This window comes from Ammodytes marinus (genome assembly GCF_949987685.1).
Source record: "Ammodytes marinus genome assembly, chromosome: 3".
Lineage (NCBI taxonomy): Eukaryota > Metazoa > Chordata > Actinopteri > Uranoscopiformes > Ammodytidae > Ammodytes > Ammodytes marinus.
Genome location: NC_137232.1, coordinates 27,931,208 through 28,075,386, shown reverse-complemented (window position 1 = coordinate 28,075,386; position 144,179 = coordinate 27,931,208). Strand labels below are relative to the sequence as shown.

Here is a 144,179-nt window from a genome sequence, read left to right as displayed (position 1 = left end):
TTTAGTTTAGTTTAGTCAGCCTAATTCTGGCTGTTTCTGGGTGTCTCAAGAGTTGAAAAGATGTGTCACATAAAGGAGGGCATAATGTGAATGTTTTCTTGGTATTGCAAGACAAACACTCATTGCCAAACACATACACACATGCAGGAGATCTGTAAGCTGCCATGACTGAAACCAGTCTCTCTCCCGCTTTTCTCCTTTCTCTTCCCATCTCCTTCCCTGTCACCTCCTTGGCAAGTCATCAGCCCAGTGTCGCCCATGGTATTCTGCCAAATCTTGGCACGTCTGCCCACTTCAGTGTTTTTAAAGGGGCACTCAAGACCACAAGTGTGCGTATGTGTCTGTGTATCCAGACACCACTACAGTAGAAAGATGAATAAGGCTCAATACACAACATGTTACTGATTTGTAAAGAGTGAAGAAACATCTGTAAGGGAAAACCACTGAGTTCTAAGCTTTCCTCTTGTCCTGTGGAGAGGCACACCCTGCTGTGAGTCAGCCCAGCGCATAGAAACAGATCCCACAAACCACTTTGAAAAACAGGTTCTCTTGTAAACAATCTATGTACACAATCTTTCCTTGGAAGTGATCATATTCTTAATGTGTGTTTATACTTTGCTGACACACCTAACAATTTACTGCAATATTGACATCACACAGAACAGCAGTCGGTCAGACGAGGGAAGTGAGAGAATAGTCAATTTAATACACACACACGATTCATATATATATATAAAGTTATATACAATATAGTTACATACATACTTACAAATATAAACTTCTACACCAAGACTGGGCTCATCCAACTTTCAATGAACCAACTGAAAGGTTGATTTCCTCTACAGATTCAAAAAACGTTCACATGCAGTCCTATGGCTGATAAACTCGTCCTCTTAGGTCCACATAAATACCACAGGAATGCCAAGGTAAGGTTACACATCAGATACACAGCATTGGTGCCGCTTGGGGTTCAAAACATTAAAAGATACTGGCATCACTTCATTACCAAATACGCAAAAAGTTGTCATTCTTCATTGGTGAAAATTTGGTTCGAAAACAACTTTCTTGCTCAGCTGGAGACTGAATTGACAGCGGATGAAAATAAACTCTGACATGGTCCCGTCATGTTTACTGCTGGTGCGTAATGTCATAAAAAATGTAAAATAAACAAAACACAGATCAGTTAGCGCTGTTTCAAAGATTGCGTGCAACTAATTGGCAAAAGGCTGTGCACCAAAGGCTGTGCACCAAAGGTATAGCATCAGATAAAACATTTCCAAACGCAGACAGTATTTTGGCCAGTATTCAGAGAAACAAATTTCAAATTATGAAATGAAATTTGTTTTGTGGATGTAAAATATCTTTACACACCACAAACGTTTAGTTACAAAGTGTGTAACAAGACTTTACTTATACGTTTTGCTGGGATATATGGATATTAACTTTCATGCCCAGACTTAGATAAGAAGATTAATACCGCTCCCGTGTCTGTATGGTAAATATAAAGCTTAGATTAGTATTAGGACTACAAACATGGAAACAGGTAGCCTGGTTCTGTCTGATGGAAAAATGTTGGTTTTTACATTTTGTTTGCAGTCTTAGTGGTATGCTATGCTAGGCTAAGCTCAGCTAACCGTCTAGCTGACTGGCACTTCATATTGAACGTAAAGATGTGAGAGTGGCAGCAATCTTCTCATCTAAAGCTTAACTAGAAAATAAAAACAATTGTTTTCCTAAAAGGTCAAACTATCCCTTTAACCATTTCAATAAAAAAAAATCACATTCAAAGTCAAAATTTAAAAAAAATCTTAGTGGTCAACAGTCGTACAATGTTCTTCAGTGTGGATGTTATGAGCAATGCGTAGAAGTTGTTGTGTTACACTGGATGACATTTAGGCCACGTGTAAGCGCATCATTAAAACAATGCTGCAACTGGAACAAGTGCAAATATCTCATAACATGGTCCAACTTCAAATGAAACACATAACATAAGAGAACATGTCTTAAAGGTTTGGATTGATGAAAGGTTCTATACCAGTTTAGACTACATGGTAAGATAAGTAAGAAATTGTTCTCTGTGCTATGTAAAAAATGCTGCATATTTTGTGTTTTCGAAAATGTACAGAATGTGTCAAGAGTCCATGAAGGCTACATTAAACCTTTAAGACGTATTCGGGACAGAGGCAATTTAATGAGTTACACAAAAAAGTGTTTTGCATATCAAAGCAGATAAGGCACTGTTCTGGCTTTAGGAGTGTAGCATGGGGGAATACACTCTATCAGACCTAGTTCATACCAAATCAAAAGTCTTAAAGTTGTTCCCACAGTCTACACTTGAAATGCGTGGCGAAAAGCCAGCTATAATAATGTCAGCTTTTTTTAGGCTGTGTGATTGTTTAAAAATGGGGTTAACGTGATCGGTTTCCCCCAGTTGTTCACCTGCATTTGAAGGTGTCAGGGAAGGCGGGGCTCTTTCCAAAGCTATTGGAACCAACCTGCCAAGCCCTTCTTATGGAGTAGTACTCGGGAGTACACGGGGCCCTTTCAGGAGTGGTCCATTTCCACAGGCACAGTCAGTCTCACAACACAATGCCCTCCACATTACAGTTCAGCACCTCGTTGTGTTGGACCTGGCCCAGCTGCCGGTGGAACTGGCCCTGTTTCTTGGTCCTCCAGCAGTGGATGCTTCGTCCCAGTGTAATGACCTTAATACTGGGTAAGTGGGTCAGCATGTTGTTTGGCAAGGACGCCACACCGGAGCCCGACAAATTGAGTTCCTGCAGGGAGTCCAGTCCGCTGAACACCGCGGGGCTCAGAGTCTTGAGCTTGGGGTTGTTTGAGAGATCCAAAACCTGCAGGGTCTGGAGGTCCTTGAAGCTGTGTGGCTCGATTTCCTTGAGCTCTTGGAGGCCACTGAGGGATAGATAAACTAGATCTTTGAGCTGAGCGAAAGCCTCCTCCTTGATGCCGGTGATGGGGTTAGCATCCAGATTGAGGTACCTCAGCGGAAGCCCCACCAGATTGGGGATGCTCGACAGCCGGTTTGCCGACAGATTCAAGCTCTGGATGTGCAACACTCTCCCGTGCACAGTGGTGGAGACCGACACCAGCTGGTTGTGAGACAGGTCCACGCTGACAGGTTCGCCGATGACTTTGGTGGTGAACACGTCCATGTCGAACTCTTGGAAGCTGTTGTGGCTGAGGTCCACTTCGGCCAATGGCAGGCCAGAGAAGCAGCTGGGGGAGAGGTTCACCAGGCTGTTGTGGCTCAGGTCCAGAGTCTCCAGGTAACGCAGCTTGGACAAAGCATGGTCGCTTATCTGAATAATTTGATAAAGCAAGGACGAGGGTGAACAGAGAGAGAGAGAGAGAGAGAGAGAGAGAGAGAGAGAGAGGAATAAGTCAACATTTTAAGAGATAAGCAAAGATAATATTTTCAGAGTTTAAAGCTAAAGTATAGTGTGTAACTTATGCTGCCCCAACGAGGAATTCTGCGTAATTACAATAACACTCTTAGCGCATATACATGCGGTATTAAGCCTCCAGTGATAGTGCAGCGATTGTATACCTACTGCATCTAATGTACATCCAGGTTTTTTCTTAGCAGTAGAATCAACAACTGAAACATTTCTTTCGCACTTCTTGGGATTTTTCTGCGTCTCACACACCAGTTTGTAACAATGCCACTGAGAAACACAGAGAGTTTTGTGGAGCTGATAGGTAGAATCAACTGTCAACTGATTTGGCGAGGGCTTGAAGGAAAGTAGGGATGCACCGAAATGAAAATTCTTGGCCGAAACCGAAACCGAATAAAATTAAACAGTTGGCCGAATGGCCGAAACCGAATACCGAAAGAGGCTTTTGCAGTTTTGTTTATTTATTTTTCCACTTCTTTCAACATTGCATACATGAACTCCCAAATGTTCTCCTCAAACATAGCCTACAACTAAAAATCAACCCTAAATAAATAAAGAAACAGTAAAACCTTCAAATGTAAGAGTAAAATTAACATTTTACTAGGAATGTGATTGTGAACCACTCATTGTTTTGTGCCTTGACTTATATGAGGAAGAATTTACAAAAAGATCGACTTATTGCCATTTTTTTCTTTTCTTTTTTTGCAATGCAGTGCAGGTTGAGTTGCTCTAAAAAACTGCACCACAGCTCCCACCGTAATGATCAGACTTCAGAATGTGCATCAAAGCCTATAGGCCAGGCAAAGTAAGGCATTTTGGGGCCAAAAGTAGAATAAATTGTAAAAGATTTTTTTCAGCTCAGATCATTTCTATGAGGTGTCCAGAACAACATACTAAAAGTCCTAAGAAATCCTAGTTGAGGAAATATGTTTAATTCTCATCAATCCGAGATGTGTGCCAATACGGCGCGACACCAATACATCTAAATAGGGCAATTTTTTTCCTTTAGTCCTATCAAAATGAAACTTTACACAATGAAAGTATCCATGATAATTACAAATTTTTGTATTACAAGTTTCTTTGAAAATGAATTTTAATATGCAAATGAGCTATACACTAATCGTACACGCCCAAAATAAACCCAAATAGGCTTAATATTTTCCTTTACTCCTACCACAATAAAACTTTACATAGTAAAAGTATACTTGAAAAGTAACTTTTTTTGTATTACAAGTTTCTTTTTAAATTAATTTGAATATGCACATGAGCTCCACACTTATTCAATATCCAATCATCGTATTGCCAATGGGTGATGGCGATGCTGCTTTTAGACTGGCCTCTAACCTGAAAAACTGCCTGGCTTACCTGCCAGGGGTATAACAGGTGCCTCTCATGAATTAGATTACCCCTCCCCTAGCTAGTGTAATTTTTTAGTTTTTTCAGTGCCATTCCCTTTCCTATGCCAAATAGACGAGATATAGAATCACAGCCTGAAATGGCATGGATAAAGAGGAGATTGTCACACACCGTGGGACCAAGTAACTCCTTTGTCTACTTTATGCACCATACAGTGCTGCTTGAAAGTATGTGATCAGGTGGGCCAAATTGAGTGATGAAATGGACCAATGCAATGAGAGATCTTTAGGGAAGAAATTGGGCGGCACTAGATAAAACACAGATAAAACCAGCCAGGTCAGTTTAAGGCCAGGACACACCAGTCCGACACGTTCCGACTACCCAAAAAATGGAGTCGCCGTTTCAGGAAGCTCCAGTCTTCACGTCGCGGCCAAAAAACACACCGAGACGACTGCTTATTTTCCGTACGCTCTGCGCTTGCGCGGGACGTAATGTCTCCACAACAGCAGGCGGCGCTAATCTGTATTGTGGCCCGAAAAAATACGAAAGCCGGAAATGATGGGACAGCTCTCTAGAGCATAAACATAGATAGAAATACGTATTTATATTTATGCACCATAAGAGCACAATTTTTAGCAGAGAGTGTCGAGCATGGTGTCGAGCAGTCAACAAGGGTTGATGCATGTGAGTACTCTCAAAACGAAACGAACAAACACATTAAAACGATGGCTAGCTGTTGTTAGCTGTTTGTGCTACTCGCCTCACTTCCGGGCTTCACTGATTCGCTAGCCCTCCACCAATCAAATTGCTCCAAGACGGTCGGCCGACGTCATGGCACACACCAAACAGATTCGTGTCCCGACCCCCTACCGACACTACGACGGCGATTATCTGGCCGGTGTGTCCTGGCCTTTAGGCTCACCAAACTGAACCCATACAGGTCAGACTTGCCAAGCTTGTGTGCATTCAGATCAGCATGATGCAACAAGACTATCAAGTCTGTGTCCTTTAAAGATCCAAGTGACTGCTGCAGATATTGCTGTGGTTGGTCGCATACACATTCAGTACTTTCTGATTCCTCCGATATGTGAACCTGTTGTGTATCAGCCACTGGCTCTGTTGCCAGCAGATAACAAAACACCACAGCTGGATGTTTTGTGGAAGACATCCCTACTCCTTCACTCTCAAAGGCCATCATGGTCTGGTATGATGCAGATCCTGCATCTTCTAGATGAACACCCTGGGAGAGCTTCACTAACATTCCTTCCAATGATTGATCTTGATCCCAGTGATGAATCCTGCATATACTCAACATTGAGGTGTGTGGCAACTCAAGCTCTGCAGTATGATGTGACCCCTGTTCTGACGTTCGACCAACCCCTTCTGGAAAGCCTTGACCATTATAAGTTAACTTCTAATACAAATGTCTTACTTTTCATTTAGACTTTCATTGTGTCAAGTTTTAATGTGGTAGGAGTAAAGGTAAAAATTAAGCCTATGCGGATATATTTTGGGTAGCCTATATTTGATTAGTGTATAGCTCATTTGCATATACAAATTCATTTTCAAAGAAACTTGTAAGACAAAAAATTGTGTATCACAAACCATGCAAAGCACGATTCAGATGTGCTCATTGTCCAAACTGCCATTACCTCTGCTAGAACAAAAGCAGTCTGACCTGTATGGGTTCAGTTTGGTGAGCCTAAACTGACCTGGCTGGTTTTATCTGTGTTTTATCTAGTGCCGCCCAGTGTGTGACAATCTCCTCTTTATCTATGCCATTTCAGGCTGTGATTCTACATCTCGTGTATTTGGCATAAGAAAGGGAATGGCACTAGCCTGGAAATCCAGACCCTGATATTTTGAACGATAGAGGGTCTGGCCACGATCAATAGTAATTTCCAACTCAAGGGGCGGCTCCTACTCGTGCATTTCAAATGCCACTGCACACAGTTGGATAGCACTACAACCAATCAGAGCGATGCACAAGGTGACGCAAGCCCCGTTCGTTTAGCGAACAGCTGTTAAACTGTTAAATTAAACGTTTGCCGTGGTCGGTCGGCAAAACAGAACATTCCACTTACTATTGCTATTTGAGTGCCGTCTTCCAAATCGTAAAGGGTCGAGGCCAAAGCAGTCTCAAACTCACACAACATATCCGCAGCCATCTTTGATGTTTACTCTCACGGCTTCGACGTCGCATGCACGTCACTGTCGTCATCTGGTTACGTCCGCCCCAGAGCACCATACAAAGGGCTCTGGCACGCCCATATTAGATAGAACCAATTGAAACGTGAGCCCAGATTTCTGGTCTTTTTGAAAAAGCTTCAACGGAGAGTTTCCAGACCAACAGGCGCAGCAAATTTAATTTGCCAGCGCCTAGTGGCAGGTCTGGGAATGCCAGGCTAGAATGGCACTGAAAAAAGTAAAAAATTACACTAGCTAGAGGAGGGGTAATCTAATTAAAAAGAGAGGCACCTGTTATACCCCTGGCAGGTAAGCCAGGCAGTTTTTCAGGTTAGAGGCCAGTCTAAAAGCAGCATCGCCATCACCCATTGGCAGTACGATGATTGGATATTGAATAAGTGTGGAGCTCATGTGCATATTCAAATTAGTTTAAAAAGAAACTTGTAATACAAAAAAAGTTACTTTTCAAGTATACTTTTACTATGTTAAGTTTTATTGTGGTAGGAGTAAAGGAAAAAATTAAGCCTATTTGGGTTTATTTTGGGCATGTACGATTAGTGTATAGCTCATTTGCATATTCAAATTAATTTTCAAAGAAACTTGTAATACAAAAATGTTTAATTATCATGGATACTTTCATTGTGTAAAGTTTCATTTTGATAGGACTAAAGGAAAAAAATTGCCCTATTTAGATGTATTGGTGTCTCGCCTTATTGGCACACATCTCGGATTGATGAGAATTAAACATATTTCCTCAACTAGGATTTCTTAGGACTTTTAGTATGTTGTTCTGGACACCTCATAGAAATGATCTGAGCTGAAAAAAATTCTTTTACAATTTATTCTATGAAAAACGCTATTTTGCCTGGACTACTAATGATCATAACAATGAGAGGCTTTAAACGATGTCCATGCTTAGGAGGTGATTGTAACTTTTTCGGCTGTAGACTGAAACTAACGGGGGGAGGCGGCTCACTGGACATATATTTAGTTACGCTGTCAGTTTGCCGAGATGGCTCTGTATTCCATGGACATATAAAGAAATGTATTCAGGCTCGAGCAATGCAATCAGATCGCAGTGCCCCCCCCCCTCCCCTCCCTCTCCCAAAGCGCTAACGGACAATATGATTATCATTTTCGCCGTCAAACCAGATTTTTTTTGCACTGCGGCTCTCATCGGCGAGGTGTCACTGTGAATGACACCGTTACCAACCGTTAGTTTCACTGGGTGAATCGCTGCTTCGCTCGCGCAAGGCTTTTGTGTTTCTAATGTGATCAAACATCAGTCTTGGACGAGCGTTTTATCTTAATGCTGCTTAAAGCATTGCAATGCGCCGTGTTTCATCCAGTTTGAAAAAATGCTCCCACACTGGACTCTGACATTTCCATGCACGCAGCCTAGACTGCTCCTGCTGCGCGCTCCCGACCAGACGTGGACTCGCATACACGGTTACGTCTCTCTTTACTTCCATTTCCTGGTTTGCAAGCGCGCAGCTCTTTTAAAAAAAAATTTCCTTATTGTCATTTAGTTTGTCAATATTCGGTACTTTTGTTCGGCCTTTTAACTGTTTCGGGCCGAAACCGAAAAATGACTTATTTTGCCATTTTCGGCCGAACATTTTCGGTGGCCGAATGTTCGGTGCATCCCTAAAGGAAAGTCATTTGTTTCTATGAAAAAGTTACACACTATAGCTTTAAGATGATAAATATAGGCAATTAAAAACATAATTACAAAATAACAGCATAATTATGGTATGAATTATACGTTTTAGGATAAAACTTGTTTATCTGTAAAATGAAAGTAGCCCAAGCAGATAAAACTAACAACTGTAATAAATAAATGTTTAAAAACTGGGAGGCAGCAAAAGTTACCACCTTATTAAGTTGATCAATCCATCAAATGGATGTGAAATACCCATTATCTCCCAATATCTCCTTTAGCTCTGTTTTGGTCTCCGCCAAGTAGTTTTCAGGGAAATGTTTCACTCTTTAGCTGTACAATTCTTTACTATTGAGCTACTAGCTTTGTCTGGTCTGGGGAAGTGAACCAACACAATAAAGACACCTACTGCTTAGCAACATTTGTTATGTACTATCCGTCTAAAGTTACATTGGCTAACATTAGCCACAGGTTGTGTCCAAATGAAATGAGTAAGATAGCAGCAAAAACCTTGAATGTAATGAATTATGGATGGCTGCTTTTGATTGATTATGACTCAATATTGCTTGTATAGGTAAAAACATATTACTAATAAGTTGTAACTTTAGCCTCATACTAGACCAAAAAAGTTGAGTTCCTCCTACCAACTGACCTTTGTCATATGGTTGCTGCTTAGGTCCAGGCTGATAAGGGTGGTGTAGCCCGGGCCAGCCAACATGGTCTCAGTGAGCGGGCCCAGGGAGATGGAGGACAGGTCTAGGTAGGCAGTGTCCAGTGGAATGGGGATGGGCATGCTGGTGCTGGGTCCCAGCCCTCTGCAGTCCACCCTGGTCAAGCTGAAGCTGTCGAACAGGCCAAAGCTTTCCACCTCACAGCGGCAACCAGGGTGGCAGTTCTTGACCGCACTGGACTGGACACAAGCCAGCAGTGATAGGCCAAGCCACATGAGGAGGAGTGCCATTATTTTCTGGAGAGACGAAAAAAAAATCATTATTAGCATTTCAAACCTTGTTAAAATGTCATTATTTAAATAGGCCTTTCCCTAATGAAAACAATCCTTTATTGTGTATTCGTATCAGCTTTCAAGCTCAATCACCAGATCACATCTTCACCACACCTTGTCCAAACTAGTTCACAGAACATGAGATTGCAGAAAGTGAAAAAAGCTATATACACATTCAAAGGGCCATCTTCAATGCATTTGCTTAAGCTTTGCGAAAATACTTTTAGAAAGCTTTTATTTGTGAAACTTTAGAGGCCACAATCTCCCACCCGTCTTGGCTTCCCAACGGTTGGTTGGTGTGACCTAATTACTTTGACCAAAGAGTGCACTTTCTTCTGTGCATTCTCTAGAATCAGTAAGCATTGTTGTATAGATTTAAACTATAGGTACCCTCTCTGCTTAATCTTTAACTAAGGAAAAATAAAGTGTCTCCACATTCTGAGAAACATCATCTCAGCCTCGGTGCATTAAGACAAAAAAAAATATCATAACAATTCTGAAACAACTTCTCATTCTAACATAGTATACTGCTAATGCTATACAGTCTAATACTATATCACTGCATTAGAAATAATAGCAGAAGATAAATGTTTTTTATTTTAATTTTAATGTTAACAAAGCCTGCACATTCAAAAAAACATGGATCAATATTTTTTAAATATGTCATTAAAATGACTTAAAATAAAGCATATACAAATACATGAGTGAATAAAAAATTGTCATAAAATGCAAACCAAAGATGGGTTTATTGAAAGCCAGAGACAGAAGAACCTATCGTACCTTTTTTCAGTTGCTGCTGTAGCTGTACCTCTATGTGTATCGGTTATGTAAAAATGAGAGCTGAATAGAGCTCAGTTCAACTCTAGCAATGTGTAAACACACGCACATGCAAACACACACACACACACACACACACACACACACACACACACACACACACACACACACAAACTACAGTGTGAAGATTGTACAGAGGTTATGCGTTGTGTAACAGGTAGAAATGAACAGTCATCGTCAAGTGGCCAGGGCATGACACAGCACAGTGCGTGTTAAAGATACGAGCTGGAGTATCATCACAGGATTCAATTCAATCCAATTCAATTCAATTAGAGCCTAATCGATTTAAAGTAAATGCTTAAATCTATGATCTCCAAATTAGGGGTAAGACACGAAGCTGCAGTTTGGATGATCATGCTCTCTCTTGGCACAGCTTTGTAAAAGATTTCAGTGGTCTCACTTGTTTTTCACATATTCTTGAAGGCATTTGACACGTACTTTAGGCACTTGGGTTACGGCTGTAATAAGTTATACCTAACAGGGCTTTTGGTTATTTATCTAAGCTTATGTAACAGGCTGCATAATACTCGTGGGTCACAACGTATGCAGGCAGATTACGATGGCTCAAAGTCTACTTGGGCACAGTGTTCTGTTCTCAACCTCTGTGCAGAGTTTATTTTGTTTTGACCATTTAACTCATCAACTACTACTGCCTTTTCCATAGTCCCCATTGTTGTCTGAGTGAATCATTGTAATCCACTGAGTGAATTAAGTCTGCAGTTTCCCTCAGTCAGTCAACAGGATTTGAGATAGGACGAGCACAAGGTTTGCAGTTTACTGCAATGTTTTTTCCGAATAAAAAAAGGCTGTAACTTTGATATTAATAATAGCAATAAACCTTTGAATCACCTTTCAACTGGTCCCAAGCTAAGACAATTTACACGAAGAGTTAAATGTGAATGAGTGTGTGTCTGTGTGTGTGTTTGCGTGCGTGCGTGTGTTCTGCACGAGTCCCCCTAGCTGCAGGCTTTTGACCAAACAGTTTTATGACCGACAAATTAAGCTGAGTACAGAGATCTTTCACTCACTGAACAACAGTTTAACAAGATGTCCTCTGGTTGAGCGGGCCTTCTGAAGCTAAGGAGTTCACCCATGGAATGAAGCCAACATTAAAAAGGACTTTAGGGAAACTTCAAAAAGTGGATTTTTTTCAGATTTTTAAGATGTGGTAGCGTGGTGTTGCCGAGCAGCGGTGTTCTGGAAATCAACTTTACACTGACAGCTTTTGTGACTGCTATTTTGTATTAACTTATCACACGCCGTCATTTAAAAAAAATATATAATAAAAAGGTCCTTCTCCGCCCCTCCATTGCAATTACAAGTTTTGTTTCACCTCAAGCAAACGACAGGCTTCAAAGACATCTGCCTTGTGGGGGAAACCACAGGGAGGCCGTGTGCCGACATGGGAAACAGCCAGTAAAAACCAAGAGCTGCTTCTTGTATGTGTTTTTTTATATACATCGACTTAAGTGGTCCTCAGCAGCTTGTCACCTCTGTGTGGTTTTTGTGGCCACAGTCGTCAGCCCGTCCTCTCCTTCCTTTTTTCCCTGCATCATTTGCTCCATCTGTTGCCTTCAGCGAGGATTGTGTGTGGACTTACTGCACCAGGTGTTGCTGTCTCAACCCCTCACCAATAAATCCCCACTAACAGCAAGCTGCTGCCGGCTGCTAGCCCTCAAATCAGAAACATTATGGCCACTGCAATTGTCCAAAAGGCAAAAAAGGCAACGGTACTTTGGGACTGCCCCCCACACAAACCCACACACACCCCAAACCCTGAGTTGGCAATTGGCAGAGACCTGTGAAATCACACCTCCAACACCATCTCAATCTGGGGCACTTTACACAACAACACGAAACGGTGCAAATGCGGAAATATTCCCGCGGTTGCACTATATCATGTACATGAAAACAGGAAACGCAGGCATGAAACCGCAAGTTTTTGAGATCACCTCCCAGGGAGGATTTGTTGGAAAACACGACGGTTTTGGTTTCTTGTAAACACCGAAACCATTTTCCCTTGTAACGCTGACGTCACGGCTCCACTTCACGTATGCATAGTCTATAACATTTGCTGTCAAAATACCCACACGCGAGTTATAAAGTTAGAAGACAACATAACATGCACGGTGTCTCCGCGGCACCATCACTGTGATCAGCGGAGAGTGTCGTGCAGGGCTTAAATAGGCCTATAACACTCGCCAATTTAGTCAATAGTCTATTAGTAAGTTATTGATACCATGCACCCGCCACTTTGTCTGGGGAAAGATTTGTGCTCTGCCGGTTTTTCTAGCAAAATAAACGTGTGTAGCTTCTATATGCCAGGGACACGGCTCTCTCTACATTAAAAAACACCTATCCATAGTTCAGCGCGCAGCGGTTAAGTTACTGTTCAACAAAAGGAGCATTAAGGCTACGGCTTCACAGTAAAAGCATTTCACTGGCTAAACATTAATAGCATTTCACTGGACAAACGTGAGTTGACTTTTATTTTGAAGTACGCCTAACAGGAAAGTAGCCGCTCACAAAGCCCCTTCACTACCAGCATGTCTTCTGTTTTCACGAGTTCAATGCGGTGAAATAAGAGGACAGAAAGCTTGTAATTTACAATACTTGTAACCCCAAGCTTACACCAACCGCTTTATGAACGTTAGTGGCATTAATTTTCGGTTACAGTAAGGTTTTATGCATCAAATTGTACCGGAAAAGCTATCTACTACTACCTTGTACCGCCAACTGCTGGCCTGGCATGCTTACTACAGCGATTTCGTCCCGTTTCCTCTGAAAACATGTGTACGAGTGAAGATGTCAGATAAATTGTGTCTGAACGGGGTTTTTTTTTATAAACCAAAAACGGGAAAACTGTCACGTTTTCACCGTGTAAAGTGCCCCTCACTCTCTCACAGAGAGAGGTTTTTCTCACACCCTTTTCTTATCGTGGGAGAGTAGCACAAAAACCACTACTGTCCTCTGAGGGTTATCAGCCATTAGTACTTTTTTAAATTCATGTATAATTACCTTCCTTCAGCTCATATGCAGCTTTTACATTACTCATCATGGCAAGAGTCTCACTAAACCATAATTTATCACCTTGCAACTTCACACAGACCTTTTGCTAGCTCTGTTAGCGTGATGATGATAATCCAATTGCGCTCTCCATGTTCTGTTATCACTTGACACAATGATTAAATGTCACATGCCAGAACTAAGACACCACATCTATTGCCCGACACTCCCTATACTTAACTAGAGTCAATAAGGGTTTTTTCTTTATATAAAGCATGCAACAACAAAAAAAGTACATTCAAGCAGAAGCCCTAGCATAATACCTGCTTAGGTTTGCCATTTAACACATTAATTTGCATTGATGTGGAAAATCATCAGTGTTCAGAGACGTGTTCTTCATGTCACAGAGGTCTCTCTCTTCCAAATGAATCTTCACAAGTCGAAGGCTTAAAAAAAACTGTGTAATTAGACGATTAATGCAATGCTAATCCTTTTAAGCCACATTAATGCATGACACTGAGGAGGCGGGCCGTGAATTTTAAATGAAATCGGTGTAACGTAAGGGTTTTAAAATAATTAGGCCGCGGCTATGGTTCTGCAAATGGCACTGCACATGATGGGTGAACAAGTAGTACGTTCACTTCACACAAGCAAGGAGACTGATCACATTCATCAAAGTGTGTTGTAGTAAAGAGACACAGATACAAAGAGACAGTATTTCAGGAAAAAAATAAGTGATGAAAGGTTCTCTGGAAGTGTAGCAAACTGCATGACCTGAATATAATGACCCCCTTTGTCAGTGAGACAGTCTGATGTAATAGGTTAACCTTGTCGTAGGCCCATCTTTGGCAGAAAAAGGTGCATACCATTATACAGGCCTGGCATTAATTCAATTTTTCATTGATTCCGTAATAATCATTTGCGAGCATCTGCGCGGCACTATCGGTCTACCCCTCGTGTGCGCCTGTCTTTACAACCTCTCGTTTGATCATCCCATCATCTGATCTGTGTGTATGCGTGTGTATGTGTCTGCGCGTGTGCATTCGCTGCGCACTTTGTGACACAGAAGCCAATGAGCTGGAGCATGACTAGCAAGCAAACGTTGTGGCGAAAATAAAACCAGCGCCTGCTCTATGGAGATATTAAGGACTCAGTAAAAGGGACGTTGAACAGGAAAAAGTGCTGAGCAAAACTTAGAAAGTTAGTCGCCGTGGCAACACAACCAATGTGTATCAACAGCAGAGACAGCGCTGAAAAAACGGCATGCACTCGTTTCAGTAAGTTTACAGAAGTGCCACACTGCTACTGCCTTTGGCATTCTTCTCAGAAAAGCATTCATTTATTTTCAGGGGACATATTAATTAATTTATTGTTTTAACTGTTAAGTTATCTTGAAAACAGCAGGCCATAGTAGGCCGACAAGCTTTATTTTTTTGTATTTTCAATGCTAGGCCTAGCCTACTTTATTTCTATGTTTTAAATTGAGAAATAGGCTAGATGAAATATAATGGTTGGAATAGGGAATTTGCCTTATGTAGCACACATGTTGATAGGCTAATCATGATGTGTAGCCTATGTTAATTCATTTATTTTCAACAAGGCTATTTGCATAAAAAAAAATAAAGAACATTTTTCAATAGGCTAGCTTCAAGGTGAGGTGATTCAGATTATTCCAGAAATGAGTACTAGACAGGACCTGTCTATATTAGATCTTAGTGTTTATTGTTTTTAATTGAAATCCACGCGTTTTTCTCCAATAGTTTACATGGCTTGTGTCTCCAAATTATTACAGAAAATTGTTATAGGCAGGACATATGACAGTTGTTTACAGAGCACAGAATTAAAGTGTAACTGCACCCTTTTACTTGTTTTTTGAGATATAAGCTGAATTAAATCACTGTGATGTTAAGGAACACATATATGCTGGTGTTAATACTGAAAACAATTGCAATATGTTAAATATCGGCAATTCAACAAATGTTTTGTATTGTAAATCATTTTAGAACTTTACTAAGATTTGAAAAAAACTTTTTCCTTCGGATTCGAAAAATGACGTACATGGGACTTTTTTGACCCCATGTACGTCATCACGTCGCCGCAAAGCCAGGCACGCTCTTCATAGGTCCATGGCTGGTCCATAAGCGTCTACTGTTATACTGTCCCTCCAAGGATGTTATTTCGGGGGTTAACACCCTTCACTTCTACCGACAGTGTGTCTGCAATATCTCGCTTGCGCGAACACACACACAGACACACACAGACCCGGACTCGTTCATTGTTTCACTTTATTGACACACGCTACCGCTCGCTCTCCTCGCTCACACACACACACACACACACACACACACTGCCGCTCGTTCACTTGCGCTACTCGGTCTCCTAACACTACGATAGAAACACCCGCCAACAATTTAGAATAAGAAAAGTCCTCCACCTCAGACGACCTATCTGTGTGGCATAGGCTATATGAGCTCACTGTGTAGCGATAGTGCCGTTAGACTTTGTGTCACTCGATATTTCAATGAAGTCATGTCATTCAGATCTTCCTGAGTGACAGCTACTAGCAGCTAGCCCCCTCCTTCACAGACACCGCGCCCCCCTCCCTCCCGAAAGTCGGCCGGCTGATGTCGGAATGTTTAAAAACAATGGTTCTCAAACGGAATTCAGAATCCATGGTCTGAAAGCATTTTTCAAAATCGTGCAGTAGCTCAAACAGGGGGTGCAGTTACCCTTTAAACAGATTTCGCCTCTCAAAGTGCACCAGATTGATGCATTTAACTTTGAAAGGATAAGGTTTTCCTCTGCAGGGGCATGCCTCCAGACCCCCCTAGAAGGTCCATTCTCACCCAGCAGGATCTAAAAATCCTGTGAGAAACACCACATGTACAAACGTACTGATTGTGAAAGTATAACACTATGCCCTCATTTTTAACGGGCTGTCAAATGAGGCTCATCCCAAATGGGGTTCGTTTTGGTCAATTTCTTCTAGAAATTTGGTACGCACGCGGCGTGCATACTCTTTATCAGCTCTTACCACCGGGCCTAAAAAAAAATCTAGGGGAAACACTAGTGTACACCATTAAAAAGGCTGCTTAGAAACTCATCAGCACAAACAACCTGATTAATATAATGGTATAACACAGAACATGGGCATTCTACTTTTACCAAAACTTCAGAATCAGCGAATCTGGATAACGCTTGTTGTCAAAATCCGACTAGGTTCTGTAAAACGGGTAATGTAAACAATGGACATAAACAAAGTGGGCCCAGTGTAGCTAGCCACATGCCAATGTACAGGGAATATGCTGTGTATTAACACTGTACTTTGTGTTGTTCAACAAACAGACACTCACAGAGATATTCACAGATTTTGACAAAAAGTGATTTTGACAAGAAATGTTATCCGGAATCGCTGACTCCACCTTACATATTGACATTAGGCCTACTTTTGAACTTGTAAAAGAGTACACAATATTTCTACATTGACTTTCTGCAATTCAATTCAGTAAAATACTTCTCCGGTGTTTCTGTCGTACAATCATAACTCTAACCCTGAGAAACCTGTATTGGAACTATCCAGTATGCAGACTGTTAACAGCTGTTAGTGTGTTTTTTTTCAATCCTGTATCATAAAGTTCTAACCAACTGTGGCAGATTTATCACTGACGTCTCTCTGCACTACTGCAACGATCCACTGCCTGCCTGCCTGCCTTGCCCTGGGACGTTTTCACGAGAGGCGGGTAAACGCTCACTGCTCGCTCGGGCACCCTTCTCTAGAGATCATATTTCTTGAAGCCGGTACGTGGCAAAACGCAAAGAGCCCAGGGACTCAACACTGCAGCCCTTTGACAATTAAAAAAAAGATACAAATCAAACTATTTTCACACGTTTAGCCTATTTCTTCGGTGGCTTACCTTCCATAACGCCTTTAACTTGTAGTTAACCCCGCCCCTTTTCAACTCCACTGTCAATCACACCAACACATGTCACCCCTGCTAGCATCGTTTACAAGTTTTTCGTAAAGTCCATAAATTAGTTTTTTTTTCTCCGTGTGAATAATAAATATAGGCTACGGTAACAACAGTCAGCAGTAGCGGGCTAGAGTGTGAGCAGCTCCACCGGCACACAGCGGGCGGCTTCTCAAACACAGAGGCAAACGTGAAATCTGAGCTGACCACACAGACTGAGGTCCGCTGGTCTACTAGTAGGCTAGTACTGTGTTTTCTGTGTGAGAAAAAAATGCGCCTCTAATCATTATAGATAGACGAACATTTAACACCCACGCTTCCTGACGAATAGAGAATGAACGACGAAAAGCTACGGGCTGCTTCAGTTAGTACTTTTTGCTCGCGAGCCGATGTGCCGAGTTTACTTACTTTGGTGCCTTTCATCCAGACCGTCCGCTTCTCGGCCGTTTTTTTTCCCCCTTTCACTTCACCGCTCCCATTTTCCAGACCCCCGCAGCGCTGCCGTGTCCCGGTGCTTTGTGAGTCGGTTGTTGTTGGTCCACATGAGCTCGGTAGACCCCTCCGCGTGTTTGCCCCCGCCGCAATAAACTGTCAGGAGGAGCTGGAAACAGTGGGATACAGTCGTCTGTTCCCATCCCAGAAAGTCCTGCCTGCCTGGCACACTGACTCGCTCTATCCTGTCAAGCGCGCCAAATGACAAAACAAGAGCACTTCCGGTTAATACTTTCCAAAACAAAATGATTCGAGGTGTTATCTAAGGATTTTTTTTCTGGTTGTGTGGTGGCAAATATGTGCACTGAATATATTCAGTTGATGAAAAACAAAAACGTATTACATACATCCTACATTCTGTTCATGTCACTTTAGTGTTGCCTTGGCTTCCGTTGCTATGGCAGGATGAGGAATTAATAATTTTCAGCTGAACGTTAACCTAACAACTTTCCACCAAAGGTAAATTACACATTGATAACGTGCACAAATGCACACAAACACATACAAAGACATGGACACAAGTTTACACACACACACACACACACACACACACACACACTGAACACATGAGAAAAAAAACTTAAACACACACACATTAGGCCTTGAACATTTACACTTTTTGTGGTATAATTTTGAATTAGCTTACCTATCTAATTTTAATTTGATAGGTCCTAATTATCATTGATTTCTTATAGGCCTAGCCTTGTTGTAATTGCCGGTATAATTATTATTATGAAAATAGCCTAATGATTAGCCTAATAGGCCTAATGATATCGCTTTAGCTTTGATTATAGCCTGCTATTGTGATCTAATTTGTATGTTTTTATAATGCCTTTTTTAATACAATTATGATACGATTAAAGTGTGTTAAGTTTAATTTAATTGAAATGTAAGGTAACATTGCACTTTTCTTTTTTTCTTTGTTCCCCCTTTTTTTACACTGTGAGCATACACTTCAACTGTTTCATCAAATATTGTCTTATAGAACATGATTATTATTATTATTATAGAATATAATTAATCATCAGACAACAGACCAAGCTACTTCATGGCTAATTACTGACCACTTCTACATCTTATTTTTGCAAGCCCACACGTGTAACTTCCGGTCTCCGTCTGCTGGTAGTATACCTATGGTTATGACGCCGTTTGTTATTGGTGCGCACTCTGGTGGAGGCGCCGCAAACAAACCCACATGAGAAGTAGAAGAAAATAGTGTTGCGCAACAAGGCGGCGGTTTGTTTCATTTGGCCTCAAGTTTACAGTTTGATGGAACTGATACAAAGAAATAATGTGAACGGAAACCCAGACTTTTCCTGTTGATGCCTAGCCTACGCACCCTGCTTCTGCAAAAAAGAGCCACTATTGAGATAAGCAACTTGAGCATGGACTGATATAGTGACAGGGCCGCCCGTAAGGGGTAGAAAATGGGAAAGCTTTCAAGGGCCTAGCCCTTTTTGGGGGGTGGCACAGTCTTCGGAGGCCAAAAATCTAACTAAGCTTTACTTAATTTTTAACCGAAATATTCACTATATCCATTTAAAACGTGCACGACCATACAACAAAACCCTAATTTAATTTGAATTATTGTAACTTGAGTAAAAAATCAATATCTTCTCACCCTCCTATGTCCACCCTGTGTGTGTGCTGAAAAAAAGATGCTAACAGCGATTTTTAAAAGCCTGGCTCAGAGCAATCACCTGTTTATGTTTACGAATGACGTTTTGGGAAATGGGGCGGGGCACTGTCTCTGAGAGTCAAATATTAATGTGGTTAGTATAAACATAATTAAGTTTGAGCATTTTAAGTTTGAGTAATGGTGACATTTTTTCTTTGATTAGTTCAGGTGTCTCCATTTCAGATACATGTTATTTAATAGAATGATGCATTACTTTCCTTTATTTTTTGTGTGCCATATGGTCACAAAATAGGGTTTTGATATAGTGTTGTACCGTTTTGGCTGGATTATCTTACCTGAGTCGTTCTGCTACTTGTGTCTGGGTGTTGATCTATGAATTGTGAAAAGTATTTGGACCCCTCAGGTAAAACAGAAAACAGGTGTACCTGTTGTAGTTCTTCTACATTCTTATAAAGTGGACAGGGTAATTACTCTGTTGTTTTCTTGAGTCGACTAACAGGTTTAAATGTGTGACGTAGCGTACATTGACACCAATCTCTTCAGGTTGACAGGTACAATTTGAAAAATATTCCATGAGCTGCATGTCACATGCTGAACATACTGCATATACCACTGCACCTCAGGGGCATAGGCGACATCTGTAACAGTGTCCTTTGTTGTTGCCTGCTCCTGTAATAAACCTAGTGAATACTCAATAAGACCAATGTTATTTTGTAGAAATCTGTTGAGTATTAAACAACTGCGTTAGGGTATTAGTCAGGAATGTGCTACTATTTAAAATTATATATATTTAATAATCACAAAAGAGCCCTTTTCCTCACTTGAGCTGTCGCAGGCCGTCCCTGGTTGATAAGATAGTTAGTATCTCTACAAATACAATATGTGTTTATCACGGGATGAGTGCAAACACACACATACACATTGATACGAGTAAAGCATGAGTAAGGGGGGCCCATTGACTGGAGGTTGTCAGGGGCCCAGCCATTTGTGTGGGCGGGCCTGCTGATGTATTAAAGGCTAAATTAATCATATTTCATGTAATTGTATTGCATGAGAGGTCATTAATGTGTTATGAGTAAAAATGTGTTTGGAAACTAAACAAAAGCAGTCATTTCCAAACACTGATATACAGAGGAAGATCACAGAAGAGTCAATCACAATATAGGCTAGACAGGACAAGGCATATGTTTACTGTAGGCAAACTGTATCAAATCTGTGGAGACATTAGGCTACAAACTGTTAGATGAGACACTGTAACAGGTTCCCCAAAGGAGGGTCTGCAACACGCGGGTCAAGTGTAATGAATTCATCGTGGGGAACATCTGTTGCTGCTCATACAAAGCTGAGGGGCCTCCTCTCCTCATCAGAACCCCCTCAGTCATTGTTTTCCTCATGAGAGCATGACAGCATGACAGCACACACCCGTACAGTGCTACATAAACATTCACACGCACTTGCACTCTAAGGGGTCGGCTACACTTTTGTTTTTAAAGAGTGTGCCATTTGTGAGGGCGTACACAACTACAGACTTCTTCTTGCATGTTGCAATGTCTGGAATTCGTCAAGGCAGTATCGAGATAAGATAGGAGCGCAGGGAGAAAGAATGCAGGCTGCACAGTATCAGTAAGGGACAACGACAAAAAAACTTCTCCTGCATTATATGATGCTGAATATCCAACGGCAAACGTGACCAAAGAGGAAGTGCATTATCATATCAAAACATTACAACACAGTTCTTAGTCACAGTTTTTGGTTGGCCAATTATTTTCATCTGCTCCTTTATCCACAGCCAGTCACAGCGGACTAAAACCAACATGTGTTGGTAAATGCTAAAGTGAAAGATGCTGTTAAGTCTTGCACCAAAGGCACACTGAAATGTAGGCCTACAGCATACTTGTTGTTCTACATGAGAAGGGTGAATAATACAGAAGAGTTTTAATCATGGAAATACAGCTATGTAGTTTAATGGATGTTTGCTGATAAAAAATGTTTTTTTAATGTGTTGATTATTAATATAGTTGTGCTCCTTTGGAAAAACTGTAATGTAAAATATTAACCTTTAACATGAGATAAGGAATTTTTTTAAGCATCGTAGAGGTCGTCTAAATCTTTATTCTTCCTTTATCCCAGTGCACAGTACAGTGAGCGTCATTGAAGGCCTTCCCACTAGATGGCGCCAGAGTTGAAGGTATCCTCGAATGAATGCACTGTCTACAGCTGGACAAAGCTATGAGAAGAAACCAACTCACGAAGCTTTAATTGAAAACAACAGAAAAAAAATGTTTGGCAAGAGACTGCGCCTTACAAAGCTTTCGGTATTCATTCATGGCCTGTGCCTTAATCGTGATTTGTGACAACCAAGCATGCAATTGTATTCTGGGTAGCTCTTCAAAAACATCCATGTTAATTATGTTCGAGATAGGCCCAATATTGGTATCGATCCTGCACAAATCATGTTGAATATGTAGCCCGCAAAATAAACTAATTAAATTAGGTGTGTGAGCTCACATATTGTTAGTCAACTTTGCCTTGATATACAGTATGTCTACTCTACCTAATTACATTGTTATCTTATTTTGTATTTTATTTGGATAGATTTCATACTCCTCATAATTTCTTGTTTAACGCCCTCAGGCGTTATTGTAGCATACGCAACAAGGATTGGCCTTTAAAGGGACTTCACCTTTATATTAATATGCAGCGTGTGAATGACCTCTAAATATTGAACTTTGCAAAGCAATGTTGTTTGTACTGTCTTCCTTTACCCTTCACTGGTGTCTTTTCTCAGCTATAGTAGCCTACTGTTTGTGCGGTTCAAAATGGATGGTGTAAATACACAGCCTAGGCTCTGTAAACGGGTATGTAAACAAACGGTATTTAAACATAGGTGCCCACCATAGGCAGCAACATGCCTGTTTACAGATCCTAAAGGCTGTGTAAACTATTAAAGATGAAGTAAGCGGTTTATGTATATTAATAAAATATATAATATACATAATTATAAAAACATAATTAATATAGTGTTAAATCGCTCTTTATTCATACAGTGATCACTTACATAATGTGCATGTTTCATAAAGCCGATCTCTCAGTCAGCTGCTCTGCATGTAATCGGCTAATAAACTTATTGGAGGATCACAACATTTTTATCCAATCACAAGAGAGAACGCTACAAACCGACACCCGTCTCACTCATGGTCTCACTGCCGGTGCAAGCCAGAGCAACAGATGGGTGAATGTTTATGCGCCTACAATGGCGGAGCAGGTAAAAATCCTTCCCAATGTCTGTTTTTATGCTTTTTATCATGTTTTATCACACTTATGGATCTGAGATGATGCTAGATAACTCGCTGCTTGAAGACCGCAGTGCATTAATGTGGTGACGTAGGGACAAGCGAGGAGACTGCTAACTGCAGTAACTGACAGGAAGTTAAAGAGGACCTATTATACTACTTTTCTGGTCTTAATTTCTTGTTTTACACTGCTATAGAGCAACCTGACACGAATCACATCACAAAAAACTATGTAGATTTTCGGGAAGCTCTTTCTCTTATTTTGGCGATCAAGCATGCCCTGTAAACACTTTTGACATTTCCGCCCCCTCCCCTCCCTTCCTGAAAACCCAACTTCGTTGTGATTGGTTACCTTCCTTCCGGAACACTTTCAGTGGCGGGAGGTGCGAGCATGGACCTATAAGGGCGCGAGGCAGACGCGAGTAGGAAAGTGGCAGCATTACCATACATGGAAACATCCGCGTGGTGACGACACCAAGTTACATGCGACGTCACGATGTTACAAAGCGTCAAGCCGCTTTGAACACGTGACTTCTCGACTGGCTAGAATAGTGCCTAGTGCTCTGCACAGACACCCCAGACGGTAAGCAGGGAATACGTCGAAATGCATGTACGTCATTATTTGATAATCTGGTTAAACATGACTATAAATCATCATAACAACATTTATAGGTCATAAAAGTCAAAAAGTATCATAGGTCCGCTTTAAAGAACCATTCCGCTTACAGCACCTTTAACTCTGAATTATCTTTTTTCAGCGCACACAGTGAGATATTCACTGACTTTGAAAAAAAAGTGATTTTGACAACAAGCCTTCTTTAGAATCGCTGACTCCACCTTTAATGTCGCTGATGGACCTAGGGGAGACTACGTCTGTTTCATTTCACAGTGTCTAATCCAAAGAACAGAGCTGGTCTCATCAGCAGCATCAGATGTTCTGTGCTCACTGCTCCCTGGGCGGACGGAGCGCTGAGTCGTCACTTCTGTCTCTATTCCGGGATGCCGGACAGCGGTGTCTAGGTGTTACGTTTAAGAGGCTCATCAGCTTATGTGGGATATGGGTCAACAAAGGTGGAATCACTTTCCAGCACCATGTGCACACAATGCAGTGCACCATTCCTGTGACTATAAACTGTAATATCCATGCTACCACCTGTCTAATAGCTTTCCTTACTGACCCATTGTATGTGGAGGTGAGTAGTCTGACAGGGGAATGTGTTCGACATGTAATTTCCTCCAAACACACACACACACACACACACACACACACACACACACACACATTGTCTTGGGTCACTTTTGGGGACTTTACATAGACTTACATTAATATCCTGAAGACTAAACATAACCATTGCTTGCCAATACCTAAACTAACCCTAAGCTTAACCTACTGTTTTACAAATCAGGGACACAGCTTTTGTGGGACAAAATCGTCTCCAATTGCACATTGATTTGGGGAAGAAGAATGAAGAACTATTTTGCAGTCTCGTTAAGAAATTTAGAAATATAACCAAGACACCAGGGAATTATATCTGTTATGGATCTGCTTAATTAAAAACACTTTGTTCACAACCGCTGCATGGTATGATATGGTTCTGTTGAGTCACTCACTCTGCACATACGTTTGCCTTTCGCACCGATCGTCATGCACTGTTTGATGTTGTGGCAACCGGCTGTTCTTTGGAGGAAAGAGCTGAAAAGACTGACGCAGGCAAAACGCAGCAGAAACTCAGGGGACCTACATGGAGAGCCTTTCGTTATCTTTAATTACCTCCACTCCACCGGGATTCAAATTAATTTAATCTGTGGAACCTGCAGTACTGCGGGCATATTAGGCCAATTAACGCATGGAGGATGAGGTGTTACCATGACAAGGAGAAATGACCCCACTTGTGCACATCAGGATAATGTTTGTTTACTAAATATCAGTGTTTATATACGATCAGGTCTGTCACTATACTTCCTTGCATCTCCAGCCTCTACGATAACACGGCTTTTAGAGTAGACTAAGGCCTGTTGTCAATCCTCTTATAGTGTGCCTCACTGAAACTGGATTAGTGAGTAACACCTACGTTTTTGGCCCCAGGTCATTTTGGAGGCGATTTGATTGACTGGGCCCGTGCCTAGACACTAGACTCCTATAGGCCTATTGACAATAATTGAAACACTTTTCAATTTTGTATTGTTAAAATGAGCATTTACCTGGAGGACTTCTCTTTTTGGGGCAATGGCTTTGCTTTTTAGGCATTTTGATATAGCCCCATCACTTATTCAAAGATACTTATGAAAGAAAAAAAGGACATCCGGGCGCGATCGGGGTGATTGTTCGTCCTTCGGAAATGTTGCTGCCTGTGAACAGATGTGTTTGTGGAAACGCGGAGGAGCTTTCAAAGGCGCTGACTGCGGGGCGTCAGTAGCTCTCCAGGGTGCTGAAGTTGTCTCTGCACGCGACAGACTTCTCGCCTGTCACTTCCAGTCCCACCATTAATCCAAACACGACGATTTGGCTGAGTCTTCGCCGAAGGGTCGTGGGTCCTCGGATTTGGATAGATGTTTTTGTTACTATTTAGGGGGGGGGGGGAGGTTGTGACGCTTAGATGACGGTTTGTGTGGATACAGAAATCAGATCCGAGAGGACACCTGTGAGATCATCTTATCGGACTTTGAAGCGGCCGCGATGGCCTATCAAACAAATGGTAAGTGGTGCATTTGTTTTTAAATTCCGCAAAGACTCACACTAATTATTTTGAAGAAAAAAAAGGCAACGACTTGTATCTTTATTTTGCAGGTATAACTGGTCTAACTGACAATTCAATAGTGAACACAAAGATTCACTACGTTTGAATCCCTGGAAGGACAATGCAAAATATCCCTCCGAATTTAGCAGGGGCGCTATGGGACTCCAACCATCCATGTTTGCCCATAACTAAAAGTAGACGAACATTTACGACTCTGCCCTTTTATAACTGTCTGTTATGGATAATCCTCGGAGTGCTGACGTTCCCATGTTGTGTCCGCTGTTTGATATTCAAAGTCGGGGTATTGGGGCCTTGGAACTGCGACCCTATTTACTACAGGGCCTTCCCTGCTGCAGCCTCCAGGCTCGCTGTAAGCAGGATCAACGAAGACCTCAGTCTGGACCTGGGACTGAAAATGGACTTCGTCATCCTCCAGGAACCTTGCGAGACCGCCAAAGCCCTCACCGCCTTTATTCACTACGAGAAGACTGCGGACGCGTTCGTGGGCCCCACCAACCCAGGGTACTGTGTGGCAGCCTCTCTGCTGGCCACGAACTGGAACAAGGCCATCTTCTCTTACGGATGCGTTAACTACGAGCTCGACCGCGTCATAGGGTACCCGACCTTTGCCAGGACAGTGCCCTTTCCTTCTGAGGTGCTGTTCACCGTGTTGAAACACTTCAGGTGGGCTAGTGTCGTGGTGGTCTCCTCCGATGAGGACATTTGGATTGACACCGCTGGGAGACTTGCCTCTGCTCTGAGGATTAAAGGAATTCCCGTTGGCCTGGTCACAGGCATCGGTATAAATGACACAGAGGTGGAGAGCACGCTGATGAAGATCGATGCTGCAGGAGAGACCAGGGGTGAGTCTGAGCTGGCTAGTTATAAACATTCCCTGTGTGTTAAGATTATAACATATAAGATTGCTTGTAGGCTATACATATATAAACAAGGAAAGCAGACTGTTAATCATAGGTGAACAACTCGCATGATTCAATATCCATGCTTTACTATACCTTTTTAGCAGGCTTACTAACTTGTACTCCTTTTCTTGGCATGTATGTGTCTTTAATAGATCATCGAGAGGTGACAGGAAAGATGGGAAAGATATACAGAATATTATACAACAAAAGTCCATGGCTGGCTACATGTTCAATTAAATATGGAGTAGCCTAAGTGATTCTGGAGAATCTTATTTTTCAAAATCACTCTTTGTAAAAATCATTGAATATCTCACCACGATCCACTACGTGTCCGTTCTGTGTGTATGCTGAAAAAAAGTCCACAGTTAATATACAGCCTGGTCTCTGTAAACAGATATGTTGCCAGCCACTGTGCACCGGTCTGAGACCCTTTTGTTTGCATAGCAGTTTACAGAGCCTAAGTTGTGTATTATCATTAGATTGTTTTCAGTGCGCACACACAGTACGGACAGGTAGCATATCGTGAGGAGATATTCAGGGATTTTGTGAAAATTGATTTTGACAACAAGCGTTCTCCAGAATCGCTGACTCCACCTTTGAATGGCTTGCCCCTCAATAGAAGAAGAAAAATCCCTTAGTTTACCCAAGTCCCCACGGACTGAGCTAAAGCCACCCTAATACCCCAGGACATCCAAATCAGTGGTTTAGTTTCGGACATTCAGCCAATTAGCATCCTCTGAACTTCTCATTTCATTACGTTCAGTTAAGGTTTACTGTAAACTTTTAGAGTACATCACAGTCAAGTCAAGGTGCTATGAGGAACTTTAAAATATTTCTGAAACAGTCTTGTTTTTTCCTTTTTATGATCACAAATTACATGGAACGGCAAACGACACCATCAGTGCAAAGGATCCTATTTTTATATAGTTTTCCTCAATGCCTTTGTCATGGGTATGCTTGAACAAGCCAGCAGGAACAACAGCTGGCGTGGTAAAAACACTACCACCATTGTCCAAAGGGTGTGCAAGAATTAACACAAACTGAATGTTCCTCCAAGCACCTTTAAGTGACGCATTAGAGTACTCTTTCCGACACTGTTTTTGTCAACTTGTTACCTACTGGCACTTTAAATCTTTACCGAGCTCAGTCATGTTGTCACTAGATTTCTCCGTCAATCAAACATTTGAGCAAAACCCTTCTGTTTTTTTTCCTTGTTTGTTTCAGTCATCATCATGTGCATGCACTCAATCTTGGTTGGAGGGGTGCATCAGGCTAATTTTCTTCTTAAAGCACAGCAAATGGGCCTTACTTCAGGGAAGTATGTGTTTGTGCCATACGACGCCCTCCACTACAGCTTGCCCTACACCAACTATTCCTACTTCCCCCTGCAAAATAACAGCAGGCTTCGGGAGGCCTACGATGCTGTGCTCACCATCACTTTGGCCTCTGAGCCTATGTCCTTCAACGAGGCATTTACTGCCGCCAAAAGGAGCGGGGAAGTGACGTTGGCCATGCAGCCAGAGCAGGTAGAAAATATTTGGATGTCAAGCAAGGAAATTAATGGAGAGGTTCACATTTCTTTTTCAAGCTTATCTTAAATGTGTACTCAAATATCCATTATGTAAATGTAAAAAAAAAATCATGAAAGAGGTGGGAAACAAAACCAGGCACGTTTATACAAATTTGAAAATGCCTGTTCAAAAGTAGCTTATTATTTTATGTATTTTATAAAGTGTTTCAGTAGTGTATGCCCCTGTAATTAGCACATAGTCACTGGGTTTGCCCTTCCTTTTCAGCACCCCACATACCCAACATAGTCTTATCATACTAAACCATCCTAAACTTAGTATCAAATCATACTAAAACAAAATATACTTTGTAACATAATACTAAAACACGTTATACTTAAAAGCGCAAAAGCAGCGCAATCCTTTGGTGGATCTTACTATTTCGGTCTCCATTAACAAAGAACCCTCTTTGTCAGCCGAACTTTGAAACATTTGATTGTTTACTCAAACATTTCTAGATTGAATTATTTAAAATAACATATTTTCTAATAAATCACTTATTTTGTTATGTCGCTTGAAGGTTAACCCACTATTTGGGACCATCTATAACAGCATCTACTTGTTGGCCCAGTCCATCCACAACGCCAGGAGAGGAAAAGTGCCGCTCTCAGGCTCAAACCTGGCCTACTTCACCAAGAACACGACCTTCAGTGGCTTTAACCAAAAGGTCTGGGTGACCAAAGGTGGAGAAGTGAAGACCAACTATGTCATCCTGGACTCTAACAACATGGGGGGGCAGCTGTACCAGACGTTCCTGGTGGATGTAACAGCTGGAGTGCTTAGTTTTGCTGGGAGGTCCATTCACTTTCCGGGAGGATATCCTCCGCCGTCTGATTCCAGCTGCTGGTTTGACAAGAATGCCATCTGCACGGGAGGTAAGACACACGGTGAATGTGTCCATTACAGTCTTCACTGTCTTAGGGCATGTTCTCCACACATCTATCATTCACCAATCTTCATTTCCCAGAACATGGAGTTACTTGTTTTCACCCCTAGGTGTGGAGGTCACCAGCATCATAGTGGCGTTTGCTGTCATCTTCTCTCTGGCTGTATGCGGGCTCGCTATAAGCCTTTACATCAGGTACAGCCTGTAAAGTGCAAACAGACATATCCTTTCAAGCAAGCTAATGAAACCTTGTGTCCATTCCATTTCACACATTCCTTCTCCATCAATAACATACATCACTGGTGTGTGCACGCTAAAGAATGTTCTTTGTAAATGTTTGAGAATGAGCAAGGACGATTGATAAAAAAAAAATGTCCCCCAAAGAACTTGTGAGCACAGACGTCATCTCTTGAGTTAAGAGAATGAGTTGTACAAAATAAAAGATGTTCTTACAAGTATAGTAACTAAGGAATGGTTCCACAAAACATAGATCTTCCTTAAGTTAGCATCAAAAGGTCACTAAATGAAATGGTGTTCCAATATTGTTTAGTTTGGAGAGTTTGACTCATATTTGATGATGATTCTAGCAAGAGTGGACTACAATGAGTGGAGATCAAACCAATGTATTGATTACCTTGACCTATGGCAATGTGTAAGCGCTTGAATTAAGAGCTCCAAACAACACTGTTGAAATCATATGAATGTAGTATTTTCCAAAACTTGAAAGAAGATTGCCGATATCATAAAGCCTAGCACTTGTTTTATACCGTCCCATCTACCATTATGCTAATATGGGACTTACAGCACCAGGGCCGCTGCTAAGCTTTTGGGTGCCCTAAGCAGAAATTGTCAGTGATGCCCCCTTCACCCCCCCACCCCCAAAAAAAAACACCCAGAAGCTCGCGTCCGCAGGGCGCGAGCGGATAATTTTTTGCCCTTGCAAGATCTCTGCGACTGCTTTTTGGCACATTTGCCAGCATTTACTAACAGAAAGAACAGCTTAACTTGTGAAAAAACTGCCTTTGCAAAGGAATTGAGTGATAGGATCATAGACTGATTATGAGATAATGGGCCCCTGGGCTTACACTCTTAAAGGGCCCCCCACTTGTCCCTATCCAGTCAGGTACACTGAATTTTCTACACGGATACATACAATTAATGGCAAAAACATATTAAGGAAGTCAGTGTTTCTCACAGGATTTTGGGGTGTTGATGGAGGGACCCTGTACCTTGTTGGGGGGGGGGGGGGTCCGGGGGTATGTAATCTGTAAAAACAGCAGATTGGTCTGCAGACCCATGTTCTATGATGGAGGGGCCCATTTCAACAGATAAAGGGTGGATATGAACAATTTAGAATTCACACATATAAAGCTTATTTGTGTATGTGTGAGGGGGCCTTCAACCCCCTTAGACAGAGCTACTAATGCTGTTGTTTTTAACTTGCTTTTGTATTTCTCCCCTACTAGTTGAGGGGCCCATGATGATTTCTATCTTGTTACATTTTAATGAGTATTTATATTTAGGCTATTCCTTTTTGGACCCTGTTATTGACATCAGTGACTGAGCTCTTTGACTATGCAACATGAAAAGTTACTATCAGTATCTCTGGCTAAGGGCCCCCCTGAGCCCTTGGGCCCCTGGGCCTGTGCCCGTGCAGTAATCCACCCCTGGATAGGTTACACAATTAAGAAAAAACAACGATGGGCCTGTTCATAACTAATTTATATATTTTTTGTAATGTAATGATTATCATGAACTTTAAAAAAATATATATATTTTGGGGGGCCCCCGGACCATCTCTTTTTCCTTTTTAATTAAAAAAAAAAAAAAAAAAAAAAAAAAAAATTATAACATTATAACATTTTTTTTTTTGGGGTGCCCCCCCAGGAACTTGGTGCCCTACGCAGTCTGCGTACTCTGCGTATAGGGAGCGGCGGCCCTGTAAGCACTTTTCATTCAAGAAGAGGCTATTCTGGTCCAGCATCTGTCTTTACTCCACAAAAGATCTCTGGGAGAGTTTTAATAGACACACTGCCATTGGTTGAACAGATTTCCTTATCTATTTGTAAATCCCATTGGCAGGAGGAGACTCCAACAAATCCAGCTCTTCAAAGGTCCCAATCGGATCCTGCTGAACCTACAGGATCTCACGTTTATCCATCCTCAGCTTAGCAAAAAGGTAAGCAGCGACGCATTCTCCCAGGCATCAAATGAATACCTATCGAATGAATCTATTGAACAACATTATAACCCATTTCTATCCAATCCTGGTGTTTGACATCCCGCAGAAACTCACATTAGACGATCTGAGTGATTCCAAGAGCGCTGTGGAGGATAAATCTGCAGATCGCTCCCACTCTATAAACAGCATGCAGATGGCAACGCATGAGACCACCAATGTAGCTGTGTATCAGGTGTGTAACACTGGAAGAGTCATTTCTCACTGCTTCTTCCTGTATTCATAGACACTATTTAAAAATGCAATAAGTATATGAAAGGTTTCCTGTGAAGATGTGAGCATGTTGCAAAGGTGCATATTCAATGAAAACAACCCATTTAATAGATACAAAAAACCTTGGTTTCAATTGTGTGTTCAATTTGCATGGGTGTGTTTATGTTCAGTTTTCAGACAAATACGGAGTACGGTTGCAGTTCTTTCTTTTGTTCTCTCTAATTTCTGTTAAGTCTATACAGTCCAACATGTTGTTTCCCTTTTTCAAAAAAAATCTTGTTTGTAAAAAATCTTTTTTACAAACAAACAAAATTTCTCTGTACTTTTTTGTTATTTTGCAACAGCACCTCCAACCCAGCAACCGGCACCTCCCACATACACAGGCAGCAGTCAAAGCAATTTTAAGATATAAAAATATATAAAGTACAATAGTTTACTACTACTACTAAAACTACTTTTTATAAAATACCAAAAAATAATAACAAAAACATTTCCCAATTTCAAGAAGAACACTACAACTGTAAAAACATGACTTCTCTTCCAGGGAGACTGGGTGTGGCTAAAGAGATTTGAGGATGGACACTTCAAGGAATTGAAGACGAGCAGCACCAAGATTTTCACAAAGGTAGAGAAGCATGTCTGATATTCAAAATAAAATGAGTACAGAATTTAACTAGTTACAGTCGCTGGTTTAGGAACGCTACTCACTTCCTCAAAAGTCATACACAGGGTTTATACTCTTTCCATTAACTTTTTTGCCTGCCTTTAAAGATGAGAGACCTGAGGAACGAGAACGTGAATCCATTCCTGGGCTTCTTTTCGGACTGCTCCATGTTTGCGGTGGTGACAGAGCACTGCTCGCGGGGCAGCCTGCAGGACCTGCTGAAGAACGAGGACGTTAAATTAGACTGGATGTTCAAGTCCTCGCTTCTGCTTGACCTCATTAAGGTAAACACTGATATTCTGAATAAGTGAACACAATGATACCTGGATGTGACTATAGTCCTGGTTGGCATGTGTGAGCACAGCAGCTTATTCTTGTGATTAACTATGCTGTGGAACTCATTGTGCTTCCAGGGTATGAAATACCTTCACCACAGAGATTTCCCCCATGGCAGACTCAAATCCCGTAACTGTGTGGTAGACGGGCGCTTTGTCCTCAAGATTACTGACCATGGCTTCAATGAGCTGCTGGAGTCTCAGAAAGCTCCCATTGAAGAACTTCCACCTGAAGGTATATCTCATTATTTTCCAATACCTAATTTAGGTTATGTTTTACAGTTGGTAGTGACTGGGTTCATGTTTTCCAAACTAATTAAATTTTTCTTTTGTTCGCTCAGACCAGTTTTGGACGGCTCCAGAGTTCTTAAGGGACTCTACGAGTTCACGTAAAGGCACCTACAAGGGAGACGTATACAGCTTTTCTATCATCCTTCAAGAAGTGGTGGTCAGAGGGCTGCCATACTGCATGCTGGGTCTAACCCCGGACGGTGTGTATCCATCAATGATACAAATTAGGGAGTGATTTTTTTAAAGTTTGTATATTATATCAATATGTAGGGGAGAACGGGGGATGTTTTTTTCACAAAAATTTATTTTTTGCATGTAAAAGTAAATTTTCTTGCTGTCAACTTAATCGATTGTTGTGCCAAAGCAAATTGATTCAGGTAGAACAACTTCTATCATACATGTTGATGAACTACCAACATATGAAACCATGTGATGATGATAACTGAAGATTAGCCTGAATTGCTGAGAGAGGTAGTTTTTTCTCAAATTGTGGCAGTGGGGTAAAGTGAGACAAATGCTGTGGGGTAAAGTGAGACAGTGTATGTGCCCTCTTTTAATGAATCCATTATATTTGAGGTAGCAAGGAGACTAGTTTGAATAAGACAAAAGACAATGTGGGCTGGAGGTGGGGGTTGATGGTTGAAGGGGTGTCAGCAAGGGCATGGTTTGGCACTTATATATGTGGGGGACAGGAGAGTGACCTTTAACATCAATAGACTCTAAGTAATATGTATTTATTCAATGAATGATCCCAATAAAACAAATGCAGAAACATATTAATCAAAGACTGAAAAGATGGAAAATTACAGCTGGGTCTAGTCCTGTGTTCTGAGTCCCAGGCTGTTCTAGCTGGTTCTGATTGTTCTTTGCTCTGACCCCCAGACACTAGCTGGCTCTAAGGGTCCTGTGTTCTTGTATTTGATCAGAGTTACTTTCAAGTGTTTAGAAATGTGTTTTGCTTAATTGACCAAACCCCATGATTCTGTTAAAGCGGCAACGAGTAACATTTAAATATCTTTTAAACAGCCTCATGTTTCCTCTGATAATCATAAATTACCTTTAACAGCAAACGAGACCATCAGTGCAAAGAAAGACGTTTTTAAATAGTTTTTATTACTCCTTTTGGTCTGGTCGCACACCCAGTCCGATTTTCGGTTCGCTCGTGCAAGCTCTATGGACACATATCCGTATTGGTCGCAGATTTCAGTGTGGCGCTGCAACGTGAATTGAGAAGCCTATCCCTCCAGGTGAGGGAAGGGGAGCGGGAGCCTTGTTTGATACAGTTATTTGTCGTCATAATGACTGATAACGGGGCTGAACCATCAAAGAAAAACAAGAGAATGCAATGAAGAAAAGCTAAAAGGGAGAGTGATATAGGCTACGGGGGACGAGGGCGTTGCCAAGCAACGTGTATACAATTTCACGAGAGCGAAACTAGACTGCAGTGTTTACTCCTAAATGAATGAGCGGTTGGTACTAACACAAAGTTTGCTTTGCTTCACCATCATCAGATAACCATTATCTGAAATAGTAATTATTTACAACAACATAAACACATTACCTCATCGTGATCCATACTAACTGCCGTCTATCGTTCATTCGCTTTCTGTGAGGAGTTGGACACGGTCGGACACGTAATCTTTCAGCTCCGTGAGAGAGAGTAGTTAGGTGACACTGCTCAACTCATTGCAATCAGGTGTGTGTGGCAGTGACTGGCATTAGTTGATGCAGTGTCAAAACCACTCTCACGGAGCCGAAAAGAGTCCTCACACTTTCAACACAATATTGCTCCCTTCTCAGTTCACACTCACGCGCCTGGCACGCGCTTTGCGACAGCAGGCGTCGTAAAAATACTACCGCTTTTGTCCAAAGGGGACGCCAACGTGCCATGTTACTCGTAGTGGCTTTAATAGTCCGACATTAGTTTTGGAATATTTGGTTTTCAAGCTAGCTATCAGGATTCTAACTGTTACAACATGTGTTGTTATGGTAGTTTCAGAGTGGAAAAAGTAAGTGGATCAGTTTACCCCCTTGATTTCTCTGGTCTGTCTCAGTTTACCCCAAACAATCATATTTTCACTGCCCTTTGTCTTGAATAAATTCTGCTAATGCCCATTTCTAGGAAACATCCTGAATTAATGGGAAATGTGTAAATGTTACTGACAAATCATTTTAGCGCGCTTAGGGGGGAACAAATGTAAAAAGTGTCTCACATTACCCCGTTCTCCCCTACAACATTTTGATTTGGCTGCAATGAAAAAGGCCTTATGCAGCTCACGGCCAACAGTTAAACAAAATACTGATACGGTAGGCTACATATTCTTATTTGAGACTCAATGTCCCATCTCCTCCGTCTTACCAGAGATCATCCGTAAGGTGAAGAAGCCTCCTCCCATGTGCCGTCCCACCGTGGCCCCAGACCAGGCTCCTCTAGAGTGTATCCAGCTGATGAAGCAGTGTTGGAGCGAACTGCCTGAGCGAAGACCAAACTTTAAGGAGATCTTCGACAGGGTACATTTTTGGAGACACTCTTACAGTGGTGAAAGAAGCAGCCAGCTTCTTCACTTAAGAAGAAATAGAAATACCAGGGTCTTAAAATACCCCTCCCAAGTAAAAGTACAACAGTATTACTGGCAATTGGTCCTTGAAGTATCAAACATAGAAGTATGCAAAATGGCTCATTTTATAGTTTAAAATAGAATATTTTTTTAACCTGTTTTGAGTGGTGGGCACATAATCTCTAAAGGGAAGGGGCAAACACTTAGAAAAAGAAATTAGGCTCATATACTGCTATGTTGCCCTATGGTTGAAATTAAATCTTAATGTTTGCCATTATGTCACACCAGAGGGGCACTGAAGGTGCTCAAATTCCCCTTGTATTACCACAGGGTAAGTGCGTGGCTAAGTCTCATTAGCCAGAGGGTTATATACACTGGCATTCCAAACAAAAAGGTTTAAGAACATTGAACATATTGCTTTACATGATTCTATCTATTTTTTTATTTAGTTCAAGTTAATCAACAAGGGTAAGAAGACCAACATCATTGACTCCATGCTGAGGATGCTGGAGCAGTACAGCTCCAACCTGGAGGACCTGATCAGAGAGAGGACAGAGGAGCTGGAAGTGGAAAAACAGAGAACAGAGAAACTACTGTCTGAGATGCTTCCGCCGTGAGTTTCTACACACACTAACACACACGTCTAACATGTACTCAATCTGCACAATAAATTAACTTGATAAAAATGTCCATCTCCAATATCAGTTCCGTGGCTGAGGCCCTGAAGACCGGCGCCACAGTGGAGCCTGAGTACTTTGACCAGGTGACCATTTACTTCAGTGACATTGTGGGTTTCACCACCATCTCCTCGCTCAGCGACCCCATCGAGGTGGTGGACCTTCTCAACGACCTCTACTCTCTGTTTGACGCTGTGCTCAGTAACCACGACGTCTACAAGGTCAGGGAACATTCTCTGAAGTCTCATTCTCTACCAGTGTGACTTCAGTGTCTCTTCAAGACGACACTGAATTTTGACAAGTTTTTCAACGGTATGCATGTGTCTGCATGGGACTACATAACTGAATGAATCTGTTGACATCATAGGTGGAGACCATCGGTGATGCCTACATGGTGGCGTCAGGTCTGCCCAAGAGAAATGGCAACAAGCACGCGGCTGAGATTGCCAACATGTCTCTGAACATCCTCAGCTCTGTGGGAACCTTCCATATGCGGCACATGCCAGACGTGCCGGTCAGGATACGCATAGGGATCCACACAGGTGACACTCCATTACACTGATCACATAATGTGACTTTTAGCTCGTAGTACATGTTGAGATTATACTCATCAGTTCTAATATTGTAACATTTTGACGTTGCTGATTCACTCTGGGAAAGACTGTGGCACATCAAACATTGTAGTTTAGTGAACATATACAGGCCTTTTGCTGTGTGTGACGTGTACATGTATGTATTTCCAGGGCCATGTGTTGCTGGGGTGGTAGGTCTCACTATGCCTAGGTACTGTCTTTTTGGAGACACCGTAAACACTGCCTCTCGCATGGAATCCACTGGGCTGCGTGAGTACCCTTTTTCACGCGAACCCCAGTGTTGTGTTTGAAATAACGACCACTGGACACAGTCCTAGCATGGACACGATTACTTTTGCAACGTCCGTAGAGCTGCGATATACAGTACATGTCGTCACTCAACATAACAATTGCAGCATAATCAAACCCTGATGCCTCACTGCTAAACCAGCTTGCAGACATATCACCCGGCACTCTCTGTTTGTTTTCTATCGTGTTTTGGGGGGTTTTAATGTATTCTTTTTTTTTTAAAGATATTTATGGGCATTTTTATGCTTTATTGATAGTGTAGAGACAGAGTTGAAATGGGGCAGAGAGGGGAGTGAAATGCAGAGAAAGACCGCGGGCTGGAATCGAACCCGGGTCCGCTGCTGGCCGAAGCCCTTGGGGGGGACGCCCTACCAACTGAGCTAAGGGCACTTCCTGGGGGTTTTAATGTCTGCTTATGTTCTATTCGTCCTCCAGCTTATAGGATCCATGTAAATATGAGCACTGTGAAGATCCTCCGTTCTCTTAACGAGGGTTATAAGATAGAGGTCAGAGGCAAGACAGAGCTGAAGGTAACCTGACTACATGTCTACATAGTTTCATTTGATATTTAACCTCGGTATATGGTAATTAAGACAACATATGATATGAGATCCATTAATCAATGCCTTCTTTGTTTGTTTATTGTTTTTTTTAGGGTAAAGGTATTGAAGAGACATACTGGCTTGTAGGTAAAACAAACTTTACAGAGCCTTTGCCAAAACCACCAGAGATCAAACCAGGGTAAGATCATTGATATAGCCTACTGCATCTTTGATATAGCTGAATCTTAAAGGTGCTCCGAGGAACTTTCAGTTTGTGTCAATTCTTGCACCCCCTTTGGACAAAAGCGGTAGTGTTTTTACTACGCCAGTTGTAGTTCCTGGGGGAGTGTATCCATGCCAAAAAGCATTAAGAAAACTATTAAAACAATAGTGATCTTTGCACTGATGGTCTTGTTTGATGTTAAATGTAATTTATGATAATCGCAGGAAAAATTAGACTGTTTTAGAAATATATAAAAGTTCCTCGTAGCACCTTCAAAAGAGAAAGTAAATGAGTGTAGCTATGATAACCTGGTTTTCATAGATGTTGCAGGTATGGTTGAAGGAATGTTCCGTTGAATTTGTATAATGGACATTGCTATGTAACTTCAGGGAAGACAATCACGGGCTGAACCCTGAGGATATAGCTGCGTACAGGAGAAAGAAAGCAGAGAAAAGAGCTTGACCTTCCTGGTCCAAACACAGGAGGTATAGAGACCTGCATGACATTTGATGTTGTGTTGGTGAAAATGTTGCTTATGTGGCTGTCCACTCCACGTGACCCATAGCGTGACCTCTGAGCCCCACACACACACACACACACCTTTGTCTCGTTGATTGCCCTGTGGTCTGCTCATCTCATTAATCTTTCCATGTAATCACCTTCTACATCTTCCTAAGCAGATTGTTGGGAAAGCCCCTCTTTGTTCGATTCATTCACTTTTACTGTGTGTCCGGCTGGCACATTTTCATAATTAACGTTAATTTAACTGCATTTGTGGCAGTATTGTTTTTGTGTTTTTATTGTCTGCTTTTGTGGTTTGCTGTCATGTTATTTTCACGTATTTCAGTCCCCCCAAAGCACAATACTGGTCATAACTTAACCCTCTGTGTTTTATATAGGGACAACTGGCAGGAGATGGTGACCCAGGAGATCAAGTCCCTTTTTCGCAAGGCAAACAGGCATGTGGACAATAAGTCTGAATGAGAGTGAGGGAACGATGTGAAAAAAGAGAGGAGCAGAAGACAGGAGGACACATCCAGTGAAAGAAAGACAAAGAAATGGAGCTAGGAGGGAGGAAGGGAGAGAGAGAGGGGCTCAGGCAGAGGACAGAGAGCAACACCCAGCAGCCTCCGGCTGTGGCTTAACTCAGACTTGTTTAAGAGGATTGAGCATCGACTGGCTAATCTGCCTGCAGCCAGCGCAGCAGAACCCAACGGTGCTAATGTAATGAGAGTGGTTGAGTTACAACACTCACGTACCCGCTGCCAGTGGAGCGGGGGCAGCTGCACCACTCCATAAGGAAAGGATGCACTTATTCACTCCTCTCCCCACTCACTGGCCACTGAGTGGTCACCTATTTCAGGGTGACCAGAGGTTCACCCATTGAAAGATCGGACGCCACCCAAACAATACCTTTTTCAAAATGAAATGTTATCAATACTGGTTTGAATGTCTGTTTTTAGTTTGCCACATAAGCTCATAATAGAGTTGTGGCACAGAGGCTGTTGCTTAAAGCCCTGTATGGCTTATTATTCTGAAGGTTGGAGGCAAAGGCTGTTATCGTGTGTAATTATCAACAGAGAAAAATATACATTTTATACTTTTCTTTTTCTTTTATAAGAGTGGAATGTGATGGACGAGTGTGTCATTCAAGACTATGCCTACACTTTTTCAAGCTGCAAGCCATTTATTTAATGATGTGTCTCAGAGATGTACACATGTTGAAGTGAACCATCTGGCGTTCAAATGAACACACTTTCTGAGGAGCATTGACTGGATGGAGCTTTTTAAATAATTAATGTAGTGTTTTTGAGTAAAATAAATCAATAAAAAATGGCATGTAAGCATAAGGTAATCCTTAATGCCACTGTAAAAAAGCAATATGAAACTAAATGGATAATTTTAATATTATTAATGAAAATAATAAATATTTTTGTCTGATAGAAGGATATTTGTGAAAGTATTGTTTTGACATAAACTAAAACAATATGGTTATCATTATTATTGTGTTATTGCTTTCCCCAATTACATTTGGATATAACCCCCTGGATCCATATGTCTATTTATTAACGGCTATATGAGAATAAAAGCAGAGTCAGTCCCAAACATGTATAAAGTGTAATTTATATGTTGTTATTTGTTTCGTATATTATCACTGCAAAGCAAAGTATGCAAATTTGACATCATTAAGTTATTAAATTAGTTATTTGTAACACTGTCATTGTCTGGCCTGTTCCTGTTTTTCAACCAGAGGGTGGCGCTACAGCTCTTAAACAGAAATCCACAAGGTATTCACATCTTACAGAGGGGTTAAGAAGAGAGAAGTGGTCAAACATTCCCTGCGTTCCAAATCACATACTCTTTCTTTGTACTAGACTACATACTAAAGTACAGAAGAGTTTTTGGGACACAGGAGAGAAAAACAAATCAGATAAGGAAGTTTTTTTTTCATTATGTCGAGAAATGTCAAGAATAAAGAGGAATACTGCAAAATCCTATTGGAGTTAGTGGGGCATTTATGTATTTACAGCATACTACAATTGACATGTATTGGGACATCCTAAATCTTTTTCTGGTATACTAAATAGTATGGAAGTATGGGGATTGGAACGCAGGGATCGTTTTTTTTTGCTTTCTTTCATATTTTTCTGTGATAAAATCTTGACATTGCATACAACAACAAAAAAGTTAAAGCTTATACACATCCCAAACTACTGATTTTGTTTCTTTTGTCAACTTACTGATGCATTGCAGTTACACCTATTTATTTGCTGTACTGTATTGAGTTTTCCATTCGCCGTGAGAACCCTGCACTCCAATTTGCAATGCAGAGTCTGCTTTTCCTTTTTTTTGGGATGTTCCAGCAAATACCCCACTGTCATTACTATTTAGGCCAGGGGTTAAAGAAATTAACCCCAGAATTATCTAGATAGTTGTCAACGGTAGATTGCCAATATAGGAAAGGGCCCTCGTTGTCAAATCCCCACATTCCAGGCCTGTAAGAATTGTTTGGCCTCCAGTCGACTGCAAAGATTGTTTTTCCTTTTCTTGTTATCAGACGTGCTTTGCATTAATAGAAAACACAAACAAGCATCTTCTTCTTTAATTTTTTTTATTGGAAATAAAATATCACATCATGACACAAACACATTTCCAACTGCTTCACTGTGAAAATATCTCCAACTGTCCTCTGCAAGATCAGCTTATGCAGTTGAACAATTCAGTGCAGACTGGAGGTTATAGAAGAAATACAAAACTGAGAGCATGAAGGGCAGTGAGACAGAACTCTAAGACAGGCTTGTGCAGAGATAATACTTTTTCTTTAAACATTAAAGATATGGCCCGGAAAACAAGCATGGATCACGTGAGCGAAACCAATACTGTCATAAACAGGGTGTTTAGAAAAGTGGACCATACTTAATATAAGCATTTTGTCTGCTGTGCCATCCGCTATTTATGGAATTAATTTGTAATCAAGTAAATTTTTTTCAATCAAAGGGGAGACATAAGGCTGAGACCTAACGTCCATGCAGGATTGTTCCCTGGTTAAGGTTTGGGTTGTCTCAAATACAAGAAGCTCTGATACTCAGTCCACAGATTGCCTATTGGAATGTGCTCATGAGGTAACAGTCAGACCAAAAATACACACACACACACACACACACACCGTTTCCTGCCATTATTTCACAAATAACAAAGCTAACCCACCACCATTCATAAAAACGTAACATTACAGCTCGTCGCGCATCTTGTCTCCGTTAGGTTTGACTACTCTGCCGATGTACATGATGGATTTGGTCTTGTTGTCCTTCACCATGAAAATGAAGGGGTGATCCACATAGAACAGTTTGGGGTTCCTCAGCTTTTCGGAGCCAAAGATGCTGGTGTCATAAGGGTTCCCCTCTATGCCCAGTTCCAGGGCAGACGCGTGGAAGACATTGGACAGGTACAGGTCCTTCTTCCCGGAGATATTGGAAAAGTCGGCCTTTGCCTTGTCCACAGCCTCGGTCAGTCCGAGCTCAGCGAGATGTTTCTACAGAAAAAAAAGACAGTTGCGTGATACTAAGCCTCTGAAAGAAGTTACGCATATTTATCAATCCAAAATAAAGTTTTTATCAGTTAAGTTTGATAAACTTTACAGAAATTAGGTTTAGATGAGGCGGGCAATGCTTTTTTTTTTTTTACACAATAAGTACGTTATACCAATTACTGCATTTGGTCACGGCTATGCCACAAACGTTCTATAAAAACCATGCCCATTGCCATGGAGACCAGTTGATACGGCCATGCCCACACAGTCCTGTCAAATGATGACTGACTGTTAAAATACTGTATTTTTTTAACAAAGTTTTATAATATTTTCGTTGGTTGATTTCTAGATGCCAGTACTCTATAGTGTTAAAATTATTCCATACAACTGCCGCAATCTACCTGCAGGTTGTGGCTGACTTCCATGGATAATTTGGGAAGGGAAATGGCCACAGCCCTGTTCTCCATTTTGCTGAGCCAGGTGTCCACTTGGTTCCTGGTCAGGAGTTTCTCCAGGCGCTCCAGGGGCTCCAGGTGGTAGGGCATGATGAGGATCATGGAGGCCTGCTTCTTGCCCAGGGGCATGTTCAGAATATAGAGTCTGTTCTCTTGGTCCTCGTAGAAGTCATACAGACCTGCCAAAGGTCAACACAAATAGCTTGTCTCAGTTGCATTCTCGTTTGGCAGAATCCTTTTAGAAGACATGACAAGATAAGGTTAGTCAAGTAGGCTACATGATGGAGAAACTCACCTGTACGGTGCATCATGGGCACCTTAACGGTGAATGAGCGGGTAACCAGGAAACCACGAGTGTCCACCATTGTTTCATGGAATTTCTCATCCCAGTGAGCTGTAAGAACAGAACACAGAGGACAATGTCACACAACTGCACAGTTCTTTGATATCTCCGAGGGTTGGTGAGAGACGGAAACATAGCAGGGATTTGAAGGAAAGACACAACTTATACTCACGCTTGAAGAACATTGCGTTGACGATCGTGGCTCCGTCTGGGTTTGGCACATCCTTGGTGATCTCGGGTAGCTTGCCATCTGTGGACTTGGCCGCCCACTCGTTGATGGAGTTCAGTGCACTCCTCTTGTCCCTGATGTTGATCTTGGAATGGTCGTAGTTGTAATGCTTCTTGCTGTTTTTCACAAATTCGTCAACAAAGGAGACAGAGCTGGGGCCATAGAGGCGGTTACTGATCTTCCAGGTAGTGTTGCGTGTCTGGGCATCGCTCACCTGTGAAGGAAGAACGTATGATGAGCTGTGACCAATGGGTTATATGCAGCAAGTAACGAGGGGTCTGGTTTAAAGGTCACATATTGTGCAAAATGCACATTTTTATAGTTTTTCAACATTAATATTTGTCCCCCGTGTGACTAAAAACTCCCAAAGTATGAGAAAAAACAACCCTAATAATTTTTTTCCAAGTCCGCCTTTCTGAAAACCTGTTTTTTCCGGAATCCCATTCGGAAAATCTGAATGGGGTTTGGAAATGCCCCCTATTACCAATTTAATCACAACTTCCACCTGTGATAAGCACACCTCCAGATACCCCTGAATCTAACTGGCAGTTAGATTCAAACTGGCAGTTAGATTCAGGGCAAATCAGAGCATACTGGGCTTTTTGTGAGGCTAGAGACAGGCTCTAAAACAGTGCGTTTCAAACAGAGGCTTAAAAGAGAATATTCAGCAATGGCACTATGATAAATATAACGTTTTTTTGGACACTTCACCATGAAAAAAGTTATCTAGTAGAAACTCAAATTATAATTTTTAACCTAAAAAATTAGCATAATATGTGACCTTTAAGGAGAGGTCCTTAAGGTCCTTAATTTAGATGTTCTTACCTCAGAGAGCAACTCGGACAAGCCGGCATGCAGATGCTCATCCTTCAATTTGTCAGCACTGAGGACGGTTTTGACCTGGGAGGCAGTGGAGGCCTTGCCCCCAAGAGCCATCATTCCCAGAGAGGAGGCCACCACTACAGGAGAGATGAGGATGTTCTCTGTGTCTTTCCCTTTTGCCATGTTGTGGTAGAGGCTAGATACAAAAAATCACAAAAAAGATTGTTTGATTGTGTTTCTAACGTATCCAATTAAACAAAGGTGCTTAAGCTCTGGGATATAAATCGGAGTAATATTGGCGGGATGTATAGATTTCACACCTGAAGGCCAGGTTGGCGCTGTTATCAGCCAGTGTAGTGGCATGGCTGCTCAGCTTCCTTTCCTCCGCAGAGGCCACTAGGGCCAGCAGACAAAGAGCTACAACTTTAGTCATCCACATCCTGTCTGTCTCCGAAAGCAGCTGTGGCAGACTGTGAAAAGGGCAGAAAAAAGAAAGAAAACGGTTAACATCACTTAACCTCGGTTGCTTTCCAAAAAATCTAATAAATAATAATGTATATTGTGTATGGAGTTTGAGATGGATGGCGCACGTCTCCTCAGAGCGAGCTTGGGGGAAGGAGTGAATATTCAGAACTGATGCATATTCAATGAAATTCGATCTCAGAACGGAAATGTCGAGACACAGACTATGTTTGAGATGTGGTGGGGCAGGGTTGGCCCAGCCCACACAGACGCTTTGGAATGCTTCAAGTTCCAGGCAGGCATGTTGTTCGCCACGTCAGCAGCCACTGAGGCTCAGCTGTACAGCTAGAGCAGCCGTCCATTCAGGGTGGAGCTCTGTGCTGACTCCAAACTGAAATATGATGTCTCTCTCCTTTTTTTCTGCAAATTGATGGCAACTCTTGAGAACTTTGTCTGTAACCTCTTGAACCAGAAGAAGCAAGGATATCACATAAATCGCTGTGTTCCACTGACACACAGAGCATGTCTTTACAGTTACTTTTACATGTTGTATGTGGCAGCACTCTAGGCCTTCTTCTTTTTTCCAGAGGAAGGGCGTGACTCTGCAGGCCATACCTAACTCATCCCATCACTTGTCCAAACAAAGGCAAAACGCATAAGGCTTCAATTAGGCAGCTGCATCTTTCAAACATGTTTTATGTTGCTCTCCACCACCGCTCTGAGTGCAGAGATATGTTGTCAGCATATTTGTATTTTTGCATATTTGTGATACAGCAGAAGTGGCTTTGCAGTCATGATCGAATACCTTGTGTTGTTTTCATGTCTGCGATTTTCATTCTGAAAGACAAGAGTTTGATGTAGTAATCTCCAAAGAGCAGGCATTTAAACATGATAAAGGCTCTGGTGGAGACATATTCTGTGATTTCTGTCATGTATCCTTTCTTACTATCAAGACTTTAACCTTAGAAAACATTTTATAGTTGAAGTTGAAGTTATTGCAGCATTCATTATTAGGGGAGATAATTGAATCCCGGGTCATCAAAACAAATATTTGATCAATAAGTACTTCCCTCCATTTAATTTGATATAAAAGCAGTGGCATGCAAGATGCAAAACAAGCTTGACTATCACCATGCAGAGATAACTTGCATGAAAACCTTAAGCTCTGACAAAGTTTTTTTTTTGATGCACTACATTTTTGTTCTTTGTAAAACAGCCAGAGAGATATATAGCACATATTTTAAACTGGTTAAAATGGGAAAAGGCTGCACTGCAACTTTAAACCCTGAAAACAAAGCATACCATTCACACTCTGCATTCCTCTCTCTAATCAAAAACAGCTATCTTCTTATCCTTACCTGGCAAAGATCCGCTGGGTTTTCTTCTTGGGAGTGGTGTGTCCTGTGGAGGGAATACTGTAACTTCTACACCCTCTCCTGCTCTTTATATCCCGAAGAGAGAACTTTCTAGAAGTGGGAATGGGATATGCAAATGAGGGCTTACGCCTTTGCTCGGGAAGTAGCAGGCTATGGGAGCTGCAACGTCCCCCCTCTAAAACCACAGGCTGGAAAAAAGATTTCCCGGTCGGTTCCGTCCTATTATGCTGCTTGCTGACTCAATCTCTGGCACTGGTTTCATCAGATGCAAAAATATTTAAAGATATATGAGTTGTTATTGTATAATAAACTGAATTCTGATGCATGAATAGTTACCTATGTCTATGCTGTTTTTGCAGTTGTTGCAAATGTAAGTGTAAATTATGAGCTGTTGAGAAGAACATGTATAGGCTATTCTTCTGAATTCTCAGCAGGGAAGACGACATGGGCAAATTGTTTGCAATTGTTCCCTGAAACATTTTTGGGCTTTGTTACACAGACTACTATCTTACAATGGAAATTTCCAGAATGAAAAAGCTTCACTCAGCTGTTTTCACAGAAGTTGCACACATCTCCAGCCCTGCCCCCACTGTCTGCCACAGTGCCACGTCGGCTGATTGGAGGGAAGTTAAAGAATGGGGGGGTTGCTCGCAGAATTATACCTGAAACACATTTTGAAATCAGTGTTAACTTTAGTGTTGGTAACACTTTACAATAAGGTACACAAAATTGTAGTACCTACAACATAGATATGTGTTACCTACTACATAGGGTTTTTTTTTCATTCAGTAGGCCAACATGAAGGCAAAATAACAACAACAATAGAAAAATAAAGATAAAAATATAAAAGACATATAACCCAGACATCCACACACACACATAGACAGTAGTGCAGACGCACACAAACATAGACAGTAGTGCAGAGGTCAGAAATCAATGGGACTGTAATTTATTTTATTGTTTAATAGATACTACAGGCATTTTTAGAAACTTTTACGACCTCCTCAACAGAACGTGAAGAGGCCTACCAGCAGGACAGGCCTGTGGTGACTGTAAGCGAGGCGCTCAGCTAAAGCTAATTAGCAGCAAGATGCCTCCCTTATCAAACAAGAACTATCAAATACTCCTACAAAGGATTACAGCACTGGAAACAAAAGTGAATCGAATAGAAGTGAACGTGGAAGTTAATAAACTATGTGGGAACGACACCACTCTATCAGTGACTCGAAACAGTGGACGCGATCGAGCTAATGCACAGCTAACTAGCACCAGCAAGGCTACGAAGAAACAGAAGGACTGTGTTCAAGGCAGTGATAACTCTCCCTGGAATCATCTTGGTGCAAAGCCAAAGAGATTGGAAAAGGGAGGACGGATAACCGGCAGGCCTGAGTGCCATGAGATGACTGATCTGGACGGCTGGCCTGCATTACCACCTAGGCGCAATGCCTCCTCAACCCCCGTGCCCCGGAGGCCGCAGCCATGGATAGCTGCCAATGGGAGACGTAACAATAAATTTCCCCAGCAAACAAGTGTGCTAGTGTCAAATAGGTTCACCCCACTGTCCCTGGATCTCCCTCTGATGACCTGGATAACACAGAAGCTGCACACCGCAACTTAAGCCAAGAGCCACAGAGAGAGCTAACAACTGGGCTAACCAAGCTTACAACCGGGCCTGAAAATCTGATTGTTGGAGACTTTTCTGTTAGAGATATGAAAAGCATGTGTGGTGTTGATACCTAAGTACTCTGCTATCCAAATGATATGGTATCTGAATTAGAAAAAAGAATCCTGGACATTGCTGCTTCACACACAACTGTAAAGAACATCATTCTGCACATCGGGTCAAATGATGTTGTAAAGCAGGAGTCTGAAATGTTGAAACAGGACTTTAGAGATCTCTTGAACATGGTCAGCTCACTGAAAGCTGAGGTGTATATCAGTGGTCCTCTGCCACCAATCAGAAGAGGACCTGAGAAATTCACCAGATTGCTGGCACTGAGCACGTGGCTTTCAGCTGCGTGCCCTGCACTCAGTGCATTGTATTGACAATTTTAACACTTTCTGGAACCGCAGGCAGTTTTTTAAGACGGATGGACTCTGCCTAAATAAGACAGGATTAAAAGTATTCATATCAAATGTGTTCTACGTCCTGCGCCACCCATCTGTTCGTGCCAAGGACAAGATACTGGAGAAAGCCAAAAAGATACTGGAGAAAGCCAAAACACAGCATTGCAGCAGCGCCGAAGGACAACTGCCGGCCCCAAATAACAGCTCAGACCATGAGAGATATCAGGGCAGAGAGGAGGAGGCTCCACCCATCCCCGTCACCCCGGGACCCCTCAGGTCATTACCAAGCCGACCTCTCTCTCCTACTTTCTCTCCTACGTCCACCCTTTCTTCATCCTCTCTTGAGCCGGAGTTCATGGAAATCGTATGTACTCCCCGCCCCTGTGAACGTCAATCCGCTCCCCCTCAACTCGTCAATCTTAGCCACAGCTCCCGGCTCGTCACCCCTCCACGCACACCCCCTCTGATACGTCATCATCATCAGGCTCGGGAGACTTTGAATAGCCGTGTGTCTGAATCGTGCTATGTAGAGGAACTTGCCTTGCCTTGCCTTGATGATGTCAGCACGTGTTGATACGAACCGGGCCACGGCTACACAGTTATCGCCTTCGACTCACAAGATAAGCCGGGGCCCTGTTTCTCAAAGTTTATCTCAAGAAACAGGAAACTCTTAAATCCTGTAAATGTATCAAATCTGATAAGCATTCCTCTTCAGCCACAGTGTGCTGAAATAAATCGGGCTGACAATGCTTCGAACACACTAAATTTAGCTTTATTAAACATCAGATCCTTGGCAGGTAAAACATTTTTAATTAATGATCTTATTACTAGGCACAATCTTAAATTTATGTTTTTAACTGAAACTTGGTTAGACCAAGATAACAGCTCAGCTGTTCTCATAGAGTCCACCCCCCCAAATTACAATTGTGTGAGTGAATCCAGAGTGCATAAAAAAGGAGGGGGGGTTGCTATTTTGTTTAATGAATCTCTACAATGCAAAAAGATGTTATATGGAAATTTTGATTCGTTTGAGTATGTGGCTCTCCCGTTAAATTCAGCCTCTAGAGCTATTTACATCAATATCTATAGAGCTCCGAAATACTGCACAAGCTTTTTTGATGATTTTGCTGAGCTGCTATCTGTAATCTGTATTGAATTTGACTGTTTATTAATTGTGGGAGACTTAAATATTCATATTGACAAACCCGAGGACAGATGTGCGAAAGAACTGTGCTGTGTCCTTGAAAACTTTGGATTACAACAGCATGTGGACCAGCCCACACATAACAAAGGACAGACTTTGGATCTCATCAATTCCAGGGGCATGAATATCTCAAAAGTGGGGGTGACTGATATGGGTCTCTCAGGCCACTACTGTGTATTTTTTGACAGTACAACTTCTGTCCACACAACTGATCAATCAAAAGTAATCAAAAAATGGTATATTACAGAAAATACAAGTGAAACATTTATTCAAGCCTTTACTTCAATACCCCCTCCCCCGTGTAACTCAGTTAATGAGCTTTTAGACAACTTTAACGACAAAATTACAAGCGTTATAGATGCTATTGCACCCACTAAAATGAAGGTTGTCCCTAGTAAGAAAATATCTCCCTGGAGAAATGCCCCGCAGGTCAGACTATTCATTCATTCATTTCCTTTATTTATTCTCGAAAGATCAATTGAGGGTTACCCTCTTTTACAAGAAAAAAGAGAGTGCCGTAAAGCAGAACGCAGGTGACGAAAAACTAATCTCCAGGTTCATTATGACATCTTCAAAGAGAAACTTTGCACTTATAACTCAGAGCTGAAAAGTGCAAGGCAGTCTTTCTTTTCTGACATCATTACCAAAAACAACAACAATGCATGTGCCCTATTTGCTACTGTCGACAGATTAACAAACCCTCCTGTGCCAGTAGCATCTGAACATCTTTCCACGAGAGCCTGCAATGAATTTGCCTCCTTTTTCACAGACAAAATTGACAAAATTAGACAAGCGGTCACCGCATGAATACCAAGTTCAACATATGTGTTTTCCCTGTGCCCACTTAAAATCAATGCAAATAAAATGACAGAATTTTATCTGATCAACCACAAAAACCTGGAGGACATTATACAACACCTGAACTCCTCTTCCTGTTGCCTTGACATTCTGCCCACAGGCTTCTTTAAAACCGTTTTTAGCTGTATGGCCTCAGATGTTCTACAAATTGTAAACATGTCCCTTCGCACCGGTGTATTCCCACAGGCCCTGAAAACAGCAGTCATTAAGCCACTCCTAAAAAAGAACAATTTAGATACATCACTCATGCACAATTATAGGCCCATATCTAACCTTCCATTTCTAAGCAAAATCATTGAAAAAGTTGTTTATCAACAGCTAAATAACTACTTAGCAATGAATAACTGCTTTGATGTCTTCCAGTCAGGTTTTCGACAACACCACAGCACTGAGACCGCTCTGGTTAAGGTCCTCAATGACATCCACTTAAACACAGACAGTGGCAAAAGTTCTGTCTTAGTTTTACTGGATCTCAGTGCTGCTTTCGACACAGTTGACCACAACATATTACTAGATCGCCTTGCAAACTGGGTTGGACTTTCTGGAACTGTGCTAAGCTGGTTTGAATCCTACTTAAAGGACAGAGAATACTATGTGTCAATAGGCAATTTCACATCCGAGCGAACAAATATTGAATGTGGGGTTCCCCAAGGTTCCATTCTTGGGCCTCTTCTGTTTAACATCTACATGCTCCCACTAGCTCAGATTATGAATAAGAACAAATTATGCTACCACAATTATGCAGACGACACAAAAATTTACATAACCATATCACCAGGTGACTATAGTCCAATTCAAACTCTAAGTAAGTGCATTGAACAAATCAATGATTGGATGTGCCAAAATGTTCTTCAATTAAACAACGACAAAACTGAAGTAATTGTCTTTGGTGCCAAAGATGAACAATTAAAAGTCAGTGCAGAGCTTAAATCTGTTATGCTAGAAACCACACACCAAGCCAGAAATCTTGGTGTTGTCATAGACTCAGGCTTGAATTTCAAAAAACACATTAAATCAATTAATAAATCATCCTATTACCACCTTAAAAACATATCAAGAATTAAAGGCTTATGTCTCAGCAAGATTTAGAAAAACTTGTCCATGCATTTATCTTTAGTATACTTGACTACTGTAACAGTGTCCTTGCTGGCCTTCCAAAAAAATCTATCAGACAGCTTCAGCTAATTCAGAACGCTGCTGCTCGAGTCCTCACTAGGACCAAAAAAGTGGATCACATTACCCCAGTTCTGAGGTCCTTACACTGGCTTCCTGTCACTCAAAGAATTGATTTCAAAATACTGATGTTGGTTTATAAAGCCCTAAATCGCCCGCTTTTTATTGGCCCGCGGCCGATTTTAAAAATATAATGTAATATGGCCCTTTGAATTTTTTTTTTTTTTTTTTTTTTTGCATTTCTTAGTTAACCCACTAGTGCAGGGGTGTCAAACACTGATTGATTGGCCCGTGGCACATTTTAAAAATATAATGTAATATGGCGCTTTTAATTTTTAAATAATTTAAATGCACTCATTATATTACAGAGAAATATGTCCCATAAAAGAAAATGAGCAACAAGCCCATCCCAGAGGACCCTGCATAATATTTTATTTTAAATTAATATTGTTACGGAAAATCTATGCGTCCTTCTCCAATAGCTTCTAATTCATCTGACACAGTGTCTCCATTTTTTTTTCATACAAAATTCTTCAGATTTAGCCTCTTAATTTCCCTCTCAAAGTGCACCAGATTCATGCATTTCGCTTTAAAAACTTTAAAAAATCTCCCGGGGGCGCATACCCCCGGACCCCCCTAGGAGGGTCGGGACCTCGGCTGGATACTATTTTCACCCTGCTGGACATTGGACGCAAAGGCAGAAAACACTGGGTGTATCATTGGCATATAAACAAGAGGGGAAATGTGTCTGTTTAATGTGCAAGGAAAGTGTTGCCGTGAAGAAGGATTGCAATTTACGAAGACACTATGAAACTAAACATCAGAGCAGCTACATGTCCTGATAAATGTGTTATTTTTGCAAAGTGGCCCGGCCCTTCGTAGATTTTTCTGTATGTGGCCCTCAGTGAAAAAAGTTTGGAGGCCCTGCCCTAAATGGTCTAGGGCCAAAATATATTACCGATCTGCTGATACGTTATGAGCCGTCCAGAGCCCTTAGGTCGTCTGGGACAGGTCTACTTACAGTCCCTAGAGTTAGGACTAAACAAGGAGAAGCAACTTTTAGTTTTTATGCACCAAATCTCTGGAACAGACTCCCAGGTCTGCTGCAACTCTCAGCTCTTTTAAATCAAGTCTGAAGACTTTTCTGTTTCCATTTTAACCTGTAATTTCTAAATGTTATTCATTCGCTTTTAAATGTTTTATTAATTTGCTTTTCTAATGTGTATTGTGTATTTTAATCTTGCCCTGTAAAGCACTTTGAATGGCCTTGTGTCTGAATTGTGCTATATAAATAAACTTGCCTTGCCTTGCCTTGCCTATGTAGTAGGTAACACATATCTATGTAGTAGGTACTACACTTTTGTGTACCTTATTGTATACCTTATTGTAAAGTGTTACCAAATTATTTATACTTGTGCATCTAATTGTCATATCGTATAAACCAGGGGTTCTCAACCTTCTGCAAGCTGGGCCCCCCCAAAGCTGGGTCATTGCAGTTGGGCCCCCCCACTGACCCTGACAACCCCCCCCCCCTCCCCCCCACACACACACACACACCACCCTACACAGATAGATAGATAGATAGATAGATAGATAGATAGATAGATAGATAGATAGATAGATAGATAGATAGATAGATAGATAGATAGATAGATAGATAGATAGATAGATAGATAGATAGATAGATAGATAGATAATCTATTATTGTTATTATCACAAGGGCTAGGCCAGTGGCGCACCTTTGAGTTGAACATTGGGTTTAGGGTTGGGGTCCGGAAATTTCTTATATTTTAACGTTAAATTCTGGTGCACTTTAATAGCTAATTATGAGATTGTATCAATGAGACACTGAGGAAATGTTTTTTTTAAAATCTCCTTAGAAGAGAAGAAAATAGTAGCCTAAATAGAACATACACAGAATAAATTCTACAATAGGTATACCTGTTATGAAAAAGCTTCACAAAACAAAGTCTATGATCAATGGGAAACACTGCTGTCTGACAACCCAGTTCAGAGAATGTTTCAACTATTGAGTCTTGGATTTGGAAAGTGGCCAGATTTAGCTCAAAATGCTACCTGCGATTAATGTGCTGTGCAGCCTGAACGCGGAGTTGTGTGTGTCTCAGTGGCGATTCCAGGAAATTTTGACTGGGGGTGGCCAAGGTGGGACACAGAGCTAGAGTGGGGTGGCCATCGCACCCCTGAATGAATAGCATGTGATATGCTGTACAACCAATTCAAAGATGATTTATAATCCCAAATGCCCAAATCATGTTAGTATCCATTGTAATGTTTGTCAGAAAACTAAACCCCTGAAGGGGGGTCTGGGGGCATCCCCCCCAGAAGATTTTTTTGTGTTTTTAACATGTAATCTAAGCATTCTGGTGCATTCTGGCGAAGATAATAAAGGAAAAAGTCAATATTTATTTCAGTTCAGATGAATAGTAAAATTAGCAAGACAACATAACTTGCTAGCAGCCAGATGCCTAACAACTGGACAGAGGGACGGATGACCACTAGCTTTTGACTAAATATCTTGCTAAAAAAATAAACCTTTATTTATGAAATTCTGCCCTAAGAACATGTTACACTTGCTAACTACAAACTTACATTTTTTTATTCAGATTTCAAAAATCTGCTGGGACACGTGCCCATACACATGCATGGGTGGCACGCATGTCACAAGCGCACTTATGCTGTTTTCAAGACCTTTGCTGACCAGAGACCAGTTCTAGTGGCCACAGTCCTACCATTAATTCAGTACTTAATTGTAAACTGATCTCATATCAGTGGATTGGAGTGTTTGTGTGATGAACTTGGCAACTACCAAAAAAAGTTAAGAAAGAAAAAATATACATATCATCTCTGAACTAGGCTACGTATCAGGAAAAAAATTGAAATTACAAAAAAAAAATAAAAAAAAAAAATAAGATTTTTTTTTTTTTTTTTTTTTCATCCCCCTCACGCCCCCCCGGTAGAGTGTCCGCGCCCCCCCGGGGGGGCGCGCCCCACCGGTTGAGAACCACTGGTATAAACTATTCTACATAGTGTGATAGTGACAAAATATGTTCCAAGTAAGGAATTCCATCAATCTCTTAATCCCCAAATTCCTCCTGGTTTGCAGCCCCCCACTGGATAATGTCCTGACATGCCCACTGATGAGTATTTTATCTCAATGGCTTTGTCAAGAGAGAAACTCCAGAGAGTTCTATGAGGGGGGTTAAAATTATCTTCATGTTCCAACCCTAATATATGGCTGACATTATGGGGCAGTGCTGTTTAGACATGAGCGGGCTCACAGGCCTTTCCCTCCCCTCAGGGGCTGTTTGTCATCTTGAAGAAGCCCCAGCAGCCACAGTATACACTGGAATTCTTCAGCATGTGTTAATTAGGGGGCGACTTTGGATCAAGCAAGTCTGGTCCAATCTCCTAATACACATAAACCCTGATGAGGTAGCAATCCTCTCTGCCTATCTTTGTCATAAAGTTGATGTTAAAAGTGGGAAGCAGAGAAGGCTCATGGGGGGCAGGATGTTAAAAAGATTGTGTTTTTACACGGCAATGGGGACATTTCTGTAGCAATAGATAATCTCAGGGCAGACCACCATTTTGACACTCTATTATCATGTTTGCCTAACAGAAAAGCATTTGTGCATAATGGAGTTTTTGCAATTTAAAAAATAAATACATTTTAAATTATTTTTTGTTTTGTTTTTTTCTTCAGGAAAAAGGGTTGGAGGGGTCGTCCAATGATGCAATATTTCACCAACCGAAAAGCAGAAAAAAAGGAAAATGGAGTAAAGTCATGAAGAAGGCCTTTTCGAATGTGAATCTGGAGAGAAAGAATAACACACCTCAGAGGGTGGAGCGAGTCTTGCGTAACTGCAGTAACTAAATGCTATTTGCGGATAGGAGCCCATTCAACATCTGGTCGTCATCACAGTAACCTCAGCTCCAGTCTTGGTCAGTTGCAGCTTGAGCTCCTCTTTCTGTGTGTTGCAAATATAAGTTTTTTTGTTTTTGTTTTGCTGGTTTTTCTCTAGTAAATTCAAGTTTGTTTCCAGTACATACATGTGGATTTAAAATATGTGTAATGTCTATGTTTGACAGAATACCAACAATTTTACAAACAGGATTACAATTTTTTTTTAAGTATTGAAAGAGGGATGTAAGGTAATCATTAAGTTAAGTATTAAGTCTTTTTATCAAGTCATATGTTACATTTGATGAGGAATGAATATCAACCAAATCAAATCCAAACAGCTGTGATTGTAGTTAAAGGTGCTACTGTAGAGGAAGACCGACCTACAGTATGTTGTGAACAAACAGTGGAGGTCAGTCAATTTCCTGTCCCACCATCTGTGTTAGTCCTTCAAACAGAAAAGCTCATTTTGGCAGCCTGTTGCAAATGCTAAGAGGTTTTCTAAACACCCCTATATCTGCTTAAAGTGCTAACCCTTTCCTCTCTAAAAGTGCTAATCCTTCCTCACTATAGGAAGGGTAAGCAATAAAAACTCTCCCCAGTTGTGTCTGAAGTACTTTCTTAAGAAACAAAATGTATTTCCTTAAAACAAAACTTTTTCGTCAACATTCAAAGTCCCAAAAAGGCACCAAAGTTTCCCAACAAATCAGCTGTATGGACCAGAGTTGGTCGTAATCACTTTACTCTGACACAAAAGACACACTGAGGTAATGTTAAAAAGAACAGAATGACACGAGACCTTAAGCTTCTTCTTAAGCTTAGTGTAACAGATGTAACTTCCTGAACTTTTGGGTAGAGTTGTTTTTGATCTGTCTACATGCATGATCCATCTAAACCACAGGCACATCAGCTGTGCAAAGTGTCAATATGCTAGACAGCTAGGATGCAATGATAATGAGAGAATTTTTTCTTAATTCATGTGTTATCAAATGGAGGGTCAAGGCCACTTGCTCTGATTTTGCCATGGATTTTGAAGAAATGAATTGTGTTTGGTAACTGCATTAAACAGCTGATGCTTAAGGAGGAGTATCTGTATTTGTAATTTCTTAAACACTGCAAAAATAATAAACACTCCCTCAAAAGGTTCTATTACTTATTCTCCCTGAGAGACAATATTGTACAATTCACTTTCTGTAGACTTATAGCAAGATAGTGGTATCACACCACAGTATGTATCATGCCACTACACAGTTCACTTTTAATATATGGTATACTAGATAAAGTGTTTTACGTTGAAACCTTCCTTATCTGATGTTAATCTTTTTCACAAATTAATGATATTCAATCATAATGTTACGGCTGGCCAGGCTTACCACTTTTATTTCACAAAAGAACAAATGATAATCTGATAATAAAATAAAAATGCAGACAGTGTTTTGTCTGCATTTGTCTTTTTGTGATTTAAAGATGGAGTCAGGGATTCTGTGTCACTTTTTCTCAAAATCAGTGAGTAGGCTATCTTGTGATTTTGATAACAAGCGTTCTCCAGAACCCATGACTCCGCCATTAAGTTATTGATGACAAGGCACCACTTCTAAGATGAATATTTCTGATACTGACATAGCATGCCCCCTGGTGGGCAAAATTTAAATGCTTCCTCCATGGCCACTTCATGGAGTTATCTTGGTAATAATTCAAGTGAAGATTAAGGTTATACTCAGTTATATCTATTTTCTTGTACTATATGGATGTATGTATTGTATCTTTTGGTGACCTCCAAAAAGGAGAATTTTGCAGAGAAACAAAAGACATCCACCAACCCTTGACATCTCTTGGTAAGCCTTATAACTTGGATATAAAAGGCTGCTATATGGTAGCCTGGCGCTACCAGACCATCGTACTTCATTTCATTTTTGAAGGGAAAATGAAATTTGGGCGGAAGTAGGTAGGCGGGCGGAGCCAGGCTAGCTATATGGCTGCACATTTAGAAGAACCAGTGTTATTAATTTGTAATTAATTTGTCCGTGCCAGACAACACATCTGCTATTGCATTGCATTGTGGTCTTAAAACCACTAGATGGGGTGCAAAGCAACCGAATAGAGTCCCCCTGACAGTGATTTCACACGGTTGGAATAGATTTGTTACTGCATATATGCTAATATCAAAAGGTATATAACAGGCATGACAGTAAATTGAATACATTTTGAAGATGAAACCCGAGCTGCTCTGTTGATAGTCAATAAGAGTAGCTTTAGACACATTGACTTCCACTTTCTGTTGAGAAGGCACTGGCATCCTTTTCTGTTCTCATATGTTCAGTATTGGAAGAACTTTTTCAGACCACAGTAACATGTGTCAAACCAAATCTCTGCAGAGATATCTAATATCCTAAACAGTCAGAGCTGTTTCAATGTCCTTTAGCCTTGATGCCATGAGGCCTCCGAACAGATCGCACCGCAACGTGAAATTCCAGCAGACTTTCAAAGTCATAACAGGCTGTTGAATTGGCATGCAGACGACACAGTTGGATTGAGTCGGTATTCCGATTATTCCGTCTTTATTCCCCCCCCTCTCTCCCTCTCTCCCTCTCTCCCTCTCTCCCTCTCTATTATCTGTCCTGGCCTGTACCCTTTAATTGGTCATCAGTCACCAACTCTTGGCCCGAGCCTTCCTGGGTTATGTACCCAACACCTGCAGAGGAGACCCCAACAGGCCGTCCCACACTTCCTGCCCATGGTGCTGGTTGGCATTTAAAAGAAAGTGTGCAGTTGATAACAAAGCACAGCAGCTGGAGATGCTGACTGATGCTAACCTGTGGAGAGCTGAGGGGGGAAGCCCCGGGTCAGCCACATCTAACAGCGATATGCCACAGGAAATCTTCCTGATGGGGAACATTTGCCTTGCTTCCCCACCCCTGGGTGCTCATGGAGAGGCAATGTCAAGGTGTGTGTGTGTGTGTGTGTGCCTGTACGAGTGGCAGAGTAAATGTGAGGCCGATGATATGATCTCAAGTTATTGCCAGCTTGTTAAAGGTCACATATTATGCATATTTTCAGGTAAGAAAATATCATTTGGATTTCGACTAGAAACTGTTTTCATGGTAGTGCAAACAAAATATTTATATTTATAACACTGCCATTGCTAAATCTCCTCTTTTCAGCCACTATCTGAAATGCTCTGTATAAGACACTGTCTCTTTAAACCCTGCCTTCCAAAAAGCCGAGACTACTCTTATTGGCCCTAAATCTTACTACTAGTTTTCCAGAAAGCTGGAGAAAAAGAGAGAGGGTGGTTTTTTATCATCATTCTAGTCACACAGAGGACTCATATTTATGTTGAAAAAATCACCCTGAAAAAGTGCATTCTGCACAATAGGTACCCTTAAACCTACACAATCTGAAGGCAGTTTTATGCAACAAGGAAGACACCATGCATGTACACAAACTCTTAATTTCCATCAGAATGATTCTTATGTATCAGGCAACATCACTGCACTGAGGATTGTTTCCTTGGTGATAAATATGAACCATAGTTCCCTTTTACCATAACTCTTCCAACACTTGACAAAGACATTCTCATAATTAAGGCTATCTAATCAAATGCAATTGATCTGAATATAATATAATGCTTCAAACACTGTATCTGTATCTACTGATGATGAGTTTACACCCTGGAGACCTGCTGACCTCCTGTCATCGTGGAGGACCATAATCACATTCTGAGTAAGTTTCAGTGTGCTATCTTTACACAATATGTCCCTCCCTGGAGCTTTGGTACAGAAAAAAGCATAAAGGTATTTACATATACTGGATAACAGATAAACTGATGAGAGGTGGATAGGGTCATCAAAAAAAACATTTAACTAAAACATGTAACCTTATAATGTGTGTGGCCCGATGTAACAGGTTTTAAAGCTTTAAAAATAACGTTCACTGATGTTGTGCTTTCTGGGAAAATCACTCTATCTAATCAGGAGTTACTGGGCTAATAAAACATCTTTTCTGGTAATATTCCGAGATGCCCCTTTAGGACAGCACAGCACTGTCTGGATTTCCAACTTAATGAGATGGCCCATTAGGTTAAACTATGCAGTCAGTAAAATGTGTTAGGCCTACTTGATGGTTTCAATGTATTATATTGTATTTAAAATGTATAGTAGCTATCTGATACCAGTATTGATTGAATTAGCAACAACTAAAGGATTTTGCGAGGCACACACATTTTCTGTGATCTAATTTCTGAAAATCATTTTCCGGATACAAGAGGTCAACTAGGCCTACCACCGCGGCAATCAGTTGGTCGATTACGAATGACTCTGACCGTGAATGCAGATGGTGTCCTTGTGGCAAGAATCAATAGATCAGTTTCGTCTAATGAGTCATCGGTAGCCTATGTGTCAATACGATAGTGGTGACTAAGTCTGAACCTGGCACAACATTGAGTGTGTAGGGGCCAAGACCCCTTTAGGGAGTAGTTTATGTTTGATTATTTCCCTTGTGGATATCGTATGAGATGTAGGCCTATTTGTGGGTGTGGGTGTGGAAAAAAACAAACACTCAACTTTACAAACAAACATAGCTTTTCATGCCCTAAAGTCTTTGAAGTATCTATATAATATATCAATGCTGTGAAGATAACACACAGACTGATACAATGCATTTTGGCTGAAATAGCCTACTATTTGCACGTTGTTGCGTTCAGGTCAAATCGGAATTTTCGATCAGTTAGGGAACTTTAGACAGGCGAAACGTCGTTCAGCAGGATCAATTTATCAAAGTTGTCAGTACTTAGGGACATTTTAGATCTCATTAACATCCTCTAATATAGCTGAATTTAGGTAATTCCTATAAAATAAAACAAACCGAACGGGTTTAAGTTTGTAGGACTGCACAAAACACCGGGGCCTGCTGTTTTTTCCGATAGGACATGAACGCGCAGCAACGGGAGTAAAGTCAGCTTGGTGACGCTCTCACTCTCACTGTACAGGAGGGCTGCAGATAAAAAACCACCGTCACACTCCTCCCACCACTCACTACATTGAATTACTCTGCCGGTGGTGGAGCCTGTGTGTCGCTGCCCAAGAAGCGAAGAAGTAGCCCTCGCTTTACCTTCAGAGGGTAGCCTACACCACACAAGACGGAGTAACTGAAAATATAAGACGGGACTTATTTTAGCCACACCGCCGCCTGCACTCACCGACCCGGCTCTTTTGCTCCTTTGTTTTCGGTTAAAAAAACTTCGTCTCTGTCAGCGTTTACCGGGCCACCCACCTCTCTCCCACGTTACCTTTTACCCCGCTGACTCTCGGCGACGGTGGGCATTTTTCTTTTTCTTTTTACCGGGGCGAAGAAAAGCAGCAGAAGATAAAGTCTTAACTTTAAATTGCTGACCTCAAAGCTATCTCCATACCTCAGAGGAAAGTGGTAGCAGACCTCAGACAGGTGAGTGTTTTAAGTGTTTGTTTGAGAAGAAACACATTTACCTTTGACATAGGACAATTTTTTCCACAGTTTTGTTCTTTCAGACTTGTTCTTTCTTTTTCGTTTGAACACCTCACTGCCACATGTCAAAAAGTGTTTGTGTGTCTCGTTAATTAGAGTGTTTGTACCATGGTAACGCCAGCTAACATTCCTGCACCGTGCCCACAGTCAAATACAAGCCAGAGTAGGTTTACCATTGACATGATACATGATTGATCTTTTGGCTTTTTCCTCAGGCCCATTCAACTGTATTATCTGTTTTTTTTCCAATGGTTTAAACTCAGTAGCCTTATTATCCCACTGCTGCTCACTGGTGGTCTCATTTGCACCCAAAGACGTGGGACACGCCCATGACGTTGTGTCCCATGAGAGCGAGGGTTTTCCCTTTCGGTCACACTGGAATGGATCGATTCACACAGCCGAGCTGCGCATCCTCACTCAGTTTATGTGATCGCAAATTCAAAATAATGCATACAGGTAAAGAAGGCATAATCAATGCAAGTAAAGCCTCAGAGGCTTAAGGTAGATTTCCCCTTCCGTATTGCAGCCTTTGTTTACTCAACAGGGTTCAACATAACTTTTTTTTCCTACTGGCCCGCCGGGCCAGTGGATCCGAGTTTTACTGGCCCCTTGTATATTTTCACTGGCCCTGCACACACTTTTTTTTCTTCATAATTTAGTGTCAATCATTATAATACCTGTATTAGAAAAATAAAGAAAATAACCAGATGTAAAGGGAATATCTATACTGTAACAGTATATATATTCCCTTTAGATTTGGTTATTTTTCTTTTAGTTAATTATATGAAATGTTGATATTGCTCATACACATAATATAAAACCAGGCAAACATATTGAATTTGAAGCCTACAACTGAAAGTATGTTGAAAGAGTGGGCCAGTATTTTAAAGTCCAGTAGTTTGATGGTTGTTTTTATTCTTGAATTTGGGCAGTTTAATGAATAGTTCACCTGCAGAAGTCATGTTCAAACATAAAAAAAAAAAAGAGATGAAGGTCTGATCATTCTTTGTGGTGTGGTAGGCTGTTTTTATTACTTTCTCTATGCATTAGGGATGTGAATGACCGAATGACCGGTTTTCCACTTGCGCTCAAGTTGACTTTAAAAATAGAATAGAAATCCGAAAATCAGGGGGTTATGCCGTTTTTTTAATGGGAGATTTCACCGTATACGAGTTCACGTCTGGTCGTGAGCGCGCAGCGAGTGTCACTTCTCCATGAAATGTCAGCTTCACATAAGAGTCCAGTGTGGGACCATTTTTTCAAACTATTGATAAAAAACAATGCAGTGCAAAATATGCAGCATAATGCTAAACGCTCGTCTAAGACTATGACGTTAAATCACCTTAGAAACACACAATGCCTTCGTCCGAGCATAGCAGCGTTTCACCGTGTGATCTCGCCAGCGAGTGAGCCGTCGCGCAGATGAACTGTGGTTTGTGGCTAAAATAATAACCGGGGATATTCCCCCCGTTAGCGATTTCAATGGGAAAGACTTCCGCGATCTGATTGAATGTCTCGAGCCTGAAAACACAGTGCCAAACTGCGCGACTATAGGAACTGTACAGTGAGCGGAGTCCCTCCGTTGGTTTCTGTCTACAACCGACACAATCACCGGAGACGCAGTCACAGCGTTTAAATAAAGCCTTTCATTTGTATTACCATTGGGGCTTGCATGCAAATACTGTAACATAATGGCGGCAGCTAAAGGGAAAGCGCAGTTATAATTTTCTGCACCTGAACCTCTGCTGTGGGAAGAAAGAAAGGGGGCAAAGCAAGTCGATTGATTTGTCGACTCGCAGGCGGACGGTAGGCAGCTCTGCCAACGGAGCGAGAGTGCACCCGCTTGTTGCCCCGCCTGTCAAATCACCCACGCATCGGTTGTCCACTGGCCTTTCATTAAAAAATATATTTTATATTAGGTTTATTATATTGAGTCTTAAATAAACACTGCTTTCATTCCGACTCTCAACGCGCATTTCAATGAACCATGATGTAGTCTACAAAAAGATACTGAACTGTGATTGGCCAGTCACTGGCCCGGGCAGTCACTGGCCCGGGCGGGACAGTGACTGGCCAATCAACTTGCCCTGCATATGATTTTACTGGCCCCGGGCCATCGGGCTATACGTTATGTCGAACCCTGCTCAAGCATAGCACTCTTGTCAGTTACTTGCACAATCTATGCCGTTATTTTTTTCTTGAGTATTATATAGGCTAGTAGTATATTACTAGAAAATTTGTATTACTTAGATGTAGCTGCTATGTCGGTATTCCAAGAAATAATTGTCAAGATCTGATGACTTATTTCATGTACTGTATGTAGGCTGGTGTGATTCTATCTGCAGGAGTTAAATGTGGAGTCAGAGATTCTGGACAATGTTGTCAAAATAACTATGTCAAAATCAGCTTCCTGTTCGTACTGTTTTTACGCTGAAAAAAAATCTGTTGTGGTGTAAATGCACAGCCTAGGCTCTGTAAACGGGTATGTAAACAAAGAGTAGGGGGGCATAGTAGCTAGCAACAAGCCAGTTTACAGACCCTATGCTGTATATTAAGATTTTTTTTTTCAGTGCACCCTGCACACAGAGTACATACAGGTAGCAAATCGGAAAATAAGGAAATATTCACTGATTTTGACAAAGTGATTTTGACAAATGATTCTCCAGAATTGCATACATTTTAAATCTAGTATACGGGGTTACATCATCTCAAAACATTGTCCATTTAAGAGGATCCATTTGGTGCATGGTCTCTAACTGTGAGATCCGTCTTGACTGTGTTAACACTTCCCCATCTGTCACTGCTCCACCTCCAGTTAAAAACAGCTAACACTTATTTGTTTTTGGTAAGGCTTCCAGAGTTGACAAATGGCATTATTAACATCCTCTAGGCATGTAAATACTTACTTTTTAAGGGATTATAACCTGTTTGGTCAGACTTTCAAAAGAGGGATGAGTCAAGACTATAAAACTGAATATGCAAGGCTAGTTTCTTTTTTTGAATCCCTTTTTTATTGCAGCATCTATAAATGAGTCGGAGGTTCTTGGAATGGATAGTGCTGAATACTGAGTTTTTTCACTTCTTTTTGGCTTGCACAGTACAGCTTAGTATGCGCTTCTGCATGGTAAGCTGGCCTTCTGTCCTGAGGGGCGGCCATCTCCATGAAAATGTTTTCAGGTCATGACATTTGTAACTCATATTGTGTGCCACGTGAGAAAGTCAACATTACTTCTCCTGACGTTCAGATGGCTCCAGTTTCAGCTGCGGGACTTTGAGAAAATTATACAAAGGTGGACATTTTGAGGTTGGATGGAAAATAAATACTGACATAGTATATATGTTTACATACCTTAACCATAATTGGACCGGGATATGGGTAAGGTGTTGTGCAGCCATGCTGGAATCGCTAGTTGGCCCTGTTTGAAAAGTGCTTTAAAATACATCCTTGAAAATGTTATTAGAGGAGACTAAAGGGAGAATGGAGGGAGATATAATAGGTCAGTAGATAGGAATGCAGTGTACTGTGAAGACATAGCAGTAGTCCACTTATTGGTTCGCAACTCTTTTTCACACACACAAATGTGTGAATACATTGTAGAGCTTTCAAACCATTTCTTCTCTCTACCTCTTAAATTGCATACAGTATACAGTGCTGCTGATTAGAAAGTAGTTGCATGCCATGCAGAGTTTCATACAATAGCTGACCCTATTGTCCATTTGTATTGATTCTGTGTTCCATTCATTCCACTTTGCCTTGCTTATATAACTGCCACTGTGTGATATACTGCATCCTTAAATAGCAATCTAAAAGCAACACTCATCCTACAGAAGATGCACTGTACGAGTAAGATATTTGTTAATTTCACAAAACACATCTGTCAAAGCTTTGCAGATTCAGCTAGATGGACTTTGGGTACAAAAAATATCTGTTGTTGTTATTATTGGCCTCCCTGAAGCGGTGAGGTCCAGCCATCTCTCACTCACTCACTCACTCACTCACTCACTCACTCACTCACTCACTCACTCACTCACTCACTCACTCACTCACTCACTCACTCACTCACTCACTCACTCACTCACTCACTCACTCACTCACTCACTCACTCACTCACACACACATGAACTCATCTGCTGTGCCTATCCCCAGCAAAGATAATGGACCTCCAAGAAGAGCTGGCACGCTTCTGAAAGTGTTCGCTATTCATTTGTAGCAGCCACATTAAAAAACGGATTTCCATTGTAGTTCCACTCTGTGAAGCAAAAGCAAATGTTTAATGCAACAGTCATGGCTTACTCAACTGAATTTCAGAATTTGAAAATGGGTTCAAGGCTTTGTACATGGCAGCCATTACTCAGAAGAGGACTAAAATGTTCCCAGTACTTGACGTCACGCTGCTTTCATACTACTGCAACCACTTTTCCTTTCCTTACCTTCCTTACCGTTTTCGACGGGGCTAGTAGAGCTGTATTGGAACACTTAATAGCAACTCTTGGGGTCAAATCCATGTCACAGTTTTATGAGTTGGTCTGATTCTGTGATTGGTTTAGAGTTGATGAAGTAAATGTGTGGAAGGAATCGTGGAAATGTAAATTACTAGAAAATGCTTCTTTAAAAAAAAAACAGATCCAAGCACACAATCAATGATGGACAAACCCAAAATGGAGCTTTGCTTCACCATGTCCAAGAGAACAAGCTTAATTAATACGAAATAAATATAGTCATAGGTTGGAGATGGAAGATTGGATACAATGTTGAAAATAACTTGTTATACAAGACCAGGGGACAACTCCGCTCTTTATCTGCATGTGATATCACACACTTAGTCTGCGTCTTTGAGTCAACAGTTTCAAGCCATCAAAGAACACATTTTGCCAGCTTATATTCATGTTTTTCTGTGTGTATTTGTGTATTTGCCTCAATATACTTGTGCAGGTAAAACGTTCCAGGCTAATAATAGCTATTTAACCCTCATAGGAACACTGGATGCTTTGGTACGCTGTCTTTAGCAAGTTTGCAACTTGAGCTCTCTTTAAAGTCCACTGTCAGACAAACTGGGAGGTGGACGCACGGTTATTTTGTCAAAGCTCGGCTCCCCTGGTGAAAAAAGGCAGGAATACTTCCTTGATTGGATAACAAGTCTGTTTGTTTTTCTTTCATTCTTGGCAATATTCCCACCACTTGAGACCCACCACCACAGAGTTCCTGCATTGACTTCTGTAATGTGCTGAGGTAAAGTACATTTGAGTAAAAGAAAATAAGAATTTTCGTATCTTCACTGCCTCACCTCTTATATGTGAGAAGTGTGTAATGTTATCATGTCATTGTCTTAACTGGAGAAAGAATGTGGCCTTTCAGGTTGTTTCATGATGAGTGTTTTCCAAAATGTTAGTATTTACCATTCCCTCACTACTAGGGACATATTTTGTTGCCATACTTGTAATAGAAATAAAAATCAAGTGTTCATATAAGGAGAAAGCTCAGTTTCCCTATAAGAAAGCCAACTTTACCTTGGTGGCACCTGCTCTTCTGGGCCTGCCTCCCGGGCTCAGACAGCAGTCACAGTCGAGGCCAGAACGTGGTGTGATGTCAACATACAGATGGTGGTGAGGAGCCCTCATGCAGACACACACAGATGGCATCTTGATAAAACATACTAGTCCAACCACTTTCTCTTTTGGCCATGAAACATGGTCAAACCGAGAAGCTGGGAGTGAACTAAGCCAATTGAGTCAGTTGTCCATTTGCCCACAACAATGGTTCCCACCATGTCCCTGCATGCCACGGATGTCTTTGTCAGCTGTTTGCTTTCCAGGCCACAGTATCAGCACTAGTACACAGTATCACTTGTGATTAGGAACCAACCCCATAATACTTTTCTCTCAACCCTATAACAGACGGGCTGTCCTGGAGGGTCCAGACAAAACCCTTTCTGCCATACTTTAGATCTGCTTAAGCCTCACAGCAGACAGCAGGGGACATTGGATTATTATAGCAAATGGATTTAGAAAGTGTTGTCCCAGGTTGAAGTACAGGAAACTAAAGGTGCACACTCAAGGGTTTTTGAAAGTATAGCTGCAAAATGTTCTGCCAGCCAGCACTACAGGCATGTGCCATTAAGAGACACATGTTTATGTAATCAAAATAGTACAGAGATAACAACTTTAGAACGCCTAAAGGAATAATTGAAATCATCCCAATACTCTCTCCTATGAAACATCCTGTATATCTTGCATCTTAACTGTAGTGATGAATTGGCAGAATGTGCCACTGTGAATTATCATGCCCCTTTCTGTGACAGGCATTTTGTGGATAAAATACTGTAGATTCAACTATGCGCTCTGATAATTAGTGGTTGTATGTGTTGCCTTAACACTCTTTAACAAAAATGTGCAAAAGTGTAAGGCAGGTGTAAAGAAATGCTGTAAACTAAGAATGCTTTCAAAAACAGAAGTTTTAATAGTTTATTTTAATAAATTAACAAAGTGCAGTAAATTAACATTAGAGAAATCTAAATCCAGCTGTGCTATCAGCTCAGAACCGGCAGAAACCAGTGGGACCCAGTCAACCAGGTATATCCATCTACTGTTGTCATTAATCCTGACCAAATCGTCAACTCCATTTGTAGAAACTTGCAAGAGCCTCCACCACCATGCTTCACTGTTGCCTGCAGACACTCATTATTGTACCACTCTCCAGCCCTTAGGCGAACAACCTGCCTTCTGCGACAGTCAAATATTTAAAATTTCACTCATGTTTTCGTGCAAAGTTGAGTTGTTTGACCTTGTTTCCATTTCCAATGTATGGCTTTTTGCCTGCAACCCTCCATGAAGACCACTTTTGAAAAACCGTGTCCAGACAGTAGATGAGTGTACCTTGGCCCCACTGGTTTCTGCCAGTTCTGAGCAGATGGCACTGTTGGACTTCTTCCGATTTCGAAAGGGAAATAAGCTTGATGTGTTTTTCAATTTTCTTTGGCCAACCACTGCATCTATACGATCCTCAACGTTGCCCGTTTCTCTGTGCTTCCTCACAAAAGCAGCACATCTTGAAACCCCAGTCTGCTTTGAATTTTTTTTGCTGGGAGAGACCTTGCTTATCCAGTAGAACTACTTTGTTCTCTCACTTAGCATTTTTTTTAAATTGATAAAAATGAACAATTATTATTTGAAAGCATTCTTAGTTTACAGCATTTTTTCACACCTGCATACAACTTTTGCACAGTACATACTATATTGACCATCTTATAAAGCCATCATCTGAAAAACATCCAGAAATAACTGCCTACATTTCACTCCTCCATTACCAAATGCATGGACCATTTGATGAACATTCTGGCAAATTAACAATTATATGCTTGGAAAGCCGAAGCAGGATTTTCAATAATAGCAGCTGATATGCCAGGTGGGCTGGACATGTGAGCTTAAAGCTTAGATCTCCTTGTTATCAAAGCTTTGATTATCAGTGTGAAGGAACATTACATTCGAATTAAATTGATGATATAAGGCTCTTTTTAAATAGACACCTTTTCCTATTAGGCAAGGCAATTTTATTTATAAAGCACATTTCAGGCACAGGGCCACTCAAGGTGCTTCACAGGGTTAAAATCAAATAAAGAATACAAATACAAAAAAGGAACAGATTTAAAACATGGATAAAAATACAACATTTAAATAAAATAATTAAAACATTTTACCAAAAAAAAAAAAAAAAAATTATTAGATTGAAGATAGGATCCAGATGTTGCACATTGATGGTTATAACCCCAACAAGATAATCACGTTGGTTTAACAAAGGAAGCATATAGCGCCCATTCCCCATCCCTTTCGTCCAGGCTGCCCCTCTCTCTCTAACTTACCAACAGTACATTGTGTCTTTGTAGATCCAGAAACAAATGTCAGAAAATGCAGGTTTTCAGCAAGTAAATCATAACCTGCTTCATTTCAATCCATGTAGTAAATAGTCACTTCTTATTATAAAGTTGCAATTGCATTCTTAGCATGTTTCGATTGACCCTCATTTTAAGAGGGTTAAACAATTTTTGGACAATATCGTATCACAATCTTTTTGACAAATATTGTGATTTGATTTTGGATACAATTGAAATAAAATCAAGCTTCAGTTCAATATTCACTGTGTCACAGTGTTATTACACCATGTCTGAAGCAAGTTCTTTGTGTTGTCAGTTACCTCACAGTGCTTTTGTGAGCGCGTTTTCATCGTAAATGACCCTGACATAGTTTTTTTTGTTTACCAGACGAGGCTGGAGCATCATCACTTTCACTTGACCTTTTGTCCGTACACTTCTCATATAGCTGCTTTTTCATGTGGTGATTCGGGTTAGTATTGTTGACTCATGATGTGGTGACTGTCCCACGCAGGCCTTGCTTAATACCTTCTTTTGCCGTCTCAAACCCAAAATAATCCCTAAATTGTCTAACGTTGCTAGACCATTTTCCCGCTCCACGAATGTAACGTTTTTCTTCTTGGTTAGTGCTTTGGGCCAATTCTGAGTGGTGATCATGACTAGAATATATTATTATTATTATTATTATTATTATTATTATTATTATTATTATTATTATTATTATTATTATTATTATTATTATTATTATTATTATTATTATTATTATTATTATTATTATGCCATTGACACTTCAGTATTGGGTTAGGCACATTGCATTATGTATATCCTACTACGCAGCCTTTTTATAGAAGTTCATATTTCAGAGAGGATGAATCCTACTGACTTAATAGATAAGAATTTGTGGTTTAAGTTGAATGATTAGAAAACCTTTGGATGGATTGCTTTGAAATTTGGTATCCACACTGATGTTTTCATCTGGGCTGCCTCATACAGTTCATTCTATTAGGTATGCACTCTTCACTGTGGGGTCCAGTCCACCTCCTGTCCTTAGTGCCTGTATACCTTCACTTTCACTTCAGACATCCACAATCACATGCTGTAAGTTAATGAGACATCCTGGTGCAAGTATTAAGCAGTCAATGTGATCCAGCCGTTAAAGTGATAATTATTCGAACCCACACAACAGCAGCTGCCTAAACAGTGGCCTGGTATATCAGAGGTTAGCACTGTCACCTCACAGCAGGGAAGTGCTGTGATCAAACCTGCAAAGTTTGCATGTTTAGCTTTTTCACCAAAGCATGCCTGGGTGGTTTACTTGCAGCATACTCCAAAACACAAGCATGTTAGGGATTATCACTATTCCCGCCTTTGGCCTTGACACCTAGTATATGAAACCTAATTACATTGGTAACATCATTGGTTGATCCCTTCAGGAGGAGATGCACTGCAATTGCACTTCCCAAAACGCCTAAATCAATAGGCTACCAACTCCTCCATCCACACACCAGTGCCTAAATATGCCTTTATTGTGCACTTTATCACACTGCTCTGTCAAGCGCTCTCAGTGCAGCATCAAAACAGCTTCCTTCTATACCAAATCTCTTGTCTTCAGTCCACAAAGAAGCCTTCTATGAGGTGAAGCCCATATTCAGGTACTGAGCCCAGATTATTTTCATCTCAAAATGAAAAATGAGAGCAATATCTCTACACATCACTTGACCCACTTACACCTCTGTCCATTCATCTATGATGAAAAGGGGTGGGTGGATTCCCTTCTCTTCTCCTGGTAATTTATTTCATTTTGATGTGCTCTAATATTGGAAACGAGTTAGATTAATGGCATTTCCTGTTCCTGATGTCAGTTTTCTATTTTGAAGATACTGATGGACTGTGATGATTAAATTCATTTTCCCCCAGATTATCTCTGACCCATATTATTTCAGATTAATTTGCTCTTAGTTTGATAGTGTCAGAATTGTCTGGATTATTATTTGATTCTTTTAACATACCCCTCCTCCAATGTGGTCAAATGATCTCATTAGTCTCTTTATGCTGCTGTTCAGTTTAGAGTATTCATGATTCCTTTCATCCTTAGATGGCTTTGTGCTGCATACACTTACCCCTTGTGGCACTACCCTGGAGTTTGTCTTTTAAATCCAATGTTTAATGTATGCCTTGCATATTGTAAATTCTTGGGACAACTGACCGGCTCAGTGGGACATAAGAAGGGACCGGTCACTCACTATCAGCAAGCTGCTGTTTGTGCTCCATCCAGCTCGCTTGTCCCTTATCTGTGAAATGTTCACACATGGGACTTTTCTAATGTGTTGATAGATCGTTTGCAGAATAGAGAATACATTTACTCAATATTTTTGGTAATTTGTGTGATCTGTCATACTCATAGAATGCAAACCATGACATGACTGAAAGATGTCAAGATTTTGATTTGCGTTTTAATTTTCTATAGTGTATGATGATGTTAACCTGAGTTTACCTGAGTTTTTGGATGTACACTCATCATGTCGCCTCACGTGGTGCTTTTTCAACTGTTGATTTAGGCTTCTGGTGTTGCCTCGCCACTGTTCCATGACGGGCCTTACCTCCACCACAATACCTTCTATGATTGCACATTCGTCATTTCCAACCCAAAATACTCCCTGCATTGTCCAGCGTTGCTTCAGGCCAATTTTCCGTCCAATGAATATAGTTGTCCTTGGGTTTCACGTGCTTGTTGTTGGAGGGCATGCATTCAGTCGCCCTGTGCCTTATGATTAATGAGTATGACTATCACATGGCAGGATTTTGACGCAACAGTTTGAACCTTGGTTAAAAATGGGTCTATAAATGGTAAAGTCAGTTTGTCTGTAATGCCTCATTTCCACTGAGTGGTTCGAGTCAGCATGGTAACGCTAGCTCTGGCTTGCGTTTCCACCGCAGACTGCACCCTTACTTGGTAGAGCGGCGTATTAACTCAATGAAGTTGAAAAAAACCCACACAATAAACCGATAGTTTCACTCTTTCCGAGGTGACTACGCACAGCTTAAAGCGAAATTTATTCTCTTCGACCAATCAACAAACTTCAGGGTGTAGCTCCATCCTTTTGGGACGGGTTGGTACCCAAACAAAAGGGTCCCAAAAATAGTGGAAACAAGGCTTTGGGTCAACAGAATGTTCTGGCACCCGCACCTCTCAACAAGTATGTGTTGACTACCCAATTCCTCTTATCTTCTTGATGTCATGAGAGAGAGCTATATACAATTGTATATTTATTCTACATCAGGCCTTGTGTGTCTAGAAATTAAAATGCATTCATGCTTATGAATATGCCAAGGAACCTTCTGAAGTTTACCAAGCTGACCTCAAATAAATATTGTCATTGAAGACTTGCATGTAGTCACCTCACGTTGCCCCATGTCTTCGAGTCACTTTACACAACAACTACAGCCACCTGCTCTGCCAGTATACCTGCTGCATCTGCACCAGAGGAATGAACAAGGTGTGTGCAAAATGCAAATCAGTTGGTTTGCTCCTGCTGGATGAGTGTATTTTGACCACTGCTACTACTGACTTTGACTTAGTATTTTACTGCAAATCGTTCTCAACTTGTTAAATCCAGCAAACCATTTTGCTTTTTGCAAAAAATGTTACAGGAATTCCTTCCCTTCCCCCCTTTTCAACCAGTGTTGAAAAATAAGGCTTGACAATCCTTTTCCTTTCATCAACCTCTCTTAACATCAAAGACAACTGTTTTTTTGCATTTTCAAGCTTTATTTGATAGTATAGAGTTTAAATGGGGAGACAGAGCGAGAGTGGGGAAACTTACTTTTTGCTTATCTGCAGCCAGCTGATCAGTATTCCTTCCTTTTATGTTTCAATATTTTTTGAATGTGACATGCAAATTGTAACACAGTCCAATTTGTAAGTGCATGGTCACTCCTGGTGACCCCAGCAATGCAATCAATGACTGTGATTGAACATTCCACCCTCCATCAGTGGGTTGTCTAACACCAGATGCCTGGATAGAATTGATGCATGATATAAACTTTAAGCTGGCAGTGAGTAAGTTTTTGCTTTCTGCTCACTTTGTGGATTTACGGCTGGGGAAAGTGACGTTTTCATCACTTTGAAAAATCACCTTTCCTCCTACATGTGCAATAGCTGTCAGTGACTGGCACAGCTGACTGGACAGTTTGAGAGTGGTTTGTGGTGGAACTCAATGACGGGCGTGGAATGAACAGGAGCTGGGGGGGCAGGGGGAGGGCTATAAGCTGTGGCCATCATTTAGTTTCCTTCCACCACACTTACTCGTGGGAGTCATGTTTGGTTAGAATGATTGGTGCTAATTTATGTTTAACTATTTATATTTATGGTCACATTCCAGAGAATGGAATGTGCCAAGCATTGTTATTTTTTTTTTTTGTTATGCGGAGGCTTTCTTTTTACATGAATGACAATAAACAAACTGCAGCAATCATTTTAAATAGCTCAATTTAAATCGCACTGCATTGTTAATACATGAAATGCAATCACTTTAGATCCACAAAAGTACGTTGTGTGCTCCTTATGAGCTTACAACCTTATCCGGAAGGGCTAGATAGTTTTCATACGTTTTATAAATGGGTTGCTTTTATTTTGCTAACTGGGTTAAGTGTCAAGTAGTCTCGCAAAGCCAGACCAAACTACAGCAAGTAGTATGGTCTGGAAGCACTCCGTTTAGAGCCGTCTATTCGGGGGGAAACTGGGCTGGCCTGTTTTTATTTCTTTAAACCAATCACAATCATCTACGGCGGGGCTAACCCCGGGAAGCAGCCAATGGAGGCGTAGCGTTGTTTGCCGACGCCAGCGCTTAATAGACGCTGGCTGAAGTGGTCAAGCCAGACTAAGTGTCAAGTGATCTTTACATCATATACTGTAGATGGCAAGGAGTAACTGAATTGTCTGATCCGACACGCCAGAGGAGAATGTTAAATAAAATAGTTGGAAGAGCTTTGATGCTAAACATTGTTGGGAAATTAGAGCTGGCCCGAATACCATTTTTCAGGCTTCGAATATTCGTTGGTTTTTCCGAGCGAATTTTTTTTTTTTTATAAACGTTAATAATCCCTATATACTCCCTGGAACCAATTTTGACAGTATCTGCATATTTTGTTGAAGATTTACGCGCTCGGAGGTGAAGTAATTGATGCGCTATGACACTTAGTGATGTAATATCCTCCTAAATGAGCAATACTACTACTACTACAATATTACTAACTTTTATATCCAAATATAAAATTATTTGATGACATTATATTGCAGTACTAGCTTCTTGCAAAAAAAATGTAAAAAAAAAAAAAAAAAATTATTAAAAAAAAAAAAAAAAAAAAAAAAAAACGACGCTCCGAATACAAATTTAAGCTCCGAATACTAATTTTCCGAACGAGTATTCGAATAATTCGGGCCAGCCCTATGGGAAATGTGAGTTTTCTTTTGAAAAACATCTTGCCGTGATCATTAATCTGTAGATTAATCAACTATCAAAATAGTCGTTAGTTGCAGACCAACCACACACTGGAGTCTTGTGCCAGTCGTTCCTACAGTGCATTGCAAGAGGTGAGCAGCATCGAGCTACCAGATCGTTCAGGACTTAATTTGAAAATTATGCTAATACTGGCTATACTCTGTACAGCTCTGATATAATGACTCTATTGCTCTTTATAATGGGCTTTGTGGCCAATCAACTCCCTCACAGGCGTCTTCTGATGATCATGGTTCTTCATTACTTGGTATGATCCATTGCACATATTTAGCGATCCAGATTCAGATCATTCCAACATTAGATTAAATGAAGGCCCATTAGCACAAGACTAAATAGATTCCTTGGTGTAATGTGGCTATTTATTTGCGTTTTGTAGAAATAAAATGTTTATCTAAAGATTGACCCGGTCTTGGAATCTATGACTGCTTGCATCTCATATTGCTTTTGTGAAAAATTGTAAACCCAGGATGTTCAGGTATGCATGCCGTACATAATTTTGTCTAAGTTCCAGAGATAAATCTTAACAGATCAAAGGCATTAATAGTAATTACTATAAGAAAATAGCATTGTACTCACTCATGGTCTCATTTGCTGTTACAGGTCATTTATGTTCATTAGAGGGAATATAAGACTGTTTCATATACCTTTTAAAAGTTCCTGTAGGATGTTTATACATTTAGGTTAAGTACGATTCGATAAATACCTCAAAATCTCACCTTTACAGAATAAGAATTAAATGCAAACCTTAATACGAGATCACATTTGAACAGGTATTACTGAAATAATTATATCCACTGACTATCTGCATTACATTGGTGTTTCGAAGGCAATTGCAAAGTTAAGTTAAGATGCTGCATGTTCTCCCTTTTGTGTGAAGTATACTTCTTTCAGGATTTTTTTTCATCAGTGGGTTGGCCTTCGCCCTTAAAGTTCTCTACAGCTTGGCTTTTTCCTCAGTTCCTTGGTCAGAAGAAGACAGTTGTTTTCTCCAGAGAAACTGCTGAAGCATTTCCTCCCCTGCAGACTGTTTTCCCTTGCTGTGCCTTTTGATTGGAGGAAATGAGGCAGCAGAAAAGGAGATGGCAACAGCCGTTTAGTTTTTTAGTTTTTTCTCGTATACTCCTCCTCATATCTTTATCTTCTCAGTCAGACAACTTGTAACAGACACTTAAAAGGTTAGACAAGCTGCTTCTCCTGTGGTGGAAAGCTTTCATCGCTTGTTGATATCACTTTTTAAATCTATTTCAAGTCACAAAGCGGCAATGTAGCTAACAGGATCTGATTCTTTTTTTTTTAATCTTGGTAAATTAGATGTGCTTTTGATTTGATGTGAAATTTAGCATTAGGAAGGTGGCCTCTTCTGATTGAATGCATAGTAATTTCATGTTTTGTGGCTTGATTGTTTAGTCTGTGACACAGTTAAGCGCCTGTGGCATAGCAGCCCACATGCTGGTAACACTTCTGCGGTCTGAGTGTGTCACATCCATGTTGGCAAAATATGATGGTGCACAGTCTTAAAAAACAATTTTTCTTTTAGATGCGAGTGTTCAATCAATCAAAATGCCAAATGTGAAGCTTGCAAGATCAGGCTCGTCTCACCAGAACAACAACACAAAAAAACATTAAAAAAAACAAGAGAAATTACTTATGAACAAAATATTTGACGAATAGTGCCAAATTGAAATGCAAAACTAAACCTAAGAACAGTACAGTGTCTGATTTAAATTTTGGGTCACCATGGTCAGTTATTATGAGGTATAACATTACTATTCATGCTGTGTGACACATGCTTAGATTTGATGAGTTGATGAGTTCTAGTAACATATCCTGCTGATAAAAGGATTAATTTACTGTCTTTATAAAGCCTAGAGAAGGATTGAGGCATACAATGAGGTAAAAAATGGATGAGCTTCCCATTTCAAGGGGACTAATCTGGGACCTTAATGCTGCTCGGCCTAATTATGATAATGGCCCACATCAAATGGTTGTAATTAAGGGGCTGTTTGATGTTCAGCTCAGTTGAAGCAGCGATGTGCGAGATATTTCTAACTTAGAGGATACAAGTCGTGGCTGCAGCACTGGCATGAATGGTAAACATGCTGTGACATAAACCAAAGGAAGCACTTTGCTATGGCAACATTTCTGTGGATACATACAGGTTTGAACATTATTTGTAAACAAGTGACAACATGACTGTGCCGAAAGTGGTTGTTACTTTGCAATGATGATCCCACCTTTTTAAGCTTTACTGCAGGGTTCAACATAACTTTTTTTTCCTACTGGCCCGCCGGGCCAGTGGATCCGAGTTTTACTGGCCCCTTGTATATTTTCACTGGCCCTGCACACACTTTTTTTTCTTCATAATTTAGTGTCAATCATTATAATACCTGTATTAGAAAAATAAAGAAAATAACCAGATGTAAAGGGAATATCTATACTGTAACAGTATATATATTCCCTTTAGATTTGGTTATTTTTCTTTTAGTTAATTATATGAAATGTTGATATTGCTCATACACATAATATAAAACCAGGCAAACATATTGAATTTGAAGCCTACAACTGAAAGTATGTTGAAAGAGTGGGCCAGTATTTTAAAGTCCAGTAGTTTGATGGTTGTTTTTATTCTTGAATTTGGGCAGTTTAATGAATAGTTCACCTGCAGAAGTCATGTTCAAACATAAAAAAAAAAAAGAGATGAAGGTCTGATCATTCTTTGTGGTGTGGTAGGCTGTTTTTATTACTTTCTCTATGCATTAGGGATGTGAATGACCGAATGACCGGTTTTCCACTTGCGCTCAAGTTGACTTTAAAAATAGAATAGAAATCCGAAAATCAGGGGGTTATGCCGTTTTTTTAATGGGAGATTTCACCGTATACGAGTTCACGTCTGGTCGTGAGCGCGCAGCGAGTGTCACTTCTCCATGAAATGTCAGCTTCACATAAGAGTCCAGTGTGGGACCATTTTTTCAAACTATTGATAAAAAACAATGCAGTGCAAAATATGCAGCATAATGCTAAACGCTCGTCTAAGACTATGACGTTAAATCACCTTAGAAACACACAATGCCTTCGTCCGAGCATAGCAGCGTTTCACCGTGTGATCTCGCCAGCGAGTGAGCCGTCGCGCAGATGAACTGTGGTTTGTGGCTAAAATAATAACCGGGGATATTCCCCCCGTTAGCGATTTCAATGGGAAAGACTTCCGCGATCTGATTGAATGTCTCGAGCCTGAAAACACAGTGCCAAACTGCGCGACTATAGGAACTGTACAGTGAGCGGAGTCCCTCCGTTGGTTTCTGTCTACAACCGACACAATCACCGGAGACGCAGTCACAGCGTTTAAATAAAGCCTTTCATTTGTATTACCATTGGGGCTTGCATGCAAATACTGTAACATAATGGCGGCAGCTAAAGGGAAAGCGCAGTTATAATTTTCTGCACCTGAACCTCTGCTGTGGGAAGAAAGAAAGGGGGCAAAGCAAGTCGATTGATTTGTCGACTCGCAGGCGGACGGTAGGCAGCTCTGCCAACGGAGCGAGAGTGCACCCGCTTGTTGCCCCGCCTGTCAAATCACCCACGCATCGGTTGTCCACTGGCCTTTCATTAAAAAATATATTTTATATTAGGTTTATTATATTGAGTCTTAAATAAACACTGCTTTCATTCCGACTCTCAACGCGCATTTCAATGAACCATGATGTAGTCTACAAAAAGATACTGAACTGTGATTGGCCAGTCACTGGCCCGGGCAGTCACTGGCCCGGGCGGGACAGTGACTGGCCAATCAACTTGCCCTGCATATGATTTTACTGGCCCCGGGCCATCGGGCTATACGTTATGTCGAACCCTGTACTGTGTGTCAGCTGCAGGAATGTTTTTTACCGTCTTAAAAGCTTGGTCTGCATGCCTAGACACGTCCATATTTGGCTTCCCATTATTTAAGGAGTTGGTGATACGGCTCAACCAGCGCTAAAGAGATAGTATTAATATCAAATAATTTAATAAAATTAAAATGCCAATTAACTTTTTTTCTTTCTTTTATTTTAATTGTATTTAGACTCAAGACATCAATTGAGGGGGGACCTCATTTGCAATGATGTCGAGCCAAAAAAATGCACAGCAAAAACAATACATACACAATATACAATGCAAATACACAACAAGCTGATAAAGAGAAAAATAAAAAAATAATTGAAACATTTAGACAGTGATGTAGAATGCCTGCAATTAAAATGAAATGAGTCACAGTACAATATAGGCTTATTAAAACAGTTGCAGGTAGTGTTCGGTAGATTTAAGATAATATGTCTAAATTTGTTAAAGGATATGAAGGTATTTATTTTAATTTGTTTGCATTGAACAGGTTTTATCCATAATTCATGTTATTTTGTCTGCAGCTTTTTTATTATATTTTTTTTAATTATGTCTCAGTGTTCTCCAAAGATAATTTACTTGAGTCGTCATATGCTGAATGAATTCAAATGTAAACAATGTTGGTATCTTATGAATAACTGGGCTAAAACGTTTTATCTGAAAGTAGCGCTAGACCCACATGTTGTGCAGTGCACTTCAGGACAAATAGATAAGTCCGTGCGGGGTGAAGGAAATCTGAAGTGTCGAAAAATATACAAGCATATTGATACATCATCTGTGTGCTTTCCATATCCATGGCAAATTAATTCCATGTGATATTAATTATATGAATTTTAAAGTTTTTTTTGTCAAAGAAATGGGTCAGACCAGTGGAAATGTTTCACTTCTTGTTGGCACCAAGATGATACGTTTATTTAACTACTTGATCCTCCTGACAGAGCGACTGCCAACACCATCCCCTTGAGCCTGGGCCACTCTCCATCTTTTCTGAAAATGTCATCCCTTAAACGGACTAAAAAATCCTGTTCTCACAAAGCTGTTATCTCCATCCATCCGATGGACCTGATTATTTCAGCAAAGATATCAGACAAGCATAATTGCCATGTGAGTTGTCAAGCAGTCCATGATCTGATTAAGGACTAAATCCCCTCAAACTGCAGTGTATCTACTCCAGCTGGATGTTGGGCAGCAATACTGTGGGGCAGACTCCAAATAAGATCAGTTCATTATTGAAAACGCACACTGGCTCATAATGTGTTTGGCCTGTAATAGAAGGAAAAGGGCATCACTGAAGTGATCCACCCAGTCAGTGCCTGTTTGTTTTTTTGACAGAGGTTGTACTTTTACGGTCAGTGGATCAAGCACATCATTAACCATGCTTGGGGTTGATGATTATTGCAACCACTCAAAACATACAGGATATTTGCCTACTGTACTTGAAATGTTTTGAATAAAAGGGTTCTCCCAAAAGTATGCTTCTTCAGAAATAATCAAGTCTGATGTTATTCCTTCTATTGAGCTGATATCATCCAAACTCAGACTAAATTGCTGGAAAGAAAAAAATTCTCAAATTCTGAGAATGTAGGTAAACAATTGAACAAGATGGGGCGCTTTACTTTGTTTTCCATTTGAGGGTATAGTTGTGTATAATTACATTTGCTTCATTAAACACTTTTGATTTTTGAGTGAATACTTAGGGCACATGTTGTTTTCTCTGTTGTGTACTTACAGATACTGTTTGTGGCATTTCTCATTTTTGAGGCATTGTGCATTCTGTCCACGGTCAGCTGAGGCTGCTGTGGTCCTGCTAGGGGTGGGCCAGGATCATTATACCCTCAGGTCAGGCACACCCTCCTTACAGCAGTTTTACTAATAACAGGAAACATGGCCACTGTTTCAGATGCTAATGAGCAACTGCCCAGGGCCTGAGACAGCTAGCCTGATTGCAATAGGAAGAGTGCAATAGGAAGAGTGTAGTTAACTTAACAGGCAGGAATGCTCTAAAACATCAGATGTGTGCTAGCTTTGCTTCACAAACTGCATATAGGGCAATGAATGTCACCAGTTAAAACGCTGTGTTTTATGTTTGCATACATTTTAATGGTGTCTGTTTGACTCTTAATCAGCAGGGATGACATTGATTATAAACGGTTTATGCCTTGATGACAATACTATTCACTTCAAACCCCAGATTACAGTGAGGTGTGTGTTTTGCAGCAGAAGTAGCAGCCCAACAGGCTCTGCCATGTCCCTGGAGAAGAGGGGTAAACTTGTGTTAAGAGTCAGCACTCCTGTATAGCTGATAGCAGAGTCTTGGTGCTGAATCGGCAGCACCTCAGTGGGAGGACTGAATTATCACTGGTTAATACTACAGCATTGGACAAGCATGAAAGGTGTGCTGCTGGGTTTCTTCTAAAGTATCTTCCGCTCCTCCACATTGAGAGGGGGCGTTGGAACAAGCACCAGTGTGGGATGCCTTTGGATGCTGACCCTCTTGTCAGCCTAAAAAATTCAGATAAAGCATTAAATGATGCAAAAACCCTCAAGTTTTTTTAGGGAGATCTAGAAAAAATAGGAGAGCAGTTTGTAAGGCCCTGTGATTATGCTGTTCAGCTTGCAGGCTTAAGTTCCATATTGTTTAAAGCAGTATGCATCGAGTTTATACTGCAAGATGAAGGATTTTTTGATCACATGTCAATGTTGCGTTTCATCCTTGTTACACAAGTGGCTTTTTATTTGCCTGGCCTTTTTCCTGGGGCTGATGTAAGAGGGAGGGATGGGGGGGGCTACATGCTGCCTTTTGGCCCAGATAAGTAGTGACTGTGTGGGATATATTCATTGTCACTGTAATGTTAATGCTTTGTTCAATAGATGGTTGGGTCACCAAGCCCTTTTCTATTTAATTTCATTTATTTTCCTTGATCATACATGGTGAAAGCTCGGTTTCAGTTGTCATTGGAAACAGTAGCCTGGGAACAAGGTCTTAATCTAAATCTGGGGGTTTGTAGATCATGGGGTGCTTTTAATGACAGTTTATTTATCGTAAGAGCCAGGCACATTCATCTAGAAATGGTTTGTTCCCTGGACTGTTCAATATGTTTTTTTTGGTCTATTCTTCAATCATGCTGTTTGCATATACATAAATGCATAATATTCCACATGGTTTTTTTTTCTTTCTCCCAGGATACTTGGTAGAGAGTGGGATGTTCGATCTCTGGAAGCAGGACTGACTGAAGGAGCATGGTGAAACACCAACCCCTCCAGGTCTATGAGCGCCAGCTGTGTCTGTCATGTATCACTGGTGTCTATGGTTGCCGCTGGAAACGCTATCAACGTTCCCATGATGACACCACCAAGGTGAGAGGGGTCCAACATCTGACCGTCTTTGATTATAAAGAACAAAACAAAACACATTGTGTCTGTTGATGGTTTGCCAACCATGTTCATGGAATTGTCAAAGCAACGCTGGTTAGCAAAGCAGTAGAAAATAGAATGGAGGCTGTCACTGGTGTCACTGATTCCTTCACAAGATACTTGTAATCAGTACACTCACATGTGTTTGCAGTCAATGAGACATGATCATCTCATTCCCTGTGTAATTGTATCTTGTCAAGGTCGTTTTCCATGATAACTACCGCTCTCCTGGGGATGATCAGCTTTTTAATAGCGTTGTTTTTTTCAAAGTTTAATTTCCATCAGATTAAACGATGTCCTGCGACTAAAACATTAAAATATGGCATTCCTCTCCTTGATTTTTTTGTGGTTGCTAAATTGTATAGCTTTCATAGTAACTGTTACATGAATGTCATGAAGACTCTCCACAGCTCTGAATAACAAGATGGCTGTGTGGAGAAGTTGAACAATTTCAAATTGACACCGTTACTGAAAGTAAAAAAAAACATAAAACCCGTAGCCATGTATGTTTTTGGCATCCGTTGTGCTCTTACATCTCATGTTCTCTAGATACACCAATCTAATACCCTCTCTGTTGACGTTGATTTACAAAGAACAATTATCTATGACCAAATATGTCCTTGCTGGCTTATCCCTCATTCTATAACCTTGGGCTTTCCACAACGAGGTTCCTTTGACATTTCAGTCATCATGTTTCCAGTCTGTCATCTGCTGTGTCCTGCTGCACATCATTTTTAATCAGTTAATCAGATTCTTTTTATGAATATCGAATTTGTTTTCATGCACATGGCTTTGATATAGAACCATAACCCTGGCAGTTGTTAAGTGCAGTATACTGTATATACTATATATCTTGCACATTCTCTGTACAGGAAGGACATTTCAGTTTAATTTATATTATATCATGTTTAAAGGTGCTACCGGGAACTTTTAAATATTTCTGATACAGTAACAACTTTCCTCTGATGATCATTAATTACATGTCACAGCAAACAAGACCATCAATGAAAATAATGCTATTTATATATAGTTTTTCATAATGCCTTTGTCATGGGTATGCTCAGCCAGGAACTACAGCTGGCATTCCTTGTAGCACCTTTAACACATTAGCAGTAGCTTAACTCTCTTACAGAAACAATCACACGAAACTTCAAACCAAAGAATATTCCAGTGCTTTTTTTCCTGGTAAGAGGCACATGCCAGGATAAGTATTACAGCCTAACACACCATCAGCAATTTGTCCCGACCTTCCCCTTTATCTCCTCCACTCCGTATTTAGGCAGGACACAGAGGCTATGTTGCTGCAACAAACTCAGACACACAGCACATACCCATGTGTGCACTCGCCTCACATGCAGGCAGACACTAGATTGGACTGTTTATTTATGCCTGCATACCATACTGCAAACTAGCATAAAACCTTGGACACGGACAATAGACTCATGTCACTCGGAAGAAGGTGCACTATGCCGTTTCTGGGGAGAAGGAATGTGTATATATTTGCAAGAGCTTGCAGTTAGTTCAAAAAACCAATTTATTTTTCATCTAATTCTTAGTATTGAATAATTATATCTTCATAAATCAAAACAGAATTATTTTGAGGCACCTGGAACCAAAACCTAACTAGAATATGTTTGTTTACAAAAAACCTCAGATCACATACTGTGATTGTTTTTATTTAGTTATGAGAATATACCTTACAAAATGTTCACTGGTCATAAGCTGTAATGTATCTGGTGACTTACTGATTTGATGATATTTATTACCACTTGTGAGGAGGACCCACTGCTGTAAACAACAGCAAAACAGTCACTTTTAAGGTAGCTTTCACTTCAAACAGTGTTCCATGGGAATACAATTTTCCTGTCAGGAAAGTTATGAGAATATACCTTACAAAATGTTCACTTCTCTGACACCAAAAGTTACATAGTGCACCTTTTACCTACCGCAGCTCTGTAAACAAACAAGACACACATAACACAGGCATACTGTAGGTGTGGTTATATTTAATAGCACTTGGATCATATAAAAAGCAGAACTAAAATAAGAGATTGTTTCCCCCCCCCCCCCCCCTTCTAATGTTGGCAGGAAACTGGACACCGTGTAGCTCTGTTTCCTGTTGCAAGTGCTTGTCTTTCAGGCCAACTGATAGCATAGTGCCAAGTCAGCATTCTTTGTTCACCGTGCTCATCCTTTGTTTTTGGCCGTTTGGTGGTGGATATCATTTGTCTTGACCCCTGTGTAAGAAGCACACAGTCAAGCACATGTATACACTCTGCAGGCCTCAGTCTATTTCCATCCAGCTGAATTAGGAAGTGGACATTTTCCCCTCAACACTATTTTAATGTGTTTACACAATGAGCGGAGAGAACTGAAAATGGATTGAGCTGAAAATATGTTTTCCAATGATTTTAAATATAAGCAGCCAGTGCAGCATTTGTCTTTAATGCTGTCAATGATTATAAATAATGGAGCAAATGGAGTTGTGTGATGAACCATTTATTTGTCTGTATTTATGCAAGTGTCGACTAGGAGCAGAGAAGCTGTCAATGCTTCCTAGCATAGGTTAAGGTGATGTACGAAGAGGTCTGCATCTTTAATGATTCAGTAAACAAACTTTGACCAATCAAGGAGCGGTATCGGCTACATGTAACTGGACCCGACTGGGGGAATCACAGAAGCACGAGAACTCAGAATCTCTCGTTGAAACAACTGGAGAGACTCATTCATATTCCACAAGTGGATCATGCCATTTCTTTCATGTTTCATCTTTATTCTGTGCGATGAGGCGTTCAGGTTGACTGGCTGTTTCTTGTGAAGCCGCCTCTGTCTCTGTTCAAGGTTCTTTGTAGAAAGAACAGCCCACGTCACGCAGTGCAAGCCGATCTGGCCTCTCAGTAATAATTGAAAGTATTTCCATTTAGCCAGTCTTTACCATTCAGTCCCACAAAGGCTTCAAAAATAGAAGCGATGCCGCGTCTGCCTTCTTTTGTCACCCATCTCGGGGTCTTCATTAGCCTTGGCATGTGTAATACATTAGGCAAATAACACAACACGTTTACCTATAACTAGCAGTTGAGCTTATTTGGTTGCAGGAATGACTCCACAAAGGGGCATATTGTTGTTTAATTTCCTATTTGTATACATTGTGTAGAAAAATTAAAATAGAATCAGCAGAATTAATTTCAACACAAATAAAATACTTGTAAGGACGTTGATTGAAAATTCTTCCTATTTTTTTAAGCTTCCTCTGAAATAAAATGTATTGATTGATTTGATGTTTTCAGTCTTTAGATTGGTGACTTGTATTCATTTCTAAAGGGCTTTAAAATTCCCTAGATTATTTTTCTGCATTGTGTGTGCCAGATCACATACTTTGGTTCACATCCGTTTTCCCCCTTGCTGTCAGTCTGAAAGGTCATAAGCCGTAATGTAGCCGTTGACTTACTGATTAGGATCTGATGGTATTTTATCCATATTTTATATGGATTTTGGCTTTTCGGTGTATTGTGTGAATTTTACTAATTCTCCTACAACCCCATCTCTAAAACCCCTTATCTTCATCAGGGCAACTGTCAACTCCGTCCTTTTTCCTTTTTGGAATCACATTACAAAAGTCTACCGTGAGATGTGTTGTGTTTCCGAGCATTTGCATCACTATTGTTAAGGGGAACCAAACATATTTCCACTTCTACCTAATTCTAATAGCCAGGCATGTTTTGGATGATAAAGCCACAGTTTTGTCAATTAAATGGTTTGTCTAAAGATCTAGAGGAAATGGGGTTTCAGTTTAGTATTTGGAAGGTTTTTTTATGGTCCACCCCTCCTGTTATATCGCATGGTGTGGCGTGTATAGCTCTGGTGGTATAGTTGCATTATAAATCAGTTCATTGCATGTGTGAAATGCCAGGGACTTATCTGGATATGCTCAGGAATGTGACAAGGGACTGAGGTGTTAAACCCTGTGAAGATAAGGCAAAGAGAAAGGCATGTGAACTTGTGCCTGTGCCTCACTCAGAATGAGGCACCGTCAGCAAAATGAGAATGGTTGAAGCAGCTTCATTGTTTCCCTCTACATATGCATAAGTTGAAGAAAGCGTATCCTGCTTTTTCTTTCACACACATACACCCACATGTTAGTGTTTGTTTGTATCCATATGTACAACCTACACCATATTGTCTCTCCACAGTATTGGCATGTTAGTTGGCAGCATTCTGTGGGAAGCAGAATCCATCTACTATATGTAGAGAGTGTATGTGAATGTTGAATGCCTATTTTGGTAAAGGAAACATTAAGGTTGGCTTGTCAAAAGATGCTTTATATCAGACAATCAGAACCATATTACATAGAGTGAATAGCTGAAGAAATGAAAATGAATTAGTAAGCAAGTGAATTGTTCTATGTTCTCAAAGCCTGGGTAATGTGTTTCTGCAGAGATTTTCACTGTCTCCTTATTAGATGGCAACAATACAGTGATCACAATTTCTCTTCCCTCTGATCGCCTATCTTCTCATACGTCAATATGAACTGTCATTCCCAGAGTTATGTCACAGCCATATAAACACATAATCAGCACAGCACAAAGTGTTCAGAAAGTTGTCTGGTGATATTGGTGTAGAGAAGTTCTGACAAGTGCAATTGTGTCATGTAGTCCTCACACATGAGGAACGGACCCAAACATGCTTTTATGATTGTTTTATGTTTGTTAATATTGCCAGTATTAGCCGACATAGCTTAGCTACAGTTATTCTCGAAAAATTATTATTTTGTACAAATGTCCACAAGCCTGCCTGTGTGATTTATAGGCTGTTGTTCTGTGTACTGCTTAGGGTTGCAAAGGGGAAGAAAGTTTCCGGAAACTTTTCGCGGGAACTTTCGCTCGGGAATTTTGGGAATATTCAAAATTGGGAATTATAGTTTAAAAACTAAATGGCGGTAATAATGATCTGTTTCGTATCCAAATATAAATCTAAACATATAAACATTATGTTTTGTCATTAGGCAGACATCCATGCACAATAATACAAATAAAAAACATTACATTTGAACAGATTTATTTGTAAGTAGAACTTTATAAAGTTTTGTTTTCTCTAGAACGTTTGCCAGGACTGAAATAATATACCGTAGTTGGAAGGATTTAGTGCATTTGGGTTGCCAGGGTCTTTAAGGGCCACCCTTAAATTAAGTAAAATCCTGTTTATTTCCAAAATTCCTGTTAATTCCCTTAAATTCTCGTTAATTCCCATGGAAAGTTTTCAACTTTAGAAAATTCTCGGAATTTCGCAACCCTAGTACTGCTATTAAGGGGGTAACAGTTAAGCACAGAAAGCTAGCATATTGTAGCTTCATATTTAGGTTGGACATTTCGAACCACATACACAGCAATAAACAACTTAAACTGTGAATCTGCACAATGACTAGATTCTTTGTTTTCTGAATGTATGTATTTATTTATTTTTGTAACACTTGTCATGGAAATGGTGCATCCTGTTTTCTATTTCGGGTTGTAGGGTTGAATTGCAAATCAGAGTCAAATGAAAGTACATGCTAGTGGCATTTTCTCAGTTTGAATAACAATACAATATGTGTATGTTTTGTGTTGTGTTTTTCTGAGTATGAGTTTGTCCATGCATGTATGCACTGTGCTGCGAAGCTTCTTTGGAGCGTGAGTAATAACCGTCCTATGGATATGACACTTTGTTTTAGCCTAGATCCTGTTTGACATATTGAAGCATTCTTGGAGGGGAAAACGGAGAGGAGCAGTCATGTTGGAATTATCATTAGCAGTCACGCTAACAGGGAAAAGTAGGGCAAATAAATATCAGAAAAAACCTCTGCAACCACTGTAGGATGGATCCGTGACCAAATGTTTCAGTATCCTGGTTTTAATCTAATAAGACACCATAGTCCCAGATGACCACCTAGAAAGCACAACAAAAGTATTTAATAGCCAGTTTATAATAAATTATAACTAATTCAGTGAATAGGTATGGTACACTTCAACCACCTGGTACCTTAAATAAAGTCAGACATACACTAAGTATATTTACAAAGATTGCCACAAATTACCATAACAGCTGCAGTGTTTGAGTAGTAGTTTGTGAGGAGATATGCACTGATTTGTGATTTTGAAAATTAGTGAATATCTCATCACAATCCGTGTTCTCCAGAATCGCTGACTCATAATTTCACCTTTTTAATTTGAATGTACAAAATTAAAACTGGAATATCTGATCCCGGGCCATTTTAAGTCTGACCTCACTTTGGAGAGCAATCGGGAACAAATGTTCTCTTCTAAAGACCTTGAGCAGAGCACAAACTATTTCTATGTGAGGGAAATAAATTATAAAGCTTGCTTGTTGTTAACTCAAAGGGGAAATTGCTGATATACTTAGAAGGCCTCCCTGAATTATATGAGGCTTAATAAAACTTCACAACAATATTGCTGTTATACAGATTTCCAAAATATCCAATAAGGCTATTCAATAAATATGTTATTGGCTGCACAATCATAACCCAAACTGGACTTGCTGTGTGCTACTGAAAGTCACGACAAATGGAAGAATGCAGGCAGAGACACTTAGGGAAATCATGCTGGCTGCTGTTATTGCAATGCTGCTCCCTGGTTGTGAACAGACGTCACCTTTTTAGAGTGAATTTAAAATGCACCTGTTCAACTTACTGCCAAAGTTGACTTTATCCACCCACACTGTTCCCAGATATTTAATCACCATGCGGTTTTCTCTGACGTGGTAGTGAGTCAGTGATGACTCGTCAGTATTATGCCATTTTCTGTTGTTTTTTTAGCATTTCCTCAATGTTATTTTGTGAGAGCAAAGTTTGGTGCAATCAATCGTATAATCAATACTTAGTAACACATGTGTTTAATGCTGCTATGCCTTTCTCCTTTTATCCATTTTATCACTCTGTTTTTAGTGACGTTTGTTCTCTAAGATTAATTCATTGACGTCAATCCTATTTGAAATGTTTTAGTTTAGCTACAGTGGGGGGGTTGTGCCAGACCAAAACGCCTGCCTTGCAGGATGGTAATGTGATGTCACAAGGGCAGGCCAAGTCATAGCCATGGAAAGCTGGACCATCTCTGCTGCTGAGTTAGCTGGCAAACAGGAAGGGAACATCAAACCTTAACAAGCTGCTTATGTCGTTCTCCAGAACAGATTTGACTGTGAACTCTGGAAGAGCTAAACAACTTTTACATTGTGCTTAGCTGCACATATATACAAAATGCCCACAGCTTAAAGGCGGAGTCAGCAATTGTGGAGAACGCTTGTTTTTTTGGCATTTTTTTATGCTTTATTGATAGTGTAGAGACAGAGTTGAAATGGGGCAGAGAGGGGAGTGACATGCAGAGAACGACCGCGGGCTGGAATCGAACCCAGGTCCGCTGCTGGCCGAGGCCCATGGGGGGGGGGGACGCCCTACCAACTGAGCTAAGGGCGCCCTGAGAACGCTTGTTGTGAAAGAAAAAAAATCTCATTTTCAAAATCAGTTAATATCTCCTCACTGATTTTGACTAAAAGGGATTTTGACAACAAGCATTCTCCAGAATCGCTGACACCACCTTCAAGAACAACGAGCTCATGAACTGTACTCTACACTGGCTGACACACAATGTGCTCTTCCTTTTGTCTTTTGGAATAGTTTGAAACAATGAGAAAGGAGATGGTTGCAATTTTTATCATGTGCATGAAAGTACTAAAATGAGAAATACGAGTTAGAGCAGAGAAGGTAGCTAAAGGCATACAATGCATTAATTATACATTTAGAGATACAGTATATAATTGCTATATTCAAGCCAAATTGCTACCGATGGGATCTTATGAACTATTTATTATGAGCTGCTCTGTGCCCTCAGCGTAGTTATCCTTTTGAACATCCCTGCTCTCTCACAGGCGTCTCAGGTCGCATCCATCATAATCCAGGGTGAATTATGGAGGGGGTGGGCTAATGACAGGGTGCTGGGTGAACAATGTCGCCTCTCAGGAGCAAGCTCTGATCTCCCAGGTGTTTCCAGCTAGTCCCTAATGGCCATGGGAAACCAGGGTTGGTGCTCTCTTATCAATGAGAAGAGCTGGTTCTCACAGCAATGAAAAATAACACACACACACACACACACACACACACACACACACACACACACACACACACAGTATATTAGTTTGTGTTAGAGTTCAAAAAAAGAACAAAACAAGAGTCAAACATTATTTGCTCTCAGGAAAATATTTGCAAAAGGTGTGTTTTTGACTGTTTGTAGTTGTTGGGGTAAAGACAGCCAAAATGATTTGGTTCCCATGTTTTTAATCTAATTATCTTACATAATATTAATAATACATTTTTTTCTTACATTCCTGAAATATATTTCAGAAGCCATGTCCAAATCTGAGAGAGGATTGAATAAGTCTTCCCCCGGGACTTGTTTCCCTATTTTGTACATCTGATCTCTGTTGTTATGCAATAAAATAAAATAAACATGCCGAAAAAATGAAATTATAGCATTTATGCCATCATGAGTTCCACATTAAGCCTGACCCCAGAGTCAATGTTGAAATGTGGTAAGCTCTTAAAAAAACATGACCTTGAATTGCTGCGCTGATTCCAGGCAGTGGATTTTGGTTTTATCTTGATTCAGAACTTCCATATTTAGCATTTGAAAAGCTTTTAGAGTTTGTCAAAAAGACGGCAGTGGCACTGGCAGTGACATCAGATATAAAGGGATCATGCAGACTAGCTTGACTCCAAACCCCAAAGATACTAATTTTAAAGATCAAATTGGAACCAATGAATGTTTGGCATTTTTTGATTTGTTTTATCATCTAAATCCCGCTTGACTAATCATCAAACAACTGACTGAGTTTCGCACTAAACAACATATGTATTGTAGTGTAATTAAATATTTTGGTTTAATTAAATGTGTACCTGTATTTAGTCAGTCATGGCCTTTCTAAGAACATGCTAGTTACCCTGGATGTAAGTATAATGACTGCAATTACACTTGACCTTATGATGTGATGTGTCTCCGTAGGAGGTCTAAAGAACAGATTCTCAGAGAAAAAATTAGCCAGAACTTGTCCAGATAACTTAATCCTTTATCTAGCAATGTGAACTTATGTATATGATTCTGTCACATCCTGTAACCTATATGTGTTCACTGGTGTCAGATGATTAAGTCAAGTCTCTCTTTAACCTAAAGACTTGATTCTATCCTCATTGTATGTGTGTGTGTGCTACCTCCAGTTTTATCAATTGAAGTCAATACTGCTTCTCAGTGCCTTTGGGTACATAAAGTGTTAATTAATGAAAAGACCAAAAGGTTCTTCTCTGACTCACAGTAAAAGCTTAGATGTGTTGAATGTATACGCTGAGAGAGATGGAGGTGTTCAAATCTGCATGCGCATATCCTCCCGAGTATTGTCAAGGTTTTTTTTTGTGTTTCTGTTCCTGAAGATGAAGCCAATTTAATATTTGCCACGGTACAAAAGTGCACGGTCGGGGTGGACAGTAATTAGTGCAAAGTTATTAAAAGTAATTCCTTGATGATGAGCAAAATGGATTAAGGGAACACTCACGCAAAGGTCAACAGCCAGGTTTGACGTCAAGTGTGCAAGTTTGCCGGAGAGTTTACTTCCACTGAACTTTTCTGGTCTCTGAAGATGTTGAAGTTGTACTCGTCAAGCTGATAGGTTATACAACATCATCGCGCGCGCACAAACACACACACACACACACACACACACACACACACACACACACACACACACACACACACACACACACACACACACACACACACACACACATTAAGCCCCATAGCTCTGAGTCCACAGCGGTCAAATTCAATTATTACATAATCGTTTTGTTTTGGCAGCATTCAGAGGTGTTCTGCATTAATTGGGCAGTGAAAATGCTTTTAGTGCTATCACATTGATTTAAGTTTGCTTGTCAATTTTAATGGATCCGCAGAAATAATTAAGTGTGTGTGTGTGTGTGTGTGTGTGTGTGTGTGTGTGTTTAGTGGGAGCTGCTGTGGTCCCTCATCCTCCTCTTTACCTTCTGTCTGCTGCTGGTCTGGTTCTACTTCTGGTGGGAGGCACATAACGACTACAACGAGTTCAACAGGTGAGTACACGACCAAAGCCCTGAGAGCTCCTATGTGTGGCCAAGGGGGTCAAACTGAAGCCACAAGTCCGTCAGTGTAATGCTTTCAGCTGTAAATAAAGTCTACCCGCCGGGCTTGTTCGGCTTGCTGATTTCCCTAAATCATGGCTTTTAATCTGTCCTCTGCCTTAATCTGAGCACGGACCACCCAGCCCTCCGAACAGATTACACGATTACATAATAGAGATGGCTCGCCCCAGCATTTCCTATTCTCTAAATATCTAGCCCTGTGCCACTTTTATGTAATTGAAAACATTATACGCTACCAAATATCGGACTTATTCCAAACCTATGAGCGGAATTAATCTGTTTGGTTGTTTGTTTTTCAAAAAAACTGAACCGAAAGAATGAACTCATCATACACCATTCAGAATATTAAATTACATGAGGATGGACAAACAGCTGTGCAATATGTACAGCATAAGACACTTTGTTGTCCTCAATCAGTAAATTGACTAATTATATAAAGGTAAATATTTTGGACTGTTATTATGGTATATATTGCTAAAGGGTTGCTGTTGTGTCCCATAATGTCACATTTCCTAGTCCTTCTCTACAAATACCTTTCCCCTCCCCCTCTGCACCTGCTCTCAGTAACCTCTACAATGTCACCCTCTCCTCTTATTATAGTCTGTTGCCCTCCATATCCTCTTCTCGCATTCCTATAGAAGTCTGTGTAGTTTTTCAGAGATACCTGACCCCATTTTTCCTAATCTCCTTAATCCCCTTTTTTCTCATTTACCTTTTTAATAGCCCTTTTATTAAACCTGCAGTGTGTAGAATTTTGGGTTTTATTTCCGAGCAGACTTTGTAGAAAATAATTATAATATCCATAAGTACATTTAATTTAGTGCATAATAGCTGACATTTTTTTTTAGAATTATAATTTTTTTCCTTAGAACGGGTCTCGTATATGTCTATATTTCTCCATACCTTGGACCTAGGCCTTCGCGCCGCCATGTTGGAAGCGTGATAGTTGTAATGTCATCAGGTGCATTGTTTGGAATTTAGAATTGTTCTTGTCCTTGAAGGTAGCTTCTGTTATTTTTCAAAAGGGTTGGGGTTACCCAGGGAGCGTTGCAATCTAGAACTTTGTAGAATTTTCTAGAACTTTCTTGATGATGTCATATTACACACTGCAACTTTAAGTTCTTCTCTATTTAACCCTCAAGGTCAGTTTTTGGTGAACAGACATTTGCCATTTCTCTGAAATGGGAAGCGTGGTGCACATTTTCTTTTCTTTTTTTGGTGGGGATGGGGCGGAGATAATCACATAGATGTCATCCCTGCCCGTATGTGTTCCAGTGATTTAGCAGCAGGGAAGTGCCCCAGTCCATCTGCACTAAAAATATATTCAGAAAGGGGCTACGAACACCAGCCCTGTGAGTGACACACCATTCTTTGGCTCTATGCCACTAGAATCTCTCATTGTATCCCATTACAGAGAGTACGCGGTCTATAGCCTGTGAAGGCCGATTCGAGACGAAACGGTCTCCGCAGGTCTCCGTTTACGAGCATTTCCGGTTTGCGTAACAAGCCGTTACCTTGCGTGACGACTCGCCGCTCCTGTGCTGCCTAGCAACCCTGATTGCTGCCAACGGAAACAGCTTTGTCAACGGAGGAAAAAATAAAAAGAAGTTGCCTACCAGACGAAAAGAAAAAAAGTAAAATAAAAAAAGAAAGGAAGATAAAAGTTAAAGCGGCTACGAGTAACATTTAAATATATTTTAAACAGCCTCATGTTTCCTCTGATAATCATAAATTACCTTTAACAGCAAACGACACCATCAGTGCAAAGAAAGACGTTTTTATAAAGTTTTTATTACTGCTTTTGGTCTGGTCGCACACCCAGTCCGATTTTCGGTTCGCTCGTGCAGGCTCTATGGTCACATATCCGTATTGGTCGCAGATTTCAGTGTGGAGCAGCAACGTGATTTGAGAAGCCTATCCCTCCAGGTGAGGGAAGGGGAGCGGGAGCCTTGTTTGAGACAGTTATTTGTCGTCATAGTGACTGATAACGGGGCTGAACCATCAAAGAAAAAAAAGAGAATGCAATGAAGAAAAGCTAAAAGGGAGAGTGATATAGGCTACGGGCGGGACGAGGGCGTTGCCAAGCAACGTGTATACAATTTCACGAGAGCGAAACTAGACTGCAGTGTTTACCCCTAAATGAATGAGCGGTTGGTACTAACACAAAGTTTGCTTTGCTTCACCATCATCAGATAACCATTATCTGAAATAGTCATTATTTGCATCAACAACACAAACACATTACCTCATCGTGATCCATACTAACTGCTGTCTCTCGTTCATTCGCTTTCTGTAAGGACACGTAATCTTTCAGCTCCGTAAGAGAGAGTAGTTAGGTGACACTGCTGCATCAACTCATTGTGTGTAGCACTGACTGGCATTAGTTGATGCAGTGTCAAAACCACTCTCACGGAGCCGAAAAGAGTCCTCACACTTTCAACACACGGACATGCACTATATTGCGCCCTTCTCAGTTCACACTCGCACGCCTGGCACGAGCTAGAAAACAGCTTTGCGAAAGCGGGCGTTGTAAAAATACTACTGCTTTTTTCCAAAAGGGATGCCAACGTGCCATGTTACTCGTAGTGGCTTTAAGAAGATGGAGCAACACGTTGCTGTTTTGTTATTTTTTATTTTATTTTATGCCATCTCTGGAAAAAAACGCAATGAATCTTGGGATATGTTGGGCCGTGAAGGATCCATCTGTTGCAGCCTTTAAAACCGGGAAACGAAGGCTGCATTTCTCGGCCGCATATGAAGGAGCCTTGCAAATCGTTGCAAATGGAACAAGCCTTTGCGCGCCGCTATGACGCAATCGGTCTTCAAATGCAGCCTACGTAGGCTGTAACCCCTGAATTGAGATCCAGCTACTGATACGGCTTTGGAAATAATTGGTACTATTGGAACTAGCTGTCTTTTCAAAACACACATGCGACCACTCGTTAACTACTCGTTACTCCACAGCTGTGAACCTATAATTGATACATCCAGTGTCACTTAGTCAGACAGACACTGAGTGTATATGTGTGTTGTGATAAGTGCCGGCCTGCCTGTCTCCTACCCTGAAGACAGAAACCAGCTGTCAATAACTTGCCACTCGTCCATTGATACAGCAATCACATAAATGATGTTGTCTGAATTCTCCATAAGCTCAAACAGAAACCTCTGACTCTGCGGTCACTGGGGCTGCTTTCTCTGTTTCATCCATGTACGTTATTGCAACAATAAAACATTGCGCTCAAGGGAACGTGATGGATGTCTGCCTGCAAGTCAAACTAACCTACACTACAGTAGTTTATGAGTCGCTCACAGGGCTTTGGTGTTATTGTCTCCCTTGTTTTCTTACTCTGCTTTCACCTGTCTTGCAGATCCATTGTCGGGTATAAAGCTGTAGCCCTGCAAAACTGGCCTCTATTTGGGAAAGAACAGCTGCAAATTAGGGGTGTCCCCGAATAAGAATTTACATAGTCAAATCTGATTGATCGAATCTTGCCTTTAGGCTACAATTAGTCCAATTATATTTTGTGTTGCTAAACACTGACCCATATTCTCATTTGTGAAATTCGCTTCCATTTTTTTCACACCAGACAAAGGCGCTAACAAGATTAATGAAATCAAATTTGTATTAACTAAAAGTAGGCTATAATATGCTGACATTTATACCACTACAAGTGACGTATCATGATTGATTGGTGGAGACTATGCAGTTCTATGTGAAACTATCAACTTTGAGATTGGACTCGACTCTTTGAATAATTGACTAGTCTGGGTCATCCCTACTGCAAATAATAACCTTTGCAGGAAATTATTGTCAATACGACGACATATAATTCTTTACAACATTGTAAATCGGATTGAAAGGCAAGGTGTGGTTTGAAAGAAGTAACATTTTTTTTTTTAAATATATTCTCCCTAACCTCTACTCTAGTTAGTAATGCTACATTGCATATGAGCTCTCAGTATGTGAAATGTTGTTCCATCTCTTGTTCCTGCAGGTTCCTCTACAACCGTTCTGGGGAGTGGAGTGATGGCACGGTTCCCATCCTGGCCACCACTGCTGCTGGCTTCACCTACATTGCATTTTTAATGGTCAGTCCTCCATCAAATATTCACCGTGGTGGTGTTCGACATGGTTTGTTTGTCACCATGCCTCTGTAGTGATGCAGCAGATTGTGAGGTGTTTGCATTGTGTTGCCCGACATGGTAAATGATTTTGAGGTGTTGTTGAACAAGTTGAGATCTGTATGCAGCAGACCTGTTTTGAAATGTGTACTCTCATCTGTGTGCTGTTTTTTTTCTTCTTCTCTGTTTTCAGGTATTAGCACTTTGCCACATTGCACTTGGGCAACAGTTGAATTTGCACTGGCTTCATAAGGTAATGTGCCAAATGTGAGACTGTGTTGGCTGGGTGGGCGGGTTGTTCAGTAGAGGGGAGTGGGTTTTTATAGTGGGAGATTTACGTGTGTGTGTGTGGTTTTTTTTTGTGTCTGTTGGTGGTGTTTACACATATCTGTTTGCTCAGTATGTGCTCATTCATTGCTGATCAGCTGAACTTGTCCCGAACTTACAGTTTGGGTCGTGTTGTCCAAGTAAGGTTGTGAAATCCCAGTAAATGACCTGGTGTAAAATGATATCAGCAAGCCAAATACAGCATCCAAGCACCGTTTGAAGAGTGAAAGGGCCGCCTGGGGAGCTATTTCGGGTCATTCACTGGTGTTTCTTAGTGTGTGTTGTGTGTACATGTATTTATCCAAAGTGACAGTATCTCTGATTTCCTTTATCCTTCCCTCTGTGTCTCCACAGATAGGAGTGACTGCTGCTCTGCTCACCACCATTGTTGGGGTGATATCAGTCAATCAAACATGGGGCCAAGAGTGGGACGTAATACCCGTCTCCCTACAGGTCAGCACACTGAAACACAGGAAAGCCCCAAAGTCACTGTTGATGGTTTGACATCACTGCTGATGCTATGTTTGTGTACTAAACGTGTGATCCATGGGGTGTATACAGTTTATATCTACATATCAACAGTGACTTGGATCATAATTGCCATGGATTTGTAGTGTGGAGGTCCAAAATCAGCTGTGTAAAAAATGTTGTATTTCTTTTTAGTATCTTTTTTATAAAAAAGTTATCCGGTATAAAGAAAAGTTTATTCGGTACCTGTTTTAGCCTGGTATCATTCTGATATTCACATACCAGTATTTATATCATTCGGTCCCACGTGCAACCGCTGCATCGTGTTTATGTATACATGGGTAATGTCATTCTCCTATTTGTTCTTTTACAAATAAACCATGCGAGCACAGACTATGTGGATAATATACAAGCACGTAACGTTATGTCTGAGATTGTATTTCCATATTTAACATTAACTTAAAAAGTGTTTATAATTTACAAAGCATATTATGTCAACACTAAATCTGCATTTAATCCCGACAAAAATTAACAGTGAAATGATTTTGAGGAAATTATGAAAAGCTTGTAAATTAATAACTACATCCCTGTGTGTTAAGTGAGGTGGTTGAACAATTCAACTGAAACTGATGCAGTTCAAATGAAATGCTTCTATAAATTATAGCCATTATCTTTGAAGCGTGGGACCAATGTCTTAGCCCCAGATAATGTCTGTAATTCCATGCCTCTCTGTCTTGTTTCCCTCCCCTTCTTCTTGGCTCACTGTCGTCTCATTCTGTCCCGTACCTTCCTCTTTTTTTTCTTCCATTTCTCTGTATCTTCTTTCTTCCTTTGTGTCCTAACTTCATCCTCCACTCTACTCTATCTCACATCTCATAACATAAAATAGAATGTTAAAACGATAGGTGTAATAAGCAGGTGCTTCAACCTACACCTGTTCGGTCAGTATTCAGTATAAACAATGACACACTGTATTTTTTTTTTTTTTTTGCTATTTCAGTTTTTTGTCTATCTAAGTGATCAAAAATAAACTAAACTTAACTTAATCTCTGAACAGGCCACAGGTCCGTTCCTGCACATCGGGGCTCTTGCTGCCATCACAGCACTGTCTTGGATCGTGGCTGGACAGGTCGCCCGCTCAGAAAAAACTAGTACGTAATACAGAATACGTGATACTCTCACCTGCTGTATCCATCCGGCCACACACCCACACACATACACAGAGGAAGAGTGGTGAATGATTAACACTATGTAGACAGAGGCCAGGACCTCCACCCAGGGTGTCGGAGATAACCAACATTCCTACGGCTCATGTGATGTTTTCCAACCAGGACACCCTGGATTGTTTTCACTTCTGACACAGGACTCTTTAAGGTGGATGCACAGCCATCTTGGTGTCTTGAGAACAACAATGTTCATTTATGTGCTATCTGTATTGTTTCCTGATTAAAGTGTACCCAGATAGCAATAGACATATAAATCATACAATTTATTCAGAAGTAACAATCATCATTACTCTAAAGAAAGAGATTTTACTTCCAGCAGGTTTTACCATTGAACTGTGAGAGACATTTACACACTAATAAAGGGGATGTTTAGTCCTTAGCGATCATGTTAGCTTCTGATTTTGAAAGGACTTAATGGGCATGAAAGGTCTTGGCCAAATGACTCCCACTTTAGCATCTCTGGTGTAATGCATGGAGGCTGAATTCCGCAGGGGATGTGTGTGCGTTTGAAGTAACTGGAGTTGTCTCCTCAAGGCCACCCCGGAGCTGACCTTGAAACAAATACATTCCCCTGTGTGTGTGTGTGTGTGTGTGTGTGTGTGTGTGTGTGTGTGTGTGTGTGTGTGTGTGTGTGTGTGTGTGTGTGTGTGTGTGTGTGTGTGTGTGTGTGTGTGTGTGTGTGTGTGTGTGTGTGTGTGTGTGTGTGTGTGTGGGCCCACCTAACACACAAACGGACAGCTCGTCACTCACTTACACAAAGGTGGTTGCAAGGGGAAATTGTATCTCCTTGCGTCGCTATTAATGGTACTGAACAGTACCCACACACACACATACATACATCTATCTCATATCTTTTTGATAACTAGATCACCAAAGAATATTCTCTTGGGTAAAAATAAGAACAACATATTTAAAATCACCATTTTCTCATGAATGTCAGTCCTGGGGCTTTTAATTAGTTCATTAAGGTCCATGCTCAGGATGTTCACCAAAAAAGGGCAAGCTTGGAAAATGGACTGCATGATTCACTGGTCACAATTTCATAATGACAAAAAAACATGTATGTAAGAAAATGAGACGAAGAGATCGTAGGCAGTACACATTTGTATGCATATTCTCATCTCATTTTACTTATTTTTCTGTACAGATCAAGATAATATGTGTTAATGTGTGACATTTAGAGTTGCTGGTAGGCTGATGTTTCTCTTTGGGCTAAGCTAGGCTAATCGGTTTACCCGTTTTCTTTATGCTGAGGCTGAGCTTAATAAACATCTCCTGGTTATAGTTTCATTTTCCCCATACAGACATGTGCGTGGTATCAATCTTCTTAACTAACTCATGTCTGACTTGTGTAATTGCATGATGGATGAAAGCTGTATTATGGTGTGTGTTCTCCCAGTGTTCCAGGTGGTGGTTGTGCTGCTCTATCTCAGTGTGTTATTGGGACTCTATGTGGTGCCCCTGTACATCACCTCCCCCTGCATCATGGATCCCACCGCCCTCAAACAACGCCCGGATGTCATTGGCCACCAGGGTGCCCCCATGGTGAGTCAGCTGGCCTATTTCTTCCAATCAGAATGTGGCATTATGAAAGAGGCCACTTCATACAAATTGTATTACACATGCGTTCACATTGCCGTACACTTAAGAACCTGATATTGGCTCGTGGTGTGTCACATCCTGTAGCCCAGCAACGTTTACAACACTGATCCACTCTCTAAATGAAGCCTTCCAACCAGCGTGTCAACTACCACTTGATTTTGATTTTATAAAAGGAAGTGGAAAAACTGTGCACTTCATACATTTTTATTCTCGTGTAATTCCCAGGGCTATTCCAATCTATTAATGACCTTATGGTCAGGCTACTGAAAATAGTCCACAAACATATCCAAGCCAGAGCCTGAGGCTCTCACTGCCTGAAATATGACATGGATATGTTTTCTGCTTTTGTTTCGCCTGACAAAGACTTGGCAGCAGGATGTGAAAGAGAATCAATTAGAGATTGCTTGTGTGCAGAGTCAAAGTTGTCTCCTCAGCTGTTTTTAGTTACACAAAGTATCCTCGCAAATCAGATTTTAGACTCCACTACAGCTTTAAAAAGCCTGTTACAGCACGCTTTAGCTATGCAACAAAAGGCTGTTTTTGAGATATATGATATATGCACACCAAAGCCCGTTTTTTGCTACTTGTATCTGTGGTTGCATTAAGGTTATTGCTTCTACACGTTACCTGAAGAAGGATTTATGTACTTGGCACAATTTCGGCCTCAGTCTTATGAACCGCTTGGAGGGAAGAGGAGAGTGGATTCCTTGTTATTCATAACAGTTACTCCACACCCTCCCTTTTGCGATATTTGTGTAAAGCGATCAATCCTCACAGTGGAATCTAAATTAGGAGTGGCTCTTCAATGCTGTGAGAAAGCCCAACTGGGGAATAGAAGTCAGATGCCTGGAATAATCAGTTTCCCAGCAGGACTCTGTATTGATTGAAGCATCATTCCTATCCTGTGATTCCCAGTCATTTGCTTTACTCATAGGAGGATTCTTTTCTTGAAAGCGGTGTTTAGCCCATTGGCCCGGTATTGATCATAACCTTGGCAATCCACAACGCTGACCTTTCTCGTTTTTCACAACATTCCTTTATCCTCAGAAGAGGGAGTCTCATTTCACATACGTCGGCAATACACCCCAGTGATGTTTATTTCTGGCCTCGTAACTAAACTAGCTCGGTGATTAATTAGAACATTTTGTTTATAGTTATTTGTTTCCTCATCAGTAGTGTGGCTTCCAGTTAAGTTGTGTTTGTGTGTGTGTGTGTGTGTGTGTGTGTGTGTGTGTTTTCAGCTTGCTCCAGAGAACACACTGTGGTCCTTCCAGCGAGCACTGCAGATGAACGTCACTGGGTTGGAGGCTGACGTGGCTATCAGGTACACACACACACACACACACACACACACACACACACACACACACACACACACACACACACACACACACACACACACACACGATCAATACAGCATTATACCTTGTTGTTTTTCATAGCTGCTGAAAACATTTATTTTTTTCCTGAAACGTCTTAAAACCAGTACTCATATTTTCTAACACTGGACTACATATGATAATGCAAACCGTGTTAGATGTTGTGCATTTATGAGTCTCAGCAGTTGTCTTCAAAAAGGAATGAGACAAAGCAGTGATACACTGACAACAGGAAAAACAAGTAAATAACAATGTAAACACATACTTGGACACTAATTACAACCGTCACCGGACTGTAATATTTAACAGGCTACAGAGATGCAGCAGTAGATCAGTCTATTAGGAGGCAGTACATGGAGGCATGACTTCACCAACATAATGGGAAGTGACAGGCGCAGAGAAAGAAGAAAGGGAAATGGAGTGGGTGGTATGTGGATGCTCTTGTGGGTGTGATATATGATGGATAGTTGGTGTGCTGGTCTCATGTATGGAGAATGAAGGATTGTTTAGATGCGTGTGTTGCGTGCCTTGCTGCCCTATAGTGTGGGGCATTATTTTGTAGTGTGCTGTTTGTTTAAGGCTATTGCCATTTACTCTTGCTTCTGAAATAGTTGAGTTTTTTTCCCTTTTATTAGGGATCACTTTGGCACCCACCTTGTTTGTGTCTGTGTGTGTTTGTTTGCTCAGTGTACATCCTAAGAGAGGTGAATGGTGTGTGATTGTTGAGGGCCACTGACAGGTGAGCTCCTGACTGCGCTGAGTAATTAGAACTGATGACAGCTAGGGAGACGGAGAGACTCCACTGGAGCAGCAGACAACACACAGACAGAAACAGACAGACACACACACACACACACACACACACACACACACACACACACACACACACACCCACACACACACACACATACAAAATATGCCAGCATATTTGTAATGCACTAAATGACAACTATTTCAGATTTCATGAAATTTTCATATATAGTATACTATGTGCGTGTGTGTGTGGGCCCACCTAACACACAAACGGACAGCTCGTCACTCACTTACACAAAGGTGGTTGCAAGGGGAAATTGTATCTCCTTGCATCGCTATTAATGGTACTGAACAGTACCCACACACATACATACATCTATCTCATATCAACAGTTAACAAACAGACACACACAAAAACACACAAAGGAAAGGAGTCGATTTTCTTCTGAGGATTTGAATAGCAAATATCGAGAAATGGGAGAGCTTTTTTTCTTGTTTCAACTGGATAACAACCTTATGTAAACTCAAAAAAGGGAAGTCATTTGTAATTCAAATTTTGAGCAGCAGCAGTTTCCAGCAATACCTCACAATTAGGCCAAACTCTTGTCTTGTCTTGTCTTTTCTTGTCTGACATTAGTTCAAGAGCGCACCCCTTTAACACACTGTTGTCACCTCTTCTCTTACCTAATGTCATTTTGAGAGTGTGTAGCTTGCCTCAACTAAGCATGTGCTACAGGTAAAGTTACCTTAGACGAGTCCTTTTATTTTTTTAATTTGTCAAAATGCTGGCTCAGTTTGAATTATGATATAAATGTAAGTAAGCGAGGGAAGGTGTGGGATTTAGAATCCTTTATTTAATATTAGTGGGATATAAAGGAAACTAAGCAGATGGACACTGCTTCTCATGAACACACACATCATTACTCAATTATTTTAAAACTAAGCAATGTATAAGTATTATGAACTTGCTGACTTGCTCCCCCCCCCCCCCCTCCCCCCCCCCGTCAATCATTAGCGATGATGGAGTTCCGTTCCTGATGCATGACCGCACCCTGCAGAGGAGCACAGACGTAGCCAAGGTGTTCCCAGACAGACAGCTGAACGACGCCTCCTCCTTCAACTGGACCGATCTGCAGCAGCTCAACGCAGGGCGCTGGTTCCTAAAGGTGAAGGCCTTGTATGTTTGATGATGGGGACAATTGAAGCCATTTGGTTCATTGATGTGTGATTAAAAGGTTATCGGCCCATTGAGTCATAAGTATACAGTACATGTCCTCTGCTTTCATCCACACACTGAGATCCATGATTGCTTCAGCGATGCTCTCCCATGTGCAGTGTGACCTGAGGGTGCTTCAAAATGATGCTTTGTTTCAACCTGCTTGAAGTAGTACAGGATGAAAACACACTGACAGACAAGCCACGGTGCAGAAAACAATGCCTGTTCTGGATTCAACTCAACTTTAGCTTTATTGGTGATCACTATAAACACAGTTTACAGTTGAATGAAATTCCCTTTTTGGTGCAAACATATACAAAAAGTGACAGTGGAACGGTGGGAAAAAAATGAAAAAAAAACAGTGCAAGAATCAAAAACGGTGCTTGACATATTAAAGGCCTACTTCACCGGTTTGAAAAACACTCTTTCTGCCTTTTCTCAGGCTAGGATGAACCGATTTTAATTTTTTTTGCACATTTATACTACATAGGATCTCAGAATTCAATACACCTTCATATTCAAACCGGTGAAGTAGGCCTTTAAGGACGACAGTAACACCAAATATGACTGGGTAGCAGTTTAAAGTGGCAGTGCTGATAGAATGTAATTTCCATTGCAGAGTGTGCATATTGCAAAGAGGTATGGTGTGTAGATGTGTTATTTGTGATGTTGAATCATCTTAAACTGATGTTACTAATGTGGGGAATCTATAGATTTGGTGCGAGATGCAGTCATTTAGAGACATAGCTACTTGTGTGCACTGTTCCTCTTTAATCTTTCTACAGTAAACTGCAAGTAGTATTTGTTCTTCATATTTAGTTACTCGCTCAAATACTGCTGCAGCAAGTGTTACTTTTAATGCACTCTTTGTGTAACCTTGTTTCTAAAGGAAGGTTTGAAGGTTGCGTTTTTAGTCTGCATTTTTCCTCTGAAGGTTTTATTTTATCAGATCGGATTGCTATGCAGAGACACTTGGCTGTCATGCCTCTGCTATGTTGTTTTCTCCACCCTTCCCCCCCAGTCTATTTACTTTGCATTTGCGCTACGAAATGGAATTCATAAGAAAAGCCTTCATATGTCTGTCTGCTTGTACAGCGGTTATGACAATTCTCTGTCGCGGTCTGATTACTATATGGCCAAACATGTCCTGATCTGTCTGGCTTGTGTAATAATAGTGTCATTAAACTGACAAAACAAAACAAAACTTCTAGTCAGTGAAGTGAATTGAAGCCTGTCATGGAGGATCATCTGATTCTCCTGTGTGCTCTTTCAAGGAAAGAGTGAGCGGTGAACCAAGGGAGGATTGAAGGAGAAGAGAAGAAAAAACAATGCTCTATTTTTATTTCTTGTAGGCGTTGTCCAAAACGCTCTACATAACACTTGGATGGATGCTTTTATTTCTTAGCAACCATTGGGACTTATGAATGCATAAATGGAGAGAAGCCTACGGGCGACTTCAGGTAGTCAAGTCGAGGTGTACTGCTACAAATACACGTGACATGCCTTACCACACGAACCGAACACATTCTCACCATTTAGCGGTCTTTTTAACCCATTGATGACTATGGCAATCTAGGATGGATGTCCTTAATGCCTGAGGGTTTTCTGAAAAAATAGTACGAATTGTCAAGTCTACCAAAACCTTAATATCTAAGCCTGTGTAGCACATAGAAACATGAAATAAAATACATTTAAAAATTAAGGTTCACAGGTTTTATTTAAACATGCTCCCTTAGCGCTTACACACCAACAAATTTTTCTAAAAATCGTCAAAATTAGATGGGGGAGAAAAAAAAGAATAAATAATAATGTGATTTTCGTCAGTAGCCTATAGTGGACCTTGATTCTGCGCACCAAACGCCACTAACTGTTCTGTAATACACTATCGCTGACACAGCAGGCTTATTTTTTTAAATTATTTTGTTTTATTTTTTATTTTTTTGATTGATGTGATTTTCGGCAAACCACACAACTTTTGGGTGGTCACGTGGTCTTAAAAAATCAACAAAACCCACCTCATGTGTATTTGAACCAATGACAGTGCATTCTATGCTGCGCATGCCATGAAAATTAGATAAAGTAAAAATGCTGCACGATGCAGCATCAGGCAGGAGAGGCAATGTGGCATCGCGCAGCAGCCGTCATCAATGGGTTAAGCTGCAGGATTTCCCTTCTCTACCTCTTGCTTTGTCAGTTTCTGCTTCTCTTGCGTCATTGCTCTGCTCCGTTTTTACGGCCACACCACCAACACAGCATCCAAACTCTAACTATATCTTGCTCAATGAAACATTTTAAATTAGTTATCGTAATCCGACTGAAACATATTTTGCGGTTTTCCAAAATCGCAATGGAATTTCTAGCAGCAGTAATGTTATTACCATGCGTAATTATATTTGAAACAATGGAAGCGCTGGTTTTGCACACACCTGTTGAAAACATCTGTAGTCCTCTTCCTCATGCTGTTTTTGTCCCTGTGTTTTCAGGACGATCCTTTCTGGACCGTGAACCACCTGTCCCCCCATGAGAGAGATCGGATCGCCAACCAGAGTGTGTGCAGCCTGGAGCAGCTCCTAAAGCTGGCTTCCTATCATAACAGCAGTGTGGTGTTTAGGCTGAGGAGACCTCCTCAGGAGCACCCCTGTCATTACAGCTGGATCAATGATACACTGCAGGCCGTGCTGCAATCTGGAGTCCCCCAGAGTCTGGTAAGTAAATAGGAACTGGACGCTTAGAACAGATCTCTGAGACCCAGTCCGCATCATGTTTACTCCTCTCTAGAACATTCCCTGCGTTCCAAATCACATATTCAATACTACTACGCACATACTTTTTAACTAATCTACATTCTACATAGTACATAGTTTACATGCAGTAGGCATACAATTGGGACATACTTTTCGATATTTATTTTGTCATAACATCGTATGTACAGTATATCTATACAGTTTATATATACATGTATTGTGCTGTGTGAAGGTGATGTGGACTCCAGATGAAGACAGAGCTCAGGTGAGAAGGCAGGCACCCGGTCTAATCCAGACCTCAGTAGAGAAACAGAGTCCTCTAAGCCTCCATGAGAAGGGCATCAGCAGGCTGCTGCTCAGATACAACCAGGCCAGCACACAGGAAATCAGGTAGGAACACACACACACACACACACACACACACACACACACACACACACACATGTTATCATGTTGGCACCTTAGCACATGGTTTCATACCCAAAGACGTGTCTGAATGTGTTTGACCGCTTTCAGAAACTTCTCCCAGACCAACATCAACCTCACCCTTTACCCCATCAATGAGCCGTGGCTGTACTCTGTGCTGTGGTGCAGCGGGGTGGTGTCAGTCTCCTCACAGGCCCCACATATCCTCAATAAGCTGACTTACCCCGTCTGGCTCATGGTAAGGACCCACCATATCCCTTATAGGCTATAGTATGTATCTGTATAGATGGTATTATCAGACAACCTGTCTCCTTTCCTTCAGCCTCATGACTAAACAAGATTTGAACAGGTTACATCAACAACGGAGCCTTGCTTTCACCTGAGCTTGTCTGGTCTGTTTTTAATGTTCCTCATGTTATGCTGTACATGACACTGTTAAGGCTTTTGTTAAAGAAGTGCATTGCTTGTTGAATACATTACACAATATTACACTTTTAAACAGAGCTGCTATTTAAATGACCGATCTCTTTTCTATAAATCAAATGTATTTAAAGTGTGATTTTATATTGCAGAAGTACCTGTATATTACAAGAAAGTTTGGATGTTGCGCCCCCATGAGAGACTGTGTTGTTGACTTACAGCTCCACCCAGTGGTGGACATGGCCATAAACAATTTGAGGGCGAAACCCAGACTTACAGTAGTGTGTGTGTGTGTGTGTGTGTGTGTGTGTATTTTCAGAGACCAAAAGAATACTGCCTGATGTGGGTGTCTGCAGACCTCGTCTCCTTTGCCGCAATTATAGGAATATTCATATTCCAGAAGTAAGTGCCTTGCTGGTATAGCCGTGGTCGGATCATAAGAGACATTTCTTGCAAAAGATTGAATGATTACCATGTTTCTGCTGGTGCATGAATTACACATGTCTCGTTATACTGTCAATTAACAAGCACTGTTCACTAACATCTCTGTTAGTTTATCAAATCTTTACCATAACAGTGTGTACATATATACTGTATGCTGTTCCCTTGTGTTTTAACCACCTTTGTTATAATGATTTTCGCCAATAATTACTTTTTTAAAAGGACATTTTACAAAAAGGGTACATTAATTAACTCTTAGTTAATGCTTAACTAAGCATTAGTAACTAAGCATTAAGTTAGTTAATGCTTATTAAGCATTAACTAACTGCTAATAGCCAACAGTTAATTAATGTACCCTTATTGTAGAGCGTTACCAATCTCTCTGTGTTGTACGGTCCTATAAGCTGTAATGATGCTTTTTGTTTTGCTGCTGTGACAGAGGAGATGTAGGATTTTGAGTGTGTTTTTCTGTTTTGTTTCTGTGACGACTCCAGAGACAGATGGCCTATCCTCCTGTCGTCTCTGGGAATGGAGGGCATTGATCCTGCTTTTAGTTTTTTCTCGGTCCAGAGCTTTGTGTGTTTTGCTCTGCTCAGCCGAGCTCTTCAGTAGCTTCTGCTGGCTTCTAAACTGACCCTCTCTTGTCTCCCGCCTTCTTTTTGTCCTTCCTTCCTCTTCCTCGTCCTCTCTTCCTCTTCCTCTGCCTGATGTGCATGCTCTTCTCCTCTGCTGCATTCTGGCATCTTCTCCCAGCTATCACATGATCAGGTAACTGGGTCACCTCTTCTGACCCAAAGTCTTCTCGGCTTTAACCCCCTCTCTCTCTCTCTCTCTCTCTCTCTCTCTCTCTCTCGCTCTCTCTCTTCCTTTTATCCATCGTTCTTTATGTTTGACGCATTATTTTTCCTTTTTTCACTTTTTCCATTCTTTCTCTATATATTCTTTCTCACTCTCCTTATTATGACATCACACACCCCTTAATCAGATGTTTTCTCTCCACTCTACTTCCATCGTCTTTATTTATTTATTTTTCTCTCTCTCTCTCTCACACACTTCTCTCTATTTCACCTGAATCTTTGTACTGTGTTGAGCTCACGTTGTTGTCCCTGTGAGCAAACACAAAACAGAGGCTTTGCAGCCAGACAGCACAAAATGTCCACACAGCATTAAGTTGCCAATGAGATTTAAACTTTATCATCCATCCTCTTAAGCCCAACGACTTCATGTCCAAAAGGAAGTAGGGGATATGAATTCATTAGTGGAAGTGCCCCAGGATTGGCTTCAATTGATGCTGGTGAACTGAAAGCTCGCTTGTTTGCATTTCTGTTTTCCAAATGCCTCTGTGCATTAGCCGCAGTTCATTGTGACTAATGTTCCTATTAAGCTAAGTAAATTAAAACCCAGAGCCCGTTTTCATTAAAGCAAGGACGCTATTTCCACATGCAGGAAATAAATTGAGTCCTGTTTCTGACCCCACGAGCGATCTTCTGTGCTACTAACCAACCGCCTTCACATTTCACAGAATAGAGAAATGTGTTCTGCATTCAATTCTATTTTGCCAATTATTATTTCAGGAGGTATTTTTCAATTAGTATACAACGACAGCAGTGACATTAAATTAAAATAGCTCACTTATATTGGCTGTATTGAAAAATAGATGTTTGCATCGGTGGAAATGCAGCACACACTGTTACAATTGCTTGATTAACAGACAACAGTGATAAAGTAATGCTTAATTGATCAATTAAAATCCATTAATTTGAATGTTAATTACCATATTATAAAACTGATTCAACATCAACAATTAATAAAGGGTCTCCAATAGCGCAGTGTAGCCATTTTTTATTAAATATATTTTAAGTAAATATTATTTACAAACTTTATTCCTGTAATGACTAAATATTGACCTTTTGACTGCATATTGAGAGCAGAGGCAGCATTAGTGACACCATTACTGTCTCTGGGAGATCTCTGACCAAACATGTGACCCTACAGGTATCGAATGAGCGGCATGCGCAGCTACAACCCTGAACAGATCATGCTGAGCGCCGCTGTCAGGAGGTCCAGCCGAGACTTCAGCGTGATGAAGGAGAAGCTTATCTTCTCTGGTAAGACCCTGCTCAATCTTTGTTTGTCACTCTAGGGTGTGTTTTGTTGCTGATGTTGTTGTTGTTGTTGTTGTTGTGTTGTTTGGGCTCCTGAACTCCTGAAACCAACACCTCTCTTTGAACTTTTCCTTTTGATTTGCTGAAACATTTGTTACCTTTTAAAGATGAGGAATGCAACTGCATGTCTTCCTCCTCTCTCTCTCTCCACACTTTAAGTCTTTGCTTAAAACTATCGAATAAAGGTGAAAACACCATAAAGAACAAGGATGTTTAAAAAAAGAGATGAGGAATTGGCCATTTTAGAGTTTCATGGGGCCCAGCTAGCATGTCACTCCATCCCAGCATGCATCTCTCTCTCTGAGTGTTTGTGAATGTCTCTCTCGCTCCTCCTCTTCCTCTTCTCCCTGATGAAGGTCAGCCCCAGTAGCAGCCTGGCTGCGTGATGTGCAACTACCTACCAGCAGTGTGACTTACTCCTTTATTCCATGCATCCATTGCATCCCTCGCTCTCTGCCTACTATGCCTCCTCTCTCCCCTCCATCCATTCATCCATCCACCCCTTCATGCACCAAACTTCCCCCACAATCCACAACCCTCCCACTGGACACACTGTCATGTGTAGGGGAGCTTATAAACACCCCAGTCTGTCTAGACAGCCTCGTGCTGGGGTGGTCAAAGGTTAGTCAAATTGGTGCAAAATCATTTTCCCATTCATGATCTAATTCAGTTACAACATCATCTTTTTGTGTTTCCTTGCAAACTGATGTGCTTTTGAAAGTGATGTATGAGTGTAATGCCATCATAACGTACACGCTGACTTATTCTTCCTTTTCTTTGGCGCCCTCCAGAGGTGGGGAATGGAGTCGGCGGTGCTGACGAGCTGTATGCGGACAATGGCTACGACTACTACACCAATCAGGGCATTAGCCAGTGATTGGGCCCGGGCCTGTATGAAGCTGCTGTAGCAGAGCCGACACGGAGAAGACGACACATCATTCCTGTATTAGTAGATGTGAGCTCTTTTCTCCTCTGTCCTGCTGATTAACTGACAGACAGACTGCTGTATCTGATGGAGAACAAACAACCACCCAGTTGCTTTGTGTACATTCTGTAAATAGTTTTTTGTTGTTTTCTTGCTCGTCAAGACATACTGTATATCGCACAGGACTACACGCACTTTTTATTGACGGAAGTCGCCAAAATCCGTGGCCTCCTTTCTGGCAAGTAAATGTCAAGAGAGGCCCCATATGAGTTACAAGCTTCTGCTTCTTATTAAAGATGTTTCCAGATTCTTTATTATTATTAATATTATTAAGCTAATTTTCCAAAGCATTTCATTGTTTTTAAACCACTGTACATGCTATTCTTCTCTTAGCAGATGAATTTCTTTTTAAATAGGCTTTATTGCAGCATGAGACTAAAACGCTAACGGCTTATTATGCTCTTGCCTTTTGTCAGCACTTCACTGTGCTCATAATAGTACTAATATTAATATTTATATTTAAAGAGAAAAACAAAAACACAAACAAGCTGTTTACAGGAGTCCTGCCTTCTCCCCAAGTGAAATATTCACCTGGTGTATGTAAGATAATTATTTTGATAAGAGGCTGAATGATGCCTCTCGAGGCACCCTGCCCGAGGTTTGACCAGTGCATAGAACTGTAATGATCATATCAACTTGTGTGTGTGTGTGTGTGAGAGAGTGTGTGAGAGCTGTGCTCCAAGTGCAACCAGAGAACTGGTGAAATTGGTTTGGGGGTGAACACTTGTGTATTTTTATGGTTAATGTGAATGTGTTTGGATTCTTCTTCTTTTTTTTTTTAAAGATGTGTATGGTGTATTGTACGTATTCTGGCTGGGTATATATTTTTTAACCCGTGTGCAGTGCTATTTCAAGTGTTGAACATAAAAAGGTGAACCAATGTATGAGATTCTCCACCCAACTAAGAATTATGTGACGGTGAGAAACTGTTTAGTAATTACAATAGCAAATAGTCTGGTCATGATAGGAGTCATTTCCCTTCCTCCTCAGCCTCTGAAAAGGAGTCAAGTATATGGTATTTTAGTGTTGACATACACGATGCATCTACATGTTGGTTGATGGTGTAAAAACCGAATGCTGTAAGGTAAATGAAGTGGGTGCTTAATGTGAAAATAAAGCTCTAAGCTATTGTGAAGGGATGCTACAGGTATTGCAACAGGCAGCACAGGGTCAAGGAATGGATTGCCTTTTGTGTTTATTTTCTTTCTTTGGGTATTACTGTGCCTCAGAAGTAAACATTAAAACAAATCTTCTAATACTGGAGTTTTCTGGAATTGTTTTTCTTATTATTTGCTGTTTTTCTTTTCCAAGCCCAAAGGAATCGGTGTCAAAATAAACTGTTTGGGACATTTCATAAGGTTTTTCAAGCTCAAGAAGGTGTTTCTAGGCTTCTTAACTTAAAGACTATAAGAAAGCATTTCTCTCAGCACTGTTCATTTCTGAATCGGAAGCAGCAGAACTCATGAGCAATCATGTTGCCCATGAAAGCACAAAATGCTAAAGTGTGACGAAGTGTGGCTTTATGCAAAAAAAAAGATCTAAATAATCTCAAAGGGAAACATATCTTTTTAAAAATAAATTTTGAAAGTGGTATGTACAATTGGTTTAGTATGCAAAATACTTTGACAGGAAATATGAGCCATAAAATGGATCTAGTTTGACTGGTCAAAATAGAGTGACAACATTGAGAAATGTACTTTTAATTGGATGAAAAGTAGGCTGTAACAGTTAAGTCATTATTTAGGAGGTTAGACTCCTACAGTGAGACATGATATAAAAATAACTCCTTGTTTATCTTATTTTTTCACTTTTTCAGTAGGGATCAATCAATGATTTATACTGTATAAAAGATAAACAGCCTTTTTCTTTATCTTAACCTTCAGTGCATCCTTAAAAAAAATCACACTCTGCCTCCTTCGGCGCTTAAGATGTCACTTTGGATTGATATGTAGATAAAAATAACATGAATGTATTTTTCCACCAATTTTTTTTTATAACTTTCTTTTTCAACTCGAGTCCTCACCATACAAACCATATTCATCTTTATTTTAAGGATTTTAACCCTTTAAATTACAGTTGTTTTAGAAAAAGTCACTCGTTTTTTTTAATGGAAAAACACAAAATATCAATTAAAAGCTAAATAATTAGTCTGAATTGGATTTTTTTGAGGGGGATTGTAAGAGTGTGATAGATGTAAAAAATGTGCAATGAAATTGATTTGAATGCATTTTTATATTTTTTTATATCTAAGATTTAAAAAAAGACTCACACTCAGCCTCCTTCGGCGCTTAAGATGTCACTTTGAATTGATATGTAGATAAAAATAACATGAATGTATTTTTCCACAATTTTTTTTTATAACTTTCTTTTTCAACTCGAGTCCTCACCATACAAACCATATTCATCTTTATTTTAAGGATTTTAACCCTTTAAATTACAGTTGTTTTAGAAAAAGTCACTCGTTTTTTTTAAAGAAAAAACACAAAAAGTAAAAAGCTAAATAATAATTAGTCTAAATTGGATTTTTTTGAGTGGGATTAGAAGAGTGTGATAGATGTCAAGAATTAACAATAATATTGAATTGAATGCATTTCTATTCTTTTTGCTATTTAAGATTTAAAATGTGCCCTCCATTAAGGGCCATTGTACGGCACACAGAATTCTATTAAAACCACACTTTTTGACCCTGCTGCCAAAAGATGAGAGAAACTGATTTTTTTATTATTCTTTTGGTTCCTTGTACTAATGTCTTGACATTTTCCATTTTTTGTGTTTTTTACTAGTTGTTGCTAATTTCACACATATGCCAGTGTTTCAACTACAGGCTAAAATGTAAATTTGCACTCCCTTGCTACTTAGGCCACTGCAGGCTACATGAATAAAATATTTGAGATAACATGCCCTGTCTGGGTTCTTCTTAATAGCATAGAGTAGTGTATATGTGTATTTCAACAAATATGTATTTGTGAATATGTGTGCCTGTGTGTGTATCAAATAACAGATAGTGAAATTCACATAGAAATACAGCTCAATGTAAATCCATGAAAACAGCATGTTTCGATCCCATGGTTAATTGAGGATAAGTTTGTGAATATGGTAATATTACACATTCATCCTGCTCTTATAACTTGAAATTTTATATTTTTATGATTTTTTCAGATGTTTTATGAATTAAGTCCTGCCTATAGCCTTTACAACTGATAACAATACAAAATGAATCACAGTTCCCTTGTTTCCACTAGGGGTATCTTTGCTCTTCAGGCCTATAAGGATGAAATTCACGCATCAGCTGTAAAATAGTAAAAATGTAAAATTTCAAGGTATAAGAACAGGATGAATGTCTAATATTACCAAATTCATGTATTTAAACTCAATTGACCATGGGATCAACACATGCAGTTTTTATGGATTTACACTGAACTGTTTTTCTCTATGTGAATTTGAGTGTCCGTGTTTGGATACACACACAGACACGCACACACACTTATTTGTCGAAAAACACATCTATACTATACTATGCCATCACTAAGAATACAGAGAGAGCATTTTAGCTGAAACAATTTATTCATGTGGCCTGCAGTGGCTAGTAGCAGAGGAGAGCAATATTAAATCTCAGCCTGTAATTAAAACCAATGGTATATGAGAGAAAACCGATGCAATTAAAAAAAAAACACAAAAAATTAAAATTTTCAAGACATTAGTGCAAGGAAATAAAACAAAACAAAAAAAATCTGGTTTCTATCAGCTATTGGCAGAAGGGTCAAAAAATGTCGTTTGAATGGGAGTCAATGAGGTGCCGTTTTGGCCAAGGAGGCTGAGTGTGAGGAAAATTAATATACAGTGCATTATAGTGTAAATTAATGAATTGAGGATAAAATTCATAAATTGGTCAGAAAACATTAGCCTTGACCAAATATGAAGCCATTTGCATGAACACAGCCTCAGCAGTTGTGAAATGAAAAACCAAAATGTACCAAAAAGGGCCTAAGATGCACTGAAGGTTAATGACATGTTAAACATCACAATTGGCAAAAAAAAAGCTTATACTTTTCAAAGGAATGTAAAGTCCTTGGTTCATTCATTCCTATTGGACCGTCCACTTTCAGAGATACAAAATTCTGAGTTTTATATTTCCATAAAGAAACAGTTTTATGATATACAATAACTCAGAACAGTTTTTTCACAATAAATAATCAAACAAATCATTCACATTTGAGGCACCCTGACAACCGCAAACCATGTGTCTGGTCCAGCAAACCACCTAGATGATGTGACAAGTTTCTCCAACATCATATACACGAGGCACAAGTTAACCGTGCTTTGGTCCTCTTGTGGGACTACCAGAGTTGGTCTTCTCAGGCTGTTGTAAAACAAATATTTGAAGTGTGTACGGCAGCGCAAGTCACTGCGTTTAAAAAACACACACACACACACTATTGCACCATTAGGTAAAGTTGGCAAGTGGAAGTCCTCAAAGAACAGCACTATAATAAGTGCCTTTTTCAGTCTTTAAGGCAAGCATTTCAATCTATTTCATGAAAAGGTTCTAATCATTTCAGATTCACAATCCTGTGTGAACATTAAGGCTTTATTCTACCTGTACCTTCATGTAGCAGCATAGATTAGATTACACACACACACACACACACACACACACACACACACACACACACACACACACACACACACACACACACACACACACACACACACACACACACACACACACACACACACACACACACACACACACACACACACACACACACACACACACACACACACACACACACACACACACACACACACACACACACACACACACACACACACACACACACACACACACACACACACACTCAGCTAATGGGAATAAATAAATAAATAGCTGTAGATGTACTGGCTAGTCTTTAAGTCCCTTGAACAAGTGACGGTTCCCTGGATTAAATACCATTAATGTATCTCTACCATGACTGAGGTTCATCATTCAAGCTAAATGGATCAGTAGATTCATGAGAGGCTTTTTCTTTCATATTTCTCAAGTGTGTCACTGTTAATTCTGCTGAGGCTTCGCACACAACAATAGCAGCAGTCACTGCAAACAGCACTGTTCACTTCGGCAGATGTTAGCAGCTGCACACGTGGAAGAGGAATGTTAATGCATTTTTATCACGCGATCATCACTGGTTTTTCTGCTTCTCTCACCTTCACCAACACAAAAGAATGCGATGAGTTGGAAAAACCTGAGAATCTTGCCTATCTTCATTCACCATACAGCAGAGTTTAAATGATGCACATATGAGAAGCATGGAACAGTTAGGAAGTCTCTGTCTTAATAAATAAAACTTAGAGAAAGTTTGTTTTCCTCAGGTGTCTGTTGGGGATCTCTATAGCGCTGACTTGTAGTGGCCAGGAGCCGCCCATGATGCCGGCCTGGATGGCCACTCCGGTCACCACAGCCAGGTCAGGGTCCACTGAGGTGTTGGGCTCCTTCCCAAAATACTCACTGATCAGCCTCCGTATGCGTGGTATCCTGGTGGAGCCTCCCACCAGCACTATCTCATCCACTTCCTCTTTGTCCAGGTGGCCCTCTGCCAGCACCGTCTCTACAGGAGCCAGGATCTTCTGGAAGAGATCCTCGTTGAGCTCCTCAAACAGCTCGCGGGTGATCTCAGCCTGGAAGAGAACCAGAGCAGGAGCGGCGCCTTGGGGAGACTGGGGGCTGCGGTGAAGCTGCAGGGGAACCCGGACAGTGGCGCTGGGTTGGAGGGTGAGGTTGAGCTTGGCGGCTTCCACGGCCTGCCGGAGATGGTGTATGTCCTCTTTGAGAGTGGGCGCCACACCAAACTCCTGTAGGACTAGCTCCGTGGTATACTGCAGCAACCTCTCGCTGAAGTCTTGACCTCCAAGCTTGTTATTCCCTGCCAAAAAAATTCATAAATACGGTTCACTGAAAGGAATACTTTACCCATATGGAGCCGGCGTTCTATCGTTATAAAATCACAATTATAATATAATGGCCCAGCGGTCCTGTTAATCCTAACCCTACATTTTCCCATGTGTGATACATGTCACACATGGGAAAATGTAGGGTTAGACAGTGAGACCATAAAACACTCTTTCTGCCTCTTCTTAGGCAAGGATGAACCCATTTCTAAAATGTTTGCACATTTGTACTACATAGGATCTCAGAGTTCAATACACCTTCATATTCCCACCGGTGAAATAGGTCGTGAAGTTAAGGCAACTGCATTATTAAAAAATACAACTCTTCTTATTCAGACAAACACTGCATTAAGAAGTTTCAGATTAAGGTGCGCACTCACACTAGGTAGGTTCAATCATGAAGAGAAGAAAAGAAAAGCTTCTGTAGGTACATATCCCCTCCTATCTAAAGACAGTATTACCTGCCATGGCTCTGGTGAGGAACATGCCTCCCTGTTTGTTGAGCAGAGAAACATCCAGGGTTCCTCCCCCGAGGTCCACCACCAGCACGTTGAACACGTCCACCTTGTGTAGGCCGTACGCCATGGCTGCAGCCGTGGGCTCATTGATCACACGCAGGATCTCCAGGCCTGCAAGACAAGGGGAGAGAGTGTACACTTAAAATACTGGCACTGCCATCTATATTACTAATGCATTGCCTGAGTGTGTAATGCTTTTGGTGAGGACACTACTATGGATCTTTGTTAAAATACACATCCAGGCATAGCAATATAAGGGCTGTGTATGGAGTGAGTGACTGACCGGCAAGGTTGGCGGCCCGGACGGTGTAGTTCCTCTGTCTCTCGTCAAACTCTGCGGGCACAGAGATGACCGCTTTGAGGATGGTCACGCCCAGCTGTAGCTCTGCCATCTTCTTCATCTTCAGCAACAGCCTGGAGCCGATGAACTCCGGACTCACCGTGAACGTGTCGTTGGTGGAGATCAGAAACTCTGCACTGCCGTTATTGTAAACCACCTAGGAGGTATAGAGGCAAGACGAGAGGGAGAGAGGAGGGAGAGAGAGGCAAGACAAGAGGGAGAGAGGAGGTATAGAGGGAAGACAAGAGGGAGAGAGGAGGGAGAGAGGGAAGACAAGAGGGAGAGAGGAGGGAGAGAGGCAAGACGAGAGGGAGAGAGGGAAGACAAGAAGGAGAGAGGAGGTATAGAGGGAAGACAAGAGGGAGAGAGGCAAGATGAGAGGGAGAGAGGGAAGACAAGAGGGAGAGAGGAGGTATAGAGGCAAGACAAGAGGGAGAGAGGAGGTATAGAGGGAAGACAAGAGGGAGAGAGGAGGTATAGAGGCAAGACAAGAGGGAAAGAGGGGGGACAGATTGTTAAAGACCAAAGCAAATAACAGGCGTTAAATGGACATGATCAGTATAGCTGAGAGGAATTATTATATTGTGAGAAAATGAATAGACAACAATGTCGATGCTTTGTTTCTGTTCTGCACTTTTAAACAGGCTTGGTTGGTTGTAAATATGGTTCACAGCAGAGCATATGATTCATGCTCTTACCCAAATGAAATATTGTACTCACTGCCAAAATGTTACAATGTTTTCTAAAGGCTATTTCATAATGTAATTTGTAATAATAATGTTTCCCAGAAGAGTCATTATTTGGATTGAGAGATCACTTCTCGTCTGCTCAAGAGACATTCATTCTGCAACACACAATACAAAGTAGTCCAGTCCAAGTCACATCCTCGCCCACCTTAAAAGGGTACCGAGCACTCTCCTGCTCCAGCACCTGCGGCTCAAAGATCTTCCCGATGAACCTCTTGGCGTCGTAGATAGTGTTCTGCTGGTTGCTGTCGGCCACATCCACTGCGTCGTGTCCTGCCAGCACCGCGGTGGTGGTGAACGACACAGCGCTGGGGATGCTCTTCCTTCCCTTTTCATCCGCCATCACCTCCACCTCCCCGCTGCCCGGGTGGAAGACGCCCACAGAGCAGAACGTAGTGCCCAGGTCCAGGCCGATCACTTTGGGTGTGGGGGGCGGCAGGTACTGCTGGCCCAGGTAACCGGCCAGGAACAGGGCCAGAATAACCGAACCTGTGACAGCATTATGATGGTGACAAGTTAACACAAGTATAACAGCTGGACCAAACCACTTGGCTCAAACGTTATCAGGCCTGTTTATTGGGGAAAATAAATGTCATTCCACTTACCAATCATGGACATTTCTCCGGACATTGTAAGACACTGTTGCGAAGTCGGCCACGGCTTAAAATGTCTCAAAATTGAGGTTAAAATGATGTCCGGCGCTTTGACAAGTAGATGATGCGAAAGGGGAAGTTTTCAGACTGCCAACAAAATACACGTCAACATTCAGCTTCACCTCGTGGATTCTGGGAAATGTAGTCCACGGCATACGCCTTCCACGCCATGGACAGCCCAGCAGATGTGAAATTTAAACTACATTTCCCGTCGACGCAAGCGGCATGCAACGTTAAACGACAGCCTCGTGACGTAACTTTGTTCACAGCCAACCAGGCAGAGCCAGAGCATACAGTCTATCGGGGGTTACTCGGCCAATCGAGCCATAGCAGCTACAATGTAGGCTATGACAAAAAAGGAATACATTAGGCTACATTAAAACAGATATTAAACATTAGAGTATTATTTAAACACAATGAAGTAAAAAAAAAAAGCTTTAAGTATTTAATTAAAATTAAAATAGATCAAATTAGAAAATGTGTAATAAACTGAAACAAATGAAAGCCTTTTTTACCGATAGTTTATATTTATAGGCCTACATGTATATGCATCAACAACTCATATATCAGGCACTGTACTTGAAGGTTAAATAAATAATTGACAGTATAACATTGTATTTGGACTGTATTTTTAATAGTATTTATTTTCTCATTTTATTTACAAAATGTTGCGAAAACAGTTGAATGCTGATTTTCAAATGAGTGCACAGCAGGCTCGCTTTCTCTTTCTTTCTCTCTCTCTCACACACACACACACACACACACACACACACACACACCATTCTTTCAAACAAAACAAAGAAACAAGCACACATTTTCCTGTACAGTATACATTATAGGCAAGATTTACATTTGTATCAAACCTAGACACTACGTTTCCAAAACATCTGCCAACATTGAGATTGGCTCTGGTGAAAAAAGATGCAGATAAATAATGGCTTCATATGGACAAACACTGAGTGAATTGGAATGCAATAAATACAAATGACAGTTAACCATTGAAAATAATCACTTTTTCAATAACAAAAAAAAACATAAATCAAAACATACAACTTGATTATATTGTTAACAAAGTGACAAACAGATAAGATGACATTTAGAATATCGGTTGCTTGTTCTTCCTCAACGTATCACACTTTAAAGAAAATAAAGGGATAATTATCGTATGAAAATACCCAACTCTGAAATCCAAATATGAAATGATCCATCTGAAAAAGGGATCACTCTCCTGTGTCCTCTTTGCTTTCTGAACATTCGGATGGAATGAAGCAGCCTGAGTCTCTGGGACAGTCGCTGTCTTCTTCATGTAGACTGTGGGAAGATATGAGCTCCTCTGCCTCCCTCACCTCGTCACCTGCACCCACAAACCAAATGGAATCAATTCAAATGTCATATAATGTATCTGTTTCCAACCACATTAGAGGAGATCTTATCTGTGCTAGGCCTATTTAGTCACTGGAAAATAACCCATATTTAAATGTATAAGGCAGCTTCTTTTTTGTTACTGTGATAGCAATAGCACTGAAGATTATTTTCAAGATAAGAGGTTGTTATTGCTACAAAATGACTGTGAAAACAGGTCAATGTTTTGTCAACTGACTGTGAGTAGCCAAATGACCCAAATACTGAAAGAACGGCAGCAGGTGTGACCCGGCAAACAGCAGCAGAAAACATACCTTCTCATTTTTGGAAACCAAATTTCAAAATGCCCTCTTTGACTTTCACTCCTCATGCTCACAAGGTAAAAATATTCCACCATTTTTTAAATATTTCTACCTCACTGATTGAAGCTACTAATCCTCTTGTCCAGGTTGCCGAAGCACTAACCTAATGGAGCTCAGCTTGATTAAATTACTGTCATCTCATGTGAGTCAACAAGCTTGGAAGGATCACGCCAACACGGCAGCTGCCATCTGTTTATTCACCCAAACAGAAAAAAAATCACAATGACCTTTCATTTGCGTCATAATGCAGCCGCGACACAACACAATCACACTGAGCTAAAGCTAGCCGCTGAATGTTGATCCCTCCTTCGCACTGGAATGTGAGTTTGTTTTCATTTATGCAGGATCTGCAATAATCAGCTTTCTGCTTCAAGACATCAAATTACAGGAACACCTTCTGCTCCATTAAGCACTTTCTGTCTGAGTAACAGGAAGTCACTGATAAGCCTCTCAGAGCGCACAGGCTGTTTTTTTGTTATTCTGTGTGGCACAAATTTCTCAGCTTTCACCAGCTATTTTACATTTGAAAGAATAATCCATCATAATCAACCCAAAAATGATAAAAAAAAATACACCAACACTGTTCTATATTATGTTTAAGGTTAAAGGAGTAGACTTTGCTCTTCCTGTTTAAATGTCTCTAAAGTCCTTCAAGCTTTTTTTGTTAATTGGAAGTTACAGAAAAATGACCCTTGTTCCGTGGCTTTTTTGAATGCTGCTTTCTGATTGGCTGATGATGAAATTGTGAGGCTCGTCAGCTCACACAGGTGTGTCACTTTAAAGGTTGAGTCAGCGATTCTGGAGAACTGTCAAAATCAGTGAATATCTCCTCACGGTTCTGATACCTGTACGTACTATGAGTGCACTGAAGGAATATGGTGTAAATGCACATCCTAGGCTCTATAAACTGGCATGGGAACAAAGGGTACGTAAACAATGGTGGCACGCTGTCACACTGTCATGGCTTACTCGTAACATTTTAGACACACTAGTGCAAAGACATTTTTAATGATATACCACCATCACCCGTTCACAGCCTACTATACTATGACAAGTCTGCTGTGAAAAAGAAAACATGTCAAATGAAGTGTTGTCTTCATTAACATTTGTTCCGAGTCGTGGCCTTGATGTGTGGCTCACCTTCTGCGTAGCGGCATTCGGCAGCAGCCAGAAGCCTGCGTCTGTGCTCGGGGTCTTTGACGTTCAGCTCTATCAGGTGCTTCTCCTGCAGGTGTGTCAGGTCTTCCACTGTCTGGTAGCCATTTAGCAGCAAGGCAGAGGCGTACTCCTGCAGCAACAACAACAGCAGCCTCTTCATTACCATCAACTGTGTACTTGAGCAACAAAAATCCCCAGCGGTATATACTGTACATATTCTCCTTTCATCTACCTATCTTCAAGTTCCAACACATCCTGTTTTAGATCATGTGTGGTACAATAACATGCTACTGGTTTCAAACTGAGACCACAGATGTCAGTGTCATCTACCTACAGTCTTTAAAGTCAAAGTTATGAAAGCGTGGCACCATTTCACGCTTGTTTCAACCACAGTGGGGTAACTACTAGATTAGGTTTACAGCAGGAGAAGAGTCCCACCTCATTCAGGAGGAGAGCAAAGTGAAGTGCTCTTTTAGCTGCACGCTTGTTATGCTCGTTGCTGTCTTACAAACCCATCTGAACAGACTAAAAAGACTAAGCGAATAGATCCCGTCCTCACCTCCAGATTCAGTCGCTCCAGTAACTCCAGCAGTGTTTTGGGCCGAGGTCTTTTGCTCAGCTTGGGTTGTCTGATCTTGGGAGCTTCCTCTTCCTCCTGTTTCTCCACCAAAACGTCCACGTAGATGAACTTGAAGTTGCCCACTTTGCCGTTCAGCATGCCCGTCCAGATGCCCATCGGAGGCTTGCTGATGATTTGGATGATGTCACCAACCTAAGTAAAGACATTATAGGGCATGTTATCTATGTACATATGTATTCAGACGATGTTTGTCCTTATCTGTTGGAGGAGTCCTTCATATTTGGGCCTTTGAGGAGACGGCCATGTTGTTTTTGCGTCTTACCTTGAGTTTGAGGGAATCTGTGTCATACGGGCTGGGAACAAAGTCTGTGTGGACGCGTGCGCTGCCACAGAACGGTCCCTGATAGGAGCCGTCCTCCTCCAGCCTCAGACTGTCCCTCTGGCCCGAACCATTGGACTCACTGGTCACCCCGCCTGAACACACAAACACAACAACATTGTGACGACAGTAATCAAATGGCAAAACACTGTACTGGTTCATTGAAATGTACATTGTGGATAAGTTAAAGTTAAATATATATGTATTCACTGTGAGCTAAAACGACCCAGTATTCTTTGTTCCAGCATTGCAGTGTATGCAGTATGTGAAGGTACTCACTAGAGGAGCTCTGGCCACTGTAAAGACTCTCCAAGGAATTGCTTGTCTTTGCAGAATTTTTCTCAACCGGAGCGCCACTTTCCGTCTCTGCCTCTGGGTCTTTGTCTATGTCATCTCCCTGGAAGGTACAAAAAAAAAATACAAACTCCTGTTAAAGAATACAGACAAACTTTATAATCCTCTTTAAATCGCAGGCAAAAGGTACAAAAGTGGGCAAAGTCAATTTGAAAGTAGAAGCCAACAAGGAAACTAAAACAGAGAGCTTCAGGTAGAGATGTAGGTTCTGAAAGAGCACTAAGTTTCATTTTATCGCAACATCTGTAACAAGAACTGCAACCAGGCACTTTTACTTTTCGGTGTAGGTCAGAGTGAAGAACATCATATGAATACTGTGAGCCACAGCGTCACATTGGAGGATGTGGGTTGAAAAAGAGATGAGAGCGACAAGACTCTTGAGAAAAAACAGAGGTTTGCTGTAAGTGAGGCCAATTGTCTGGACTTTTACTGCGTGTGACGTGCATCTGTGGGATGTTTGATACATTTTTTAGAAATTGTTGATCAACGCACATGACGTATTACTATTTCTATCCTTGAACTACTAATTTAAGTTTCATCCCTTAGTAAACAGTCATCTAAAAAGAAAAAAGTGGAGTGTGTGTGTGTGTGTGTGTGTGTGCGTGTGTGTGTGTGTGTGCTTGCGTGTGTGTGTTTTGCATACTCACTATCTCCTCAGAAAAAGAAGCCTTTGCGTGTTTTTTGCCCATTTTTCTGCGCATGGTCAGTGAAATTGCCTTCATTTTCTTCCCAAGTCCAGCAGATTTGTTTGCATCCAAACCTTCACATTCTTCTGTGAGCTGTGTAGAGAAAGTGCTTTTAGAACATAGTGTTGTGTTTTATGCTTCATAAACAAGCAAAATACAAAACTTCCTGCACCGCAAAGGGGTTCTTCCCAGCATGAACCTTGTTTTCCAGTGTCAGAACTCCAAAGCTGCTAATATCTATATAAGTGCATATATTCAATAACTGCTTTAGTTCTTCCAAATACATGACGTATTTTGCTATTGTGCATGAACATATGTTATGAAATCAAACAAATCTACTAACCACGGCGGTTCCATTTTCCTCTGGTCTGGCTGGTGATGGGTTATTTCTGAGACCTTCGAACTTGCCGAAGCTGGTGGAGCGCTGTGGGGAGGATGCAAAGGATGTCTTAGGGGCACTGACAAGGATGTGTAGCAACATTTAACACCATTCCTTAAAGGCATTGTATATTGGTAAGGCCTGGTCCCAGCTGCCTCAAGCCTCAAACATCCTTTGAAAAGACCTGCTGCATCTTCAGCCTATGACCTATGAGTGGATCATCTCACCAATGAAATATGATTGAAATTTCAGTGAATTCATCTGCCTATAATGTTTATATCCATGCTATCCATTAAGGCAGTGGTTTTCAATATATTTATATTAAAATCACAGCATAGCTGGACAAGAGTTCTTCTGCTTCGTTCCTCTCACTGCATTCATTATATTACAGAGAAATAGGTCTTGTTAAAGAAAAAGAGCACCAAGCCCAACCCAGAGGACCCTGCATACATTGTGTTATTTTAAATTAATATTTTTATGGAAAATCCATGTGTCTTTCTTCAATAGCTTCTAATTCATCAGACCCAGTGTCTCCAAATACTTTGTTCACACAAAATTCCTCATATTTAGCCTCTTAATTTTCCTCTCAAAGTGTACCAGATTCATGCATTTCACTTTAAAAAGGTGAAAAAAATACCCCCGGACCCCCCTAGAAGCGTCTGGTTCTCCACTGGATACTATTTTTCTCCATCAGGACATTGGAGGCTCTAGCGGAAAAACACTGGGTGTGTGAAAGCCTGCACTATGTAAAGATCTATAGTAAATATGAAGTCTCTTCCCAGAGTGTTTCGGAATGAGAGCTTGCAAAATATGCGGTACATCTTTGGTTATAATGCACGTATCATTATTTGTGGTAACTCATGGTGCAGTTCAGTGTCAGCAGAGAGATGTCATACGAAAAATTAGAAGGTAAATACATAAATAAAACATTCCTGGCTGTATTTTTTTGGGACACTCATTACATACACCCATAGTCACTTTACTCTGGCTGACTTTTAATCCTTTCCTTTTTTTTCTCTCCCCCTCCCCCCAATTTTTCATACAACTAAAAGTCGTTATAATCTCCACCAAGTCCCCATTATCCCCAACGGCACAGCACCGAAATAATAAAATAAATGAATAATCCCTGGAAATCCTGGTCAAATATAAGCGTCATACTCCTGGACAGCCCTCAGTAGATTGATTCTGTGTTTACGACAGGACCACATTGACTTCGAAATGCAATAGCAACAGAATTTAAGGATTTTTATATTTATTGCTGTTTTTCCGTTTTACCTTGAAAAATAAAGTCTACTATGTCAACTAGTCTTTCTGAAAGACTAGACTAGTATTTCACAAATTGTACATTTTAAATGTAAACGTTAATTTCAACAATGTTACATTTGATTACAACTTGTTACAAAGTAAAGGTCTCTCTGTCTACTTCTTGAGAGCAATGGAAACATGTTTAAGTGACACTGTCAAAATTGACGCTTGCACATCTTTACATCCTACACAATGTCACAGAATTCTCATATTTTCTTTTTACCTACCTTCGGTTTGCTGCTCTTTGATTTGTCTGACACATTGGAGGCCGCCCTATGTAACATTTTCTCCTTTGTTAAGGTTATTATCAACTCTCAATCCTTGCTCTCCTCTTTTCTTTAGCCCAGTCTCCTGACAGTCAAGTGTTAACTAACGCTGAGTATAACATTGTATTTGGACTGTATTTTTAATAGTATTTATTTTCTCATTTTATTTACAAAATGTTGCGAAAACAGTTGAATGCTGATTTTCAAATGAGTGCACAGCAGGCTCGCTTTCTCTTTCTTTCTCTCTCTCTCACACACACACACACACACACACACACACACACACACCATTCTTTCAAACAAAACAAAGAAACAAGCACACATTTTCCTGTACAGTATACATTATAGGCAAGATTTACATTTGTATCAAACCTAGACACTACGTTTCCAAAACATCTGCCAACATTGAGATTGGCTCTGGTGAAAAAAGATGCAGATAAATAATGGCTTCATATGGACAAACACTGAGTGAATTGGAATGCAATAAATACAAATGACAGTTAACCATTGAAAATAATCACTTTTTCAATAACAAAAAAAAACATAAATCAAAACATACAACTTGATTATATTGTTAACAAAGTGACAAACAGATAAGATGACATTTAGAATATCGGTTGCTTGTTCTTCCTCAACGTATCACACTTTAAAGAAAATAAAGGGATAATTATCGTATGAAAATACCCAACTCTGAAATCCAAATATGAAATGATCCATCTGAAAAAGGGATCACTCTCCTGTGTCCTCTTTGCTTTCTGAACATTCGGATGGAATGAAGCAGCCTGAGTCTCTGGGACAGTCGCTGTCTTCTTCATGTAGACTGTGGGAAGATATGAGCTCCTCTGCCTCCCTCACCTCGTCACCTGCACCCACAAACCAAATGGAATCAATTCAAATGTCATATAATGTATCTGTTTCCAACCACATTAGAGGAGATCTTATCTGTGCTAGGCCTATTTAGTCACTGGAAAATAACCCATATTTAAATGTATAAGGCAGCTTCTTTTTTGTTACTGTGATAGCAATAGCACTGAAGATTATTTTCAAGATAAGAGGTTGTTATTGCTACAAAATGACTGTGAAAACAGGTCAATGTTTTGTCAACTGACTGTGAGTAGCCAAATGACCCAAATACTGAAAGAACGGCAGCAGGTGTGACCCGGCAAACAGCAGCAGAAAACATACCTTCTCATTTTTGGAAACCAAATTTCAAAATGCCCTCTTTGACTTTCACTCCTCATGCTCACAAGGTAAAAATATTCCACCATTTTTTAAATATTTCTACCTCACTGATTGAAGCTACTAATCCTCTTGTCCAGGTTGCCGAAGCACTAACCTAATGGAGCTCAGCTTGATTAAATTACTGTCATCTCATGTGAGTCAACAAGCTTGGAAGGATCACGCCAACACGGCAGCTGCCATCTGTTTATTCACCCAAACAGAAAAAAAATCACAATGACCTTTCATTTGCGTCATAATGCAGCCGCGACACAACACAATCACACTGAGCTAAAGCTAGCCGCTGAATGTTGATCCCTCCTTCGCACTGGAATGTGAGTTTGTTTTCATTTATGCAGGATCTGCAATAATCAGCTTTCTGCTTCAAGACATCAAATTACAGGAACACCTTCTGCTCCATTAAGCACTTTCTGTCTGAGTAACAGGAAGTCACTGATAAGCCTCTCAGAGCGCACAGGCTGTTTTTTTGTTATTCTGTGTGGCACAAATTTCTCAGCTTTCACCAGCTATTTTACATTTGAAAGAATAATCCATCATAATCAACCCAAAAATGATAAAAAAAATACACCAACACTGTTCTATATTATGTTTAAGGTTAAAGGAGTAGACTTTGCTCTTCCTGTTTAAATGTCTCTAAAGTCCTTCAAGCTTTTTTTGTTAATTGGAAGTTACAGAAAAATGACCCTTGTTCCGTGGCTTTTTTGAATGCTGCTTTCTGATTGGCTGATGATGAAATTGTGAGGCTCGTCAGCTCACACAGGTGTGTCACTTTAAAGGTTGAGTCAGCGATTCTGGAGAACTGTCAAAATCAGTGAATATCTCCTCACGGTTCTGATACCTGTACGTACTATGAGTGCACTGAAGGAATATGGTGTAAATGCACATCCTAGGCTCTATAAACTGGCATGGGAACAAAGGGTACGTAAACAATGGTGGCACGCTGTCACACTGTCATGGCTTACTCGTAACATTTTAGACACACTAGTGCAAAGACATTTTTAATGATATACCACCATCACCCGTTCACAGCCTACTATACTATGACAAGTCTGCTGTGAAAAAGAAAACATGTCAAATGAAGTGTTGTCTTCATTAACATTTGTTCCGAGTCGTGGCCTTGATGTGTGGCTCACCTTCTGCGTAGCGGCATTCGGCAGCAGCCAGAAGCCTGCGTCTGTGCTCGGGGTCTTTGACGTTCAGCTCTATCAGGTGCTTCTCCTGCAGGTGTGTCAGGTCTTCCACTGTCTGGTAGCCATTTAGCAGCAAGGCAGAGGCGTACTCCTGCAGCAACAACAACAGCAGCCTCTTCATTACCATCAACTGTGTACTTGAGCAACAAAAATCCCCAGCGGTATATACTGTACATATTCTCCTTTCATCTACCTATCTTCAAGTTCCAACACATCCTGTTTTAGATCATGTGTGGTACAATAACATGCTACTGGTTTCAAACTGAGACCACAGATGTCAGTGTCATCTACCTACAGTCTTTAAAGTCAAAGTTATGAAAGCGTGGCACCATTTCACGCTTGTTTCAACCACAGTGGGGTAACTACTAGATTAGGTTTACAGCAGGAGAAGAGTCCCACCTCATTCAGGAGGAGAGCAAAGTGAAGTGCTCTTTTAGCTGCACGCTTGTTATGCTCGTTGCTGTCTTACAAACCCATCTGAACAGACTAAAAAGACTAAGCGAATAGATCCCGTCCTCACCTCCAGATTCAGTCGCTCCAGTAACTCCAGCAGTGTTTTGGGCCGAGGTCTTTTGCTCAGCTTGGGTTGTCTGATCTTGGGAGCTTCCTCTTCCTCCTGTTTCTCCACCAAAACGTCCACGTAGATGAACTTGAAGTTGCCCACTTTGCCGTTCAGCATGCCCGTCCAGATGCCCATCGGAGGCTTGCTGATGATTTGGATGATGTCACCAACCTAAGTAAAGACATTATAGGGCATGTTATCTATGTACATATGTATTCAGACGATGTTTGTCCTTATCTGTTGGAGGAGTCCTTCATATTTGGGCCTTTGAGGAGACGGCCATGTTGTTTTTGCGTCTTACCTTGAGTTTGAGGGAATCTGTGTCATACGGGCTGGGAACAAAGTCTGTGTGGACGCGTGCGCTGCCACAGAACGGTCCCTGATAGGAGCCGTCCTCCTCCAGCCTCAGACTGTCCCTCTGGCCCGAACCATTGGACTCACTGGTCACCCCGCCTGAACACACAAACACAACAACATTGTGACGACAGTAATCAAATGGCAAAACACTGTACTGGTTCATTGAAATGTACATTGTGGATAAGTTAAAGTTAAATATATATGTATTCACTGTGAGCTAAAACGACCCAGTATTCTTTGTTCCAGCATTGCAGTGTATGCAGTATGTGAAGGTACTCACTAGAGGAGCTCTGGCCACTGTAAAGACTCTCCAAGGAATTGCTTGTCTTTGCAGAATTTTTCTCAACCGGAGCGCCACTTTCCGTCTCTGCCTCTGGGTCTTTGTCTATGTCATCTCCCTGGAAGGTACAAAAAAAAAATACAAACTCCTGTTAAAGAATACAGACAAACTTTATAATCCTCTTTAAATCGCAGGCAAAAGGTACAAAAGTGGGCAAAGTCAATTTGAAAGTAGAAGCCAACAAGGAAACTAAAACAGAGAGCTTCAGGTAGAGATGTAGGTTCTGAAAGAGCACTAAGTTTCATTTTATCGCAACATCTGTAACAAGAACTGCAACCAGGCACTTTTACTTTTCGGTGTAGGTCAGAGTGAAGAACATCATATGAATACTGTGAGCCACAGCGTCACATTGGAGGATGTGGGTTGAAAAAGAGATGAGAGCGACAAGACTCTTGAGAAAAAACAGAGGTTTGCTGTAAGTGAGGCCAATTGTCTGGACTTTTACTGCGTGTGACGTGCATCTGTGGGATGTTTGATACATTTTTTAGAAATTGTTGATCAACGCACATGACGTATTACTATTTCTATCCTTGAACTACTAATTTAAGTTTCATCCCTTAGTAAACAGTCATCTAAAAAGAAAAAAGTGGAGTGTGTGTGTGTGTGTGTGTGTGTGCGTGTGTGTGTGTGTGTGCTTGCGTGTGTGTGTTTTGCATACTCACTATCTCCTCAGAAAAAGAAGCCTTTGCGTGTTTTTTGCCCATTTTTCTGCGCATGGTCAGTGAAATTGCCTTCATTTTCTTCCCAAGTCCAGCAGATTTGTTTGCATCCAAACCTTCACATTCTTCTGTGAGCTGTGTAGAGAAAGTGCTTTTAGAACATAGTGTTGTGTTTTATGCTTCATAAACAAGCAAAATACAAAACTTCCTGCACCGCAAAGGGGTTCTTCCCAGCATGAACCTTGTTTTCCAGTGTCAGAACTCCAAAGCTGCTAATATCTATATAAGTGCATATATTCAATAACTGCTTTAGTTCTTCCAAATACATGACGTATTTTGCTATTGTGCATGAACATATGTTATGAAATCAAACAAATCTACTAACCACGGCGGTTCCATTTTCCTCTGGTCTGGCTGGTGATGGGTTATTTCTGAGACCTTCGAACTTGCCGAAGCTGGTGGAGCGCTGTGGGGAGGATGCAAAGGATGTCTTAGGGGCACTGACAAGGATGTGTAGCAACATTTAACACCATTCCTTAAAGGCATTGTATATTGGTAAGGCCTGGTCCCAGCTGCCTCAAGCCTCAAACATCCTTTGAAAAGACCTGCTGCATCTTCAGCCTATGACCTATGAGTGGATCATCTCACCAATGAAATATGATTGAAATTTCAGTGAATTCATCTGCCTATAATGTTTATATCCATGCTATCCATTAAGGCAGTGGTTTTCAATATATTTATATTAAAATCACAGCATAGCTGGACAAGAGTTCTTCTGCTTCGTTCCTCTCACTGCATTCATTATATTACAGAGAAATAGGTCTTGTTAAAGAAAAAGAGCACCAAGCCCAACCCAGAGGACCCTGCATACATTGTGTTATTTTAAATTAATATTTTTATGGAAAATCCATGTGTCTTTCTTCAATAGCTTCTAATTCATCAGACCCAGTGTCTCCAAATACTTTGTTCACACAAAATTCCTCATATTTAGCCTCTTAATTTTCCTCTCAAAGTGTACCAGATTCATGCATTTCACTTTAAAAAGGTGAAAAAAATACCCCCGGACCCCCCTAGAAGCGTCTGGTTCTCCACTGGATACTATTTTTCTCCATCAGGACATTGGAGGCTCTAGCGGAAAAACACTGGGTGTGTGAAAGCCTGCACTATGTAAAGATCTATAGTAAATATGAAGTCTCTTCCCAGAGTGTTTCGGAATGAGAGCTTGCAAAATATGCGGTACATCTTTGGTTATAATGCACGTATCATTATTTGTGGTAACTCATGGTGCAGTTCAGTGTCAGCAGAGAGATGTCATACGAAAAATTAGAAGGTAAATACATAAATAAAACATTCCTGGCTGTATTTTTTTGGGACACTCATTACATACACCCATAGTCACTTTACTCTGGCTGACTTTTAATCCTTTCCTTTTTTTTCTCTCCCCCTCCCCCCAATTTTTCATACAACTAAAAGTCGTTATAATCTCCACCAAGTCCCCATTATCCCCAACGGCACAGCACCGAAATAATAAAATAAATGAATAATCCCTGGAAATCCTGGTCAAATATAAGCGTCATACTCCTGGACAGCCCTCAGTAGATTGATTCTGTGTTTACGACAGGACCACATTGACTTCGAAATGCAATAGCAACAGAATTTAAGGATTTTTATATTTATTGCTGTTTTTCCGTTTTACCTTGAAAAATAAAGTCTACTATGTCAACTAGTCTTTCTGAAAGACTAGACTAGTATTTCACAAATTGTACATTTTAAATGTAAACGTTAATTTCAACAATGTTACATTTGATTACAACTTGTTACAAAGTAAAGGTCTCTCTGTCTACTTCTTGAGAGCAATGGAAACATGTTTAAGTGACACTGTCAAAATTGACGCTTGCACATCTTTACATCCTACACAATGTCACAGAATTCTCATATTTTCTTTTTACCTACCTTCGGTTTGCTGCTCTTTGATTTGTCTGACACATTGGAGGCCGCCCTATGTAACATTTTCTCCTTTGTTAAGGTTATTATCAACTCTCAATCCTTGCTCTCCTCTTTTCTTTAGCCCAGTCTCCTGACAGTCAAGTGTTAACTAACGCTGAGGCTGCCTGTCTGATGTGCTGGCTGGCCCACTTCCCTTACAACACAGGATGTGAGGCAATTGGCATTGTGTCGCTCTTAGCAGTATCGCTTTGAAAGGGAAAAAAACAAGAGCTTGAGTGTGCATTTTATGGCCTACTCGTTGACAATGTTGATGGCCACTTCCAGGAACGGCTACATTTAGGTTTTGTAATTTTGGTATTTAAGATATGATCTGTTCTGGTGAAGATGAGCTCGCGTCATAACTGCTACTGTGCTGCACATCTGCTAGTTGAGCGGCTAAGTGCTCATTACAAAGATACAAGCATGACATTTGGCATGAGCAGTCTCCATGGGTCACTTGACCAGAAAACTTTCCAAGACATTTGAAATTGTGAATTTGAAAATGTCTCATAGAAATGTATTGGGTTTTTTCATAAACCTTTTTTTTTTATTTTTTTTCTCTGACAATTTTCTTGTCAAGTGACCCTTGGAGACTGCTAATTCCATTTTCCAGGCTTGTATCACAAATTGAAAGACTGTAGCACTTAGCCGCTCCACTATGTGGTTGATATGCTCAGCTACTGAGTCGTGTAGTAATGTCGAGGAGTATAACTCCTTCAAGTAACGTATGTGTATCAGGTACAGGGGTAGCATAAACATGAACTTACCTGTCCATCAACGTTACAGTTAAAGTTGCTGGGTTTGTTTTAAATGGTACAATCTAATACATTTTTGTGAAAGTGCACATATTTCTCAAAATGCCCCATTCCTAGCAATATGGGAACTTGGTTATGGTAAAAGATGTTGTAGCAATGACTCTTTTGCATTCATTTCTTAATGTGGGGTGAATACTTTTAAGGAAGTGTTGACGTATGACATGAGGAACAGCACAGAAACACAGAAAGTGGCGACTTTGCTGTGTCGAAACACTTTCCGCTTCATGTCCGCTCTAAATACGGAAGTGGATACATTTCATCTTGTCTTAGAAAACACCAAGATACTGAACACTTTGATTTTTTGTGATAAGGGTTGAAAAGAGCCATTTGTAACTTTCCTACAAAACATGGCCCTCTCCCTCCCTTCCCCGTTGTATCTGAGGCAGTTTTGAAATCTCCACAGGATCCTTCATGGCTGTCGAGTGGGGATTTGCCGTTGTGTTTACATTGCGGGGGATTTCAATCAGTCAGCTGTAGAAAAGGGAATTCTACAGACAAAAACCATTGCCTAATCCTGCTGCTTTCAATCAGCCGTAAACTCCTGACAATCCAGATTAAGGTTTCTAATCTATTACTTCAGAGGCACAACGGAGGGGCAGTTGTTCATCTGAACAGTTCAAAATGAGATATTTGCCGTTTGAAAAAGTCACCTGACTTATAGTCACCAATCCTTTAGTTTACGTTTGTCTTCCGTTGTTTTCAAACATATCTGAAGAAGACGATAGATTTATGTTTAGGTATGTTTAGAATCTCATAAAGGTAAAGGGTTAAATAGATTCCGAGCAGAGCAAAATGGACTTGTTGGGTTTTCACTTTCATGACGTCATTAGAAAGCTATACGAGAATACATTGAGAGAGTCTTAACCCTCTGGCAATACCCTTGAGAAGCTCCATGTCCAACAACCTGACATTTGATCTCTCGGAACCTATCACACTATAGATCTATAGGGATCTTGTAATCTCCCTTTCGGATGATCCTTCTCCTCTCAGTTCATTTCCTCCCAAGCTTTAACTACTGTCCCACAGGGCACACACGTGCACATGGTGTAAGCAGAGGTCGTGTGCTTTGACGGAAGTCCAGTGCTTTAAGCTCAATCTGCAATATTGTGTTAAGCAGCTCTGAGTCACCTTTGAACTGGCTGTATAGAACAGCAACTGATTGAATTGTCTTTCATATGAACCTGCCAGCTTGCTGCAGGGGTTCTAAAAGTCAATCCCGATACCAAAACGTTTTAGTTTTGTGGTGCCTATCAGCATCCTTAAAGTGACCCGATCAAGCACAGTGACACAGACCTGATGGATGCAAGTTCCTCAAAAAGGCATCGCAAAGGGTTAAGGTTATTTTAAAAAAGACACTTCCTTAGAGCTACACAGTGACCAATTCTGTCAAACTGCAGTTGCACTGAGCACTTCTGAAGTGAAAAATGATGATGCAATAAAAGTAAAAGCATCAGAACCGCTACTGCACTCAGCCAGTCCTCTTTCAAGGGCTCAGTAATCATTTAAAAAGCACATATCCGGTCAGCACAAACTTACATTTTGGTCCAATAGATCCACATCAGTGATAGATCGCGGCACCCTTGGGGGAATTGGGGGTTTAGAGTCCCGTTTCAGGCTGTCCTCCTGGGCTGCCCCTTGCTGATGTCTTCCTTCCCACTCCTTCCCATGGGGTGTGGTTAAGTCCTGGGAGTACATGCGGTACTCTGTGAGCGGCCTGCGGCAGGTGTGCTGGATGCTTCCCCAGGCAGGACTGCTGTCACCTGCATTGCTCCAGCGCTGGTGGTGGGTGTGTGTGGGTGTTGCTCCACCGGGGAGGTTGACCACGTCAGTGCACCGGCCTGGGGTTGTGTTCTCCTGAGCGGGGACTGGGAGGGTGGAGGACTTTCCTAAGTACGGCCTCCTGTCTGACCTGTATGGCACGTCCAGATAGTTTGGTCCCATGGGTGGGCTCATAGCACATGGTGGGGGGCGCACTGAAAGAGAAGGATAGGGAAAAATAGAAATTAATTGGTATTAAAAGCTATAGTGTGTAACTTTTTCATATAATTGAATGACAGTTCATTCAAGTCATCGCCAAACGAGTTGACACAAAGTTGATTAAGCCTATAAGCCCCACACAACTCTCTCTGTGTTTCTCAGTATGGCAGCGTTTACAAACCGGTGTCGCCCCCCAAAGAAATGTCAGTTGTTGATTTTACTGTTAAGAAAAAACATGGACGTACAGCAGAAGGAACGAAATCCATGCCCAATCACCAAAGGATTACCTCATGTAAATGCACCGACTGTGTTGTTATATTTAGTGTCGTAACGCCAACACACAAAACTATATGCACTCACGCAAACAAATACTGCCTTTTCTCTTTGAAACTTTTACTTTGTGACAAACCAGCAACAAAGACAGTGAGAAGGCGTGTTGGAGACGAAACGGCTTTGCAAGATGGACAAGTCCATGTGTGAGACCTCAGAAGCAGAAGCGGAAAGAGAGTAGCATGAAACTGACTAATCATCAGAGTTCTTGTGGTGTCGACCTTTGCCTTTGTAGCCCTGTTCTAGTTGTAATGGATGCCTGTTGCTATAAAGCAGCCCTGTGAAACCTATACTGTAGGGACACCACATATACTGTACCGACATTGAAGGTGTTGTAATACTTAAAGCAGAAGTATAATTCAGTATTAACAAAAACGTCATGAACTAAAGTTGCAACATTTCGACCAAAAGTCATGAAGTAGTGTTGGTACATTTTGACATTTGCTGCAAGGGCCTGCTCTGCTACTGTAAGCACACATCTAGCTCATTTGTTTTGTTGAGTCATTAGGAGTGAGGAAGGACAGTGGGCAGGGGGGGAGGGCTCTCCTCGTCGGAACCTGTTTTACCTGTGGAGTTGTGACTTTTCTTTGAGCCCTCTTTTCCACCCTTTGCACCTGCTTTCTTCACAGGTTTTTGGCTTCTTTTGACAGCAGGTTTGGACTCCGCGCCACTAGCCTGGACACTCTGGAAAGAAGCAACACACACAACACATGTTACATTTACTTCTTAAATCTCTTAAATCTGACACAACTTCTGATTGCTCAATTGGATACAAAAAACAAACATACAGTACATAAGTGATAATTGGTATGGTATTCTATTGTGATAGAAAAAGAGTCTTATACAGTGGAGGAAATAAGTAGTTGATCCCTCACTGATTTTGTAAGTTTGCCCACTTACAATGAAATAAACGGTCTATAATTTTAATGCTAGGTTTATTTTAACAGAATATCAAAAAGAAAATCCAGAAAATCACATGAAAAAAAGATAGAAATTATTTTGCATTTCGTTGAGTGAAATAAGTATTTGATCCCCTATCAAAACCATGCTTAGTACTTGGTGGAGAAACCCTTGTTGGCAAGTACAGAGGTCAGACGTGTCTTATAGTTGATGACCAGGTTTGGACACATCTCAGGAGGATATTTGGACCACTCCTCTTTGCAGATCCTCTCCTAATCTTTAAAGTTTCGAGGCTGTCGCTTGAGCTTCAGTTCCCTCCACAGATCTATTGGATTAAGGTCCGGAGACTGGCTAGGCCACTCCATGACCTTAATGTGCTTCTTCTTGGGCCACTCCTTTGTTGCCTTTGCTGTATTTTTAGGGTCATTGACGTGCTGGAAGACCCATCCACAACCCATTTATACAGACCTGGCTGAGAGAAAGAGCTTGTCACCCAGTATTTCATGGTACATGTCCCCATCCATATTTCCCTCTATGCAGTGAAGTCCACCTGTCTTAGAAGAGAAACACCCCCAAAGCATAATGCTATAACTTCCATGCTTGACTGTGGGGATGGTGTTCTTGGGGTCATAGAATTCCTCTTCCTCCAAGCATGGCGAGTCACTATGATACCAAATAACTTGATTGTCTTCTAATCTGACCACATCACCTTCTCCCAAGCATTCTCTGAGTCGTTCAGGTGTTCATTGGCAAACGTCAGACGGTTCTGTACATGTTCCTTCTTGAGCAGGGGGACCTTACAGGCACTACAGGATTTCAATCCATTACGGCACAGTGTGTTACCATTGTTTTTCTTGGTGACTGTGGTCCCAGCTGCCTTGGGATCATAAACAAGCTCCTCCTGTGTAGATCTGGGCTGATCCCACACCTTTCTCATGATCATTGATACCCCACAAGGTGAGATCTTGCATGGAGCCCCAGACCGAGGGAGATTGAGGGTCATTTGTTGTTTCTTTCATTTTTGAATAATGCACCAACAGTTGTCTCCTTCTCACCCAGATTCTTGCCAATGGTCTTGTAGTCTATTCCGGCCTTGTGCAGGTCTACATTCTTGTCCCGGATGTCCTTAGACAGCTCTTTGGTCTTGCCCATGATGGAGATGTTGGAGTTTGATTTATTGACTCTGTGGACAGGTGTCTTTTATACAGGTAACAAGTTGAGACAGGTGTGTTTTATACAGGAAACTAGTTGAGATTAGGAATACTTTTTTAAAGCACGAGGACTAATCTGTGGGAGCCAGAATTCTTTATGGTTGGTGGGGGATCAAATACTTATTTCACTCAATGAAATGCAAAATAATTTATATATTTTTTTTAATGTGATTTTCTGGATTTTCTTTTTGATATTCTATCTATCACTGTTAAAATAAACCTAGCTTTAAAATTATAGACCGCTCATTTCTTTGTAAGTGAGCAAACTTACAAAATCAGTGAGGGATCAAATACTTATTTCCTCCACTGTACTTATATTCAATGGGTTATGGTTAATGACCCTGTACTTTGAGCGGAATATTAGAGTATATTCAAATGAAAAGGCATATGGTTGACAAATAGGAAGGAATTAAAAAGTATATATAAGTATTCAAGTCCTTGATTAAACCATGATTATCTCCATTGTACACATATTATTAATTATTACGGTTGGTTTTAAGATATTTATATATATTTTTGATTGTGAGTCAAATCCCTTAAATTTGCTACAGTCGTTAACATTACCTCAATGATTTTAGCTAGAACCTGATGATGTATTATCTCCCTGTCAAGTACAATCATCAGGACAAAACTTATGACCAAATGCACACTTTACTAATAAATACTCCATGAGCATCAGTTGCACTTTTTTTCAAAAGTAGCACATATTTGCATGCTGACATGCCAAACCAAAATGTTTAACAGGATAAATAGAGCACTCGATAAACACCGGTTTGCCTTGCCATTTTTGCATAATAGCATGCTTCTTCGTGCATGGAGATTTTGTTTTGGAGGTGGTTATTTATCGTAACATTTTCCATCAAATATGATTTAGGTTGCTGGTGCTTTTGCAGCGCAGTCGCACTGTGAGGTGCTGGGAGCTGCTGCTGATCCTCGACTGGCAAGCTCTGTTTTGTTTAGCTTCTCAGTACGATGTGTATTAGTCAGAGTGGGCACTAGTAATCTGGTATGGGGCCTCTAAACCTTCCCCACTCCTAACACACACACACACACACACACACACACACACACACACACACACACACAGACAGTCCTACTCTTGTTATCAGATCGCTCTTTGCCATGTGGCCGGGATTACACAGAGAGCCGTACCCCACTTTAGACCATCTGCACTGTAAACCTAATCAGCATTTGCTTTGAATGATTGTGCCATTTAGGCCGACGGGGGCTCTTTGGATGCCACAAACAGGTGGCAGCATGGAAGTTGACATAAAATGGCCCGGTGTGCCATGTGAGCACCAGTCCATACCTGCAAACCACATCTACAGGTGCAGCATCTGTGACAGTAGGTGGTTTATGCGGTGCTTTATTAATAACAGCGGTGCAGAGATATAAAGCAGGGTGCTTTGACACACTTTAAATCTTAATTAAATATTTTATGTTACCCTACCATGCCATAAAGATACAAGCACAAACATAATTTAAAACTATTTATTTTTTAGATGTAACATAACATTACCTTAGTTTGCATCATTGCAAAATGTTTGCGTGATAAAATACAGTATATAATATAATATGACATGAAATAATATCTGTTGAGTGCACTTCAACAAGTTATGCTGGCCAAGAAGCTTTTTAGTCTGACCTGACTCTGGGGCGGTTTCTCCTTTTTCTTCGTGCCAGAATGATGAGCTCCTTTCCCGTCTTTGGTTTCTGCTTTGTGTTTAGGTTTCCTCGTCTCTAGTGGGACAAAAGACATCACAATAAAAAACTAAAAAACAAGACACAGTTTATCTATCTATCTATCTATCTATCTATCTATCTATCTATCTATCTATCTATCTATCTATCTATCTATCTATCTATCTATCTATCTATCTATCTATCTATCTATCTATCTATCTATCTATCTATCTATCTATCTATCTATCTATCTATCTATCTATCTATCTATCTATCTATCTATCTATCTATCTATCTATCTACAGTCCACAATGTCAGTAGCGAAAATGGTTGGAAAAGGCCCTGCCCAAGTCTTGCTGAGAGAGTCTCAATGAGCATTGGCATATACATAGATGAGCTTAACCTCTTTATTTCCAATCTACCTTCATTGTGATTGTTGGCTATGTGGACTAAATCTTCTCGGCTCCTGGCGGGCTGCCAAACTGCAGTATTACAGCCGGGGTGATCTGCCGTGGAGGGAGACAAATCACAAACATGAAAGATTTGAAGTGAAAACGGCAGGGTGAACTGAGGCCAAAGTGATCAGGTTCTGAGTCAGGGCAGCTTGTAGGATTCTTGGAGGGTTTAATTGAATTGATAGACAACAGTATATTAGCAGCTTTCAAAAAGGTCAATGGTGTTGCCGTAGTCTTCCTGAGGGTTGATGATACAGGTGAAGGCATGGCTGGCACATGAGCTGATGTTGCTTTGAGTGTGTACTTCTTCACAGTTAAACCCCATTGAACAAAATGACTTTAGTGATGTCGTCGACCTATAGCAGTCCTTCAATGAATCTAGATTGAATAAAAAAATTGTAAAGGGCGTGAATAGTTTGTACTCACCCAGCACTTCATTATCTGATGCTGATTTGGATATATGTGTTCTGAAAGTAAAATGAACAATGACATATAACATTAAGCAGTCGCCTATTCTTAGTGTTTGAGTAGATGTTTTCTAGTCTAAGAACAAACCACAACAACAACTGAACTGTCTGTTTTGTATTTCTTTAGTTTTTCTTAAATAATGTAAGCTATGGTGATGGTCGCTTAACACAACATCAATAATATGCCAATGACACGTTGGCCCATAGGGCACTTGAATTTAAGAACATGAGGGTAAGAGCTGAAGTCTCATTGTGTGAAATTGGAGTGAACATATGCAGTGTGTGGGTGAAAGCATGATCTCCTTTTTCTGCATACTGAGAGACAACGTTGTGACCACAAAGTTGCGTTTCTTTCAAAGTAAAGGCGGGGGAGTAAAGGTGTATAGACGACTAGGGACTCTAATTAGGTGGGCCTCAAATCCGCTTAGTCCAACTAGCCTAAGGCCATAATCTACTTTCTTCTGGCCCGACAATTCTTAAAAAACATTCACTACAAGCCAAGCTGAATGGTAGGCCTATTACATGAAGCTATTTTTTTTTTCAATTGTGTCTAATGGGCTGTCAATCCTTCTACTTTAAATGTAGACCAAATAAACTAAAGAGAAGGGTGGAAGGGATATACCACTGCCTACTACTGTACTGCTCTGCTGCAGGAAGGATTTACAGTATTAACCCTCAGTGAGCATTTCAAGCTATATTATCACTGTATAGGAAAGCCCTGTCACTTTGCATGGCAGATGTACGTTGCAGTTTACGCGCACGTTTCAACCAAATATTACAAAGTGTCTGTTCACGGCACAATAACATGATAAGATGATGAACCAAATATAAAAAACAGATTAAAAATAATGTGATTTGCTGCAACTGGTGCAGTGTTCGCATGTTTGTGTCTAATTCTCTAGTGAGCTCACCTTCTTTTCTTTTTTATAGAGTTGGTGCCGTGCATTTGAGTGCCCATATCCTGAGAGGAAAACAAAGCATTATTAGTCCAAATGACAGTATTTGACAATCAGCAATATTGAGTCAAGTTCAAGTAGATTTGATAAACAAATAAATTGGTGTCGCATCAGTGACATTTAATTGACTCGAATAGCTTGAATATGAAACACAAAACAAATTGAATTGTCTGGCCTCGGCAGCAGATGTCTGCTGGCTCTGTTCATCGTTTCATAATCAGCTTTATTTCTTATTTATTTCATAGGTACAATCTGGTGACTGGGAATCCAAAGGTCCCAATTCCTCTGAGAAGTGACCCAATTGTGTGACCCAAGTCACACAATCTGTAATGCTCTGCTGGGATTTGTCAACCTTTTTTTTCTGCACACGCTGTATCCAGGCCCGCCCATACGAGGGAGAAAGTGGGAAAGCTTTCCAGGGCCCAGCCACTAGGGGCCCTAACAAAGAAAAATTACATTTTTCACCAAATTATTCTCTATAACTTATTCTAACAGAACAAGCATGTTATTTAGTGTTACTTGAGTAAAATATATCCTATTTCATCTTGGAAACGTAAAGTTAGTATCCCCTTCCTAACCTTTGCATGTGACATCAAAAGGTCAACCAAACGAGTGTTCAATATATCGCTATATGTATATGACGCAATGAGCAAGCTAACCTAATCAACGTGAAATTGACTCTTCAGCGATTCAGGGCCTGTAGACTAGGCTATATAAGCCAGGGTGCCAGAAAAGAAAGGAGAAGAATATGAAAATACTGGATAAGGGCTTTAGACCCTGTTTAAGGGCCCACTCACACTAGGGCCCCAATAACAATATTTTAACCATTTATTTTTCAGTCAGCTAAAGCTACCAGACGTCGATGAGGCAGTTATGTAGGAAATAGGAATGAATGCATGCACAAGAAGTGATAGGAGTAAAGCATGAGTAAAGGAGAGCCTATTGAGTGGACCTTTTATGGAGCCCAGACATGTGTGTGGACGGGGCCTGTATACATCCCTCTCTCTCACCATGGAAATAGATCTTCCGGAGCCTCTTCTATTTGTGTTGTCTTCCAGCAGGAGCGCAGGGCTGCAGGAGCGGCTGCAGGAGCGGCTGGTTGTGCGACTGGAGGAGCGGGAGGGGATGGGAGGTGGAGGGCCGTCACTGGAGCTCTGCACTGCCTCGTACAGACTGTCCATAGAGCCCTCCTAAAGGCAGACACACACACAGCTGTTAGACGGATGGCAGCAGGCGTGATTTCTGAAAGGATTTTTTTTTTCTCCTGTTGGATTAAGTCTGATGAGTAATTATTATGATGTAGGCTACAGAGTGTGTACATATCAAGTAGGTTTAATAGGTTTCACACTTTATGTCAGTGGTAAGGATGTTTCAGTCAAACACTCCTGCATTTCAGGAATACAACTGGAAAGCGTACACATCAGTTTAGAGTTTAAAGGTGGAGTCAGCGATTCTGGAGAATGATTGTTGTATAAAAAAATCTATTTTTGTCAAAATCAGTGAATTTCTCCTCATGACCAGCTGTCCTTACTGTAAAGGTGCGCTGAACGAAAATGGGGCTCTGCAAACTAGTGTGTAAACAAAGGATATATAAACAAAGGGGGCCCACCATAGCTAGGAACAAACCCGCTTACAGAGCCTATAGGCTGTGTATTTACACCAACATTTTTTCAATGCGCACAGGTAGCGAATAGTGAGGAGATTAATCACTGATTTTGACAGAAAGTGATTTTGTGAACAAACGTTCTCCAGAATCGCTGACTCCACCTTTAAACAATGGTTGTTTCCAGAGCCTATCTGAGAGAAACCCAAACAAGTGTGCAAAACAGACGCCACCTTGTTTCATAGTAAACAAATAAGCAAAGCATCAAATTGTGAGGATTTGATGTGTCTGCAGGGATATGATGCTGCTGCTGCTGTTCCAAAGCTCTTTTAAATTTGCTTGTCAATCATGGATGTATGTAGCAGAGGATTTAAATTCCTCAGAACAGATTTCTGAGTGGATTAAAATGGGTTTGGCCTGTTCAGATTCCTTCTAGGAACACATAAGCAGTGTCTCTCTTCATCCATCTCGTCCTGTCTGTGTTATTATAATGTTATGTGTACCCTTGATGGTTTTGTTTCCTGTATTGTTGATATTCCATAACTGCTTCCTTTAATGAGTGCTTTGTTTAAATATGTTGAATTGTAGATTGTGGATATAATCATGTAATGTGTGTGTGTGTGTGTAATTCCACCCAATTCAGTTTCATGTGCAGAATCATTTACTCCTTTTTGTGTCGTTGACCTTTGTAACAAATGTAATTAAAAACATTGTTTGATTTTCATTAATTGTTGCACACACGATGCGGAACAACGGCAGCATAGAGGACAGTGCAGCTCAATCAAAGTTCGAGCATTTGCATTATTGTTGCAAGTTGTAAGTGAATAATCCTGATTATTGGAACACATCCCCAGCATCTGTACACAAACGCCCCTGGTGACCACGTGTAGCACAACAGCTGCAGCAGCATCTGAGGCACCATATGTGTGAACGGCGCACCAGCCACCGCGCACTTGTTTTGTGTCGCTACACTTTTCATTAGGCTAGCATTCCTTGACATCATAGACCTATACCAACTCATACTTACACTAGTACAGCGTTATATAGCACTGCTACTGTATATTCATGTAGTAACTGGATGGTAATAACAAGGACCTCATAATACAGTGGATGAGTTTATAGAAGTAGTGTTGTTATATTTTCATGCTGTTCAAATAATTGAACAGTCAGTGGATTTATGATCATACAACAAGCGGGGCTCTCACTGTAGTTACTATTGCCTGGGATCAGCTTATTCAGAGGTTGACACACATATCTCCCCACATGGACACTTAGTTACACAGCATGCTATGATTTATAGAAAATGATTGCATTTCTAAGGTGCCAAACTCATAGTTCAATCACGTCACAAGTTTTTTCTTTCCCTAAACTACTCACACACAGCTGGTAAAGTAGATGCATAGTTAAAGAATGAATAAATCATCTCTTACCAGTGAAAAGCAGAAAAGGTTCATGTTGGCTGTAGAGGTATCCTGTCTGCGTCAGGGCATCTGGTGGAGGGAGCTGAGTGACAGTCAGGGAGAGAGAGAGAGTACAACAGCTCAGTGTGAGCCCAGTCCGGGTCGCCTGCTGCTGTCTTCTCAGATTAATACCACAGTTAAAACCCTCCACTAATCCAATAGATGGACCACCATTACTCTACCAGCGTACGCAGAACTCACTCTGACAACAAGCCCCCCATTGGTGGAGCAACAGAATGAGTCTTTGTTTTGATATTTTTTTCTCTCTCTCTCTCTCTCTCTCTTTTTGCAAGAAAACTCTGTTGTGGCAGACATACTTCTTTTTAACCTTCAAAGTACCAGAACAACACTGTAACATTAACTCAATTACATGTAAAAGACGTGCATTCCGAATCTTACTTAATTTCTGAATCAAAATGCAGCAGAATTAAATGGAACAAATTATAATTAGATAGAGATAAATGATGTTCCTTTAAGAAAAATTGTTTTCATAAGACTTGATGTATATCCAAAGTATTACCAGGAACAAACAAGTGATCTGTTTTTTATTTCTTTATAAAAACCTCCTAACCATTGACAATAAGCACTTTCAAGTCAATGGCAGGATCTTCAGTTATAACAACCATGACCCCTCGCAGGCGTCAGCGTCATTAAGACATTCAAACAAACAAACAAACAGCGAACATGTGGGGATGCTAGTTCTCACATTGGCAGCCACAGCTCTTTCCTGTGCGAGCAGCAAATGACTGTAATTATTTTCTTCATGCTCTAAATGTGGTTCCATTCCGAAACAAAGGTAGTTTTCTAAAATATTGTTATGTTTTTTTTGGTTTGGGGCCATTCCCCAAAAAAAAATATGTAAAAAAAAATAAAAATAAATTTCATGCAGTGATTTTATTTTTCAAGAGGAGCCATTGGGCCAATCTATGCAACTTTGGGACTTCCATGCACAAAATGTGAGTGTTAAGTGGTAATTATTCCTTATAATGGTTGTGGTATATTAATCCATAAGTCTTTTCCACCTCTGATATCTGAGCTGCACTAATGTAAAGAAGAAACAGATGGAAAGATTAACATTATGACCTATATTTCTATGCCGACGTCTGATTTACTACAAGTGGAATGATCTGTGACGCATGATCTGCATGAGTCCTTTTTGAAGGAGGAGCCACTTGTTATTAGTAGATTCAGCCACAGTTGGATTGATATGTACAGTATGTTACTATTGGTACGTTTAAAAAAAATCTATTTGTATGGCTCAGTTGGGGTTGATAATGGTCATTCAGTATCAAGTCATGTGCCTTAAATTTGATATTTGTTTGTTTTCATATAACACATGCATTTTTACTAGGGTACGTTGAATCCATTGTGGCTCCTTAGGCCCGCTTGCTTTGACACACCTGGGCCTACAAGGAGCTTTTCTGCAAATGTGTTTACAATCTTCAGACAGGGTGTTTTCTTGCCTCTCCTGTAACAGACAACAGCTTTTTGTATCTAAAAGTAATCCAACTTTTTTTCAACGACCCACATAGTAGGCTGTTGCAATGACCCACTAAGTGAAGAGAATCAGGAGGGGATTAATAGTGTGCAAGTGTGTGTGTGTGTGTGTCTGTCTGTCGGTGTGTGTGTGTGTGTGTGTGTGTGTGTGTGTGTGTGTGTGTGTGTGTGTGTGTGTGTGTGTGTGTGTGTGTGTGTGTGTGTGTGTGTGTGTGTGTGTGTGTGTGTGTGTGTGTGTGTGTGTATATGCGTGGTTTTCCTGCTT

The 144,179-nt window shown here is 40.8% G+C and overlaps 7 protein-coding genes across 10 annotated transcripts; 2 read left to right on the top strand and 5 right to left on the bottom strand.

Moving 5' to 3' along the window:
• Positions 1-686: 686 nt before the first annotated feature.
• On the bottom strand, positions 687-18,069 carry tsku (tsukushi small leucine rich proteoglycan homolog). Its single transcript, XM_080053863.1, has 3 exons — positions 17,842-18,069; positions 9,272-9,586; positions 687-3,320 (listed from the first exon to the last, which is right to left on the bottom strand). Exons 1-3 carry the CDS (start codon positions 17,854-17,856, stop codon positions 2,580-2,582), a joined length of 1,071 nt encoding a protein of 356 aa, XP_079909989.1. The 5' UTR covers positions 17,857-18,069; the 3' UTR covers positions 687-2,579.
• Positions 18,070-25,716: 7,647 nt separating this feature from the next.
• Positions 25,717-38,579, top strand: gucy2f (guanylate cyclase 2F, retinal; the record flags this gene model as incomplete). Its single annotated transcript, XM_080024832.1, has 18 exons — positions 25,717-26,458; positions 27,743-28,044; positions 28,607-28,961; positions 29,083-29,167; positions 31,055-31,151; positions 31,261-31,386; positions 31,969-32,049; positions 32,196-32,372; positions 32,502-32,658; positions 32,765-32,914; positions 35,077-35,225; positions 35,722-35,885; positions 35,978-36,170; positions 36,317-36,491; positions 36,693-36,791; positions 37,266-37,360; positions 37,486-37,571; positions 38,495-38,579. The coding sequence occupies 18 exons, from the start codon at positions 25,717-25,719 to the stop codon at positions 38,577-38,579; spliced, it is 3,318 nt and encodes a 1,105-aa protein (XP_079880958.1).
• Positions 38,580-40,696: 2,117 nt separating this feature from the next.
• Positions 40,697-45,408, bottom strand: serpinh1b (serpin peptidase inhibitor, clade H (heat shock protein 47), member 1b). 3 transcript variants are annotated; one of them, XM_080054108.1, is made up of 8 exons: positions 45,295-45,372; positions 44,742-44,773; positions 43,795-43,944; positions 43,478-43,670; positions 42,596-42,866; positions 42,376-42,474; positions 42,027-42,259; positions 40,697-41,628 (listed from the first exon to the last, which is right to left on the bottom strand). In XM_080054108.1, exons 3-8 carry the CDS (start codon positions 43,911-43,913, stop codon positions 41,326-41,328), a joined length of 1,218 nt encoding a protein of 405 aa, XP_079910234.1. In that variant the 5' UTR covers positions 43,914-43,944; positions 44,742-44,773; positions 45,295-45,372; the 3' UTR covers positions 40,697-41,325. The 3 variants fall into 3 exon arrangements, with proteins under 3 accessions (XP_079910234.1, XP_079910235.1, XP_079910233.1); XM_080054109.1 differs by lacking the exon at positions 44,742-44,773 and having other exon boundaries at positions 45,295-45,408; XM_080054107.1 differs by lacking the exon at positions 45,295-45,372 and having other exon boundaries at positions 44,742-45,277.
• A 14,180-nt stretch (positions 45,409-59,588) lies between these two features.
• gdpd5b (glycerophosphodiester phosphodiesterase domain containing 5b) lies at positions 59,589-110,451 on the top strand. Of its 2 annotated transcripts, XR_013844802.1 has the most exons (17): positions 59,589-59,978; positions 80,482-80,655; positions 90,747-90,850; positions 94,915-95,008; positions 95,235-95,294; positions 95,723-95,821; positions 96,894-96,987; positions 98,462-98,607; positions 99,906-99,988; positions 101,812-101,962; positions 104,496-104,717; positions 104,989-105,146; positions 105,273-105,420; positions 105,922-106,004; positions 108,039-108,151; positions 108,565-108,829; positions 109,000-110,451. XR_013844802.1 is itself a non-coding variant. In XM_080025099.1 (16 exons), the coding sequence occupies exons 2-16, from the start codon at positions 80,539-80,541 to the stop codon at positions 109,083-109,085; spliced, it is 1,758 nt and encodes a 585-aa protein (XP_079881225.1). In that variant the 5' UTR covers positions 59,589-59,978; positions 80,482-80,538; the 3' UTR covers positions 109,086-110,451. The 2 variants fall into 2 exon arrangements, 1 of the variants encoding a protein (XP_079881225.1); XM_080025099.1 differs by lacking the exon at positions 108,565-108,829.
• Positions 110,452-114,031: 3,580 nt separating this feature from the next.
• Positions 114,032-117,458, bottom strand: hspa13 (heat shock protein 70 family, member 13). Its single transcript, XM_080054134.1, has 5 exons — positions 117,349-117,458; positions 116,892-117,232; positions 115,941-116,154; positions 115,601-115,768; positions 114,032-115,114 (listed from the first exon to the last, which is right to left on the bottom strand). The coding sequence occupies exons 1-5, from the start codon at positions 117,371-117,373 to the stop codon at positions 114,540-114,542; spliced, it is 1,323 nt and encodes a 440-aa protein (XP_079910260.1). The 5' UTR covers positions 117,374-117,458; the 3' UTR covers positions 114,032-114,539.
• A 571-nt stretch (positions 117,459-118,029) lies between these two features.
• LOC307271331 (SAM domain-containing protein SAMSN-1-like) lies at positions 118,030-124,318 on the bottom strand. Its single transcript, XM_080053749.1, has 8 exons — positions 124,189-124,318; positions 122,621-122,701; positions 122,239-122,370; positions 121,517-121,634; positions 121,181-121,332; positions 120,838-121,050; positions 120,261-120,408; positions 118,030-118,750 (listed from the first exon to the last, which is right to left on the bottom strand). Exons 1-8 carry the CDS (start codon positions 124,243-124,245, stop codon positions 118,617-118,619), a joined length of 1,035 nt encoding a protein of 344 aa, XP_079909875.1. The 5' UTR covers positions 124,246-124,318; the 3' UTR covers positions 118,030-118,616.
• A 51-nt stretch (positions 124,319-124,369) lies between these two features.
• On the bottom strand, positions 124,370-130,677 carry LOC307248639 (SAM domain-containing protein SAMSN-1-like). The gene is made up of 8 exons (XM_080025082.1): positions 130,528-130,677; positions 128,960-129,040; positions 128,578-128,709; positions 127,856-127,973; positions 127,520-127,671; positions 127,177-127,389; positions 126,600-126,747; positions 124,370-125,090 (listed from the first exon to the last, which is right to left on the bottom strand). Exons 1-8 carry the CDS (start codon positions 130,582-130,584, stop codon positions 124,957-124,959), a joined length of 1,035 nt encoding a protein of 344 aa, XP_079881208.1. The 5' UTR covers positions 130,585-130,677; the 3' UTR covers positions 124,370-124,956.
• Positions 130,678-144,179: the final 13,502 nt, after the last annotated feature.

Coding starts and splice junctions, on each gene's coding strand:
- tsku (XM_080053863.1), bottom strand. Junction 3,321..9,271: donor GCAGCAACCATATGACAAAG/GTCAGTTGGTAG, acceptor CAAATTATTCAG/ATAAGCGACCATGCTTTGTC.
- serpinh1b (XM_080054107.1), bottom strand. CDS start 44,818: ATGCCTGCTCTTTGGAGATTACTACATCAAACTCTTGTCTTTCAGAAT. Junction 43,671..43,794: donor AGCGCCAACCTGGCCTTCAG/GTGTGAAATCTA, acceptor TTTTGTATCTAG/CCTCTACCACAACATGGCAA. Junction 41,629..42,026: donor AAGTCAGCCACAACCTGCAG/GTAGATTGCGGC, acceptor TTTTTTCTGTAG/AAACATCTCGCTGAGCTCGG.
- gdpd5b (XM_080025099.1), top strand. CDS start 80,539: ATGGTGAAACACCAACCCCTCCAGGTCTATGAGCGCCAGCTGTGTCTG. Junction 98,608..99,905: donor GCCACCAGGGTGCCCCCATG/GTGAGTCAGCTG, acceptor GTGTGTTTTCAG/CTTGCTCCAGAGAACACACT. Junction 105,147..105,272: donor GCCAGCACACAGGAAATCAG/GTAGGAACACAC, acceptor GACCGCTTTCAG/AAACTTCTCCCAGACCAACA.
- hspa13 (XM_080054134.1), bottom strand. CDS start 117,373: ATGTCCGGAGAAATGTCCATGATTG. Junction 117,233..117,348: donor CGGAGAAATGTCCATGATTG/GTAAGTGGAATG, acceptor ATGCTGTCACAG/GTTCGGTTATTCTGGCCCTG. Junction 116,155..116,891: donor GTGCTCGGTACCCTTTTAAG/GTGGGCGAGGAT, acceptor TATACCTCCTAG/GTGGTTTACAATAACGGCAG.
- LOC307271331 (XM_080053749.1), bottom strand. CDS start 124,245: ATGTTACATAGGGCGGCCTCCAATGTGTCAGACAAATCAAAGAGCAGC. Junction 122,371..122,620: donor AGGAAAATGGAACCGCCGTG/GTTAGTAGATTT, acceptor TTCTCTACACAG/CTCACAGAAGAATGTGAAGG. Junction 118,751..120,260: donor CGAATGCCGCTACGCAGAAG/GTGAGCCACACA, acceptor TTGTGGGTGCAG/GTGACGAGGTGAGGGAGGCA.
- LOC307248639 (XM_080025082.1), bottom strand. CDS start 130,584: ATGTTACATAGGGCGGCCTCCAATGTGTCAGACAAATCAAAGAGCAGC. Junction 128,710..128,959: donor AGGAAAATGGAACCGCCGTG/GTTAGTAGATTT, acceptor TTCTCTACACAG/CTCACAGAAGAATGTGAAGG. Junction 126,748..127,176: donor TGGAGCGACTGAATCTGGAG/GTGAGGACGGGA, acceptor TTGTTGCTGCAG/GAGTACGCCTCTGCCTTGCT.